Below are 125,694 nucleotides of genomic sequence, written 5' to 3'. Positions count from 1 at the left end.
GGTGTTTTGCTTCTTGTCTTGCTTTGCTGCTGTCAGAATGCAGAGGCTAGTTGGTTATTTGGATGGTAAAGGGCTTTAAAGGATCTTAAGCATGTTTGTTTGAACTCTCTCTTTCTTTGAGTGTTGTTTGGTTTCTATATGCCGGTAAGTGCTGCCTGTTATTTATTGTATCACTTAGTCACACTCGGTATTACTGACCCAGTAATACTGCAGCATCCTGATCTGTGCCATACTGATGAGGCAAATCCCTCTGAGCCTCACACATGGGAATGCTAGCATCCACACTATTACCAGCATGCACACTGGACCTAGAGTTAGACCAAAACCAGGAGAGAAGGTGTGATGATTTCATTGGCTGAGCTCTAAACATCTATACTAATCAGAGTGTGACCCTGGGGTCAAGACTTTTACATAGGCTATGGATGCATTTTCAAGGTCACTAATCTGAAATCTGTTATGAAATATGTTGTGATTTGGCGCTATATAAATAAAATTGAATTGAAAATTGAATTGATCTGGTGTCAGAGCAGTATTAGAGTGACAACATGGTCCAGTCAACATGCACTCATTTATTCTCACGCTGCTCCCCTCACACTCATACCAAACAACAAAAGGCCAGATAAAATTACAATTGGATATAATAAAGGAAACCCACATGTTGCGGTGAATTGTGGAGTGATGATCAATTCAAAGAGGATCCAAATTAGTTCCTTGGCTATGGAAACATGTGCACACATTTGCATAGTGACACAGGATGCACAAGTGGTCACATTATGTGGATAAGACACTCAAGTTTGACAGAATGGTCCCAACCAAATGGTCGCAGTGCAGGAACATTTAGAGCAAATGTAGTGAATGCGATGTGGAATGAGTGACTTAATGACTGCAGAAACAAATCGCACGTCAGAGCACACAGAGGCACACAAGCACTAATCAAGACTGGTGAGTCCTGCAGGCAGATCACTCATCTATGTCTCTGCCTTTCATTACCTGCCCTGCTTCATGTGAGGACAGTTGGACAGTGCTGCTTACCGCCTCTGCAGAGCATCTCAGCAGGGCCCCGTCATGGTGGTCCCTTCTCCCCGCCACTGAAAAAACTACCCATGGCTACTTTTAAACTTGTATTGGATGATTAGACTTGGGTTGCATCCCAGAACACCGCTCAGCCCCAGCAGGGATTCAGCATGGAGCATCGCAGCCAATGCATAATTTCTCAAGATGGGGGGACTCAGTGAGTTCTCGTCCTGCGACAGTAGACATGTGAGAGGCTTATAAAAACTAAATAAGACAGTGTAGAGAAAATGAGGAGAAAAAAGTGACCTTTTCTCTGACACCCTCAGAAGGAGCAACAGTAAAATTCCCAGTAAATGCTTATTATGGGATGAAGAAGTGCTTGGCATTTCCTTTTTGTAAAAGGGAATAAAGCTCACCTCTATTTTTTTCTCTTGTTTCACCTGATGCATTCTACTGTCCTTCATCTCCCTCATTCTCCATAAAGGGATGCTCAAGAATACACTCTTCTCCCTTCTCAAACATATCTACATCTTAATTAAACGTTTCATGGCTTTCCTAAATTCCATTTAGCATTTCTCCTCAGTTATCTTATCTGAATTTTCGATTTCGGAAGAGAAACACTGCATTGCTGGAACAACAACTGCGACAGAATAATGTTATGAAGATATTTGTGGACCTCTCTATCTGCCAAATGAGGAGATTGCAGTCTCTTTCATCCACTTCTAATCAGCGCTGAACATGTGGGAAACTAATGGTGTTTTTCTGTTTGCAAAACAGTGCTCGCTTCACCTCTGAGTGGGACAGTATACCGGATTATGGACTGCGCTGCACATACCAACGGGTCAAACATACAAAATGTGCATCTTTTATTTTTAATGGCTTATGAATATTTAACTGCCAGGGTCACTTAGCAAAAATCCACAGTGGAAATCAATAAATTGGTCTTTTAAATGGAACCAGGGTAAAGCATTTATTTTCACCAAAAATACCATAAATTAGCCAGAGCTTAATCTCTTGAGCACTCAGCCAGAGTGAAAAAACAGGAATTTTTGACACCACTGAGTGAGTGAGAGAGAGAGTTTGTATGCATGTATGCATGGTTGCACGTGTGTATTCTCGGTTTTCTGTTGTGAGCCCATTGTTGAGCCTTTTGCACCACCGACTGTACTTTTTGGGGTGTCTGTGTGTACAGTGCATGCATTGATTTGAGTAGGATTTATGTATACAGTGTGTTTATGCGACTATAAAAGCACCTTTCATTCTGTCATGCTCATAAATTCAATTTCTAACTCAAGAAACATGAAACAGGAATTAAAAAAACAGACTTCCACTGTGACTGGATGTGCGCCAGCATACTTTCAGCCAATTTTTTTTCTCCTCAGCTTTTTTCTTTACCCAACAGTGAAACGTTTTAACTGGGGGTGATTGTGCAGACCTGTCTGCCAAGGGTTCTAGGGAGAGCAATGGTGTTACCATGGTGCTCGCACCCCTCTCTGTGTTGTAAACAGGAGCCAATGAGTCCCCATTGGGATGATTTTGCATGCAGGTTGGAGAGAGAAAGCTGCTGGCCCCCCAAATGCATTCCATCACCATCACCCTAAGGGTCCACTGCTGGAACCTTATTTCAACACATAGACTTGAGGAGGGACAGAGCTTTGAGGGGCATACAAAGATGGGGATATTAGGGAGAAATAGGAGGAATGTGTTGAGGTGAATGAGAAGTAATGCATTAAAGAGATACAGAGGAAGACAGATGCAGAGATTGGTGAGGACGGGAAATAGAGACCTGTGTGTATGGAAACAGTAAAAAAAAAATGGCAGAGTGGGATTTAATGCTTTGAAGGTATAGCTGTCTGAATTTACATACCTCAAAATGTTACCCTGGATGATTGCTCCGCTGTAGCCTTAGGGGGGAAACTCTTTTGCATGAGACTTCAAAAATCAGCTCAAGACAACTATAAGCAGCACAATCTGACATCAGTAGCGTCTCCAGGAAAATGTTATCTGAACCATGCTCGGCGGTCTTAGTGAGGCCCCATACACAGCCCCGGGTTAGTGATAGGGGCCATACTGATGAGCAGTCATGATGCAGTGAGAGTCAGAGGCAAGCTGCTATGGCTTAGAAGCTGCTGCCTTATCTCAAGTTGAATTTTTTTTTATTTACTTTTTGGAGTCCAATCCTTTTTATCTGTGATCTAACCTGCAATGACGAGATAAAGCTGTGCTGACTTTTCCATAAATGCACTTATCAGAGCTGTACAAGCTCTCCAATGCCAATGAGATGGGCAGGATAATCACTTAGCATTCAGTATGCATGCCTTCACCTACACCGCCCTGTGTTTCACACACTCTTGCCCACAGATACACAAACAAACGCACACATACACCTACAGTACATGAACTCGTACACAAAGCACAGAGGTGCATACACAAACACACTTTTCTACTTGTGTTGCTGTGTCTACAGGCTATTCACAGTAATAGCTTGGGCTTTCAGCTCTAAGTGTGTTTTTTTTTTTTTTTCTGCGCCAATCATACAATAGTGCCTGCTGAGCTGGCAAGTAAGAATATCAAACAGCAAATGAAATTCCTGAGAGCCATCTGCACCAACACCAACTTGTAACATGAATTTTTCATCATTTGGTGTGGTAATATTACCTCATTAGAGTACTCAGGCAGCCATTCAATAAATGTGGTCATTCTCCTTGCCAAAACTGGATCAGCGGTTGTATCAAAACAGTTCAATTAATTAATTACTCTGTCTATCTATACACACATGTACATATAGTATCTTACTGTATATACTTGCATCAATATGTAATGAGGGTCATGTGTGGCACTGGAGATGGACGTGCAGGAAACAGTCAATGGGAACATGTACACATTCAAACAGACGAATGCATAACGCCCAGTTGCCCACACAAACATTCTCAATCTTCCTTTTTCAGCGAGACACCGCACATCTGCCTCACCTTGTCTGCTCCACTCATTCTTCCACTCCTCCTAGGATTAAAAGTTATCATATATGTTGAGGGGTGTGAGTATATGTGTGTGTGTGTGTGTGTGTGTTGCGTTACCTATACAAATATTCCAAGCAGCTTTTAGAAAGTCTAAGTCACTCCAATCTGGTATATTCATTACTTCCCTGGCTCTCAACCCTTATGCTCACTAGCAGCCGACAGCTGCTCGCTCATTTTGGTAGGCTGAGGTCTCCTGGTGGAGTCAGGAGAAAACACCATTTTCACCTGGCTGCTATTTATTTGTGGGATGAAAACATCACAGGTTGGGACATTGCAGGTCTGCAGCATCTAGCAGGTGGCTAGCTAGTTATTTATTAATTTCTCTAGCTGGGAAAATATTTACATGTCTTTGCTGCTGTGTTTTCCTGTGTGTTGCTGCAGGAGTGTGTTGTTGTTTTTGTCTCTCTAGTCGTCATTCAGGGAAGGTTTTATCACTATTTTCACTGCAGGAAGCCGGAACCACGATGGAATTTATAAAATGATAATAGCAGCCAGAGTACAGGTTTTAGAAATCAATGAGTGAGTGGAAAGAGAACAAGTGGTAGTTTGACAGTGAAACTCAGTAATACCTGGTGCCAACTGAGTATTTTAAAATCTGAACAGTTTTACAAATATTGGAGACCTTAGACATAACGACAGATTTAACAGATTTCTAATATTTTAATTATAAGAACACACACACGATTCAGCATGGTTTATACATTTTTTAGCGTGACCTGGAGGTGAGTTGGAGATAAAGTTTCATTGGCAGTCTCAAACTGTGTTAGTGCAAGCTAACAAGATAACGTTATTATTTGTATGCAGGTTGAGGGGAAAATGGAACTTGTGATCATTACAAAAGCTGTTACTTTTATCCATTCTTTGACCTTCCCCTGCCTTGAAGATGCTTTTCCGTATTAATATTACTGTGTTCTGGGCTTGTGGCGTTGGTGACGCCTTCTCAGTGAGCTCGCTCACATTGGCTATTGCAGGTTTCTGCTCAATATTCCCTCGCTGTTCTTTTCACATTAAAAGGATTTCAAAACAGGAATATCAAACGTATTTGATATTTATTATTCAAACACGGGGAGACTCTGATCCAGTTGGTAACATTAAGATGATGTCTGTAAACCCCTTGCACTACACTACAGGATCGTTTGGGCAGATAATCTTAAAACCCCCCCATGATTGTTGGGGGGGGGGGGGGCGATTTGGCCCCAGAATCTGCCCAATTATCCTCTTGTGCAGGGCAACCCTAAGGAATCATGGAGTAGCTGCATCTTTTTGATGTTGAGCTCAAAAGAGAAGCAGGCTGCACAGAACAGAGAATTTAGTGTCATCATATGGGAGTGTGTGTGTTTGGGATTCACGTTCAGGCTGTTTCCTTACCTGAGTGCAGTAAATTATGGAAATCAATGTTGGTGTATGTTTTCAAAACGAACTGAGAAATTGCTAATGAATAAAAATAGACAAACAAGAATGTCTGATTTGGCTAATTCAAGTCACTGATAATCACAATTCAACATATCTAATGATATTGAAGAAAGAAAAATCACATAAAGATTGAGTATATCTATACAGCAGACCTGCTCTTTACTTGCCCGCAGTGGCCTGAACAACCGCAGATGTTAAAGCAATAGATAATAGTATGAACATCTGATATGATCGCCCAGCCATATCAGTAATGTCATTTTTTTCCCCGGGGCAAACAAGTAGGGATTTGGCAAAGAAGTCCGCCACAATCTGTTCCTGTGATATAACTATATATATGTTTCAACAGGTCTTAATCCACATTACACGGATTTAACATGAGATACACAGGGATTTGAAAAGATCAACGTCTGTTCAGAGACAGAGAGAAAAAAAAAATTACTCTTCTCTGCTTTTTGTCATCCCTATATCAAGTGCAATTGAGTGTGTGTGTGAATGTGTGGAGGGGATATGCTGTGGAGGGCAGATGCTGTAGACATTGTTTTTCTCATAATCTTTTTTTTTTCATGTTCATGTCAAATATATTGTGGTAACAAGTCCAACATCTTTCTGCTCTCATAAGCCCCAAATCCTTTATCACTGTTGTTGTCATGTATGCTTAGCGCAGTGATGTTTCTTGCTCCAGCTACCCCCCCCCCCCTCCTCCTCTCCACCCACCCACCCACCCACATTATGTTTGCTGTCGTAATCATCTTATTTACAGGTTATGGTCCCATAAAAACTGCCTCTCATGATCTCAGTCACAAGGATTCGTCATGATGAGGCATGACGGTTCGTGATGGAATCAGCCACGACTCCCTGACTAACCTGTCTGTGACTCTTGTGTCTGGTGGAGCCTGGTGCATTCTGCCATGTCTAACTTCCCCCGACCTTCATCGTGCCCAGCCCTACAGCACGCTGCACAGCTTCCGTTTGCCTCATGCAAAGAACCAAATCTGGCACAAGGCCGCTTAGCAACAAGAGGCTTCTGTGCTGTATTGTTTTTTGTTGAACAAGACAATTAGGCTACAGTCTGAGCATATAGAGTCCCAATAAGACTTCCCCCTTTTATCTTCACCAAATCCGATTCAAACTGATGAGAGCATCCTCAAGTAAAGTGACTGCAGACTCTCTGAAAATATTTCTTTTTTTTTTCAGGCAGCAACCGTAGAGTTTCATTTTGCTAAGATTTTATGCTTTGAGCATGAGAGAGGATGACAGAAAAAATGACGAGTTGTGTAATGAAGCCTTTCTGCAAATCCTGTGGTGATTAATATCTGGCAGGGAATAATATTTGATCCATTGCATACCTCATCCTGATAAAGACTGGTCATTTTTGCTGCCACAACACATGAAACACCACAGTCTCTCCACAAACAAAGAACAACAGCTGCAGTAAGTCACAAAAGGAAATAGGAAGATTTGTTTGAGGGTGGAATTGTGTTCAGCAGCCATGGCTGTCTGTGTCTTGGCCTCTGTCAACCTTATTGCTTTGGGGCTGTTTCTCAGCCCCTCTCCCTGCTCCAATATGATAAGATTTACTGGCATGTCCAAATGGGTAATCTTGTTTATTCACTGTAGCTGTTTGGATCCCACCATCACCAGGAGAATTAAAGCATCTGAATCTCAGCAGGGGGTCAAGCAGGAAAAAGAGGAATGCAGTTTTCTATCTCTATTCTGCCTCTGCCTTGGTGTTCATTAGTGTTGTAACAGCTGATATTATTTTCTCTGCAGCTAACTCCCTCCTCTGTGACTGATCTCACTCTATATATCTTTCTCGTGCTTGATCTCTTCAACCCTGCATCCTTCTGCGTGCGTGGATGTGCATGTGCATGTGTGTGTGTGTGTGTGTGTGTGTGTGTGTGTGTGTGTGTGTGTGTGTGTGTGTGTGTGTGTGTGTGTGTGTGTGTGTGTGTTTAAAAGAGAGAGAGAGATTCTGGATGTTGCATCTGCTTGTCTTGTTTCTGTTTCTAGTGCTGGTTCAACATTTAGGTTTCAGATGCAACTCTGAATTATGCAATCCATACCATTGATCTGACCAGCAAATTTAAGAAAAATTTCCACTAAATTGTTTAATTGAACAACTGGAAAAGCCTGGTTGTATTTGGACCAGAGGAGGCGATAGAGCTGACAGCCTGATGTGGTCTGTCACATGAGCATGGTCTCTCGCTCTCCCTCTCTCTCTCTCTCTCTCTCTCGCTCTCTCTCTCTCTCTCTCTCTCTCTCTCTCTCTCTCTCTCTCTCTCTCTCTGGAAGAGATCTTCAATTATAAGAGGCTTGTACTGCTTTTGCATCCCCCCATCAATCCTTCACCTCCATTCAGATAAGCCCAAGCCTTTACCACTTGGTTTCATGAGGGAAATCTGCAGACACTGAGAGTTAATCTCAGTTTTTTACCACAAATCCTCTGTGCAGACCTTTCTTTTAGAGACATTTCATATACTGTATTAATCTGTGTTAACTTTATGGACATTGTCCTGCATTCACCCCAAGACATTAGAATGTAAAGATCGATCTGCAACTTAGCTCATTACTGGCAGAAGGTTGTGAAATAGGTTGAGCTTAATCTGTGATACAATTTCGCCATCCTTCCATGAGGAGCAGCATAAAAACAATCCCAGCTGAGCAGATGTAATCTTGGGATTCAGACAGCAGCAATATGTAGCAACCACAACACTAGCACAGCACAGCCCTGGCCAAAAAACAGAGTGCGCTTCTGTCCTCTTCGGGCTGACAATCTCTTCATCAGTGAAGCGGTTGACTCACCAAATCAATTCAGCAGAAAGGAAGAAACGAACCGTATGGACAAGACATCTTAGGTGACAGAGAGCTTTTATTTGCTCTCTTTCTTACTTTCACTTCCTAATAGATAAGACATCAAGATATCCACAGGGAATTGTTTGTGGTATCTGTGTGTGTGTGTGGGGGGGGGGGGGGGGGGGGGATGGGTGGCAGGTTGGGATGCAGGTTGTATGTGATTGCATCAGCCATAGTGCTGAATTTGGATTCCTGGATTTCGCTCACGTATAGTGGGGCCATTGAAAGGAAACAGGTGGCGGAGTACAGCGGGGAGGGGGGGGGGGGGGGGGGGTTATTGTAATTAATGCTGCAGATGCTGCTCTCTGCGGCGCATCTGGGCAGTGCTCTCATTTTCAGATATCTCCTCCAAATTCTCTGCAAATCCCTACAGGACTTCAAAATCCTATAAAATCTCTCCGCAACTTCTTTTATTTCTGCTTGTTTCTTGACCATTTCCTCCTCTTCACTCTTTTAGTGTATGGCTTGTCCAAAACCTTTTATTCTTCTGCATCTGATACATCATTTTTTCTCCCATCCTCTCATTTTTTTCAGAAGTAGTTTGTACATGCTTCCCTGAGAAAGTCTTTTAATTCTTCAGCCCCGGTACCTCCACTTCCTCTTCCTTCCAAACCCACCTGCACCCACACCACCTTTGCAGAGTTCAGCAGACCAGTGGCACGTGTTTGCGTGGTCACAGTGGTAGGAAGCCCAGTCTCCTCTGATTACAGTGTGCTCAGGATTAGAGGGAATGTGCTCTAACATATTCAGTCTGGTATTATGTTGATATCCCCTGACGCTGCTTCACAGGAACACCACAGCCAGGCCAGGATGCCGTCTCATTGCAAACAGCATGCAGAGCCCCAGGTGGAAAATGGCATCAAAACTGGCTAAATGAGACGACAAGGGGTTCAGTTCCGAGGCAGGGGAAGTTTGTGTGGATTAAAGTGAAAGTGTTGGAACCTTTTAAATTTAACATAGGGCAATTTAGAGGCCAGAGAAATAAAGAAAAATATACTGTATGCATTATCATCATCTGATTTGTTCAGCTCCACTGTCATTTAGTAAAACTGCAACATGCAATACATTCAGGAATGAAAAAAAAGTTGACATATTATGATATGCATTCATTCACACATCAAGGGCACATTAAAATAAGGGCAAAGAATTCAACAATCTTCAGAATTTTCTCCCCTCTTATCTCCCTCAGCTCGGCAAGCACCGTGCCAATGGAGCACGGGGGGAGGGGGGGGACATCTTTGCATAAAATAGCAAGGAGGCAAAATCTAAAACAGTTGGTGAGGAACTCTAAATAATCACGGTGCTTTTGGAGATGAATGCATTAGCATAACTTAGTCCCAGCGAAGTAATCACTCGTCTCAGGGTGAAGAGAAGATCCCCTACAGGCTCATCTCATTCCTGCTGCTTCTATCCCCCTGAGTTCAGCCCCGGCAGAATGACTGACCCCCTGAGACTCAGGCGTAGATAGGACACGTGGCAGAGTTCAAGACCCCCGTCGGGTTGTAGCAAAGTGCCTTCGGCAAGTGATAAGATTATACGCAAAAAAGGATAGATCCACTACAATGCATCATTTGGTTTGTCTTCATCCCCATATCACCATGGGAGTGACCACATGCACTGAAGAGACAGAGCATACAGTACAAATGAAGCTATGACCATGTCAGCATGTGTTCAACACAGGGAGTCCACAAGTAAAGAGAGTAGCATCTAGATGAAAGCAAAAATAAATACTCCATTTCTAAATTAAAAGCATAGTTCAGTTTATGATCTGTGCTACTTTTGTACTTTTACATATCCCGGTGGTATCCTTTTAATAGGGTGGTTTAATGTGATGGGATTAGATGTTCACTGCTTTTATTGTTTTGATAATACAATATTGTGTTTGAATATAGGAAAAATGAATGTAAAAAGGTAGAATGGTAGTAGTGATAGACAGTCTAATGTGGTGGTGTGTGCAACAGGTATTAACAACTGAAATCCAGGTGGACAGCAAGACTTTTGTCTTCATTTCAATAAATACTGAATGTATTTTTAAAATGTATAAATAGAAGTCATGAATTAACATCAGCAATTGCATACAGTTTACAGAAAAAAAAGTATGCGATTTGGAAATAGTACGCTTCCTTTTTAATGCCTCATCTTCTTTTTCTTCTTCTCCTTCATTATTTTGCAGGTGGAGCATTAGTGCCACCAACTCTCCACCAACCAAAGATTGTTTATTAATTGTGCAAACAAGTGTCAGTAAGTCTGGTTTGTTTGCTACATAAAGTTGCCTCAGTTTAGTAAATAGCCAGATGATGAGCTAATTGAGCTCGTCACAAACATCACACCTACTTTAACTAGTCTGAACTGCATATCAACAAATAGCCATGGGCTGTGGTTATGTAGTTAGCTTTTTAAATAATGTCCACTGCTATTTCTTCACATTTTATAGATAATTTGAGTTAATCTTTGAATGTTTTAAACTAAAATCGTAAATATTGCCCTTTAAAGCTAAAATGGTTATTTTCAACGAAAGTTCTAGCCCAAATAAATCACATTTCCACCTTCAAAATGTGCAGTGCTTGGGATTTTTTTTTTTTTTTTTTATATCTAACTTCTGGCAAATGTTTGTGAATACAGTAACACAGTTGCTCATGGTAACCCACAAACCTTATTATTGGCAGTTTTGTTCTACTGCATGGAGATAAACGGTAAGCCGAAAGTAGTTCTCAAACTGTTCACAATAAGGTCATTATCATCGCTGTGGCATTTTATTTTATTTTGAAGAAATTCTTCTATTGAACCTTTTAAATTTCCTTCGGCACGTCAGACCCACAACTGGCCCTGAGTGAACTGTACGAGGGTGATCTATGGGAAACATAGATGGATAAGTAAGAGCAAACGTTTTGTTGTTATGTTGGGAGAACGGTGTCTTGACAAATGTGTCTGTTCATGTGGATAATGGTAACAAATAGTATTTCCACAGAAGTTGCCTTTAATTAGATTCCACTGAATCAGACGCAGGCTAAAAGTGAAAATTTCCACTGGAGCGTCAGTCTTGGGGAATACAAAGCTCATTCACAACTGACAACTGAGGCCTTATGTGTTTCAAGGGACATTAGCATAGTCCTCCTGAAGTTCCCTATAGTGGAACATGTGGATATATCTCATGAAATGTTGCCACTTCTATCAGCAACGAGCCAGATGTGGCATGACTTCCATTGTGGGCCATTGTGTTGTATATACTCTCCTCTGCCTCTTGCATATTTGATGCTAACTGATCCATAAGGGAAAAACACAACATGTTTACAGTAAATGTGGCAGTATATTGTACCCCCCCCCCTATCTTTATTTACCCACGTCACACCAGTCATTTCCTTCTTACCTCTATTTCCTTTCTCGTATTTAATGAAATGGCTGCCTGTTGACTTCTCTCAATCAGAAACAGATGGTGTTTGAACAGCTTTTGATAAAAAAAAAAAAAAAAAAAGAGAAGTGGTTGTGACTTGCTGTTTTCAATCGTCACAGGCAGCATGGAGATCTAATACTGTATGTTGACCATTTGGTGAATTCAAGGCCTAAAGCTAGCATAGCGCTGAAAGCCACACATGCCCAAGGATTCAGGGATACACTCAAACACATGTCAAACGATAAGTGATATAAAGCAAAATACATTTTGCTGGGTCAACTCTTCCTGTGCTGAAATGTGAAACAAAAGCGGTGTAGTATGTTTGGCCAAGTTTTCTCATTTTAACTGCTGAACTTGTTGGCATCGCTGCTAGTTTGTCTGTCGGTGGGATTGCCATAGTTTTGTATGTAAGTGTTTGTGTGTGCATTTTTGGGTCTGAACTTATGCTCAAGTCTACACATTGGTTTTATGCGTGAATTAGGCAGGGCACATGATTAGGATAGAAATATGTGTTGGTTTACTGACTTGCTGGCAAGATTTAAATGAGAGCAAATGAAAAAGGAGGCCAGCAATAGAAGTCTGTGATGAATGGACACCGAGAAGAAGATAAAGAGGTTTACTTAAAGGCAGTGACAACCATTTCCATGTGTATGTCAACCCTCAGCTTTTTCAGGTGTCATTGTTTATTCCTTCTACTGTATAGAGCCACCATTTGCTAACACTTCACCCTCTCGTATCACTCTGTGTGTGTGTGTGTGTGTCTGTGTGCTTCTCTGCTCTATCGTCTCTGTTTCCTCCAGCCTGAGTAAATGTCAGAGCAAGCTGCTGCTCTTCCCAGACCACGCCGTGGGAGACAGACCAACCTCATCGCCGTGGCAACCCTCTGTTCTGGCTCAAAGAAAGAGGCTGGGGTGAAGAAGAAAGGAACTTTTATGCCTCTGAACCCCCACCAGTTTCCTCATCCCCCTTGTCCTTGTGCATTGTAGCCCAGGCCTGAACCATGTGGCCAAGCTCCCAGGCTTCACTGTGTGACTTAAGGGGAGGAGGAAAAGAGGGCTGCAATTACTGAGTAGGCGATGAAGGATTTCTAAAATTCAGTTAGAAAATGAAGATAAAACATTGTAGAAATATTGGCAGGGAGTGCTTTTGGATAGATACTTCATGAATTAATTGAATAACAGAAAAAAAAAACAAGCTCTTCAATTCGGAAAGAACAAATCCTGCCAAAAACATTTCACATAAGAGGTAAAGAAAACTTCACTAAAATTCCAGCAAGGCTAGGAAATGGCACTATTAGATTTCCCAGAATACATTCTTGGCTTGGAGCCATTGTATTTGGTTTCAATTTATACCAGCAAGAGGCAGCTTGATACCTTTATTCTCTCGTAATGGCTTTCTTCTCCAAGCTGACTTGTCACCTCTAACAAGAAGTGTACCTTAAGGGATTTCAGTGGTCATAGGGAGCCGTCGTAGGAGACTGGCCAAAGACTGTCACTCACATCCAGAGTGAAGACTATTTTTTTGTGACAGCACAATCAGTGGTGGCACGAAGTTGAGTTGCTGAAATGACAGCATTTAGCTATTACCCACCCTGGGGGAGATGGAGGAGACTGTTGGAGAGACAAAAACTGAGAGAGGGATAGAAGTGTGGCAGTGGCGGTCAGAAGTGAGGAACCATCTGGGTGTAGGTCAGGGACCATATTTATCACTGGCAGAAGCTCAGTATTGTGTTTCTGATGCACCCAAATTTCTGCCAATAAATTTGCCCTTTTCCCAGTGTAAATCTGTTCATTTTGTTTCTGCAATCTGTTTTTATCCTATATTTACTATTTTTTTCATTCCTTTGGGTATCAACAGGCAAACACACACACAGGCCACAATCTTTATCATGTTTATCTCTGTGTTTTACCGTTTTATCAGGTCCTCCCTCTGTTATTCTTGCATTGGAAGCAAAACAAGAGACTGCCCTTGATACATACAGTAGATATACTTAATTTAGTCCTTTAATGAGACCCATTTTATGTCACCCACACCAACTTCAGTGGATATTGTATAATATTTAGGCAGTATCTACAGAGAAGAAAAGACAACAATATCTCTCTTTCACCTTTGTGTTTACGGCTCAACTTTGTAGAACTTTTAAAAATGTTGTTCATGCAGCGCTGCTAACATGAATAATTACACAAATGCACAGGTGTTGCTGATGAATGCATATGTAAAAATTATTGTGCTCGCTGTTGTGCAGAAAAGGGCTGTTATGCCTGTAGTTATCAGTGATTACACATATGTGACTGCATGTTCCCTCATTAAAACTAATATGCTGTGGGCATGTGCGTGGAGGGGAGAAGGAGCAGGCTTGTCGTGGGAGCTGCGTCAGGTGTGCCTAACAGAATTTCTATGCGACATGCCCTGTTTTTGGTGATCTTGATCATATAAATGTTTTTGATGGTGTGTGTGCATGCCCGCTATGTGTGTCTGTATGGACTGTGTGTATGCATAATGCTGTTTTCTGCTCAGCTGGCTGTGCCGGTGTGCGCCTCTGTTCAGGTTGCACATGACCCTGGCTCCGTTGGGAGGTCCGTGTCTTTCATGTCCCCTGTTCAGTTCTGCCTCAAATCTGGGTCAAAGGATAAAAGAATAACCCCTATTCGCTATGACACTAACACACACTGATACACACTGGCTTCTCTAAAAAATGACTTCCTGGAGATTTGACTGGTAACAAGGTGCCATTGTGGAGTGGACAACTTTTAAAATTCACCTTATGTAGCGGCAAACACATTGTTCTACATCCTGTCACCTCAGTCTATTAACAACAGTTACTCATCCGATCTTCTCCATCTAATGTCTCCTCTGGTTTGTTTCAGTGCATCTCACAGTTGACCTTGCATAGACCAGATGAGAATGCTGTATTTACAAGTCGGCAGTAAGTTGATTAGGAATGCTGTGGCTCAGTGTCTCCTGGCATGCATCTCCGTGTCTGTCCATATCTCTCTTATAGTCTTTCTTCCTCCTCCTCTCTCACTTTCACTCTCTTCCTCTTCCCATCAATGCTGATGCTCTGGACCAGCTTCAACCCACAGAGGAGGAAGGAGCCATGCTGAGGCATTTGTGCGTGTCAATGTGTGTGCAGGCATTCATGGATGTGTGTGCGTGCGTGTGTGTGTGTGTGTGTGTGTGTGTGTGTGTGTGTGTGTGTGTGTGTGTGTGTGACAGTTACGGAAGATAGTCCTTGCCAAAACAGAATAGTGAGCATTCGTAGTCCCCTGCATTTCAGAGCAGTGGCTGTCATTGAGGTCTTTTCTTTCTATTGTTAAAAAAAAAAATGAAGGGAAGCGGGGAATTGTTTCTGCACTGAGACACCCTGCCTCTCTGAAAACTTCAGCCCTGTTGGCCTACGGCTTGGAGAAGGACTGTGTGTGTGGATGATGTTAAGACCTACTGTCTGTCATAGATAAAGGCTGAAGACCTCCTACTAGCAACAGGACACAACCATCTGGGAGGACCACTTGCAGTGCCTTATAGCCATGAAACCCCCTGCTGCGCACCCCTGTACTCACACACCCAGCATCATCAGTGGTCCCTGCTGGGCGAGGGAGAACCCTGTCAGATTGATGGAGCAGTCCTCTTGGCACACTTTTTGTCTCCAACAACTTTGTAAAAAAACTGATGAACACAGACCCTCCCCCTACACACACCACCCCCCACCCCAACCCAACCCAACCCAACCCACCATTCCCAACAGCCTGTGCATTCTTTCTCTCCTACCTCCCCATCCTGCACAGCCAGGGCAGCGCATTGTTCCTGGACCATTCCCTGTTAATAGAAAAAAGCCTGTGACTTATGTGTCATAGTGTGAGCTGTCATCAGTGCCTGGCAGGGGTCTGTAATGACAAAAAAGGTAGTTTTCTCTGTCAGCTGGCATGTTACAGGAGACGAAAGGAAGTGGAGGCCTCTGTGTGTGCTGGTTAATGTGTTGCTGCATGTGCATCAGTGTGAGCATCCAAATGGCTCTGCTGTGGCTTCTGTGCCTCTCAAAATTCTTAACATCCTGGTCTGCAGTTGTACCAGCTGTGTGCAGCTCTTTAGCTTGATTGTCTGTACAAGCAGCAGCTCTACAGAAAAAACAAATGTTTTATTCCTCTTTGTACTGTACCATGTGCCTTTCTTTTTGTTAATGATGACCCAGACTGTGCAGATATGTAAATTTCAAGATAAAGACTCTCTGTAGTGCACTCAAGCTTGATTATTTAAACAGCACCAAATTATCAACAAAGAATTGTCTCTACACAATCCTAAAGAGACTACTCCATTTTTCAAAGCGAACATATCTCTTGCATCCCTACAGTATTGCCCAAAACCACCCACGTTACTTGGCAGTATGATTAAATGAAATTCGTATTTTTCAGTTATTAATGACATGCAAACGCAACTCAGCACTGGTAGGAACTTTCTCGTATGCTGTCACATCTGGTGTAATGTCATGTTTTAAGTAGGACGATATAACTTAATTATGTAGGTTTCTACATAATATGGTATAACAAGGACTGTAAAAAGGGCTCTGGGAATATTGAATGGTAAAGGTTAATGTTTTAAGCAGTTGGCAGCTCCATGGGAACTTTCCAGACTCTTTAAACACTTTAAACACTCTGTAACTGTATCACAAAACTGAAGTTTAATGCTTTTTATTTGTTGTTGAAACAAGGGAATGCATGGGTTTACCTTGATTTACCTCAAGCTCAGTGGGATTTTCTGATGTGCTTTTAGGTAACTCCCACAATAATAGCCCAGCAGCATGTTCACATTAATGGTCAGGACAGTACTCAAATGTCTACAAAAGAAGGTAGTGTGCTGGCCAAGGAATTACTGTAGGTGTGCTAAATGGAGGACATTGGATAGAGGTATGAATCTCCATCCATTTAGTTTCCTATCCAGTGACTCAGGTGCTGATCTTCCATCTTTACCAGCGGAACTATGAGGAGTGAGACACAGAGCTATCCTGGGAAATTACCCTGTCGACAGACGGCACATTGAGACTTCGTTAGTGCAACCACCCAACCTAGTGCCTCTCCAGCCTGATCGAACAGAGCAGCTCTCCGTGACAAAGTAAACAAAGCAGAATCACACGGATGATGAGGGAGAGAGGTTTTTTTTTTTCATGTGATTAAATCGCTGCAAATCTGTGGTTTTGTGTGTTCATGTATACTTGCACCTAAGACTGAGGAGGTGGAAATGTCTAAGTGGGTTTCTCTTTGTTTTGATTACAAGTGTATACGTTTTATCTGTGTGTGTGCTTGTCTTCGTGAAGGTAATTTATGTCAATATTAATCATGTCAATGCGTACTATATGATACATTTCTTTGTTTGGGTATTTGTATTACTGCAAATGTTTAGGTGTTTATATAAGCTACTGTATGTGTGTGTGCCTTTCTGTCTGTTTGTGTGTGTCTCTTTGTCACAGCGAAGAATGTCAAGGAGAGAGAGGAAACAGAGAAGAGGTATAAGTCAGGCACTGCAAGTAAACAACCTGCAGTAACTCCAGTTAAGTGTCAGTTTTCCCGCCTCTCTTCCACAGCTTCCCTGCCTTCCTCTTTTACTTTTCATTCCTTCGCTTAAACAAACATACGCAGCGATTGTGCTGCCAAGTTACTGAAGAACTCGCTCCGCAAACTTCATGGCTTTGCGTCTCTGCTCAGCTTTTTGTGCCTAAATTGATAATTGAATTGACTATCGCCATGTAATCAATTAGGGTGTTCATCCCCAGCTCTGAATCAAACAGTTAATTGGCTTGTGCCACAGAGAGGCTGAGACGGAAAGCAGAGTGGTGCAGGAGAGACTCTTGGATTACCACAGATGGGCTCCCAGACCTATTTGCATTGTGTCTGACTTTAAGTCCTTGATTGCCTTTGTGGTTTGGAAATTGCTTGGGTGTGAAAGGCACACAGGTTGAGATTGACCTTGGTGACAAATCCTGCGTGTTTAAGCGAAGAGGGCAGGAACAGATATAGAACACACGCAGCTGGTTATCTCTCTGCTTTGATCCCAATCTTTCAGACAGATGCATGCAGGTTTCTCTTCTATTACACACCCCTTTGTTACTTTTTTACCAATGTCTGGAAAAATTCTTTGCCACCTGCAGTCAGCACTGCTTTGTCTGAGCACACAGAGAGCAAAGCATTTCAAGTCCAAACAACCCTGCAGTATTGATCCATCCCACACCTTATTCCATTTTGTCCTCTAAAACATGCCTTTTCACTCGGTAGACTTCTATTCAAAGCTATCCAGTGAGACCTGTGTCAATGGGGAAGCTCGACTTCATTCCATAACTCTGGAAGCCCCCTGGGGACTAGGCATAGGCTGCTAGACCATGACAGGCAGGGGGCTAATAGGCCGGATAGGATTGGATAAAAGAAGAGGGGGGGGTTGTTACAAAAAAAGTTTTAAGACCAGGACACCGCCATCTGCTTTTGTGGTGATGAGCATCAAAGCCTGAAGGAGCTCTGTTGGGTACCTCTTTCAGATGGCCGGCCTACATATGGGCTTCATATTTCACCAAGACAGACAGTCAGCAAGGCCCATTGGGCCACAGCCGAGGCCGCTATTCTGTCTCCCTGCATGGTTTCTAGCCTTTGAGAAGAGCAGAGAGATTACTTGTATTTCTCCTGAGAAATGTGGCTAATAAATGACCAGGCTTGACCCAGAGGATTTGGCCCTGCACCCCCACCTCACTAAATGAAGGTACAGACGAAGATGTGCTGCGTGGGTATGTTACTGTTGAGAAAAATGTTAGGGAAATGGGTCAATGCATGGCTCCAACTACATGCTCCCAGGGTCATTAATTATTAAAGTGACTAATACTACATTTGCCTGGAAGCACTGGGGGCCTCAGTCCACATTGGTGGCACCATAACAATAATCAGCCCTGCTGCATCTTTCATAACTCTTTGCCCCTTTTCACTGCTCCCCATCTCCCTGACTTCCCCTTAATTTCTACCCTTTTTGTTATTCTGCCCCTAACAGATTTCTGTCTTCCTCTTCTGTCTCTTTGCCACTTGACAAAAACAGACCTCATTATCTAATTATGCCCTTTCACTCACTCTCTATCTCTCTCTATCCCTCCTTCCCTTTGCCTTAGTCCCTTCTCTTGTTTACCCTCTGACAGTATCATCGCCCCCATTTATAAGGAAGACTGGGGGATAAGTGAGCACCTTGATGAGAAAAGCGAAGGCCAGACACATGATATCAGTGCTGATGGAAACCAGCCACTCTTGTCTAACTCTGTTTCTCCTTCGCCTTTTGCTAGACTTTGCTTGCCTCAAGGTAGCATATGGCATTCTCTCAGACTGCTGGTCTTGTTGGCCTCCCACACAACAGTGTGCATCCATCTCTCCCTCACTCACAGCTCCTTTATGGCTTTCCAACAGTTATTTTCTCCCGTACTCCTCTCCCCTGATACTGTGTAGAGCCCCATCCCTCCACATTCTATTTCACACAGCCACACTCCAGTGACGCTCACTGCAGAGATGGCTCAGGTCTGGCAGTTGGTGGGAGGAGGGCAGCCGAGTCTTGAAGGCACAGTCATTAGTTAAATATTAGCCAGACTGTGCTCTACTCCCCTAACATCCATGGGAGGGGTGCAGAAGTCATACCCTTTCGAAACAATGGGCCATAAGGGGATGGATTTGTGCCCTTGTGCTCACGTGAGCAGACACAGACCTCCCTTCTTTCCATACTCATCGAGATAGTCTTCTTTTTGTTATATCTTGTACATAAAGTATAGTACATCATCCCCCTTGAGAGATTTGTTAACCTTACCAGGGTGCAAGCAGAAGGTATAGCAACAATGAACGTAGGGTCACACAACAATAGACAAGGCCGACAATTTACACAGTGGTATAAAGCGAACATGACCAGACGTGGCAGATATGTGTTGTGCCTGCTGATGTATCAATTCTGGGGTGAGGACAAAAAGTTAGGTCTCACAGTATAGCTGAACAGATGGTCGCACACAGTGAGAGTTGTGTAAGCATATACAGTATTTACTGCACTTTTTTATATTATGGCCAGGGGAAAGTGAACCCAATTGCAGTGACAGTCAATTCCTGTTTGGGGAAAATCACAGTCCAGTAGCTGATGCATATAAAGGTAGAGAATGCTTGCCTGGGTGTTTCTGGTATAGAGGTGTGGCCTCTTTAAATTACAGCTGAGTCGCTGTTTCATGTTTCTGATTTGAAGTTTCTGTTAGACCATAAGGGACAGCCTCGTCCTCTAAATGATCAATCTGAGAGGAAAAAGTTGTAAAGATAAAATAGATTTTCTGAGTGCTTTGTTTTGCCTCCAGACGAAGACACATTTTTTCGTGATTATAACGAGAACACTGTGGATACCATATTGGTCAGAGTTTCAGATCTTGCTAGGGGTGATGCTATGTCCATGTGTTTCACTCAGTGTGTTTGTGTCTCTCAAAGGCATGGTGAATGGTTGGTGTGGGAGCCACAAGCCTCACACATGCGGTGCACAGGGTTCATGCTGTTTGTGTGGTGAAGGGTGTGTTGGATTCATGCTGCGAGACTCAGAGATCATCTCTCCTCTGCCCAGGAAGCCTCTGGTCAGACAACAGCTATCTCAGCACAATCCTTCTCTTCTCATTTTGTTCAGCTCACTTCCTTCTCCCTGTTGTCTTCATGTTATACGTGAAAACAACATTAAGCACATTGATGAAAACATTGTTAAATGAACCAAAGGAGCTTGAAAAAAAAAAGGCAAATACAAATAAAAGGCAATACAACGTGATAATAACATTTACACAGAAATTAAAGAAGTAAATGCAACTTTTTTAGTTTGTGGAAAATATATAATGCCCCTCAAATAAGATTTGCACATCAGTGGATGTTTTTTTGTAACATCCATATAATGTCCTGCATATGCTCAAGAACTAAAAGCAGATCATGGGACTGACATTGGAAACACTCCGATCTATAACTTAGGAGTCCAAAATCAACAGATTCTTTCTTGCTGCACCTTATCAGTAATCATATGTCATTTTTGTGTTTTGGTATTTTAAAAGAGGGAGTATTTGAGCTGGTCATGCAGCAGGCCACTTAAACTTCGCAGCTTTCAGACTGTGAGTAAAGTGAGCTACAGAGTAGGCTACATTTGTGATGGCACAACATCATCCACCTCCTGTCACCTGGAAGAACGGGCAGATAAACTGCAAACTGTAATCATTGCCACACCCATAGTTTATCGTTTAAACATTTTTGATATGGGTACAGACAGGATGCCTAGCATACCGGCTCCTCATGCTTTTACCAATTTGTGCCAATTTGATAAAATTACATTATACATTACTATACAAATCTTTAGTGTTCTTGCAGTTTGGGGGAGGGACTTTGGGTTGTGGCCACAACACTCCCCTAGCACCCCCAATGAATTTCCTAGGTTTATTTATCATTTTTATTTTTTAGAATGTGAATACTGTAATTTATAATCAGAAAAACAACGAATACATAGAAAAATAAACCGATTACTTCTTGACTAAAAAAATATAAACCGGACACAGGTGATCGGATTCGGCCAATGGGCGCAGCACCTTTGAACTTTTGACCGCTACCACTTCCGGGTTGCCAGTGCACAATATTTTGGTAACTCAGCATTAGCAAAGTGGTTGTGTTACTCTGCAAACATCCGCGTGTGGAGACTCAATCAAAACCTGGAAACAAGAGTGAAAGTGTACCTAATAGGACTCATACTGCTGATGTTGATAGGTGTCATGAAGTAGTTACTGTGCAGGACCAAGAAAACCTGGATGGATTTGAGGAAGAGGGCCTGCCGCGGTTGCCAGTGAGGATGCTAGCATTGCATTTTTTTTTTTTATTTTTTTTTTTTAATATATATTAGCATATATATATTAGCAATGATTCTCACGAGGGCCCATGTCTTGCAAGAGGACAACATGTCCAAATATGTTTTGAAAATCCCCTTAAAGGAGCAGCGGGGACCCAAGAACCAGTAATCTGCACTGTTGGCTGTAAACAAAGAACATGGACCTTGTGACATCGCTAACTTCGCCCTCAGACACAACAACGGAGGCTTTGCTTGTCATGAAGATGTCTATTGGTAACTGCGTGATTTTATTTTCCCTCCGTGACTGTTAGAAATTGAATGCTTGAGGCGCAAATTCTGACTCCAGGCGCCGCTCATTCATTAGGTCTGTGCAACAGAGAACTGTTGATTCAAGTTTTGATAACTGTTTAAGTTGGCAGGCTCGTGAACCTTACATCTACATGTGATACTGTGGCGCCAAACGACTGCATGGCTGCAGAAATACAGCCTATATATGGGAAATGCTGCATTGGCTAACTGATGAGATTTACTCCTTTTTTTTTTTGTAAATGTAGCAAAAGTTATGCATTTAAAAACAAAATCGTATGAGTGTAGATGTAGCTTAGGTATCAACATTTGACACTGAATAACAAGGCATTGTTTGATACTAAATCGTACTGAAGAGATCCGGGAGGTACAGTGATAGTATCGAGGTGTCCCAGCCCTTCACACCCATGCGGTTCCGGCCTCGCTCTTTATCTTTCCATAGAATCCCCACCAGAGCAACCGGGGCAGGCACAGGTGTGAGCAATTAGTGGGATTCAGTAATGTACTCGCCTGCTCTCAGGTCTTTTCTCTCCAGAGTCCCGGGCAGGGTCCACTGGGCAACAGTGCAACAGTGCAATTAGTTCAATACAGTATCCTCGATTCATCGAACAGCAACACACAATTCATATTCTCACTACAATAAAAGATTGCACGCACCCTCTGGCGAGGAAGTCCAGGATAACTCTGAATCACTCCGCAGTCACAGTCTAAAAAGCATTTTCAGTATTTTCCAAGACATTTGGTGCTCGGGCAATTGCAGAGAGATTACTCAAATATAATTTAGTAGGTGGTGACACGATGGTACAGTGTTTAGCACTGTCACCTGCGTTTGAACCTGCTGGTCAGGAAACATCAACCAGTCCACACATGGGCTGCGCTTGACTACTTTATAGCAAAACATGTTTTGCATATGAATATTTCTTAAACACAAACATGTTAGAGCTGGTTGTTTGGTAAAAAAAAAAAAAAAAAAAAAAAAAACCCACAGAATTCTATAAGCAGAAGCTCCAAAAGTCTGATTGAGGCACCGTTCACACTTGGCATTAAATGCTTCTTGAGAGATACGACCTCAAGTGGACAGTTCAGACGTACAGGTGTGAACCCACCAAAGACACACTGAGGACACATTGAGAGCCCATCTGCTCAGACCACATCCAGAGGTGGTCTGGACTTTTTATGGCCACAATCTTTTTAGCAGCGTGCACTCAAATATGTCCAAGTCCACACTGAAGGAGCGCATTCTCACGGGATTCTGCAGAGCACAGTTGAACTGTACAGAAAGTAGGATTTACTTGTAAACAGCAAAAAAGGAAAACAATCGCAACAATCACTCAGTTAATTTTCCTCATCAGATTATTTGTCTCCATCTGGTGCAACGTGGCTTTGATTTATCCATGTCATTATAATAATGAGAAACTAGAGACCCACAATAGACTATTTTCTAACTGTAATATATCAGCTCAGGAGTCTGAAGGCTTTCAGCCAGATCTATATCATCATAATAACAATGGTTATTTTACAGCACTTTTTAAAACTTGTTGTGCTTCTCTGTACAAAGTTGAATGAAAATTAAATAAAAGAAGTGAAGTTGTGATAGGGCATTATGTATTGTATTTCTTTGAGCACTTCCAATTTGGTATGGGAAAATGATTTAGTTGAATAATTGACAGCAGTAATTTATAGATGTGAAATATGTATAAGTAGGCATTTAAATGAGGCTTGAGTGAGCAAGGATGTCTCATTTTATTAAATGCCTGTTGCTTTGACTCCTTTCACCTCACATTTCAGTATTTATTTCTGTATTTATTTACATGTTTATTTATGTATTTATTTCCATACTGAATAGGAAAGTGAGATCCCATCACAAGTGGTCACTTGAGACGTGTGTGGACACGCATGTTAATGCAGTGTGTAAACTGCTGTACGTTGAGCTGTCCACTTCTGATTGGATCATGCAAGATGCATGTTATGGCCAGCTGTGAATCCATTAAATCTTTTAACAAAGCAATAATTTCCAATCTGATCCCCACTCCACGCCATAATGACTCAACATTTGTTTGACCTATACAAAAACTAAAGACTAAAAATTTCAATTTGTGTTTTTTTAGGACCAATTTGTAGGATTAAGGGGAGGTCTATTGGTACAAATGGAACACAATATTCATAATTAAGTTTTCATTCGTGTACAAAGGGCAATTGAAAAGTTTCAATACTGTTCTTGCTGCGCACAAACTGAGCGCAGAACCATCATGTGCATGACGTTGCTTGATCAAAAACAGCAAGTTACACTTGTTTTTTTTGAGCAGTGGTACTGTACATGTGAATTTTGATTTATTTTTGATCCCCCATGTATAATCACCTGAAACTAAGAATGGTGTTTTCGTTTCCTAGAATGAGTCCTTCATATCTACATAGGGAGCAGGTTTTCTTTCACGCCATATTGCAGCACCATGTTTCCACAGTAACTCAGAAGAGACAAAGAGATGGTAATGTACTTTGTAGCAATGGCTTGATACAATTCAGAGGGAACCACAGTTTATACTCGGGTCTATGACCCTCATGATTACGTATATTGAAATTGGTTGGGAGTATTCCAGGCCTGACAAGACTTAGCCATATAACATGTGTGCCAAAGAGGTGGGGCTAATACATAGCACAGCAACCCCATTCACAGTAATTGAGGTGCAATCCCTCGCCCATATGGCATGTATTTTCCATGCACACATGCACACTCGGTAGCATCTCCATACACACATGTTCATAACCCTTTAATCAATTAGTCTTTGGATTGCACGGGAATGTCAGATGGTAGCACTCAGGAACCCCTTTAGTTTTTCTCTCGCATACGCAGGCAGCTCACTAAATCCCCACTCCTGCCCCCAACATCCCCTGATGCCCTTTTTTCATACGGGATGTGCAATATGTTGATTTGCCCTGCAACTCCGCTGACAAAAAAAATAAAATAAGATCCACTGATTAAGCAGAGTAAGCTAAACATATAATGCATGTGGTTGATATTGTTTATGGAGGCAATGTATTAAAAAAAAAAAAAAAAAATTGCATATTTCTTGCCATGTGTAGTCCCATAAAATGCATAGACCTCCACTTGTCTGTAAATGGACCCTAACTACCCACCCAGCGCTCCCCCTGTTGCCACCTTGTGAGATCAGGAATGCATTGACACATTGAGCCTGTAATGTTTTTACCATTTGCACTGCTTGCAGCCCGCACACCCATTTATATACACTTGATTATTTTATTTCTGTGTGTATGAGAGTGAGAAAGAAGAGCGATAGAGAGAGACAGGTTCCGTTTATGTAGAGGTCCTCTGTAGTTTTACTTTCTGCCGATTATGACTGTCTGTGCAGCCTGTCTTTAGTTATTATATTATAATGCGTGTGTTTATTTTAATAAGACTTATAATGAATGGAGCCATTTTAGTGCTGAATTCAGGACCGTGCAGGCGGCACGGCACTGATTGCCCATTCAGGTTTTTCCACCCTGTTTTCTTGAGTGTGGTGCATGGCTGAGTGTTAGAGGAGTTTCAGGACTTATTCACATTATAATTAGAAAAATCCAGCCATCCATGTGCAGTTTGTTTCTTTGTGTTTGGCAATAGAGGGTAAGCATTGCATGTCCGTGCTTGTTATTCTTGTTGAAAAACTTCACAGTGCTGTGCTTCAACAGTTCACAGCCGCAACAAAAACATTAATCAAAAGTTATTCAGTGCAGAAACTGTTTATCTTCGGCCCATTTTCAGGCTCAACAAACTCCCTGTTTAGGGCCTCTGAAGATGCAATCATAAATTGGAAATGACGTATTTCAATCAAATTATATATTGTCTAACACATGTTTAGTATGTACCTTTAAAAGGAGATCTGACTCAAATGTTTAATACGATTACAACTGGTGTTCTCTGCAGCTTTTTATTCTCAACCCTTTCCTCTTTGTCTTTGCTGGTTTTCTCACACTTTTGCAATTAAGCAAGAATTTCTTTTGAAGTTGATGCCCCCTTCCCTCTCATTGCTTTTGTCTGTAGTTATTTAAATGAGAGCAGAGTGACCTGGCATACTACACGTATTGTGCCTGCTGAGTTTATACCACTGCTATAGAGCATAAACAAAGACTGTTTAATTAGGTGCCTTGCACTTTATTAGTCCTTAACTCATAGTTAACACACATGCACACACACACACACACACACACACACACACACACACACACACACACACACACACACACACACACACACACACACACACACATACACATACACACCACCATCCCCCCTGAATACACCCAACACTGTGTGTTAGATTCTGTACTTGTTGAATAATAGGGCTCTTGCTTAGCTTGAACAAAGAATAGTTAAAACGCAATGACGACCAACTTGTGTGTGTGCAAGCACTTGTGTTTGTGTGATTACTGTATGTGTACCTTTTTGGATGCTGACAAAGCGGAAGAGCTTATTAAGAAAAATGTTTTCTTGGCCAGAAATCAGCAGCTTTTTGCTAACTGGCCTTTTTTGTCAGGATAACAAAGAGAAGCGGAAATGTGCAACATCTTAAAATCTTAAAGTGGGGACACCATTTCCACCCTTAAGCATATGCAGGCATATGTGCTGATGTCCTGTGTCTCAACTGTTTGCTTTTCTCTAACTTGGCTCCATCCTTTGTCCCTTTGACAACTTTGCCCCAGTGGACTCTTTAGGGCCGGTCGCCATGGAGACCCACCATCAAGTGGCATGGGAGTGGTGCAGGTCAGGGGAGGTCAAGCCGAGGGACTGTTTTGGCAAACGGAGCACGCTTCATTAGGCCTTTTGGCTTGGGGTTCATTAAAACTGCAGGAGAGGACATTCCAGGAGACTCTATTAAACAAGCAGCCTTGTGACACGCTGTCAGGCCAACAGATTTCAAACATATTGTGTTAAACCAGCATGCCCTCCCCCACCCCCCAGCACAACAACACAAAGACACAAAAGCACAACTGCACGCATACACAATACATACTTGCACACGGACAAAAACAAATGTAGACTTCACATACACATGCACAAACACATTTTGAATCACATGCACACACGTGCATACCCCCCCCCTCCCCTCCCCCCTCCTACACACACACACACACACACACACACACACACACACACACACACACACACACACACACACACACACACAATAGCCTCCATCTGTTGGCCCGCTCAACTTTCCCTGGTGGTCCTCTGGGGGTTGTGAGTCTACAGGTGGAGGGAACCACAGTCACCCTGTCATTACTCCTGTGACACCTTCAGATCAAAACAGATACTCACAAGGGGGGCAGTAGAGGGAGTGGTGGAATGTTTTGGGAGTTAACTTGAAAGAAGGAAAACAAATACATTTTGTTAGGGATGAAGTGTTAGAGAGGTAAGAGTGGCTATTGGATAGATAATTAAGATAAAGTGACTGGTTGGAGGCAAATTGTACGGGTGGAAACATATTGACATATTGGGAGAATAATTAAAGAAAGCCATATGCTGTGCAACCCACCAGCACTCCATATATTTTTGTTACTGTGAAACATCAAGTGGAGCACACACCAGACAATGTGGTTAAAAGGACTGAGTGGATCCTTTTAGATTGAGCCACATGATATACAGTAAATCAAAACACTTTGCTTAAATCAAAATGCAAGGTATGGCACTTCAGAGCAACGCTGTCACATCAGTGCTTTTAACTGTCTGCTGTATAAGCAGGTGTAACTGGATTATTCTTGTGTTTCGGTTAGCAAGCCTTATCATGTAGGCTCTACGGTTGGTCAGTTCAAACTGGGCAGATTATAGTTTGCAGAGAAGAGCTTTAGCCTCGTTTGGAGCTCTGATATGTTAATTAAAGTGGATTTTCCAAAAATGGGACGGGCAGGATGGCAAACTCCACCTCGACAAAGCCATAAGCCCATCTGTTGGCAGAGGTGTATTTGGGCCTGAATGTGTGGTTTGTTTTTTTTTTTTTTTTTTTTTTTTTTTTTTTTTTTTTATGCCTGTAGACTCTCGTACTTCTATCCCTGTGAGAACCACTCTGAACCTTTCAGAAAGAGGACATATTTGTCAAGTGAGGTCATTTTGGTCTGTGATCCATTTTGCAAGAGACAGGTTTAATAAGGGTTCACACAATTCCTTTTTCTTTTCAAAGAGTTAGGAAAGTACTACAGATAAATATATTTTTTAGTAGACAACGGCTTTACAGTATATATTGTGAATAGTTAATTTGCTGCAGTCTATTGTAAGGGTGGACTATATGGCCAACTGATGTTATGATATTTCACAATATTTCTATTCTTGACGAAATGACAAAATACTGAAAATGTTTGACCACTGGTTTTAAAAGTACAACTAAATGATTAGTTTTGTATTTCAGCATAATTGTAACAGTTTGCTCTCATATATTCAGTAAAAACTAACATATTACTGACATTTTGAACCAAACCAGTATGTAAGTAAGTAAGTTTCACACTTAAAGACGGATGTAATCCTGCACACAATTTGCGTGATTTCATTCTTTTATTTTTATTTTTACATCCTTTCCTGATGTCAAATTTTGAAAGCAGCACATCCTGTCTTAGTTTATGGCTGCATCCACTCACTAATGTTAGACGCAAATCAGAGTAGTGTTGTGTCGGTAACTTAGGTACAAAAAAAAACAAAACATGAATCAGTCTTTCTTTCTTGCTCGCAGAGTAGATACATGTTTGGGAACCTCCAAGGCAGAATGTGTAGACTAACTGTTAAATTAAGCTGGATATGATTTGTCATCTCATTGCGCTTTCTTCTTCTGTTATGGTTTAATTGCACAAGAGGAGAATGGCTTAACTTCTAATGTTTGGCCGATCGCATTTTGATTAGCTATTGTCACTAATATTATTGATTTTGTTGCATATTCAAACACCACAGCTCTTCTTCTTAATAAGGTGTTTTAAACTATGATAATGCTCATACTATAATAGCGGCAAAAAATGAACAGAAAAAGGCAATTCAAGTTACAGTTAATCACATTTATTTGTATCACAATTACACGTCAACAAAAATGTCATGATCATGATGCCCTGCTAAATCTTGTTTGTGTTTTTGGTAAATCTGACTATTAAAATAATAAAACAAATTTGATTCATTTCATGGCGTTTTACTGCAGTCCAAAGCTTCATATTGCACAAAAGAGAAGCGTTAATTCACTACAACAAACATAGCTACACTTTGTGAAACAAAAACAAAAAAACAGCACTGCAATATGAAGGAAATACCTATAGGCTTCAATGACGAACTACTGTGGGTCTCAGTTCTGGACACACCGTCTATGCAAAACACAACGTCTACTGAATTGAGGTCCTATCGCAACAGTGACTTTTCTTTGAGATGACAAAGGTCCTGCAGCATTCATCCTCACTCACTAATAATCACAAATGATGTTAACTGAATTTGAATCAGCTACTACATCTTCTTTATTAAAAAACAAAAAACAAAAAAAAAAAAAAACTCATTCTCCTGGTAAAAATTGCAAAATCTTCACCCCTGTTGTAATGGTGATGCTGTAAGTCGAGGTGAGGAGGAACATGAGTTACAGCTGTTGTGGTAAGAGTTATGTTTAAATGTTAACAGAGGAATGAATCCTGTCTGTGGAGTTTCTTTCATGGAAGATTTAGAAAGATGTTCGTGGGTAGGCCATGCGCATTTACATGAGTGTGTACATGTGTGGGTGTATTTGTTAACAGCGCAACATAAATAATAGAACACAAGGGTTTTGTTACTAAAGTGGCCTTTTATTGCTTAATAGCTTTTGTTAAAGGCTTGCTTTAGATCCATTCAATATTGTTTCTTTCCATGCCTTGTTTTTTTGCCCTCATTTTTAGCTCGCCCAGATTTAGCTCTGTTTCATCCTCTAATCCTTCTGTTTTGTTAGTGACACTGGGAGAACAGCCTGGTCTGTGTGGCTCAGCCCTGCCTGTCAAAGCCTATAACATCTCTCACCAGGATCAGGTTATTGCCTGAGCTCTGTGTATCTTTATATTGAATTGCTTGTGATAGGAGGCTCTGGTGTTGTGAAGGTTTGCCTGTGTGTGTGTGTGTCTCCATGCACATATATTTGTGCGCATACTCATTGTACATGGATCAGGCGGCTCTGAATAAGCGAATGGGACACACAAGAGTGGATACAAAAATGGTCTTTTCTGACCTCAAATTTCAATATTGTCCCCTCATGTCTCTTCCACCCTCCCACCACCTCATTCTCTGCTTTGTTTTACATTCGTCCATCACCACATGATAGATGGGGCAGCGGAGATGGCGGAAGTGTAAAGTTTGTGGTCCGTGGCCGGACAGCTGAATATCAGTGGCACAGAGTAAGTGCTGGGAATTGGATGAGCAAGAGCGAGGGAGGCGTCAGCACTTTCCCTCCCATGTATTTTCACTCAGCCGGATTGAGTCTTATTATCTGACCCAGCTCTTCTTCCCTCAGTGACCTAATAATATTGTTTCAGCGATCCTGTTCAGCCTCTGACCCAATGACTTCACACAGGAATCTGTTAGATGAAGAGTTCCACTTTCCCAAAGAAGCTTGGTAGTTTTTAGCTTTCCTTCCTTGATTGTGCTGTAATCATAAGCCCTATAGCAGCAACTGAGTGATGTTTATTAGGGCCCAAGCACCGATGGTGCGAAAGCCCTATTGTTTTTTTTATTGTCTTTCTAAAAGTTATTGCAATTAAATTACCATAATAGAGCCATCAGTTATATCTAATGCTGCTTATTAGTCTGATGGAGATTCAATCTTATATTGATTCACTCACACTTGCCCAGTAAGCATCTGAATGCTGAACTGTACCAAGATAAAGATCTGTCTAAAATCTCATCAGCAAGACTTGTCAGATTGGTCAACAGTGTTTGTTTGTTATTACCAGCAGAATCAAAGTTGTGATATCAGTGAATTAACATGGTTATGTAGGAGCTTGTTAGGCAGTGGAGTTAAATGGGGGAGATTTGGGAAATAATCCTTCTCCAATCTGGCCACCACAGCTGGTTGTCTCAAGCCTCTCCATCCATCCTGACACAGACACACATTTGCGCGAACACACACACACACACACACACACACACACACACACACACACACACACACACACACACACACACACACACGCTCAGCTCTGAACTCCATGTTCGTGCCAACATGAACAGGGACACAGGGATGGGGATTCACAGGGAACAGCAAAGAGTGTGTTGGTGTTTAATTAGGTTTTTCCAAATCCGTCTTAACCCTGATACCACATGCACATGCTCCGGTATCGCTTTGTCTACAGGTCATCCAAAGCACAGTGACTTGAGAAACTCTCCCCAGTGGGACAAGGTTCACGTCCCTATTCAAACTTCATCATAACATCCTTTCGGAGGAAGTGCTGCTGAAGGAGATTAAGCAACTATCGCTGTCAGACTTTTGAAAGTCCTCTTATCTCTGTTTGCAACTGTTATTTTAGTGATGTCTGTAATTGTCATTTCTGGTTTCTGGTGATGCAAACTCTCAGTCTGCAGCTGCCTGTTAAATCTCCTTCTCCTGTGGTCGACTGGGAGCCAGATTGGTCAGGGGAAAAAAAAAAAAGTATGTTGACCCTACAGATTTAGAACACAAGCATCACTGATATGGCAGCTGTACTGTGGCAGGCAACAGAAGCCCAGGCTCCAATCAGATCATCAGGTCAGATGGCTGTAGTTAATGCCAGGGCTCAGAGTTTGAATGTAATACTGCCTAGCTCATTGCACAGACAATTTTGAAGGCCTTTAGGAGGCCTCAGAAGTGTTGAAGGGTTACCAAGGCCCTTTTTCATTAAATTAACTGCTTCCCTCCAACTCTGGACACTGGACTAGTTAAACCATCTTCTTGGTGTCAATCACATATTGGCAGTGTTGTGAAGTAACTGGTGCCATAGAATTAAATTACAGTTACTCCTCAAAATGTTAATGATTACAAAGGGGTTACATCAGAATGCATTATTTTTGGTAAAAATCGTATATGTATAATTTAAAATTCGTTCAGTTGTTATGCATCTTTTCGCTGTGCAGGAATGCCTTCTGTCTACTTCCGGACAGGTTCCATCCATCTTGCAGTATGCGCTAAAGTTCTGTGCCGCTTTTTTGATTGGTTCTCTTATTTGAATTCGTTCATGTCTTGTCTGCCAATCAAATCAACGTGCACTGCCCTAAGCAACCACACCAAGGCGGTTGGCCATGTCGTCAGATAAGATGAAAACCATTACTCAGCATGGAGTTGACCTGAATATAGACTGGGTTTGAGGTTGTGGGAACATTTTTGCTTGACTGCAGTCAGCTATGATCTACATACCTGCAAAATCAAAACAGTTCAATATTAATTCAAGTCATATTTCAAGAACTTTTGATTCAAGCTTGACAGTAATCAGTGTTGAGTATTGTTGCCTCATTTAAATATATTTTTTAGGACTGATCAGCTCTATTTCCCAGTTTATAACGTGTATTAGAAAGGTAATCAAATGTAATAAGTTGCATTATTTGGATGAAGGAATTAATATAGTTACATTTCTCACTGCACTTTGACAGGGTAACTAGTAATCTGTAACCTTTTACATTTCAAAAGTAACCTTCTCAACACTGCATATTTGGCATTCAAATATCTCCTGTCTGCACTTAGCAACTGACTCCAAGCTTTCATATTCATTTTGTAATCATGCATTTTTTGTATTTGTTTTGACAAGTGACAGAATCTGAGCAGCCAACTTGCTTGTGGCTATCCAAACGATTTAAACACATCCCCTACCTCATGCACCTTCCACACACATACTGCACACACCCTGAGGCATGCACAGGAACGCAGACACACCAAAATATCACACACAGTCTGACTCCTACTCCACTTTTCTGAATCAATCTCCTGGACATGACCCTATCTTTCCCTTTTCCACATATTGTGTTGCTTCCCGCCGTAGTGCTTATTGCTTTCTTTGATTAATCTTCCTCCTTGCTTTCCCTGACGCACTGGTCTGAGCCAGTAGACTTCCTGTTGGTTTTCAAAACAACTCTTCATGTCAGCTTTCCTTCCGCCCATCTCCCCCCTTCCTCTGCTCCTCCCTCGTCTTCTATTCATCACTCCACAGCCCATTTTACAGTATCTCTCTGCCTCTTTCCTCCATCCGTTTCTCTCGCTCCATTACCTTGCTCGTTCATGTCCCCTTCATCTCCCCCTCTGCCTGTCCAACCTCCTGACATGAATTCTTTTCGCCCTCTTACTGTATTTTCCCTTCTCTTCCCTGCATTTCTCCCCTCTCCATTTATCTTCAGGTCCTCTGTCCATCTCCCTCCATACCTCACTACCTCCCTGTCAGGCTCCAGCTCTCTCCCTCCCCTTCCTTCGTCTGGCGGTGGAGCTGCTCCACTCTTGCTGACAGTGCTGTTTGTGGGAACTGAGTGCTGAGCTTCACAGCCCCCTCGCCTCCCATTGCTCCCCCTGCTGCCTCTCCTCCTCATCCTCCACCTCCTTCCCTCCTTTCCTCTTGCCTCCCACCTACATACCTCTCCAGGCGGGGAATTAACCTTCCAGCCCTGGGCCGCTGGGCTTAATGACTGTCTGTGGGGCCAGCTTCGGCTACATAACCCAGCTGCTAACATCTGGGCCACACACACCCACTCACACTGCTTATTCACAAATACAGAGACATATATGCAGTACACACAGAGCAGATACTGGACACCTGCACTGCACATTATGCATAACATAAGGTTACAGTCATTGAATTTAATTATTAATTATAATTATTTTATTTATTGCGTGCTGCCACGAATATTCTCACTGACAGTGGTTGGTTTATCATTACTGCATGGCTGACCCACAGTGGAACAGATGCAGCAGTGCAACTGCTTTTCTGTTTATATTGAGTAAATAGCAGGTACATGTCAACAGAGAGCCACAGCACAAGTGCAGACTATCTGCAGATCAAATGAAAAATAAATGCACATTGAAAATAAACATGACCTTTGAGTTGCCTGGAAAAGCTTTCAGGATGTTCCACTAAGCAAGTGGTAGTATTCTCTGGCCACCATTCAGTTGGAAGTACATAATTGACAAAAGAGGTTGGGTGGGAGGAGGGTGCTGGTGGAGGGGCAATATTCAGAAAAAAAATATTCCACTGATAAAAGTGAATCCTTTGGCCCGTCTCGGTCTCCATTTCTGCAGTGGAGCAGATCAGCCCAGGAGTATTCAGTATAGGAAACACATTTATGTGGATAGTCTCTATTCCATTCATTATGTATGAGCATAAATGTTACAAACTAGCAGCTGTGAAGACATCCATGTTGCATCTGGAATTTTGAGGGCTGCTCTGCTCCTTCCAACCCAGCACAGTGTAATGCTAAATAATGGGATCCGTGAATGCTCCCCAGGAAGACGGTACAGAGAGAAACAACAGTTCCTTCACTTACTGGCTCACTGCAGCATTACCAAGCCTTTATACTTATTCAATTCTAGTGAAGCACAAGAGGTCCTACAACTTTTCAAGTGCTCACTTGTTACTGTCTGACCTCAAACATACCAAAATGTGTTGAATCGTTGAGGCAGCCCTGACATTATTTTTTGACATCTATTTTTCTGCTCAATTGACCAGCACCGCACAATTGTAAGCACCGCTACCGACACCTCTCATTGCACACCTTACTTCATTCTTCAGTCTGTGCTACTGCTTCTCTCCCTCTCTTTATCTGTTTGCCTCTGTCTTAGACTAAGGAGTGAGAGAGGGGGGAGTCCCATTGGCATTCTTTAACATCTCCGTTGCTCACTTGTGTTCAGAGAGCCAACTGTAGATCAGGAAGACACAAAGACGCTCCCGAGCCTTGGCGTCACTCAACAGGTAAGCACAGCTCTCTTTCTCTCATGCAAATTCACAGACCTATTCAAAGATTCTTGGCTTTTTTAAGAAGGAGGTACACCCTCTCTGTGTGTCTGCCTCACTCTTTCTCTCTGTGCACCCTAGGCAGGCAGATGTGCTTGAGTCGGTGGAGGTTGAAAGGAGGTTTTGCCTCTCTGTTTCTCAACTTTTTCCTGGGGAGAGCAAGCGTGTGAGTGTGTGTAGCAAAGTCTGTGGAATTCAGTAAACTCGAACACTCGGAGCTAAAGGGAAGCACACAAACACCTTACTTGTGCTTCTTTGAGTGCTGTGAACATTGACCAAGCTGATATGATTTAGCCTGTGTGCCCTGTCTTTGTCTCGCACTGCCAGCCAGGTCTTAATCAAATGTCTTAAATAATGCTATGTTTAAATGCACAATCAGGGATTTGGATGTGATTAGATTATGTTGCTAATCTAATCTGCATCTTTTAGAAACCCTCTTTATCAGCAATTAAGTGTTAACATCTTCTATATGCTACAGCAATTGGACCCACAGGCAACTGGTGAGATTGGTAAGAGTTTAGGTGTGTATTAAAATGTAGGACCACATCTGAATTGGACAGCTGCATGGAGGTTGAAACTTCATTTTCTGCACATTGACTGATTTCATGGGGTTTCACGTTAAATTAGTCTAGGATTGAGTGTATTGAGACGTTTGATGATGTTATGAAAGATGCCATTAAAAATCTACCTGTCGGGGTCACGCTGAATGGTTCAGCTACCTCTAATGTCCTTGCGGGGAGAGTGGCAGCCTTTTCTGAAAGCGAATCAAATTTCAAATCAAACTTCCTAATTTGCATTTGTAAGAAGCTGGTGTAGAAGAGGGTAAAAAAAAAAAAGAAAAGCTGTGGCAATGAGTACTGCTGTAGTAAAATATGTCTTTTTTTTTTATTATATCTGATAACAACTTAAATTGCCATTCAGTCCGGTCTTTATCTAATGCTACATTTTTAATGACATTTTAGAGTTATTCCACAAATGTGAAACCATCACATATGCTTCATATAAAGGAAACAAACATGTATTATTTAAATAAGCATTCTTGCGGCTGGCTGTATTTTTAAAGCAATTAAGGCGGTTGTTTAACTAGGTAATGGGAATGTGGGCAGGTCAGGCAGGCTGCGTCTGCTTTCATTATGGGTCCCAATGAAAATGGTGACTCACCAGGTCAGCAGCGACCTTTCTGTGTTGGACAAACATTTCCCTTCCTCGGAGTGATGTTTGAGCTCTAAATCCCTAAGGTAGAGATACAATTTTAGCTTCTTTTTTTTTAATTGCACTGTCGACAAATGAATGAAATCCACTTCTTCTTATTAAACTGTAAATTGCAATGCACATGAGAAACAATTTCAACATTAGGAAGGGTATAGTGATTGTCTTGAAATGAGGCAGAGATAAATAGAAGATGGGCATTTTTAACCTCAGAAAAGAATTTCTATTCATTGAAGAGGGAAATAATTGCCCTTGTGTGTTCAAAGAGTATACTGCGGGCTCTGAAATACACAAATGTTTTGAGAGCGAAAAAATAATTGAGTGTGAGTTAATTCTTATCAAAGCCTGTTGGAGTGCAACTAATCGACTGAGGGGAGATGCGTCAAAAAGCTGTTGCCTCCAATTCATTTTGTCTATTCAGATGAGAAAATATTTAGTTTTCAATTAAGTAAATCACTATTATTTGTTCCACTCCTGCAGCAGATAAATTGAAGTGATTACACACTGACTTAAAATCCACAGTGCTCTTTTCCAGGTCAAATAAGTCAGTCGGTGCCCAGAGTATTGGCTGTTATGGGCACAGACCCATGACACTGCCTATGGCACTAATTAAAAAAATGTCCCTTTATCAATATTTACAATGAGAGCATGCCGTTATCCTAAAAGTGGATCACACTTTTACACTCGCATGCATTCTGGAAAAATAGCCTGCAATAACAGATACACACTGTAATTGACATACAAATTGGACATTACTTTTTGAAAGGACTGTGCCATTACAATTACACGTGTTAACCTGTTTACTTGGTGTCCTCATTCCTAAACCAATACAACCACTCAAATGCATTTTTTTTTTTATCTACCTTCCATTATGTTAGGCAACTGGCTGTTCATTATTTTCCTCGTAGATAAAAATATATTATAATGTTCTGAGAAACCATTAAGCTGTATTTACACAATTGATGTTATTCAAATTTACATTATTATTGAAGAACTTTGTATAGATTTTAATGCATTTTCTGCTTTTCACGCAGTCACTGATTTCCATTCATATAATTGCTGTTTATAAATCCACTTGCAGAAACTGAACACTTTGTGGAATAAAGTGTATGTTTTCCAAGGATCAGTGCTCAAAATGTCAGCATTTCCCTTGTCCACATTGGTGTGTGTATCGGCCAGTAACAGCAAATTATTAGGTGTTACATTCTGATTATCAATGGTGAATAAAAGGTACTAGCAGATATTGCTGATCTTCGCAATAGATATTCAATCAAGTAGACAACCAATTTCAATTGGTGTCAATTGTTAGGTCAAAACTTATGTATATGAATATACATAATACATATATATAATATATAAAATGCTAGTGGGCTTTTATTTTAAAACGAGGGCTTTTAAATTGAATGGATACAGGATGTTGCAGCATTCGGCCAACCAATGGTGACTACAGCCATTTTCTTATCTGATTGGATATGTGATGGTGGCATAAATTCAGCAAACACCAGACATTTTATATTTATAGCCACAGGTGTTTTTGCTGATTCTAACATTACAGCCACAATCTCTTTGCTGCTAGCAGTGGTGCTAATGTTAGCTTGCTGCTTTTGGTATGCATTTAGTACTGGTTGGGTAGGAGTTGACTGATCTGCTGTGTCATCATTTGACTATGATTTTATTGTCTTTGTGCCCTTTTGAAGCCAAAATGGGAACTGGTGAGCGTCACGTAGTGATTGCTGGATAACGCAGTTTATGTAGGGCCATTATGAATCACCGAGATAACCTTGTATGAAACGTGCAGAAAAGAGTACCAACATCTTGTGAGAGGTGCCGGTGCAAGTAAAGACTAGTAAAAGTGCCAGTGTACTTCCTGCCAGGGAAAACTGGCCCGTTTCAAGCACTTTCTAGGATCTTATCTCCTCTGTTTCTGACTCCCTTAGATGATTCAGTAAAAGAAGCCTTGACAAAGGCTGTAAGAGACCACTGAGGTCTTTATATCTAATCACAAATTCATGTTCAGTGCTCACGGAATTGTGCACTCCTTGTGACCCATCAGGAGAACACTAGCTTAACTAACTACAACACTCAAACGCAGGAAGCTCCTCTTCATTTTCTTCATCTAAAACACTAATTACAAACACTGTGGCTATGGAACTGATTTTGTACTATTAAAATGATAACAAGACAATCATAATGACCTTTTAACCTACCTAATTGATTTTTAAAGTTATGCTTTAGCTGCATGAAAGTGAAGAATATGATTGATTGATCTGAAGTCTGCTGTGGTGGTGTTTTAAACATGTGCTTGGATGCAGTTTCTCAGAACTAAATGCTAAATTGAATAGTAGAAGGTAATGCCAACCCTAAGGTTTAGTGTGCTGTCAGAAAGTCAAACCCTGACAATAAAGAAGCACTTAAACACTTAAAAATAAAAAGACTAATTTGAATTGGATACCTTACACACTGTACTACTGGACTCAATACAAATAGTTCTCAAAAGCATGTGCTTGCTTGTCGGAGACCTTGAGGTTACATATGTTTCATATGTGTGTGTTTTTTTTTTCATGGTTGTTACAGGGTTCTTGAAGGTCAGGTGTCAGTGGTGAAATGGACTTCTTGTCAGCATGGATCGTGTCTCCTTCAGCTCTACCCTTTCTCTGTCTCATCTTGGGTAAGAGAATCAAATGTCACCATGGAGTTATCATTACAGTAACTGTGGCCTTTTCAAGTCCCATCTATGTTCAGGCCATTCAGCTGAGCACCGGGAACCTTGACTTTATTGAAGCCGCAATTGAAATTTCACTATAATGTAAAAGCTAGAGTGTGTTTACATAGAGAAAGTTTCCCTCTCAATCTGCCTTAAATAGCACTTTATAGTGGTTCATGTTCTGAACAGACTTAATGTTATACCTTTCTGCAGCTGAACTAATCTGTAATCAGTTATAAAATCAAGATTGTGAACAGGACTTATTATTAACACTGCCGTTATTATCCTGTTGTGTTTGCTTCGAGGGAAACCATATGCTGCATGTTTTTCACGCTTTTTAGCTGAGGGTCAGGCAAAAAGAGACCTCAGGTAGAAAGGAACAGTTTGTTAACAATTTTATTTATGGAAAAGGGCAAACCAGGCCAGTTTTTTTTCTCAAATGGTTTCATCTTAATACCCCCTCAGCTGTAATATGCCCAACAGTGACTTTACTGGTAGGGCTGTTCGGTACGGTTGCTAAGGTAAAATATCCAGGGTGAGCAGTAAGGGTCGACTGGTTATCAGCCTGGCCGATTTAGCATTTTTACAATTATCGGAATAGGGAATTTTTATTTTTTTATTTTTTATTTTTATTCAATCGCCGATAAAATGAATGAATTAAAAATACGCTGCTTTGGTTCTGATGCAGCGTCCCTCAGTCTAAGTCAACCACTCTGTGGTGTTGAGCAATGTCCCGCCCACAGCTTTATGTGATTGGTTACACTTCATGAGTAATGGCCAATCAACGCTGATAAACAACGCTGTCTCACAGACAGCAGAGCAGAACAGAGAGGGGACGCAGGAATGTTACTCGAGTAACTACACTTGTTACGTGACTGTAAAAAAAAGCGCAATAAATGCCCAAACTTAAGCTATCAATGAACATACCCCAAGCACATTTTAAAATCATGTATTGAACATTCTGCTGGTGCCTCGATAAAGGATTTCTTTTTTATAATAAATACCCCACATTGCAATATACCGTCATAAAAAGATTACATAGTGGCGGCATTTGTTTATTTAAAGTCATTTGAATTAAGTTTTGTGTTCGAATTTGCTATTCCAAATTTTGACACAAAGATTTTTTTATTTTTACTGCAACTGTATATCTGTTCCAAATATTGGTTTATCGGTCTCCTTGATTACCAATAATCGGTATCCCCCCTGAAAAAGCCATATCGGGCGACCCCTAATGAGCAGTATTCTGATGTGCGTGCTGTCATTGATACTTTTTAAACCTTAGATAGTGTCCTCCTTTTTTTTTACCTCTGGCATTGAGTATTTCATACAGAAAAGATATAACACAGAATCAATGTCACTTCTGCTCATGGTTATTATGCACACAGTTTCCATGGTGATTTCCACAATGACCTTCACTCCATGGAACTTAAACACATAACCCTACGTTATTTGAAAGTATAGTGTGGAACATCACCTTATTCATATATCGTACCACCTTATGACAGGAGAGTAAAATTAACCTTTAAATTAACATTTGCATCAATAGACACCATTAGACAATACCGATATATGAGGTGTATGCGGCTGTACCCAGCCAATATGTGAACTCGTATCTGGAAACGAATTTGCTACTCTTGAACAACAAATAGACAATATATTTATCTTAATATGTTAAAAATGAATGTGGAAATATGGGTTGAAAGAGACCAATGCATCCATACAGCACGTAATTATAGACATCCACTCTTGAGGAATGGAAATCAACATTTCACAGCAGACATTTCGACAGTTCATAGCAGGAAAGCACTGATGTAATTAATACCATTTAATTAATGAGGGTTGCATTTCATGTAGTTGTTGCAATTTCAGCACCATGCTATTTTACACAATACTTGCTTACTGGCAATCTTATGTGAAAATGAGAATAAAACCAAAAGTGAGTATTGAATTAGGCCTGGTCAACATGAGCCAAACACGTCGTGATATTTCAGGGTATTTCAGGGATCACGATACTCTTGATGATGTCACAAAATACCCCAAAAAAGATTTAATCATTTATCTCAACAACACACAATTGCCACAAAATCTGCGTTGTAGTTTTAAATGCCATCATAATCCATAAACACTACGCCTCTAAATATTCAATTAAAAAAAACGAACATATCTCCGTGGTTTGTTGGGCACCTGATCTTTTGTAACCAAACTACTTCCACGCCACTAAAGTTGCTCTGCCGTGGAGCCGCTTTCAGCGATGCTTGTTGTAGTTCACAAGTTGTGGTACATAATGTTAAGTCTTTACATCGGGTCGTACTATCGGCCTTATCACGATTCGAATCTGTTTTAACATATTCGATATGTTAACGATATTATCGTGAACAATCCGATACCATCATCTTCAACCAGACTGAGAGAGAGGAGTCGTGTTGTTTTTGACGACGAGCGGGAAACAATACAACGTATTTTTATGTTTAGGTTTTAACTTCTTATTTTATTTTTTTGTTTTAAAACCACTGTTTATCTGTAACATGCTAAGAATAATGAGAATCAGGAGCCCAATCAAAGAAGGTTAATTGAGTCAAACTCTCCATAATTGCAGTTTTACATGGTATTTTAAGTTTTGCTAACTTTAGCTAACACGAGCCACAATAAGCTACTCAGTAGTTAATAGCCTCAGTGGCAAAACCTCTAATTGTAAAGAACTGAGGAAGCGTTTTGCTTTTTAGAGTTTTTCCGTTTAGGACATGAAGATAGATATGTTCACTGGTTTTTGATATGGTATATTCTGCATCTCAGAAAAATGCAGCGTAATTCTATTCTATCAGCTATTGTGGACCATTGTTGAGGATTCATTTATGTAAACTGTATGCAAATATGCTCCTGTGTTTGGTTGTTTGTATGCATCCTCTGTAATGGCCAATCTTGCCCTTCATATTTGACGTGAGGTGACTGGTTTAGCCTTGATCTAAGAGCTCTGCCTCTCACTCATGTTGTCAGATGCAACAGAGCATGCACTTCACAAACAACTTGGTCATTTCTTCATTGAAGGTCAAGATTTAAACAGCCCAATGGAATCAGGCTGGCTTCTCTGTGGGGCATTGTTTGAACGAGACTCGTGCTTAGATATTAAGCACTAATTGGGGTATGCGCTTGCATTTGGCTCCTTGAACTGAATTTATTCATAAATGCGTATGTATAATAATCATATAATCCGAGCCCCAGTGTTAAAGACTGATGGTGGTATGCTGCTACCTTCTGTACACCAGCGCACTGCACCACATAGTGTCACCTAAGAGCCAGGCTGAAGGATGGCCAACACCACCTATGACAAACAAGGGGGATTAAAGTGATAATCATTACTCTTCCCAGGAGGAATTAGCTAGTGGGACACCGACATTGAAGAAAAACCGCAGGTGAACAAGGTCTCTGATACCCCATGCTTTTTTCCTCCTCCCAATACCCTATCTGCATGGCCGAGGGGGGATTTAATTTGCAGTAATTACTTTATTGACTCATTTTCAGGGCCGTATCACTGCAGTTTCCCATCAATAAAACATATGCCGGGATGACTAATGTGGCCAGACACAATGGGGTGCCTTCTCAGACAAAGACCACAGGACTGCTTCCCTGTGGTGTATGTTTATATCATACTGCCTCTATTCCTTTTATTTCCATCATAACACTTCTCACACATAGTCAGCCCTGATTATTCTCCATCTTTTTACATTATATCTCATCACAACCCTTTGCGGCTCTGTCATACTACTAAAACTCCTTCTCCTTTTTATGGCTCCAAGGCATGCAGGCCCAGCAGGCCTTCAGGTCTGAGCCCAGGAATCTTACTGTGCGGATGGGAGCCACAGCTGTGTTGAGGTGTGAGGTGCTGCGGGCCTCAGGGACTGTGCAGTGGGTGAAGGATGGCCTCCTCCTGGGACCTCAGCGAAGCCTGCCAGGCTTTCCACGCTACAGCATGATTGGAAACCCCAAGAGAGGTAAACAGGGAAACTCACAGAATATAGTCTCTGTCCTATTGGCCTTCTATGGATCCATCTAAACAACATAAACTTGTTTTATAACAGCTCCATAAAAATACATCAGAATTAGTTATCAGAGATACCCTGTGGTTGAAAGAGGCTTGTAGTATATAGGTTTGTCAAAGGATAAAAAAAAAAAAAAAAAAAAAAAAAAAAAAAAAAAATCTCCCAGATGCAATAAACTCTGGGTAATATTAAGCCACCATTTGGGCAGCAACATGATGCCATATGTGGAAAGGGGACATTGAAGTACGATCTACCAAATAGATTTACCAAATTACATGCTGTCAGTATTAGAATAAACCTATATACTTATTGTTTTCTTGTGACATAAGGTTCTCATGGTTTTAATTATGAAGCACCGTACACAGCTGAGAAAGCATCCAACAGTACAGCTTGATGGTGGCTGCTCTACAAAGTAAATGAGATGAGGTCGTTGCTATGGCTTCAAAGTGCTGTAATAAAGCAACAAAGACATTGCAGGAACATTATGGCTGTCAATACAGGGAGCACCTGGGGCTGGGCAGGTGATGTGATTATCAACAGCCACTCACAAATCCCCCTTATCCTGTCACTCACATGTGAAGACAAAAAAAATAAATAGAAATTTAGTGTCAGCTAATCAGTGAAATGTGGCAGAGAATAAAGTGTGTTGCAGAATCTGCACCACAGTCTATAAAAAGTAATAGCCAATTAGAAGGCAATCCTGAGTAAGAGAAGAGCATCTGTTCCTGATCAGCCCACAACTAGACAAACCGCACTTCACTGTTGCACAGTGTGGGAGACCGCCAATGACATATAAACACTGAGGGACGCATATGCCCATGCACACATACAGTAGTCATACTACTTTGTACATAAACAAACATAAAACACAAAAATATTGTTTCTCCCTTGATTTGTTGTCAGTGAACGAATTAGTTAGCATTACAGCAGATACGGAGTTTGGAAAATAAAATCTTGCCACCTTTTACATCCAAAATGACAAAAAAAAGACCACGCACATATGAATTTCAAGACTACAAACACACACAAGCTGCCAACCACTCATATGCTCACTCATGAATAAAATAGCCATCAGTGCAGGTACACTTTCCAGGAAAAGAAACTGCAGACTGATGTATGCAATCACTTTACACCGCACAGAAAGAGCAAAATCATTTAAGATGACACTTGACAGCACTTGATACACCACAAGTTTTCACTGATTGTCACCATCAGTGATGTTTATTGATGCTTATAAAAGCCAGAAATCAAAGATTCACACACACAAGAGAGGCCAGCGTTGATTTCAACATATACTTACAGTAAATGTAGCACACTTAGCTTCAGAAAACTGAAGGAATGATGTAAATGTGAACATGCACGAGCCTAGGTTTGTGTGAAAAACTCTGATTGTGAAGGCAAACACATAGATGAACAGATGAAACAGCCTGATCAAGGCATCCAAGCATTAAGTATGTCTTTCTTGATCTATTTTCAATGATTGGCCACCAAGCAGTAATTTAATTGTAGTGCATGGCACGCAGCCAGTCAATCAGGCAAAATGTAATTTTAACGAACACACGACATCACATACAGCAAGTGTAGCATATTTTTCATGACTGATATCAACTATGGTCACACATGAAGATCAATTTAACCACTTACTGGGATTTCTTGTGTATGGCAGCCTGGTAACACCAGAATGTCTTTGCAAATAATGTCTTTGTCAAGTTAAACATTTTTATCTTGTAAATCCTTGCCAGTTTTCATATTTTACTTTATCTCACTTTTAAATAATAATCCAGTACAGAGTCAGAAAAAAAACAAAAAGTGATAGTGAGTTAACAGCTCGTTCACACCTGTCTCATCGTGAGAACTGTCTGGATATTTCATTCTTGAAATAATTAAGGCTTTATGTCGAATCAGTTTTCACCTGATATTATAGAGGAGCACTAAACACATGATGATTAGTCTAATTCACAAGACTAATCCAGTCAGCATTCATCTCCTGTTCTGCTACCTGTGTATTACTGTTTTCAAAATCCCAGTTGCAACTTGGATGGGCATTTCAAGCAAAAATACTATTTGATATTTGCTAGGAAATATTTGACTATTATTCGAAGAACCCCTCCACCAGCCGCCGCATGTACGCACACACACACACGCACACACGCACACACACACACACACACACACATACACATACACATACACATACACATACATAAAGAGAGAGGGACTCACTCATACAATAAACTTGGTTTTAACAAAGGTCAGACTTCAAAAACCCTCACCTTATTGGACAAAACTGTTGAGAAGCATGTCTGTAGCTATCATCTTTGAGATGAGGGCTGTTGTTTGCTCTGCACATCTAACCTCAAACTTATTACATCTAGCGATAAGGCTAGTACCCATTGTTTTGTAATCTGTGGATGGACCGTCTGTGGGTCATGCAATAAGGCAGGCCTGCTTGGGATTTATCCATTTAAATGCCAGGGCTCGCCTCCCCACATGTCCACCAAGACAAGTTCCCCCGACTCTATTTTGCAAAGACACTGTTGCCCCATCTCGGGCTTACTGCTGCCTGAGGCGATTATGATTGGTTTAAAGAAATACAAACAAGCCAGAGCGGGGTTTTTTTTTTGCCCTCTATCGCAGATTGATATATTGGTACAGCCAATTCTGGAGAATAGCCTAAATGACAAGCTTCCTGAAAAAGGAAGGGAAGTGAATAGTCATCAAATTATGGACTTTTTTTCACTCGCAAAAAAATTTAAGTGGGAGAAACTCTGTCTGTACAGTCTTGCACAACAATTGATACTACAAAATGTTCTCCTTCTCGTTCCCTGTTCCTTTGGTGCTGACATTTCACAGTTATGTAACACTATGTGATTTTTAGATTTAGGTCCAATGCAGTATTGCATACTTGTTGAGGGGAGATGGTATTCTGCTGCAGGCATAATGGCTATATAGATATACTGCATCCCAAAATTGTGAAGGCCCTGGATTAAATAAATACAGAATAATGGATAAATAAGTAAATTGTGTTGCAGCGATCCACAATCCCCCCCCCGACCATAAATACGCACTCTCTGCAACTTGATTGTACTATTTGTGAGTAATTTCAGGACAGAGGAATATGATTAATAACTTCAATGTCTCTCCCTCTCTGCACTCAATGATAACTTAGATGTGAAAATTGCTTCTGGTTGGTGTTAATTATCTTGCCAGCTTAGTTGACGCGTGCATTTTTAGGCCTGGGCGGTTGTCAGACCAAGATACTATGTTCCACATGTTAGTAGGCTGTGAGCCATCAGGAGCTGGAAAACCGACACTAAACAGCATCTAATCCCCACAGGTTATGGCAATGCATCAAACAAATCAAGCCCGGTTGGCATGCCAGACTATCAGAAGAGAGATACAGAGTGAGGTGCTCTGCCTGGCTCCAATTAATAGACAGTTTATTCAGTCGACATTGTGAATCTGGAATTGGATTTCATTTACCACACTGAAAATTCATTCTGAAACAAAATGCCTGTGTGAGTATAGACAACTGCTTGCATGTCAATGGCAGTGTCTGCACCAAGTGAGATGTTTCCATTTTACAGACGTAACAAATTTGTCTATTTGTAGCCAAATCTTCCACCCGAAAGTCAGTATTAGAGTATCTTATTGAATTGATATTCCAGAATGTCTTTGAACAAATTGCTTTTATTGTTAATTTTCTCATCCCGTAAAGTACAAATGGCTTCTAAAATACACACACAAGAAGTAGGGCCTCCACAAAGTACATCAATATAGTGTCTATTCAACAAATCGGTACAGTCGTTGTTATATTTAGTGGAGTGTGAACAAGAAAAGTAAATGAACCCATCCTCTTTTTAATTATTTACATATATTTAGTGTGCACACCCTCATCACAAATATGTCACAAAAATAATGAATATCTCCATTTCTATTGCAGGGCAGTATCATCTTCAGATTGAAAATGCCCAACTGGAGGATGACACCCTCTATGAATGTCAAGCGGGACCGTCTGAGAGCAGTGGAGCAATTGTTTCCAACACAGCTGGAGTCACTGTGCTAAGTGAGAAAAAAAAAATGGAGTGTGTTAACAGAGGAGATTTGGGACTGATAAACATGTATTTTTCAAAGTGACAAAAGGATGTATAAGGCACAGTGAGCATTTTCGGTAGTCCAGTAACATACATAACCTTTTGACCGTTCATCAGCATATAAAGAGCTGCTAAATATTCATTCCTATTGATAAGGAGCTTTCATTTGTTTAAAATAAGGCAGTTGCATTTTGAAGCAGAGACTGAATTAAGTGTGTCCTTGGTACAGTCTTACAGTATTTCTCGTATGCCCGAGTATGAACCATGAAGAATGTCACAATATTTCCAACTTTTCGGATCATATTTATTTCTTTAACAAGCACTGTGCCATCCCTGCATGTTCCAGTAGGTGCATGGCTTTAACCAGCAGCTGCACAATATGAAGTAACAATGGAGCCTGGATTCCTGAGCAAGCCTCAGGGCGATTCGTGTCTCTTCCTTGCACAAGAATAAATTATAACTGAAGTGATTGAAAACTTCCTACGCAGACATGGACGGGAATAGATGCAATTGTGCAACTACATTAGACCACCTGTTGTCACTCTATAACAACCGATATTTGTCTCTCTCTCTCGTTCTCTCTCTCTCTCTCTCTCGCTCTCTCTCTCTCTCTCTCTCTCGTTCTCTCTCTCTCTCTCTCTCTCTCTCCCTCTTGCTTGTGGGAGCAAGTCCATATGTGGCAAGGAAAGGAGTCTAAAAGAACCTTTCTTCTCTAGGCACAGTTCATTTACTTACACCCTCCCTCCTCATTCTCTCCCTCGCACTCAGGATTTCTCTTTGGTGACCATGGACGGTGGGGGGAGGTTTGGATAGCTGGGTCGCTGTGGCGATTCTAGCAGCCTCACTCTCCTCTGGGAAGAGAGCAGGTTTTTCTGACATCAATGGGCTGGCGGGAGGGACGGTGGGTGGTGTGGGGTAAGACGAGGCATAGACTGCAGACGTCTCTTTTGAATGGCTGCGTTCTTTTCTGCACTGCAGCAGTTTTATGTCCTACAGCAGGCCTACACCTGCAGCCGCAGCAGACTTGACTCCCACATTTATTACCTCCGAGATGCCTATCGCACGTGTGCCCATATACACAAAGTGGACACAATGGCCTTTGGCTTTGTCGAAAAGGTCAAAATGTGTGGGAATTATGTTGATGTTGCATCAGGGATGGCTGGTAGCGATATTGACCATGACTGAAACCTACTCTTTCAGATATGGATCGTCTCCACACATCTCAGTAAGTGTTTTTGTTCTGTGTCTTGGGATCACTTCCCAGCTGTTGATCATTTAAGATGGACAGTTGCAGCTGTACCATTGCAAAGGGCAAAGAGTGAAGCGACTGACTTAAAAAGCACGCCGTGGTCCTAAAGGGTCATTTGTTCCACTCCAACAATTCAAGTGATTCAAAATACGTGACTAATCTGGGGCTTGATAATGAGCTGATGAATTCAATCTCCCGTTAGTGCTGAACTGGGACTGGAAACTGTGCATCTTTTTGAAGAGTGCTGTCTCTGATGAGTTTCCCATGGACTTTTCCATCACTGAACTACAGCTCCCAAGGCCCCACACCCCTGGCCAGTCAACCATGGCCATATCCCATCGAGCTCTGCATCAAATCAAAACACCATAAACTCTTTATGAGGCAATACAGTAGGGGAGAGGGGAGGAATTTGAAAATAAAACAAGAGATTGCTGGTTGTATAATTGGATTCTTGGGTCAGAGGGAGTGGTATCATGACTGGCTAATTTAAGATGGATCACCACAGGCAATAAATAGCAGGGATAGAGGCAAAAATGTCAATAAGCCCCATCCACGGGCTTACAAAGAGATGTTTTCAAGACATTTCTATTGGTGCAACATAACTCCTGTGTGTTTTTACCTTCCTGCGGAGCTTAGATAGGGGATTACTGCAATAGGCAGATCAAGTGGCAGTGAGTAATCCATGACAATAACAACCTCTATACCCCCTCTGCTGAAACCCCCTCCTCTGCTAAAACTTACCCCGCACTGTGCCCGTCACATACCTGACACATCCTGTGTCTCGGTTTATACCATTAGCCTTAGCATTTAATCCTATTAATGAACAACTCTCTCCCTCACCACATTGCATGCATGTACAGATGCCTCCTGTTCAAAACAGTTTTTGATGTGTTCTGGTTTTAGACTGTTACTCATTCAGTTGCCATAGTTGGGTCTCACAGAAGTGTGTGTGCGTGCGTGTGTGTGTGTGTGTGTGTGTGTGTGTGTGTGTGTGTGTGTGTGTGTGTGTGTGTGTGTGTGTGTGTGTGTGTGCGTGTGCGTGTGTGCATCTGTGTAAGCTTAATATCAATGTTGGTTGGAGGTTAGAGGACATTTTAGGAACCAGGGCTATGGTGAGGTTTTTTGCAGTAGCTAATGAGTTTAGCACTTGAAGAGTATATAATGAGCCTTCATTTTATGATTCCCTGTTATGAATAATGGAATAACTTATAAATGGGGGCATAAGCAACGTAAAACATGGCGACTTTATTCGTCTTTGTTCGCGAAAAGTTCTGTTAAGTTGGCCAAGATGTAACCCCATCAGAGGATGATGTGTTATACACTGGTCTGAGGGTGTGCATGCTACAGTGCCAGACGGATGTTAACAGTGTCAGGGTCTGTCTTTACAATTAGCAGGGGAACTTCTGCTAAATAGTCAAATGAGACAGTAAGGGGTTTGCTTTTAATTCTGTTTGGAATTAATCGTTAAGGTAAAGTCAGTTCAGTCTTTGCACGTGTCAGATGTATTTTCTGTAAATGGCCATTTGGGAGATGGACGCTGACAAATGGGAATGTAACTGTTATTTATTGGATCCCAAAACAAAGAGAGACATAATGGGTGGGACAGGGAGGAGTGGTGTGTGGGTAGATGGGGGCTGATGGAGGTAGAGCTGGGAATGTTTCATTTCTGTCCTAAACACCTTCTCCCCAATAAACGGAGAGGATGCAGAAAGGAAGAGGGAGACAGAGAGACAGAGAGAAAGGGAGAGCTGAAAAAAGAGCACTGTTCTAGCAGCTTTCATTGCCAGATATCACACACCTGAGACCTACAATGTGTGTGTGAGAATGAGTGAATGTCTTTTTATATGCACATGTGGGTATGGTGCATGGATATATGGTGTTACCCAATATTTGTCTTTCACAGATAAAACTGATGAGTTGTGTCTGTCTGACAAGTCATATCTCCATTAGCTTTTATGCTGTTCAAGCTTTTTGGAGACTGTTTATCCTCTTGGCCTTCTCCAATATTTTTCAGAGAATCAGGTTGGTATCACATGTTAGACCATGCACATACACACTGGTGCCTGTTTTTAGAGCAAAGTGAGATGAATGTAGCTTGTCTGCACATTCACGCGCCTGTGTCAGTGTGTTTGTGGGAGCAAATCTGCATGCACTGTAGACTTGAGTTTATCTTTGGGTGTTTGTGTAAAGGAAAAAAGGGAGTATGTGCATCTGTATGTGAATGAGCAAGAAGGATAGGTGGAAAGAGCTGCTTATGCATATTGATGTGTGTCTGCTAATCTGCTTCTTATCTGCCTTATCCATCCATCCGTCTGTATTTGTGTAATGAATCGAATTTTGCGGCTCACTGTTTCTCGTCTGAACTGCAGGCGCAAGTCCCTGCCTATCTATTTTTGTGGTAATATGTACCATAATAAGAGAGATAGAGCTAGAAAGCAAAGAGAAAAAGAGATGGGCAAAGTAAAAGAGCTGATAGGCAAGTATACAAAGAAGGCGCAGAAAGAGTTAATCAAGAGCACAGCGTGTTGGATGTCTATTCTTGCTTCTGAGTCTATTAAATTAAATAGAATGTGTTTTGTAGTTGTCCACATGTGCTATCACATTTGCACAAACATTGGTGTGTTTCTAAGTTCATCGTGGCTGATTGGGTCACATGGTTTCCCTGAGTGGATGTGAGGGATGGCAGGCTGTAAGTCCCAGTCCAAGCTGGAACACACCTTCCTCCGCGCTTCTGCAGTTTAACTGCAGTGTGTGTGTGTGTGTGTGTGTGTGTGTGTGTGTGTGTGTGTGTGTGTGTGTGTGTGTAGGGGGGGTGGTGCTGCTCCTAGAAAGGGATGATGGAGTGAATGAGAGATAAGAGAAACAGGCCAGCAGGAGCAAGCGAGGGAAAAATTAGATACCTACCTGCCTGCCTCATTTGTGAACATATCATTATTCTTATTTTAGGATTTGTTAGGCTGCCAGACACTCCTCGAGCACAACAAGTGATGCGCCTATATGTGAATTGTGTGGGCCTGAGTAGATTGAGAGTGCACGGGCTGTCAATAGATGCATGGCCCAGTCATCTTCTCAGGGAAGAGGGGGAAAAAACAAACAAATGCATCTCATTATTGCCGTGCGTGCCTCTGCGGTGCTCTGGGTAACCCATCACAGTCCACACAGATTCAATTGCTTCTTTTAAATCAGTTTGAAGCTGCAGCCACATCTCATCTGTCTCAATAGCAGACTAGAGCCAATGGGCGACTCTGCACACAGCAACAGCTCCTCCTAGTGGTCAAGAATTCATTGAACGTGCCAAGAAAGCCGGGAAGAGCTGTTGAATGGGTGCCTGGTTAGGTTGCTTGTGGTCCAGCTGTTTAGCCATACATTGGCAGCGAATTTATCTCTGAATTCAGCAGCAGCTATCTTCCTGCCCCTGTTATCCTCTACAGCCTGTCTTACACTCACTTTTCATTCTTGCCATATCTCTTTCCTCCTCTGCCAGTCTTTCATGTCTCTCACACACACCTTCCTCTACTTACCGGCTCCCCATTATGTCTCTTAACTCAGGCAGCCTTTGCACTTGATCTCTGATGAAAGAAAAACAACCTTCATAGTTTATAATTCTACAGGCTCATCCACTCACTAAAAGCTGGCACAATATATGGTCAGTTTTCTATAGAGAGTGCATGATTTAACTAATAGTTGCGGTGAAGAGGAGCTAACAGATCCGCAGAATAAATCTTTGATAATTAGTTGGTGACAGATTTCTCAATTCACTGCCAAACAATGTTTGGTCCCTTGTGTTAAATGCCATGTTTTTTTTTTTTTTCTGGAATCCCTATTTATGGTCAGATAAAAGGATTGTAGAGTAGAAAAGTAGAGAAGTGAAGAATGCTTTGATCAGTCCAGAAAGCACATATTTAGCTTGGGGGTGATCTGAGTGGAGAAGTGTTTGGTGTTTGCTATGATAGATTAGCACTGGATCGTTTTCATCATTGTTTCATCTCTGCATTCTCTTCTTGTCCTCAATTTGTATTCAAAAGCAACAGAACATCAAACCTCACTGTAGTAAATCACTCAAAAGCTGACAGAGTGACATTGCACTCACTCCTAAATGCTACAATCTCATTGTCATATCATTGCATGAGCTAATATCCATCTGTTACAGCAGCAGCAGCAGCAGCATATTGATGTCACAAGCATAAAACTTGAGCTGTTGTTTCTCCCCCGCAGTCCCTCCGTCTAAGCCATACTTAGAGGTGGACATGGCAACACCTTGGGTGTCAGGGAAGAAGTACACCGTCACTTGTGTTGCCCCTGATGCAAAGCCTGTAGCTGAAATCACACTTTTTAAAGGTGAGTCATGCTTTCTGCTGCATTACATTTGATAGTGATTGTCAGCTTGACAGGCTGGAACAATTAAAGAGCAACAGCCTTTCTGATACTCTACACTGTGGGATCTCTAAAGCATATGAAAACATTACAAGGGAGCCAATGCAAGTTCAGTAAAGATTTCTTGTTTTAATAGTTTTGGAATAGCTGAGTTAAAAGGAGAGACTCTGTGTGGGAGGAAAATAGCCTGAACATTTGAATTTCCAATTTCCACTGACTTTGCAATTGCACGTACAATGGATGCTCCTAGTTGTTTACAAAAACAACCACAATTTCCCCACTTTTTAGTTTTTACCTCTTGCTCTCCCGTCACACCTATTATACAACATCGTGCAGAGATGTGTTTTGTTTCCCCTGTTAGTGTGAATATGATTACCGGGTTGTGCTGTAGGTCTAAGATATATATTTTCCTCTTGTTAAAATGTATATCCTTATTGTATTCAATAAAATGTAATCATGTTCTGGTGAAATTTTTTATCTCGGCACAGATTTGATTTAAATTTAAAGAAACAGTGGTATATGTTACTGTAGCACACACAGATAAACATATTTATCATATTTCAGTATTTGCCATTCCACATTAGAATGACACATGTTTCTGTTTCACCTGAACAAATTTACACACTGTATTCTCCCCTTTTTGTGCGCCTTCCCCTGATTGTGTCTTTTAGATGGAGTCGAGCTGACAGGTGCAGAGTCTTTCACCATGTCTGGCTCAAAGGATAAGCTTCTGAACACGCATGCTGAAGTAACGTATGTGTTCAACCTGCCTGCCAGACTCATTCTCCTCACCAACCTGCTCAATCTCCCCAAGTCTGTCTGTGTTTCCTGCCTCCCTTGTTTTTCACCACGCTCCTTTTTTCTCCTTCTGTCTTAGTGAGTACAATGAATTTCCTCACAAAGCGAACTGTTACTTGGCACTGTGCGATTGAATTAGCTTCTGTCAAATGCACAAAATTACATTCCTGCAGCGAGACAGATCCGATCCTTGCTGGTTCACCAGGTGCCTATACATTAAACAGGGCTGTAGACTACTTTAATCCTGCATGTCTCTTCTGTGTCAAAGATAATAACCTCTTGTCATGTCCCGAGATAACATTGGTGCTGAGGAGCTGCAATGTTGTTCAGCCCTCTTGCAGAACAGCCAAAGTCTTAAGCAATATTTATGCTCCTTCCTCATATTCACACTGAGCATACACAGCAGTGGGCCCTGTGTGATTGTTACCGCTGTCTTTGTATTGTAGTTTGATAGAGAAGACAAACTGATAACTGGGCTCAGAATAAGTCCACATTTTGCCAAACAGAGTGGTGGAAAGTGTATATTTACTCAAGTTCTGTACTTGCATACTGTGTTCGGGTACTTGTATTTTACTTAAGAATGTCTATTTTATGCCTCAATAATTCCACTGCATTTTTCTGACAATAACTGCTCAAATTATCCAGTATTTTACAAAGACTAGAGAGTAAGTTTGAAAAATAACCACAGATTTCTGCAGCAGAACTTTGTTTTGTTTTTTTCTCTGTGCTACTTCATTAATCACTTCATGACCCCCTTAGATCTTGTTACCAGTGTTCAAATTACATTCACAGACAGAGACAAAGGCAAGGATTTTATCATTGCTGCCACCTATAAAACCAAATTTAACAAAGATAAAATAAAAAAAAATAAAAAGCTGAAGCAGCTGCTTAGTGAGCAATTTCTACATGTTTATAACGAATTGGTCACTGGGTGGAAAACTTGAGATGCTAGGATGTTTCTCTATTGATTCTATTCTGAATTCATGTTTTTGTGGCTGGCATAAAGGAGAAATCTGCCTCACAAAGGTCTGTGGTCTGGACAGTAAATATACTTGAGCACATGCTGATGGGTAGAGGATATATGTTCGACTTTACTCACCAGAAAGGATGAGATGGTGGCTGCTAAACTGAATGTGTTGCAGGATTCAAAACAACACGTGAAAGCAGCCCATGAGCTGCAATACATTTATAACGATCCATCACATGTTCAGATACATTATTACAAATATTACTGACTGAAAACAAAGTCAGCCCCACAGAACAGACTGTATCTGCAAGCATGCATTTAAAATGAATGACAGGACGTTTTGCTTTTATGTTTGTCTTATCTGATTAACTGCTGATGGTTATGTATTACTTTTTGGAGAGTCCCTAAACTCAACATTATAATTCAAACATTGCTTGTTACTCTTGGGGAGTCCTGACCAATAGGTTGAGAACGAGAAGCTGAACTACCAGACTGTAGATAAAATTTGCTCCACTTCAAACAGCTACAACAGTAAAAGGCTGTTTACACATTCATGCAGAAGAATTAACAATCTAGTAAAGTCATATACAATAATATATCAGTAGCAGGGGGCATTTTACCTAAAGTACTTACATTGAAGTACTTTTACTCAAGGAGGATTTAGACTCTTTTTTTTTACTCATACTGGACTGTATTTACATTAATGTATCAATACATTTGCTCAAGTAATGGATCTGAATACTTCCTTCACCACTGGACAAACATAACCATGATATAATGTTTTTAGCACATTGTATGTGTCAGTATCATCAGTCTTTTGTCCCATCTCATTTCCTCTCTCTTTCTGACCCCTCTCTAAGGGTCACCGCTCTGAGCTCAGACAATGGGAGACAGTTGGCATGTCGTGCGAAGAATCCCGCCCTTTTCCAGCCTATAGAGACCACAATGACCATGAGTGTGTACTGTGAGTGTCCTAGCCCGTTTACGAACTGACAGTCCACACCCCCTCTCTTTAAATAAAAACACACTTATGTACAAGCACAGAAACCCAACCTCGGGGAGACCTAAGGGTATCCGGCCTAGTGCACTCAGTCTGTGTTAGTGGTCCAAGGAGAAACATTCAACCTGAAGGCAAAGTCACACCTACTTCAAAACAACATTCAGCAGGGGAAACCTTGTGAACATCCACTTCTCAAGGCAGTCCCTGCTGGACTGAGAGTGATATGACCAAAGGAGGAAGCTGTTTTTATTTTCCCAGTGGCGGATAGCTGTGTAAAATAATACACCAACCTGCAATTAAATCTGTATTAGTTTAGATGTATTGTTTTATTGAGTAATTTTGAAATGAATTACACCCTTAGTTATTGCTCAAATGTTAACCAATGCACATAAACCAATTATTAGACCAACACGGATGCATTATATCAGCAAGGCTTGTGGTACAGAAAATTTAACAATATTAAAACAACTAATATAGGAGGCGGAGGAGACCACAGTTAATAATAATAAATCCTGCAAAACTAGCCCAGCAACATTTGTTCTCATCAGCTCAAATTGAATTTAGAATCCACTGAGGCAGGAAATGAAGCCAGTTTCTGCTGCTTTTTCTTTCATGTTATTATCACAAACTGTGTGACATTATCTAATAGAACTTGCTGCAGTACACGAAGGTCAGTTGACACACATGCTGTCTCTGCCTTTCATTGCATTTGGGGCTCTTTTTTCTTCATATTTGGCAAGGCAACAATGAAAGCTATTGTTTCTGAATGCGCTAACAGTGTGACACTGCAGCTACAGCCAGTTTAGTATTTTCTACCCTGTTGATCAGTTGAAGTAATTGATTGTTGAGGCCTTTGAGTCTACCCACCTGCTTCTCCCAGGACTAAATCATGTTGTTGATTAAAGTGGAGCAGGGCTGCTGACACATTCAGAAGCAAGTGCTCCCTTCAGCTCGACTGCCGTTATTATCCACAGGCTGACTAGACACCTTAACGTTGTCTCTATCAACGCTTCTCCATGTTAGACACCGCTGCTGCTGTTTTAGCAATGGCCAATAACCGTAAGCACTCCTCCCTTCCTCTCTGTCTCTCTGCTCTGTACTAAACAACAGGAGCTCTCTGCTAAAGTGCTAATGTTGCAGAACTTGGGACCACCGCTGCAGTCTTACTCAGTATGCCAGCCCATCAAAGCCAGCGCGGTGGCCATTTTCAGCCAGCCAGATTGTTAGCAAGGTGGCAATTTGTCATGCTGGCCCAGGGTCTGCAGGCTGCTCTCTGAAACTGATTGCAGCAATAACAAAGGCCCATCCTCTTCTAATTTATTTAACTGCATATATTTTATTCAAGGAGGCTGTAATTTATTCATATTTCACGTTGCCTTATTACTGTTTGAACATCTGTTATTTTGCTTTATGGACTGGATCCAGCTCACTGCTGCCTTAATAGTTAATGTTTTCATCAGATCTGGACCTCTTATCCCACAGTCATGTTGAATGTGACCAATTTATTGGCCCTGTCTCAACAAATAGGGAAACTCCCTACTCAATTGCCAAGAGTGTTCTCATCGCAGTGCGGTTTCTTTTTCATGCTGTCGTATTGATGGTCACTCCATACCTCTCTTTCTCTGTGTACACTACATCCCTTTTCTTCCCTCACCTTTCTCGCTTCCGTTTTTGCCCTCTATGCTATTCCCCTTTGTCAAAACCGTTTTTTTTTCTGTCTCCCCTCTCCTGACAGTCCCACCTCAGCCTCCAGTTATTGTGGGTCTGGACAGAGAGGAAGTCAAAGCAGGGATAGTGCTCGTGTTGGAGTGTGTGTCTCATGGTGGAAACCCCCTAGCCAGTCTCCACTGGAGCAAGGTAAATCTTCTGCACCATCTGTTGAGGAAGCTTTGCAACACACTGTCGCACTGGCAAAATTAGCCATTTTAGTCTAAATCCTTGCAGCATAACTATACTTAGTAGCTTCTCTTCTTCACTGACTGCACCATATGGGAACTTGCAACTATTCAAACATTCTGCTGCTTTTCTGAGTTGCATGTGTTCACGTGTTTGTCAGAATGGAGAAGTTCTGTCCACGACTTGGGAAGATGATGTTGTTGCGCAGAAGTCCAGCAGTGTCCTCAAACTGAAGATCACCCCTGCTGACAACCAGGCAGAGCTGTGCTGTGAAAGCGTCAACCTGGTGTCCCTATCGCCTCGGCCCGTCAGCCGCAAAATAACTGTGCTCTGTGAGTGAAAATAATGCTTAATGTAGTGCACCGCACTGGAACACACACTTGCACTCACAAAGGCCCGGCAGGACTCGCTGATTATGGATTATTAAAGATATGGACACGAGGCGGAGGAATATAGTAAATCTTGCCTCTAAAACCAATTCTTTTGCTGTCCCAGCAAAAATTCTAATGTTAATATCATTAATGAAACTAATGGTTATTATGGCTGCAGCCCATATTTCCAACTGCCTCCAGATTAGTATCACTGTATGCTCTTTCATAGCGGTTACATTAATTTAGCTGAATTGCTTCAATGCACAATCCTGAGGCACTAAAGGCTACACTTTGTGCGACAGTATCGCCCATGGTTAATAGATTATACTTTTCTCTCTGAATATAAAATGTTTGTTTCAGCAACAATAAAACAAATACAGAATTAATATTTAGCAGCCTTGGCGCATTGAGTCTAACAATAGCCTGATTTCCACTACAGAGCCAGACAATGTAAGTCACAGCTTTAAATGCCGTCTGATTGATGCACCTATTTTATGTAAATATGATTAAGATCTGCCCTTCCAGAAATCTCTTGCTCATGCCGTGTAAATGGGGCTGAAGTTACATTAATACTTCTCCTTTGTTCAACGAGGCCCCGACGGGCTGTGGTGCCATGCCTCCCAGTCAGCCATTCAGGGATGTTGAAAATGAACTGACTGCTCTAGGCACTGGGAGAAGCTGGAGGGCACAGAGTAACATTCGCTGGTGAAATATGAATATGCCTCTTTTACCATACAGCACCTCTGTAATTTCAGCAGTCTTTGTGTGTGGCATGCTCAGATGCACTCCACTCGGTGTCTCATGTGGGGTAGACACAGGTATGCGAAAGATTTACATACGTGACCCCTCCTTCCCCAAGTCTGCCAGCTCAGTTCCCAGCCTTTGTGTTCCCCTGAAGGCTTTATACAACTGCATCACTTTGCCTGCAGCTATTGTACCCTGTCTCCCCCTCTGGTTAAAACGAAGCAGACTTTAGAAACCACAATGAAAACCCCCTGAGAAAACAAGTTGCCACTCAAAGTGATTTTCCCTCTCACCCTTGATACAGCTCTGTGTTTCACATCCAAAAATAGTTGCGCTGCCGCTGTGATCAGAATAGGTAGCTGTTGAATGTACTATTCACGGGGTGATATTTTTATTGACTTTGTCTTTGTATGTTTGCCTGTGTATGTGTGCTTGTGCATCAGTTGAGCCTGCAGAGTTGACACTGTCGGGTTCGTTAACGGCCATCGAGGGGGAAGAGTTGGACCTGAGCTGCCACGCCACCTCCAGTAATCCGCCTGTCCACATTCGCTGGTGGCTGGGCTACAAGGAGCTCAACACCACGGTTGTCACGATGGAAGAGGTGGAACTGCTCGGCACACAATTTGCACAAAGCTGAAATGTATATAACTAACCCGGTAGAAGGGAACTGCAAGACACAGTTGACACAGTGGCTCGTAACTTGTGGTAATGTCAACGGTTTAAACAGAATTCTAAAAACGGGTATGTTAATGAGTCCTTTTTTTGTGAACATATGACAAAAGGAATGAAAGTTGATGCACAAAAACAGTCCCCTTCAGTCAAGCTTGCTTTTAGGGTATCATAAAAAAAACCCGATAAGAAAGCCTCTCATTGAATTTAAAGATTCCTCGATAAGAAATTTAACCTCATGTGAACCTTTAAAGATGAAAGAAAACAGTATGACCACGAGCAGTCTGTGAATAGGCCAACTGCAGCTTTGGAAATTAATCAGCTGGTTCCAAAAAAAGTATTCTGCTGCTCTTCTCCTCTTTTGTGTATGTTAATAAGATCAAAGTGAATAAAAGCTGACACAGAAGATGAGTATTATTAAACAAGCTCTTTATTCATCTGGCAGCAGCATTTTCATTTGATCTTCCATGAGGCTCTCAGTGCGCTGTATGTGAGCTTTAATGCATGTGAAACAGCGTGAGGTTAATGAAGACTGACGCTCCTGGCCACTGTCTTTGTTAGTCTATCTGACTGTGGCTTTTACAGTAATCACCACAATAATGGCTTTAATAACCAGATGTGCAGCATAGGCATGACCACTATCAGGCAGGTGCAAAATGACACTTTGCTCAATTCATAACAGTGTTAGTGGGAGAGTCAGATGAATATGCTTATTTGTCACAAACCATGCACAACATCAGTTGTTATAGCAGCTAATTTACCATCTGTATTCACCAAGACAAACCAGTGAGGATTGTTTTTCTCTCTGATTTTTTTCTCTCTCATCCACAGCTGAGGAAGCCACACTAAGGCTGTCTGTCCTCCGACTGAACTTGTCATGTGTGTCTTATGTCTTCAGGGAGACAATGGTGGGATGACAACCATGTCCAACATGACCCACCGGGTCTCCCGGGAGGAGGATGGTCTGATGCTCACCTGTGTGGCTTTCAATAAGGGCACACAGTTCTCCCAAAAACAGAAAGACAAACTAAGTGTCTATTGTAAGTGAGCTTAAGGGTAGTCGCATACAACTTTTTAGTACACATAACCAGCATAAGGAATCTCCTTGAATCATGAAATTAAAATTTGTACCTTACCTGTAAGTACACATCCATCATGGTTCAAGAGGGCAGTTATAGTTACAACCCTACATGCCGAGAACAAAACCAAGAATAATCTTTGACACAGAACGAGAACTATTTTCTAAGCCTGCTTTGTTTCATGTTAGAGGAAAGGTTTTCTGTACAGAATTTCAAATTAAATTCCTTCCAATTGATTTTGACTCTAGCTTTTTTTTAGCAGCCTGTGTTGATCTTTAAATACAGTTTAAACAGCAGTTCTGCTCAACATCTGTGGAAACCAGAATGAACTGAAATTGTGAAAACACACTTCCAATCTTCAAACCGTTGATTCTTTTATAACAGACCCCCCTCAAGAAGTATGGCTTGATGCTCCACTTCAAGATGTCCCCCTTTGCTCAGGGACCACGGTCCGTCTCACCTGTTTCTCCAGTGGAGGAAATCCCACTGGGACTCTGACCTGGTTCAAGGTGAGTGTGTACTGCATATGCATGTCTGTCTGTATGTGTGCATTGTCTTGTATGCCCAGTGTACCCACCCTGCTCTGTATCCTTACATCCTGTTTTAGAATGGGAAGGCAGTGACAGCTGCGCTGAAGCCGACGTCCTTTGATATGGGTGTAGCTAGAGAACTGGTCCTGATCCTGACAGCAAGCGACAACATGGCTACCTACCACTGTGAAGCTACAAATGTGGTAAAGAAGGCGATCTCTGCGTACACTAAGCTCATGGTTCACTGTGAGTAAGACTGGAGCTCTTCGACTAAAACGCACCTTGTCCTTTTTTCCAATCTAACTCATCTGAGAGAAAAGCACAATGTCAGATAAATGGACTTGATATAAACCCATTGACACAGATTTTTAGCTGCAGCATTTTATACTCTTCATCTTGATATAATCAATGAGTCATGGTTGGATTTTCTTGTTTACTCCATGGTTCTCAAGTTACCGCCATAAGTATGGAGATCACAACCAAACAGGAGGTGCTGCGTCGGGGCCAGGTGCTAACTTTGGAGTGCCAGGCTGGAAGCAGTAACCCTAAGGCCAGCATATACTGGATTCTGGGCCCACTCAGGTATTGTCTGGCAGGGGGACATAGCAGACAATGCAGACAATTGTCCTGCAGAACGATTCACTGTCACAATAAGTCTGAGAAAGTGGTGTTTATCCTGTTAAAAGTGTGATTGTTTGGTGAACTTGAAATCCTTTGTTAACTGGATTTGCCGGATGGGATTTGGGTCCAAGGTTCGCAGGAGTCGAGCACGCATCCGAGAAGGCTCCGTTTGGTGGATTTTCAGTGCGCAGCTTTCTATCTCTGAATCTGACTTCACAGCATCACAACCAGAGGGTCATTTGCCAGGCCTACAGCCCTGTGTTGGCAGAGGGAGCCAACACTTTCTTCAAACTCGATGTGCTTTGTAAGTACAGGGTCAATTGTTTATTCCTTTCTTTCTTTTTTGGGTTGTTTTTTTTACTACTCTGTTTTCGGTGAGTGACTAAGAGATGTGGTTTGCATAATTGTTAAAGAATGCATAATGATAATCAATAATGGCGTGGCTGAAAGCTGCTTCACTGGTGTACTTCAGCAGTATGTGTGTGTTTGTTGTTTACTGGAAACCTTTGTTGTGATTTGTGGGTCTGTTGAGCTCTGCGGCAGTGTGTCCTAATTGTGCATTTGGTTTGCTGCATGGCCATGTTTGTCTTTGATGCCATTTCACAGGCAGCAGCCAGCCACTGCTTCAAAGCTTGGTACTGTGTATGAGCATGAAGGAATGTCACTGTGTGTTTGTGCGGAGCTGCAGTTGGACAACAGTACTGTCACTCGTCGTTTTAATGCCTGTCCCTCTCCCTCCCGCGCTGCCTTACTCCCCCGTCCAAGTGTGTGAAGTTGGTTAGATGTGGAATTATTGGTGGGATGTCGACTTTCTACTGGTTTGACTCTCATTAGTGTCTCTTAGTGCTGTCATGCTCAACATGTTTTCTGTGTCTTTGTGCTCACTCTTGCGGGTTGTAGTCATTCTGTGGGTCTTTGTATCCACGCCTCTGCTTATGTATGTTTGGTGTAAGTCCAACTCACTGTAGCTGTATTTCTGTGCTGCTTCTGGGTCAGACCCGCCGGAATTCAGTCCAGACCAACCAACAGAGGTCCAGGTGGTGGAGGATGACATGGCAACCATCCCACTGCTGGTCTCAGCTAACCCAGAGGAGGTCTCCTGCATTTGGCTGCACCGCAGGGAGAAGGTGGTCAAAGGTGATCCAGGGCTGTGTGATGGCTCTATAAACCAGCTTCTAGTTTAGCTGAGCCAGCAAGTAAGCACTCAGCTCTGCCATTCAGGGTCTGAATAAAACATGGCAGGTTAGCCAGCACAGACCCTGCCAAATGTGATTCTCATTACGTCTCTAATGTATGCAGTCTAAATGAGGATTGCTGTCTCCCACAACGGTTCTAAACCTGGCATCTCCTCCAGGCCGGTGTCATCAGGGCCCTGCTGCACCCACTCCCTTTTTCTGTTAACTCTGTTAGCTCCATTATATGCAGCCAACACCATAAAATGACTGTTTTGTGTATGCGGAAACCCATTTTGTGTGCTTGCAGTACAGAAGGTGTCTCTCATGCAGCCTATTGTTGGCTTGATGTGGGAATCCAGCCAGGCCAATCAATAATGCAGGATTAGATGTCACTTAGAGACCAGTGGCCGGAGGACATGCAGTTGATGAGCATGTAATGAATACTTAATTTACCATTGGTTTGCATTTGTGTGCATTTGTGCCTGTGTGTGTGTGTGTGTGTGTGTGTGTGTTTTTGTAAAGAGGGGGATCTGCGCTACCACTGGTCAGACGATTACTCACTGGAGATCAAGAATGTGACGAGGAAAGATGCCGGAGTTTACACTGTCAAGTGTGCAAATGAGGAAGGTGTCAACCAAATCTCCATCACGCTGGACGTTCTGTGTAAGACCCTGCACACGGAGAAGGGATGAGCAGACATCTTTTCACCCCCACGCATACACTGATTTTGTTAGGTTGCTGCTGAAAGTCAGCCAGCAGTTTATAGGGCTTCACAATTTACTTGCTATTAAAGATGGACAAAAGAGAACAAGAGGTGAAAATAAGCACAGAATAATTTTTGAGGTTTTAACAAATGCAAATATACCTCCGGGTCCTGCCACATCATGTATCTCTGCTCAATAGCTCTTATTCCGTAAGGAGAATAAGAAGATTGAGCAGAATTTCTCTTCCTGATGATTTTCTGTTTTGTGAACTGAATTTGAATCTGCACCACAGCATGATTTTGAACTTGTCCGGTGCTGCTAAGTATCGGCGCCGTCAGTGCATCCACACACGCTGACACTCTCGGACAACAACACAGACTTTCAGCTCCTCCCCACCAAACGTACCTCATTCATTAGGCCTCCATGCAAGGCCCTCCATCTCCACAGCTGCCCCGGGCCCAGCCTCAAGCTGCAGGCCCTCTGCCCCGATACTGATGATTTAATAATGGGAGTGTTGAAAATGTAGGTCTGCCTGATTCACCAAAGCCCATGGTACATGCCTAATGGATTCTGCCATCCTGATCTGACTGGGCTTGACAGTTGTAGATATTCATTATGTATGGAGGATTGTAGTAGCTTTTATGTGTGGCAGTGTAGCCCACTTAACAATGTCGGTCTTGGTTAGGAGGCCAACATGGGTGGATCCCGCGAACCCAGAGGTCTGTGTCTTGCTAGTGTTTCCCGCCACTTCTTCAAGAGTGAACATAGGTTTCGACAAGTAGCCACTAATGGCCTTATTGTACATGACACCCGTGGGAGGTATAAAAAGCTTGTGAGGTAGTGGTGAACAAAGAAAAGAAGAGGAGTCTTGCAGTCATAAAAGAGAGATAAATTGATGGATAGATTGGTAAAAAGAGGAATCAAGGGAGGGTCAATTTGCTTTAGTCAGAATGAGGTGCACTCTCGTTGGAGGGTTTTATGGGTCACATAACTCATTTTCATTTCGGATGCAGAAGTGTCTGCAATGCTCCAGCACATAGAGAAGTTAATGGCATTGTAGCCAAAGCAGAGAGGCTGATTACAATGGGGTTATGAGCATTTTCAAAGGCAAACAAGTGTAAGTGTAATTATAGCAATGCAGCATGCCTATTTAATGGCTTGCCAAACAATTTGTCCCAGGCTGTCATTGGTCCTGCCTTAGCCCTGTCCCTTTTTCTCACTCTCAGATGCCCCCGGTGTCAAAGCAGAGAAAGACCCTGTGTTTGTGAACCTGGGGGAGACAGCAGACCTGATATGCGTGGCAGATGCCAACCCCATTATATCTGGCATGTTCTCTTGGAAATGGCTGGTGAGAGCTACATACACACCCACAGGAACCCCTAAATTATATTTCCTTTATCTGGCCTCTTTTCTATTATTCTGTCCCTTCATATTGTTTATCACTGGGCTTTGTAAATGCACAGATGCACCATATTTTACTGACTCTAACTATCCTTCCACCCCACCTCTTCCTGTTCCACACTCAGCCCAAATCCAGAAAAATAGCTTTCATTACTGCTACGTGACTAAAGGGCACATTCGTCAATGTGGCGTGGTCTCTATATCTACTGATGCTTTCTCCAGTTTAACCCACCCCCCGGCAGCAGAATGTGTCCCGCTTTCAACCTGCACGGCCCATCCTTTTCTTTTTTCCTGTGGCTCTCCAGCCATCGGCGTTATCCTTCTCTGTCCTCAGAGCTTGTTTCATCGAACGCCCTTCCCATCCAGACCTCGAGCCCTGATGGTTTTTTCGTTCACTGTCTACCTGTCTTGCCCTCAGAACACAGCAAGACAGCTAGACAGCTGTCACCCTGGAGGAGGGGAATGTGTGTTGAAGAATAGTGCCTGTCTCCTGCTTATTCCCCCTCACTCTGTCTTCCACAGGGAGAAGGAGAGGTGGAAATGGGAGAGGAGACCCAGGAAGACGAATCAGGCCTTCTGACCATACGTGATGTGACTCGGGCTCATGCTGGTCTTTACCTGTGCTCAGCCAATACAGGCATAGGACTCACTGCTGATGTGAATGTGCGTCTGGTAGTGCAATGTGAGTTTGTAGTATTTATTTTCAGACACATACATTTACTCTTGTGCTGTCTGGTTTCTGCATCAATAACCTCCATGCCCATCTTTTCTCGTCTAGTCAAACCAGAGCTTCAGAAAGGACCCCAATGGAGGAAGGTAGCCAGTAGAGGGGATGGCACTACTACTGCCGAGGTCGTGTGTCAGGCGGAGGGCATTCCTCGTGTCGACTTCTCTTGGGAAAAAAATGGTGTGCGCATGGACTTTGCAAACCCCAGGTCAGAGAGAAGTAGTTTGCCATTATTAACTTTGGTGCTGTTGTCAGCAATTGGTTACATACTAATGAATCCTTAAAATTAGATTAGGCTCATCCCAAATATGTTATCTTCCTATTTCTTGCTATTCCACTCCTAAATCCAGATTTAGTGCATTATATACTGAGCCTTTCACTATGCAAATACCTGTTTAACACTTCTTTGATGTGTGAAATTGGGTGACAGTCGGTCTGCAGGACATCACAATCCCTGCTGTCTGTCTGCTCAGGATTTGTCTTCGTCTCTATGTGTGTGTGGGTGTTTGTGCTGCAGGTATGAGGAGTGGACGGTGAGGGAGGGCTCCTTCCACAGCAGCACAGTGCGAGTGGTGAATGTGAGCTCAGTTCTGGACTATGCCGTCTTCAGCTGCACTGCTCGCAACTCACTCGGGGAAGACAGGCTAGACATCCAGCTCGTCAGCACAAGTATTGCATCTACATACATTTCCGTTTTTGTTGTGCGTGGGCGTGTGTCTCTGGGTGGATGTGGTTCTCTCCACAGCATCCTTAGTCAATGTCCTGCAAAAACCATGTGTTGCCAACATGTCTACCTTTCATGAGCTAAGAAAAAAACAACAACCTTGTTTGTGTTTTTCAGTTCATCCATCAGTTTCTTTAAAGAGTTTATTGAGGTTCAGATGTAGGAGATATCTCGTTTCACCAACACTTGATCCTTCATTTAGTTTTAAAATGTTTGTTGTTTTGTTTATCAGAACACCACAACCGGCACAAACACTGTATGGTTGAGTCTTATTGTTCTCATCAACACACAAGAGAAGCAAATTAAGGCCTGTTAGGAAGTCAAGCATCTAATAAGCTATAGACCCAGATAAATACCCACAGTTGGAGGACTAAACCACAGCTTGAAGGTAAGTGTATATTGGTTATTCACTCGTCTTGGTGTCTATGTCAGTTCGGCGTGCAGTTTTTGTTGAAGCCTTTTTGCCCCCTCGTGGACAAAACTCACTCACGGCTGCTTTAAATGAACGGCAAATGATCAAAGTCAGTGGTTATGGCACACAACAAGTAAGGTTTATGCATATCGCATACTTCGCATGAGAGGACAAATTTTTCCTTTGGTTCTAATTTGGCAGCATTTCAGAATAACTGAGTCTCTGCCTCCTTGTCCAAAGTTTATCCGCCTTTTTTCAGCAACATTGCAGTGGCTCGGGAGGGCCATCAACCACTCTGGGGGGAGTTGTTGCTCCTGAGAGTCAGCCCTTTAAGTAAACTTATTCCACTGCTCTATCTCTACCTTATCATTTAGCCTGTAGCACCACTTCACTTCTTCCTCAGATAATGGTGCAGTGATATGCTTTACTCTCCCGGCATACTTAGACTCTTCTCCCTTCAAGCTACCAGTGTATCTGTGCACTACCACCATTATCAACACAGTCCAGCTCTCAGCAGAAGCCTGCAGCCAATGTTGGACACATTTAATGTTTACTATAAAAACCATAAAATACAATCCAACATTGGCCCTGTTTTTCTCCAGTTATGTTTTTTTTTTTTTTTTTTTTTTTTAGAGCTGTGAATATTCATAATTAATCTGACGCAGTGATAATAAATTTTATATGCTTCCTTATCATTTTAGAGCCCGAGAGGAAGAGAGAGATTTTTTTTTTCTTAGCATGGTGCTTTTTGGATTTGAAGGAGACGAGATCCAAATAAGGCTGACCCTCTTGCCCTGAAATCTTATGAGTGGAACTGATAGTGGGAATTATTTACTTTGCAAACTGGGCTGCAGCCCGGAGCCATAGATGAGTCGAGCATCTTCTTCTTATGCTGCTACTCAACTATCTCTCCTCCTCCTCTCCTTGACTATCTCTCCTTCTGCCCCCCAAACCACCCTCCCTCTCTTATATGCTCCAAATGCAAAATAATCCACTTTCCCTGCACTACCCTGACTGAAGTGGTGCCTTGTGTCAGACTGAAGGCCCTGGATAGCCTCCTTTGATCTTTGTTCACAATATTGATAATAATCAAGAGGCTTCATCCTTTATTGCATAACTTTGGTTGGATAAATTGGACAAATCAGCCACTTGGTTCTGAGAGGGATCCGGCAAAGCTCTGCCCATGTTTCCTGATCATTCGTACAACAAAGCACAACCCTAAGCAGGAGCAAATGAGGAGAGCTGGAAAAATAATGCCAAGCTGTTGCTGTCAAAAAAGATGTTTTTGCAGAAGCCCTGAAAGAAACCGTGATTACCAAGATATAAATTGCTGAAAGAACAAAGACGCTTTGGAGGCTCACTGACAAGTTTTGACCACTATCACAGTGGGGAGGGGAGGAGAGATGATCACCATCTCTCCTCCCCGATTGAATTTCATTCCCTATTTTTCATTATTTATCAGCAGTTTTCCTCATTAAACGTTCCAGACTTGTATTATAGTGCTTGAAATGATGTGTTATGAGTCACAGCCTGAAATCATGCAACAATTATACAACAAAAAAGTCCACCCAGAAAAAATATTTTTCTGAGGTAAACCGTTATTACCGATCCTTCTGACACAAATATCTTGCAAAAATAATTTTGTAGCCTCATGTGTTGTTTCACAGTCTGCAAATATAATCACTGAACTACATAATGGCACATATCTCAATTTTTTTTTTTTTTTTTTTTTTTATCACCTAAAGCCTTTTGAGATAGCTGTCTGTTCAGTAAAGGTGTTCAGCTCTCACTCAAATCCGAAAACATGTTTGCTTTTCCCACCTTTCTTCTTTTCTTTTGCCCTCAGGTCACCCAGATCCTCCCTCATCATTTCGCCAAGTCAGCCTTTCCCACGACTCCATCACTCTGGAGTGGATCCCCGGTTTCAATGGTGGTTTGCGCCAGAGTTTCCGTATAAGGTGAAAAGCCCCAAAAAAGATGCTACTTTTGGAATGACACCTTTTCATAATTAAAGACTTGTACTTGACAGACATTTTGGTCGACAGATACCGTTGGGATCAGTCAGTCAGCTTCCTGTACGTGGACGTCTTTCCTCCCAGTGCAACAACCTTCACTGTCACTGGTCTGCTGCCTGTCACCACCTATAACTTCTCTCTCAATGCACTCAATGCAATGGGAGAGAGTGGCTATGCTGACAACAGTGCAGTACTGACCATCACCACCAAGGGTCAGTTTGGAGTCACCCCAGCTGGACACTAAAAGGACTGAACAGTACAATCAGCTGATCGTGAATTTAACATAGCTTTAAATTGTGTTTTTGTCATCCCCTTTCTTATATAGAGAGACATGAGCTAGAAGAGATCCCATCAGATGAGGACTCATTCTCACAGAGTAAGTCTTCCACCACGGCAGCCTGGAAAAGCTCTTATAGGTAGTTGGAAATTGCTGTTTGCACAGAAGCAAGCCTCATTTGGCTAAATCATGTTAATGTATGCACCTCCAAGGCTGTTAATGTTTGCTCTACAAGAGTAGTGGTTGCCATGGCGCCCACCCATACTTTTTCCCCTCTGCTAGTTTTTAATCAGTAAAGACAATTGAAAGACTGGGGAGGTCTGTCTCGGTCAATTTCTATCTTCACATATTTCCATATTACTTCCGCTTAAACTTTCATTGCTCTGCGCTGAGCTAATGTTTCTAATGTTTTGCAAACTAGGTGCAAGTGGACTGCCAGCCTATTTGACTGTAGTCTTCACTGGGATGTTCGGAGTCCTGTTGGTGTTGTACTCACTCGGTTGCTTCTTTCAGCTGAGGTGGAAAAAGAGGCGGGGTCAGACAGGTAACCAGAATTACCTTTTCATCTATGGATGTGAAAGTGTTCCTTCCATCACTTTCTGTCATTGTAATGTTCTGACTCCTCAACAAAACTCTAAAGAGATTACTGTGAACCATGATGCAATTGTCAGCTCAGCCTCTCATTCTCTCCTCATCTCCCCATGTCCCTCTCTCTATTCGTCTATCCTGTCTCCTCTCCTTTTGCTCATTCTCTAAGCCTCTACCTCCCACCACATTCATCCTTCAAAGCTGTCACTTCTATGTTTCATCCATATCTTTTATCTCATTTGCTAGCTTTATGTCCTTCCTCAATCTCTCCTTTTGTCTCTTTCTATTTGTTCTTTGGTCTAACTGTCAAGGTCTTCCTCTCAATATTTTATTTTTCATTCCTCACCTTCCTATGCCATCTGGTATTTACATGTCTTTCAGTCACGCTCACTCTCTGGCCTCTTCATTACTCTGATCAGTTTCAGTGCTTATGATATGATGCTCCTCTCTTCAAGTTCAAATTTTGCTCTGACAGTAAGCCTCTTCCATCCTGTTTCTGTATCCCCGGCAGGTGGTAGAGGGGGCAGCGTGGTGGATGGAGAGAAGAATAAAGAGGACGGGTAAGTTAAGGGCCTGCAGTAAAAGTAATAAAGATACACACATCCAATCCACTGTAGGAAGTCTGAGACCTGATGGACTGGCTGACCCAGGGATTAAAACAGCCAAGCAGGCAAAACAACAAGCTTCTGTCAATATTCACTTATATTAGTGTCCTCAAACTTGCACCACAATCCTGCGATAAATGGGCCGCTGTACAACATAATGCATTGCTATTTAGAACTTTATGTATGCAGGAAACAACTTGTTCTTTTCCTTTTCATCACTGTTAATTCACACTGGGGGCTACTTATTACCAGTTGCCGGGAAATAAATAATGTAGATGACAAAATTGGCTTTCTCCATGCAGGTCGAGTCAATCAACTGCAAGAAACTCCAATAAGTATGAGAGCGGAGAAAAGATCAACACTGCAGCCCAGAGCACCCTCCTCATTGAGTCTGGATCTGAAACGGACAGCAACGTCTACGAGAGCTGCGTGGCGGTAAGAACAGGAGAGAAGGGGGGAGGGAAGCGAAAAGGGCAATTGAAAAAAATATTCAGAGACGCAGAGAAGGTTGAGTAAACAGATGAGGGGAAGAAAGAGGTTAGACAAAGGATGAAGGGATCTGGCAGAAAAGGAAGTGGAAACTCAGCCATAACAAGGAAAATGGATTGATAAACTAATGAAACCTTTAGCTGTGCACAGAGATGGAACATAGATCAATACCTCACAATTAGCATTCAAAATATACATCGATCCTGGAGAAATTATCTTTTTTTTTTATTTTATTTTATTTTATTTTTTTTTTACTTTAAAAAGGCCGAAAAGGATTTGACCCTTGAAGAAAACTGTTTACTGAGGTAAAAGAAAATGGATAACATTGTGCTTTCAGAGGAGGAAGGATCCTCAACTTCACCTCAACCCTAATTGACCTATAGATGTATTTCTTCTTGTGTCTGTAGTGGTATCTATAGCGGGGATCGTTTTGGTTGTGTGGCCAGGTTTTGAGCTGTCCTCCTGCACAATGTCTGCCTTTTATGCCAGTACAATGAAGTATCGGAAACAGCAACATATTCATTTATAAACAATATTCTTATCACTTTGGAAACGCCAGAGAATTCCTTGCCTTCAATTTTTATTGGGGCTATATCTTTTGCCTTTTATTGTAAATCAGAACCAGAAACCAGAAATCTTGAATTTATGTAATGTATAAAACAAGGCCAACACAATCAAATCTGCCATATTACTACGTGGTCCATTACTAGAGGCAAGTTGGGGGAAAAAGAGAGTGCAAGCCCCGATGGAAAACGTGGAATTGCCATTGAAATGAAGTTACTAAAGGTCAAGCTGATCTGATGCTATCTCTTCTGTTTCACAAAATTCAGGAAAGTTCCCATTATTATTATCCCACTGGTGACTACATGCCGCCTCTCTGTACACACCCTGAGGAAACACGTCGGTTTGGTGAGACACAAATATTCTTAAGAGTAAACAAAGTAACAATAAACACGAAACAAAATATCGAGTGGCTATATCTGCCCCAGTTTAAACCTGGCAATTATTCAAGTAATTTAAGGACCCATATTTATGTTTTGAGCATGTGTTTCCATGTCCTCCTCAAGATGTTCTTCACCTCCCCATGGACTCGCAAAGCCATTTGTATGAAGATGTAAGAGCCGGGGGTCTGAATCAGGGCGTCCCGGCTTCCTCTCTTCCTTCCCCTCCATATTGGTTCGACCACAGTTTGCTTCAACAAAGGAATGACGGGAGAACACCAACCTATCCTCAGGTCTGCATATTAAACCCATACCTATAATGAGAGCTGTTATTTCATACATTCATTGCATTTGTTAAAATCACAATTCAGTTGAAAAATGAATGAAAACAGATGACAAATTGTAGCTAGTGGTGACTGAGATGCAAACCATCTCTTGGCAGGGTGCTGGGCGAGTGAGGCAGTTCGTGGATTGTCAACAATGGCAGAGAGATTCTGATCTTCCCTTTGAACTACGAGGAGAGTTAGTTTAGTTTCTCTAAATGGGAAAATAAGGTCCTACAAATACACTATGGCAGGGCCTTAACGGTCATTAAATGCAGGGTTGTATAGCAGATACTCAGCAAAGTGTTGTTTATTTTATTCTTTATGAATGGTATGTCACTAGCGACCTTAAATTAACCTTTCAAAAGCAGAACTGAAAAAAATATATAATTTTAAAGCCTATTTCACTTCTGAAGTGTTTTGACTTTTTTACTGTGATCATTCAACATTTTATTCAAAGGACCAGGTTGACCTAACAAATACTTTAATTTGACAAACTGAACAGAAGCAAGAAAGGATGGCAGAAATATTTGTAAAAAGAAAAAGATAGCCTCAATAAAGTCACGCAATCAGAGAGCGTCAGAGTGATGCTACTGCAGGTGCCTTTTATTTGAATACAGTTGTTTTTCTCGTACTTTTACGCCGCCAGCTTTTTTTTCCCCCTCTACATCCCCGATGTTACGCTGTCCTCCAAATCTGTGGCCCCTCTTTCACCTTCACAGTCTTTCTTGGGGCCAAGTCACAGTCGCGAGCCACTGTTCCCCCCCGCCTTTGGCCTGCAGGTAGACGAGAACCAGTCAGTTACAGACCAAAACAGACTGACATCGCTGTGGTTGTCACTGGGGCGGAAGCAGCACAAACTCTCAGTGCTAACCGAGCAGACATCATCCTTTTGACCCATTTGACATCAACACTTTCGAACACGCATCAAGTTGAGAAACCTGACGACAGCGCGGCCCTGTGCTCTACGAAGAGTTTCAAATCTCACAGTTAGTCGGTGGGAATCCCTACAATGGGATTGTATTGAGTGGTATTTAGCACAGTTATGTCTTCAGGAGGTAAAGCCATATCTAGGGCCAGACTCTAATCCTGTTTTCTCTCGGATTGAAGTTCAGCTCACAACATCAGTGACAGAGAGAAACCATGCAGGGAATTTGTCTCAGTGAGAGTGGGCAGTAAGAGAGCGATAGAGACCAGAAGAGAGGGTTCGGCTAAGCTGCGACTGTGGCCGCTGCTACAAAAAAAAAAAAAAAAAAAAAAATCTTCTCTAGTTCCAGGAAAGCTTTCACTCCACTGTCGGTACAAAGATTATAATCTTCATTTATAAAGCACTTTTCAGAATCACTACACGGCAAATTCAAACCAACAAATTATACAAAATTTATGACAACATCAAATTAAATGGATTAGATTTCATTTAAAGTGGATAAAACCAAATTTAGTAACATAGGATAAAAGCAATTTCAAAAAAAAAAAAAAAAAAAAAATAGGTCTACAGCCATGCCAGCAGTTCTGCAAAGCTGTACTCAGCTAAAATCGATCATCACTCCACCATCGCTCTCAGTGACAATGCTAACATGTTAACATACAGCAAGGGCACTCTTTACCCAGTTCACCGTATTAGTGTTGCCTGTTAGGAGGCAAATGTTTGCTAGTTAGCCTTCAACACCCAATACAGCTGAGGATAAAGTATTTCAGGTATCTGTCATATAGTTGACAATACATTTTTTTACCTGTTGATGGTGTTGAACAAAGAGGTGCTATCATCACCCACAGAGGCATGCCACTGCCTAAAATAAGCTAAAGTAAAATCCAGATAAGCTCCACGATAAAATCATATTTTAAGACTATATTTCACAAGTGCAGTTGCTTCAGCCAGCTTTAATTGTTCAGCCAGGTCATTCCAGAACCACAAACATCGACTAAATATCTGACATATCTACTGTTAATGTATATGAAGCTGCTGTCATTGGCATGTCAGCCTGAAAACCTACAGAGCACACAACACATACTTTTCCTGCAGGTTTGTGGGCTCTGTGTATCTGTATAACTTCATCTGTTAATGTTTACTGTGACGAGATCAGACACTTCTCAAAGTTTCCATGGCTCTTTTAGGCTGCAGTGCCTTGCAGTATGCACAAATATTGACTGGGCTCTCATTATATCTGTACACAGATGCGTCATTCATACACCCTGTTTCCTCTTCTTGTATCTCCTTTTCCCTCAAGTACTATTTGTCACACCAGTGTCGCATGTCACAGACATCACATACAGTCACGTAAGACACACATGCAAAGAAGTAGGATATAATCTAAATGTACTCTTCTTCAGTAATAATGTCCCCTTTTTTTCTGATTAATATGATGTTTTACTGTCATATTCTAGTCTTTTTCAATGCATTATTTCTATTGAAATATTTGCTTACAGGATGCGAGGTGATATTTAAATCCTGGCGAGGTTGTTACTGTGACATTGGTCAAACCTACAGATTTCTGTTTCCACAGTGGGACCTGACTGCCTCGAGATAAATCTGAATGTTTCAATGAGCCGTATTCCCTCAGTTAGGCTTGCTATTTTCCATCATGAGCTGTCATTATTGAACAATTGTTTAAGTTCCTGTCTAGCTGACTGCTGTTTTCATACCAAAGCTTGCTCATAATGCATCATTTCAGCTCAGCCAGGAATAGTAATCTGCTAAACTGAAGGCTTGACAGCTCAATACTGTATGTCAACTTTTATTTTTCCACACTTGCCTCATGAGCATTTTGATATGTTGTTTTCAGAGGAATCCCAAAGGATCTCAAACAGACTGGCTGCATGAGTGCACAATTAAGTCAAAAGAGAAACAAATAAGAGACTTTAATTACCTCATCTCTTGGAGTGTTTCCACATCCCTCTCACACCTCTGCAATGTTTTTGAAAAAAACAAACGTGAGATTGAATAATACCTCTTTATCACTTTAACAGGTTGTGCTACCAGCAGGGAGCTCGCTCAAATTTAACTCAAGCTCCTGTAAACCTCGTCATGGCTCTCATTATTCCGAGTTTTCAATTTGAACTAAATAGAAATCAAATCAAAAGCAACCACAGGTTTTTACAAATTACAGCATGATTTTACTGGCAGTTATTATGACTCACTTTGTGCTTCTGCTCTCCTGGTGATAGTAATGAGGATATACAGTAATTTTCCGCTCAGTGTGGATGAAAGAATACAGCTGCAGAAAGTAGTTCACGAAAAATAACTAAGAAGTTAAAACGATGAATTGTTAATACTTGAAAGCAGAATTAAAAGCATTTTGGACAATGTGTACACAGAACTGTACAGTATCAGACCACATCAGTAAAAATCAAACAATCAATACAGAACAGTAGATTTTCTTATCGAGTTTAATGTGCAACAGACATTGTCTTCAATTTATTATATTTATGTTTTAAAAACAAAAAACAAATACAGACTAACACTGCTCGCATGGTATTTTTCCACAATGGTATACAATTAGCAAATATATGCAAGCACATTTGAACTTAAACACACCCACTCAGATAAAATGACCAAAACGACAGTTATAACAATGCTATTATTCATTCAGAGTCTGATATAGGATATTGAAAAAATATATTTGACAATTATTTACATTTTTACATTAATAAATCACTTAATTCTTGACTTTGAAAAAAATATATATATATATATTTGTATGTGTTTATCTACACATGTAAGCAAACCTACCTCCATATATAATATACATTTTAATGTATCTGTTGGGAGGGGGGGATACAATGCAAAACTAAACTGTAGTTACGTAAAAGAAATAAAAATGTTAAGTTGGAGAGATGCATGTTGTGCAGCAAATTAATAAGGATGTAGATACGTGGTAGATAGTAGTTGGTCACTTGTTAGTTGTACCTTTTATGTTATGATTGGCTGGATGGGTGATGGTGAAGGGAATAATGGGTAGAATCTGCTTTTAATGAGTCACCAGTTTGTTTGGATGTTGTATCTGGAACCCTGAGAAGAACTGATTGAATGTGATAATCAAAACTGTATTAAGTAAACTTATTTTCAATGTTAGTAGGTTCTTAAAAGAAACATTGAAATGTGACAGAGGACAAGCTGGTCCAAAAACATTCCCAACACTGAGGACAAAGACTGTCCTCTGCTATTGTGGAATAATTGCAGGCTTTGTCTGCTGTAACAGTCTAGGTTTGTGCTTCACAGTTGGCTCATGCTGTTGGGTCACAATCACAACCTACTTTTTTTCAGCTTTGGAAGAATCTGTGTGAGGGGGGGGGAGCGACTGATTTAAACATTAGCAGTGGCAATTTTTCCATTCACCATGATAAACATAGAGGAAAGTGATTTTGTTGTATTTTGTGATGGAGTTAGGTGTGCTGAAACTTTGACTTTGTGATTAGGTTTTTACAAACTCTTCATATTAAACCTCTGGTAAAACAAAGACATGTTAAATTGTATACTGAATGGCTTTTTTAGATGCATCTGTAAAGATTGGTATTTAAAGTGAATAATATGCTGAACAGTCACAGATATTTTACAACATTCTCAATGTCACTGTGTTCAAGGGAGGATATTTTATGAATAAAGGTCTTCAACAATGAAAATAAGCCACATAATTATTAATGAATAATAATTCAACTTTTATTTGGTATGCGCTGCATTTCTGAGTGAATGTAAATATACAAACAAGCTTTCATTACAAGGTCATTCACTCTTGTTTGTGAGTCAGCAACATGAGCACAGATGACAGATGGAACTGTGTACAGAAAAGTGTGTATACACATGGGAAAATTCAGTTAACTAGAGGATGGATAAGGCAGGAAGACGGGCCACTCCGCTGAGACTCCGCTGAACTGCAGACAGAGATATCAGCAAAGGAAGAGTGAAAAACTGGCGGCCAGAGAACAACAAGAAGGAGGAGGCCATGCCATGAGAAGGAGTGGGTGAAAGAGCGACAGTGAAAGACTGAAACGGTTCAGACAATTGGATGAGGAAGTGGTGGTGGAGAGCACATGGGTGTGGTTGGTTTGTTACTTCTTCATCAGCCTTTCAGAAGTGACATACAGAGGACAGCACGGTGGATGAATCTCTGGACTCAGGCACCACACACGATGGATACTAAGGTAAGCATAATGGCCTGGAAGCAATACTAAATATCCTGGGGTATGGGGTGTTTTGGGCCAAGCCAGCTGAAAGGAGATTGATGGAGGATGACAGACAAATGGATGAACAGACAGACGGAGAGTGAGTGAGAGTGCTAGATGTGACAAACAGGCGGGGGGGGTCAGGGTAGGGGAAGGGAAGGACGCCTGTACAGCCCAGGGGAAACAGGTCTCATCTTGACATATGCTCCGGAGTGAAATGAAGATTGGCATGACCCGCTAATCTGAACTGTCAAAGCTCATGATGGCCACAGACGTTCACCTGTCACACTGTTCCCAGCCCGGAGGATGAGCTGCCACCAGGATAGGTCAAAGACCAAGATTCATTTTCTGCTGGGGGTGGATTCAAACCAAGTCCCTGGCCCAGACTTCCATCTGTCACCCACCTGTCTCTGTCGTACCTGCCTGGCAGTTGTTATTCTCTTATTGCCATAAACTCATACCATAACGGATACTTTTTATTGCCCGTTATATTTTTATATAGTGTTTTGCTTCAAGCTATGGGCAATATGTTGAGGGGGAGGAAGAACTATGTTTTCCCGCTAAAGCGGAGATTGCTGCTCACCTGTACAGGATTTCCATTATGTTAAAGTGAGTTGTTTTGACACATCCTCAGATGCCATTTTCTTTTAATTGGTGACAGCTCACAAATGATGAAGTTAGACCTATAGTACCACAAAGTTCAGCCCAGATACATGTGGGAGGATTGCATACACACTAATGTGGCCTCGATCGCTCATTTTCAAAAGTATAAAAAAAAAAAGAAAAAAAAAGTTTCCTATAAAGTCTGACATTCAAAGTAAGAATCAGTTTTCTGTCAAGCTGAGTGAGGAGTGTGGGTGATGTTGCCTGCGTGCTATAGAAGGAAGGAAACGTGCATGTGATGCTAACCTCAATCAGTACGCCCTCCCATCTGCTAGATTTTCACTGTACAGAAGTTTCCAGAGTGAATGCTGTCTTGCCTCAATCATCTAGGCAGTTCCTTAAATTACATAATTTGTACATCCACACTGTGCTCATGCCCGGGCCAAACAACTGTAAGATAATTACCATGACTGGATAAATACTGTATAAATCAACAGTGTTTTTATGTGCACTAATGAGAAAACATTGTGTCTGAATGTGGTGTATCTGCTCCAATCCTATAACACGCACATCAGAGTGTATGCACATGGTATAATGATCAGTCACCATGTGGTTACCTGCGTTTCTTAGTGGCTCTGAATTACTTTGAAGATTTTAGAGGTTATTTCAATTTTATAATCACAGACTGTTAAAATGGCTCAAGGTGACACACTGTTTAAGAGAATAGTTGAGATACAATCTAATTTACAATTAATGCTCCACTATCCACTCACTGTCTTTCCTTACATGGTGTCTTCTTTCTTTTAGATTAATTTGGCTTCCTTGATCTTCTTCCTGTTTCTCATGTTAAAAGGTGAGTGGCAAAAAAAAAAATCTCCACGGGGACGGGATTAGCTCACTGAGTTTAAAATTAGTCCATGTAACTTTTTTTTGCTGAACAACTGATTCACTTAGCTCACAAATGACAGAATATTTTGAGGATTTTGTGAAATACTATTAAAAACGGTGGTAAGAGCTTTTTAAATTGCCTTCTAGGTAATTGTCATTTAGAGAAAATGGTATTTCAACTGTGACCTGAGAGAATGCCAGAACATGAGAAGCACAAGCTGGCGCAACTTTACACTAGTGGGCCTACAGGTAGTGAAGACCCACGAACTCGGCAAATTAACTCAATGTCAGTTAAACGGCAATATCTATCGGGTGTGTATCTACGGTCCCAGGTTCCTTTGATCACCAGGGTCCTTTGGTGCCCAGTTCAACCCTAACCCTATGTTCCACAGGTCTGATGTTCCCCAGATCTTATGTTTCCGGAATCCTGTGTTCGCTTTTTCAACCCTAACTCAATGAATAGTCCAACTGGCTTAGGAAGGTTCCTAAGTGAGTGACGTGACCCGGAAGTAAATAAGTGGCAGCTGTGTTAAGAGCTGTTTGAATTTTTCAAATGCTTAGGAAAGGAGCTTCAGTGCTTCCTATCTCATGAATGAGAGGATAGGGCCTTCCCACAATTCCTTGTGGCAGCAACATTCATTGCCACACATCACTTGTCCTTCAGGGATGATGATATGGGCAGTTGTACATTTGAGCTTAACATGTGATGCGCATATATAATTCATGTCGATAAATATGAGGACAGGAGGGTGAAAGTGAGCAACCGCCTCCTGGAAAAAACATGTTACAGAAGATTACTGTGATCACGGGACGAACATCAGGATTTGCACACATTTCAGCACCAATAAAGTGCTTCATAAAGATTACCAAGAGCAAAAAAATATCAGTTTTCTGCCTTTTAGTTGTGGAAAGTTCGCAGATCATCCTGACATCACGGATCACTTTTCATGTATAGTTCAGCCTCTGTCACGTTGCTCTCTCACCGCTTGTTGCTCTACAATTTAACATTTTTACGAACAGAAATGTCCAAAAAAAAACAAAAACGTTCTTAAATGTAATATGTTGCGTCCAGCTGTTTGTAGGAGTCTTTCCTCTGAGTTTATTAAACAGGCCGACCTATAACTTCATAGTTTCAGCAACGGGAGCCATACGAGCGTCTGCACAGACAGAGTTGTGCGCATTTACGCGCGAGGCACATCATCGGTAACTTCATTAATGAATCTGCCCGACACAGAGAGGATGGGTGTAACGGGAGGCTTAATGACAATATGAAGCAACTTTTTTTCACGTCAGACAGGTTTCACACTCACAGTTTATCAGCTGCAGGTAAGTCATTGATCCACAGCGTCCGTCCTCTCTGTGAGGCTGAGTATTAATGACAGCTGTCAGGGTATTTTTATTTACTGTTTGTAAAAGTCTGATCTGTTTACTAAAGTCCAAATTTCTTTTCCTGTGATGTCGGGTGTTTTATTACGGAGAGATTCCTGTTTCAGTCTCTCAGCAGGATGTCTGCAGTGTATTGTTGTGTCTATAAATGCGCTCCCATAACTGACGTGACCTATATGATCAATAATGTTTTTACTACCCATAATAGTCCGTGTAATATTCAGCCAATACAGAGGCGGGAAAGATATTTTTCAGGCCCCCATTATGTGTAACAGTATATTGAGCTCGACAACATAGAACCCTTTGAACATAGATATGACTAACGTTTGGCAGGATTATCTAACATTTGCCACCATAGGCTACTGTCCATACCGTGTTAGTAAAGGTGTGTTTTATTACTTCTGAGTTTGACATATTGTTTGTTTAAGGAAGAATGCGTTATTTCCTCAGAAATTTAGTACATCACCTCCATGAAGTTAGGGGATATGCGAGAGACAATTTTTAAAATTATTGGCCAAAATCGAGGCAAAATCTCTTAATTTTTTTCCCCAGTAAGACCCAAGTTGGACCCTACCTGCCTGGTAAATGGCCATATGAATGACATCATCAGGGTTGTTTTTCTCGTAGTTGACAAAACTCTTCCAGAGCCACATGGGACATTATATCATTATTCACAGTCTGAATAGCAATCCTCATTTATTAGTAAAAACTGATTGTCAGGTGTCAAATTGGTAGAGTTGTGTATTTAACAGCAAAAATAATTCAATATTCATGAGTGTGAGCATGTAGTAATAATTCTATACATTATAATGCAACTTGAAAAGTTGTAACACCTCTTGCGTAGCAGCCACAGGCTGAATGTCCAACCCTGTGACAGTTGAGATAATACTGTGTTCACAATAAACACTATAAACTAAATAAATGTTTCTATATACACACAATATATCTGACAAATCAAAACTTACAAGTATTCTAGTAAGCCATAAATCAATACTCCTCTTAATCAAGTCCCCTCATACGGGTTCATTAAAGTCGTTCGCATCACAGCAGTAGCCCAAGAAAGTAGAGGTTTTGTGGAGCTACAGCCCTAATTGGAAGGTGCTGAGTGAGTAAACAAACAACGGCTCTTCTGTCCTGTAGTCTTACACAACAATCCAGCTCTGTTGTAGGCAGAGGTTGCCTCACAGCCCCACTCACAGGACTATTACTGTGACATACTCAGTGCATCTGCAGGCCTCTCTCCCCTGCATGGCAAGACACATTCTGAAGTCTGGCCTCTGCCAGGAATACATGACAGCATTGTTTGAGGAAATCACGGCTGTAAAACAACACAGTGCTTTGTTTCTCCAGTAAAGTGGACTCTATTGAGGCCTCGCTGTGAAGTTTCATGTCATCAACTTGAGTTTTTAGTGATTGAAATGTGTCTTTTTTTCTTTTCTTTTTTCCCCATAGTGTCAAGGGCTCAGGCTCCCACAACTGCAGATCAAAAGGAGACTGTGAGCACCAGTAATACAGACACTGTTCATCCTTTCACTGGTACAGTACTTTTCAGTCTCCAGCGTATTTCAGTTACTGACCATTAACATAAATGTTAGAACCCAACTCTTAACATGTTAGTTGCTTAGTCCTTGAATAAAGATAAAGGGGGGTCTTTATTTGTATTCAAATTTATATAATCTTATAATAAAAGGTCACATGTTAGTTGTATCTAATTCAGTTGCTTTCTGTCTGTAATAGGAGGAAGTGTGGAGATTCGAGTCACAAGAGATGTTGACTCCTCCCAGGAAACCTCCCTTGCAGATCAAACCACAAAGCGACACATCAACATGAGCAGCTCAGATAGCACCACTGCATCAGAGTTTAAGACTTCAACAGGTAGTCTGGTGTGTAATTAGCTCTGTATGCAACACCCATAATTTCTCTTTAACCTAATGTTATTTTTCATCATGTATTTACCTTTAGCTATCAGGGCAGAGACAACAAAACAAACAAAGTTCACTTCCACTCCAGGTAACGACTCCCTCCCCCAACCCCACACACACACGTTTATAGACTCATTGAGATAGAGAGAGTGCTGATATGCCTAAAAAAGTGTCAGCCTAAATTTTCTCTGAGTCATTCCACTGATATATTCAGAAATTCAATTAAAAATTGAGTCAAACATAGGAATGCATCTTTAATAAAAAGTAACTATGTACGGACATGGCAAAGATAAGGCGATAACGTTTCCCCAGAAAAATATCTTCCAATATCCAAAAGCTTCTGAATTATAAACTTGTGTATTATAAATATTGGACTATATAAATATTAAATACAGGGGGGGAAAGGGGGCTAGATGTTTTTTCAAGTCAAGGGAATTAATGTTTTTACAATTTTTTTCAATATCCACAGTGACATCCTCCCCATCCACGCCTGACAAAACCACCAAATACACAACTGTTAAACCTGCTGCCTGGGGTAACTAATTTTTTTCCCTCTTCCGTAGTTACCTTAAATGCCACAGGCATTGCACTTCTATTGTTATCTCAAGGCAGACTGACAGTATCACAATTTCCTGTCTTCCTAACAAAACTCACGGCGGAGTGGTAGAATAGAGCACCTCACCTCCTCTCTTGCCAACAGATTAATGCTTGATTGTACCTTATGCAAGAGGAGATAAGATATTTGTGTCTTTGTGCTGGGCTGGCTTACCACAGATAGGGTTTTGATACACCATCAACCGCATGTCAGCGAGGCCAGTAGATCTGTCATGCCATCTCTGACAGTTGTTCCCCAGTTGATCCTCTTTCGGTTTTGTTCCCGTCGCTGCTTCCTCTGTTCAACAGTCAAACTTAAGTCAATACTTGTCTTTCTACTGATGCTTCATATAGATTCGAAGTGGGACCAAGGTTTCACCTATGGTAAGAAGCTTCTCTTGTCAATGTTTTTTGTGTCATCACTTGTCGTGCATTGTTGAGTATTTGTGTTTCACATGTACAGATTATGAGTCCCTGCGACATGCTGGACTAGGCATTGCTGCATTACTCTTCATCCTGGGCATAGCAGTTATTAGCTGTAAGTATCTGGAAATCTGAAAACTATTTTTTTGGAGGTTTTTTTTGTTACTATAATATCTTGTAACATTAAACCACCCGTATCATTCTTTTGCTTACCTCTGTCTTTAGTTGGGAAGGTCTGTCGGCTGCCAAAGTGTCACAAGAGGCCAACGAAGTAAGTATTTACAGCCATAACAGTTCTATTTTTGTCATTTAATTCTTGCTAAGGTTCAAATTTTGTGTACTTGTGTTTAAATAATCTAAGACAATGAAAGCTGACACAGAAATTATATTTTACTCTAGTACAGTCCACTGCATGAAGATTATTAATGCTTATAGCATGCTGTTGGGAAACTGCAGTTGAGTGATTTAAGTAATTTATATGGCTGGATGATGTATGGCAAACCATCAGTCACTTCAAACATATAATAGCTCAACAGAATGCCTACTAGATCTCTGTGATGATTAATAGATCAAAAGGATTATGATGAAGCTTTTTGTTGGGCAAAATCGCAAAACACCACCTGCAAAAACTGCAAACCACACTTTGTTTTCTTCATTAATACTTGATAAATCTATTTGATTGCTATAATAGTGCTTGCTTCTTTAAAAGGTTGTGTGTGATTATTTCCAGGTCATATCAAGTGGTCCAAGGATAAGGAGACAGAGAGAGCATGTCTACAGTTAAAAAAGCAAAAAGCAGCAAGAAACCAACCAGGAGTCCCTCAAGAGAGAAACACGCCACCTGGCAGCGTGTGTGTGCATGTGGACTGAGACTGTATGCTGCTTAGTAACCATGTCATAGAAAAACAATAAACATAGAAAACATGATTAATGCCGAGAAGTGAAAAAAGGGGAACCATCACCTGTTTAATCTTTGTCAAATGTTATTTCTATAGCTGGCAAAAGTCAACTAAAAGTGATTATTTATCTTGGCAAATAATGAAGCGATGCTTCATATTTTAATCACACCTTCAGCCATGAAGCAGGCTTGTTCCTAATGACCTTTGTATTTAACTGATAACATAGCCATGGGCATGGTCTCACAGCTAGGATTATTATTAAAGGTTATGAGGAATAACCCCGTAGCATCTCGTATTTCACACTCTCACACAACACTTTTCGCTGTTCCATGAGGATATAAAAGGGAAGCTGGGTCACTTTCTCTTACTGATAGTTCCTGCACACTCTTTACACCTTCAACCTCAACAGAAACTCATGTTTAGCGAGTGTCTAAGATTCTTGGTAGTTCAATGCCTGCAAGCGAGTAAAACTCGAGATAAAAAAAAAAAAAAAACATCCATTGGCACAAGAACATTTTATAACGTATTTAATGTCAAAATATACACAATTCGGAGTTCAGCAAAGCTACACAATGTACAGTATAATTCACTGCTCTAATTGCTATCAAAACAGTCATGCTGACTGCAACTGTACATCCACAATAAATTCATGATATTACCGTTTGTCATTGTCCTTGACATAAAATTATGTATGAGTTTATCTGGATAGAAAGTGCATATATGAATATAAGTATTTAACAGTGTCAATTCGATTTTTTTTTTTGCTGCAATGGAGATGTGAAAATACATATATATTATATATATATATATAAAAAAAGTTTTTGGCTCTAAGCAACTTCCACCCACAGTGGGACATAAACCCTAAAAGTCAATAGATATATAAAAAAAAACATTTATCCAAATATATCTATTTTTTTCCATCAAGAAACACGGTGCATAGCGCTAAGTTTTTTAATACTTACAATATATCATATTAAAAAAGCAAGAATAAATGCATGGACATACAATACCTTTAGCTTTGACGGATAACTAAATTTAAAAAAGCATAACCTTTTCCACATACATTATAGCTCTACAACCGCATGTGCTACATTTACTGTACACGAGTAGTGTCAGAACTGAGAGGCTTAACAAGTGGAAGTAAGAGGGAATTGTGGTCTAAACATGGACTTTGGTACTCTCTTTGGATTAGGCAATGCTACACTTTTGACAAATTGAGTGCACTCAAATGTTGTCACCCTGTAGTTTGTGTGTCCTACAGAAATGGCGAGTATCAGTAAATGAGAAGATACACATATCAAAATAAAAACTGAAATGTTTTGTACTGTAATTGTTGACAAATTCCCCTCCTTTTGAAATGCTGAGATATATTGAGGGCTTATTAGGCAATGCTGCGCTTTTGAAAAATAACATACTGTACGTACAGTGCTCAGATATGAACAGTAAAACAAATGCACAAAAAAAATAATCACATCCACCAATTTGTCTGTTATATCAACTTAGAAGCATAATTTTTAAGATGGCACTGAAGCACAAACCAATAGTCCCTTTACACTGTGATAAAGACTCGACTGCACAATGTTTTTGTTCTCATGCCTGGCTGGATTTCAGCCAAGCCTTGCCCCCAGTGGCAAGATTAGTCGCAAGATTTAGAGAGGGAGCAAAGAGAAATATTGCTTTGACAAATTCAGTGTTTAACTCCATGTAGCCATTTCCTGTATCCATTATCTTCATGAAGCACAAAAGAAAAAAGTAACACGGCAAACAGGGTACATTCCCTTCTGCTTTAACCTTTGCTGACAACAATCAAATAAGGCAACTTCCTTAGGTTTCTGGGTAGCGTGCTTTCCTTCACATGGCATGAGTGAATTGATTTGAATGAAATTAGGGAATCTTTCATGCTCCATGTGAATGAAACAAAGGTATTTTTGGTATTTCCCCCCCAATCATCCTACTTTAATTTGCAAGATTTTATCCCTCTCTCACACCAAGCCTCTCTCTGCCAGTGTGGGAGGCATTAATCTAACTATCCACAGCATTCGCTGTTTACAATCTGCGAGACTAAAGTGAAAGCATTTCAAAATGAAAAAAAGGAGGCTAAGAAAACATCATCATCCATGGTGGTTGATTAATTTGCAAGAAGGTTTTCAGACTTGTTTTTTTTACTGAGGTTCACAAGACAGGGGAACAGGTTTTTTATTTTCCTATTGCGTTTCCTCCTGTCACTTCTAATGGGCCAGGAACAGAAGATGTCAGGCAAGTGAATGAGAGAATGAAGTGAGCACTGGGCTGGCTTAGTGTGGATTAGCATGGTTTGTCTCTTAACAACCATTTCACACAGACAGGTCTGTTCCACATGCACAAAATCAAACGCAAATACAGTTTTGCTGCATAGCTGGTGGGAATATTTTCTTGTTTCAGGCAGTAAAAAAAGGGGGGAGCTCTAGCTGTGCTAAATTATCCCTTTAAACAAAAGAAGCTTCAAGCCATATTCACTGGCTTTGATTTGAATTCCTCAAATAGAATCCAATTAGAAGGTTTGAATGTGTTCCAAACGTCCCTGGCTAAATTGTGTGTATGTGTAGTACAAACGGCTGGGACAAAGACAAAAGTATACAACAGTAAAAAGAAAAGAAAAAAAAAAATCACATTGCATATGTTACATGTATAGGAGGTTGTGTAGGAGTGAGCAAATCAACTTAACAGTGAGAAGCAGGCTGTTGTGCAAAGAGGTCTAACTGTCCTGAGTCAAAGAGTAGGAGATAACATAGCCTGATGCATTGCTCCTCTCTTTCCTGCATGCGTGTTACAGGGCTGCTGCTCCGCCAGGAACTAGACGGCCCCTTTCTGGTCCTGTTCTGCCGGCACTGAGTAGATCCTGAGGAAAGAGTTGAGGACAGGCCACAGGAGGTGAGGTGAGACAGGGCCAAAGCAAAAGTATGTCAACTTTAAGATATTTTTAGGTTCTTTCTCAGATTTGTAACAGAAAACACAAGACATATCACTGTGTGGCGGAATTCAGGAGACGACATGTCTGCCTCATGCTGCAGGGTTTTGACAGGTGCACAGTGACTGCATCACCTCAAAAACACAGCTCATCCCCAGGTGGGACTTATAAACCTGGCAAGGCACTGTTGATCCAACAAGCCAGAGGTTGCTGTGTGATTAAGCCTCTTTTCAACAGAGCGATCAGTCAGCACCAAACACTGCCAGAGCTGACTGCAGCCCCAGGAGGCAGCCCGTAATCCTGCAGAGGAATTTAACCCTTGCACATTCACTTGGGTGTCTGCTCCACAATGGCTGTTCTCCTGCTGCTTGAAGATCTCTGGAGACTAACTTGAACTCTGCAACCCTGTGACCCAACCTGCAGGTCATGCTATACTGCACCTCCAGAACAAAAGAAACTGATTACTCTGAAAAAAGTCTTGCGACAGCTAACTGCAGTTAAATAGACATAGTATGGAAGGGAGGCCAAGAGCAGGGAGTCTTTCTGTATAACTGGTTTAGGCCGTTTTGATTGCTGTTGGCCAATTGTTGTCATGAGGTAAAGTTGTCTACTCAGGCCTCAGTTCATGAGGTAAGCTTTGGAACAGGTTAGGTCCTGTCCCATTCGGTCATACAGAGCCAGCGGCACTGTCTTAAGGCTATTGTTTGATGGCTAAGATGGATAGGTGGGGAGTGTTTTCTGGTGGCGGTGCATGACTTAAGACTGTAATACTAATTGTTGTACAAGTCCAGACTGGTTGAAATGGGTGGATGTTGGTTTTGTTTTTCTCTGGTTTTGATGCTGATGAGTTGGGTGAAGTAGGGAAAACTGGCAAAGCAGCAGGAAAGCTGTTACCCACCAGACTGGTTCTGTCACTTGGAAGCTAGTAAAGTGAAACAGGAATTTCTCGGCAAGACACTGACAGCGCGTGTTCATAGGAAGGCCATAAGAACAAAATACATGTGTTCTTCTTAATTGAGTTTGACACTAAAGAACATGGATACAAAAGAAACAACTAAATATACTATGTATACATAAGAAAATGAAAATGTGAAATATCAACTCTGATAGTGAAGTACTTTGACCTTACCCTTGTTGCCGGTTGTGCATTTGGCGTCTTACTAATATTATGGCTGCAAGTAAAAGAGAAAAAAATGGAAAAAGGTCACATCTCTGCAAGAGAAAAGTTCATATTTGCTTAAGTATTAACAGCTTTAAAAGGCACACAGGGACTACAGTGATTCCGGCCAAGCACTGAGAGGCTTTACAGCAGCGCATTTATCAACTGTGGTAATGTAACAGGAACCATTTCACTGCAGTACGTCTCAACAAAACACAGAATACTTACCGACAATTGCTGCGACTGAAAGAGTCAACACTGTCACAGCTACAACAATGACAATCAGGGTGAGCTGATCTAAAAGACAAAATATGAAAAGTTGGCATTTAAACAAGCAGTCATAGCAATGATCCATAATATAAGTGCATTATATTATGGATCATTCATACATGGTAATATTGAAATCTTTTTAAGACATTATCACTAATCATAATTAAAGTACTTCTCTCACTTGAGGTTTCATCCACACCAGTAGTTTTGTCCAGATTTGAATCTGGAATGTCCACCTCACGAGCAACTGCGATTTTTGCACATGGTAAACAGAACAAGAGAGAGCTGTTAAGTTAGGCTGATTTCAGGTGTACAACACATTTAAACCCCCCGTATAACATGTCTTGTCTGACAAAAATGGTGCACTACTTCCTTAAATCACGTGTGGAATTATTTTTGACTTGTGAAGATATTTAAAATGTACTTGAAGTAATTGAAAGGTTTGCCTAAGCCTGAATTAAGCCTATGTGCTTGAGTCTACAAAGACAGAGAAGGTTGAGGTTGTGGCTGTTTGCAGAAATACTGCTGCTCCTCTGACAGCAGCCAGGCTGCAGCCCTGCTGCAAACAGACCTGTAATTCTATCAAATGACCATCAAAGCGAAGATGAGGAGTGACAGAGAAAGGCACGGAGAGAGAATGAGAATGCCAATGTTGATTAGCTGACCGACAGGATGGCGGAGATGTCGACGTGTTCATTGACATTTCGGCAGAATCCACAGGGCCTCTCTAGAGAGCTAATTGATTCCATTCAGGGCTTAATAGTTGGGGGGAGGTAAAAGCCAACGGGGGCCACAGCCCTTCACACATCTCACTGGACTAGAACACAATGCTGACATACTGACAATAATTACAGAGGCCATAACCTTCATATACTCTCGTCAGGACAGCTGCCATTACAGTGTTTGTGCATATGACACAGAAGACACTACACGATCCAACTGTGCTATCCACTCTGGAGAAATAAAGTCATTAACTCACCAGTTTTCTTGACCAAATCCTCATCATCCAGATCTGTGGAATAAGGAAAAGCCAGACGCTTAGAAAGACAGTGTAGCAAGGCAGGTTCTTAGTGTGAGCACTTTCAAATAATAACAGTGTAAGAGTTCTTCCATTATAGATAACACCTTTCATCTTTAGCAACACTATTGATTTGAGGTTTTATGAAGTCAGTTTGGAGTAAAAAGGTCTGAGAGCAAAGAAAAATTAACTATAAATAAAAATCAATATTGTACACAGCCATATGAGAAATCTAAACTGTGGTGTAGACAACAAGAAAACTGCAAACAAGAAACCACAACCTTAAACAAATGACCGAAACTAAGTAAATAATAGAACTAAAATGACGAAGAAAAAAAACATTTAGAGCCAAACGTGAGAGCAGTGAATGAGTTGTCACAAAAAAATCATGAAGCTCCTGTTGTGCACTTGGATAAAGTGAGTAAAAATGCGAAGATGGATGAGGATCACTGAGGAAAATGACATCCTATTTTTACCCATCAGGCTGCATTATGGAGCTACATCAGGTTTTGAAGTTGTTCCATTAAACATGGAATTCACCAGTTCATTTTAAGCCCATTAAGCTTACCCAAAGTCAAAACAACGATGCAATATTGGAACTTATAATAATAGTACAAGAAACATGTAGAGAAAAGCAAATCAGAACTTAACAGTGTGATAATTCTTTGCGAAACATATTCTCTGTTGTTACGTGTGGGTGTAGTCTCTCGGTTGATCTAGAAGGCTTAATCTAAACAAATTTGTGTCAAACTTTTTATCCCTGAATTGACATCGTACGAGAACCATTTACAATTTATTTGTTGATATCCTTTCAAAGTTCAACAACCTGTGCCCAGGGGTTAAGACGCTTCATAAGGGGTGTTGTTTTTCTTTATTTTACTCCAAAAATGAATGCATTACATACCGTCATTAGCTGATCCTTCAATATCCTCTGAAACAGTTGCAAAAATAAAAAATTAGAGTTATGTACCAGGGAAATTAGTACAATTTAAATGTTAAAGTTCACAGTTCTCTTGAAGACAATGGTACCAGAGAATGCGCATATGAACTGTACAGCACAATAAGTACTCAGGCTACAGTGGGTTTAACGGTTTAAGTGCATGCTTGTATTTAGTACATTTGATGAGTCTGTCTGCTGTTATTTTCTTACATATTCTATGCTAAGAAAGTACAGCCATTAGGAAACTGTTGCTAATTTCACCGTGAGTGTTTTTCTTTGATGTTATTCGTCTACTGTATGTGCGAATTGTAGCACTTTCTCTTTCAGGTGGTTGGGTAATTCAGCTGAGTGCATACATTAATGCGGTTGCACCCAGAAAAAGGCAGTGCACATATGTAGGTAGTTGAGGAAAACGTGCCGTCCCAGGGACCCACAGACCCTGATTAGATGTTTATCACCTGAAAGCGTCACAGAGATGAGAACGTACCAGCAGCAGTTGGCAGCAGTAGCAGCAGACACAGGAACAGCAATCGCATCATCTTCAAATGCTGCAGGGGAGAAAAAAAAAAAAAAAAAGTTAAAAATACCTGCTATTAATATTCAGACATTGATGTGTGTGAAATCTTGGTGTTTTGGTTTTTGGAGACAGGGTGTGATGGAAAGCAGAGAGGCTGTCTATTATTGGGGCTTGTCGGGTACTTTGAGTTTCAGGATCACATACTGCTCGTCAGTGGAAAACTACAAATTCCAAGCCAACCAGTCCTTGCACGGTTTTAACTAGTTTAAAAATATGCATGCAAATCTAGATCGTAATCCGAGATGGGTGGAGGCAAGAGGGTCAGAATGACAACCTTATTTCCCATAATGCTCAGCAGAAAAACTGCGCTGACGCTCAGTTGTCAACAAGTGTCTAGTCAACATTTTCCCCTCCTTATGCAAAGCCTGGGTGCCAAGACAGTTGTCGAGAAAGAAGTGTCCAGAATGATTTTCACTGTCAGAACAAAAAGGAAGTAAATAATTCTCTCTTTTTTTAGTTGTTTATTATTATTACCCTGCTAAGCAATACTCTTGTCATGAATGATAATTGGGAAAGAAAAATCTGAGCTAAATTGAAATTGAACATACAGTAATCTGTCAATTTGACCTTTTGTCACCAGGATAAAGTGACACACTTAACATTTATTTTTTGCGTGTTGTGGGTGTTGTTCTGAAGGAAAACTCGTACAGTTTCCTCATGGCACAGAGCCCAGAACAAAACCCTACCTCCGTTCCCCATTAGCACCACATAGATGTGGAACGCAGATGTCCTCTGCCCATCAAACAAAGCCCCAGCTGTTACCAACACAATATGACTGTTGATATTTTTAAATGGGAAATCATGGGAATGACCTCTCTTCCAGTTGAGGCCCCGGATGAGTCCTCATTGGTCACATTTAGCCACCGAAATTGGCGACAGGAACCTATAGTCACTCATGCAGCGTTTGATACTGTACACAGGGAACTCTCCTGTTGACCTTTGTCACATATTATACTTCATTGTTAGCCATGCCCATTGTGTCCGTGTTTCCTCCATAATTAATGGCTATGTGGAAAGAACTGAGGTGACCCACATTGTGAGGGTACAGATGATCAGACAGGGCTCTGAGGGACAAGAGCAAACCCCTAAACAACCCTAAACCCCTTACAGCAGCCACTGACTTACTGTTTGTCATTACTACATTTTATGGAAGTGGATTGTGCACTTTTCTATAGCGAGTGGATTCAAACTACCAAATTTGGTCAATGGAAGTGAAAAAGAAGCTGTGGGTTGCATTAAGAAATGAGATTAGTAAACATTGCTTCCTTCTTGCAATAAAGGCTTTTGACAATTTTATGAAAAGTCCTAGTCACCAGGAATCTGGCCATATACTGTAATCTCGTCTATAAATATTGTTGTGGCAGTTGAAGTGTTCAATCTATCATGCAAGACACACGTCCACCATGTAGGGCTGCACAAGTGCGGGTACAGCAGTCTACAGAAAGATTATATTCATGCTAAAATGGCAGAACAGCAATGAGAACTATTTTGGTTGATTTTATTGGGGGAAAAAAAGATGTTAATCACACAGCTGAAGCTGATTGGAGAGGGAGTGTAGTGTGGGCTGTTCTGGCCTCTTGAATAGCTGAAGTAAATCTCTAAACACGACTAACCTAAGAAGCTGCAAATAAAATCCCCCTCTGTATCCAATTTGCTTTTCAGAGTCGCTTTGGGCGAAATAATAAGCTGATCCAATTTGGAAATATTTATCAACCCAATCCACTGCCTCTGTATCAAAATGGCTCCTGACGCCAGTATTATTTTTCAAATTGAGTAATATATTCTTGTACGTCTGAATGGCGACTGAATTTGCTCCTTAATACCACACGCAATTTGCAACATATAATAACCAGTGGCTTGCTTATAAAGTAGACATGCCAGCTGCCTTCCGGCTAGAGATGCAAAGATCATAAACAGTAAATGAAGGAATCAACAAATCCTGAAACTAGAGAGCAGTGCTGCAAAACAGGCATATACTATACTGTTGCTGCAGGGTGAATATGTCTTGTTTTTGTTCCCATTCCCCCAATGCAGTTATCCACTGACAGGATTAACCCTAGACCTCATACCTGTCTGGCCACGTTAGTAGATGTAAGAACACCAAAATCCTGTTTAACAGGGTTAATTTTGAATGAACGCATTTCATGTCTTCCAAGCCATCCAGTTCAATCTATGTCAACAAAATACAAACAGAAAGGTTTACGAAAACAGAATTACCGAATTGCAGAAGCTACAGACTAGCTCTTTCTTATCTGTTTTGCTCAACCACTGTGCATCACTGACAAGACTGTGACACCAGTGATAACGATCACAAATGTGTAAAGATATCAGAATTACCGTGGCACAGAGTTCACAGAAAAACAAATAGAAGTAAGAAAAATTGAGAGAAGGATGGAAAAGTATAGCACTGAAAAACGTTATGCCGTGTCAAACCAACTTGTTCTAAAAAGACAACAGTAAGGACAAAAACAGACTGAGTGAGGAAGGAAAAAGCACCCAAATCATTTGTTATTCATTGCCATTCAATTTTCTAAAAGTGGATGCTTATTTTGGTTCAGTGAAGACAGAAGACATTCTTATTGAAATGTTTACTCAACTCTGCCATCTCAATAGCTGCTGTTTGTCTAAATGAGGTTGATGCAAATCTTTTTTTTTTTTTTTCCCCACACGTAACTGCTATGCCACTGGACTGCAAACAAAGTGACAAGGAAACTAATGATAAAAATAAAATGAAGCAAAACGCAATACCTCAGTTGGTGCCATGCATGCCAGTGAGCAATCCACCACGGATCAACAATGAGTATGACAACTAAGCAGTTATTTCCTGTGCTAATGGCTTGCGAGTGACTTTTTTAGTGTTGAGGCCGGTAAAAGAGGATATGAGAGTGTGTCTGACAATGACGCACTGCTTTCTTAGAGACACATATCCTGTATTTCCCCCACTCCCTCTATACGTTTGTGTAAAAAAAAAAAAAGAGTTTTATATATATATATATATATATATATATATATATATATATATATATATATATATATATAAAAAGCACAGACTTTGAGATATGATTCTGCAGTTGCACCAAAATGCTGGTATTTTCAGCCTCTATACTGTTACCAAAACACAACAACCAGAATGAGGACACACAGGACTCTGGGCACGTACACCTCAGGTTTACTTTTTATCAGATGGAGACAAAGCTGTTTGTTCTTTGTTTTGTTAACAACACTATCATAAGACCTATCCCTGTCACATTTAGGTTTTCCTAAATCCAATCTATGTGTAACGCAGCTCTGTCACTCCTCAAAGAAACAAGCAACACAAAATGTTTAAAATGAAAACTCCCCATGCTCCATCTCTGACAATCTCAGGACAGGCAGCTTGATTAACAACAGCAGACTTTGTTATTTGTTTGCAGACTAATTTCTCATCCAAAAAGGAAGTGAGATAAAAGGGTGCTGCTGGTGTGCCAAGTCACTTTTTTTTCAAGCACCTGTTTCTTTAAAAAAAAAAAAAAAAAAAAAAAAAAGTCGGCACATTTGAACTGATAAAATAAACTAACGTCACACTGAATAACAACCAGAACTGTTGTTGTTTCGAGGTAAATCTCTCTCCATGAGCAGGACATTTGACAAACTCGCACAAACACAGGTGAACTTAATGAGAGACAGAAAAACTGAGAAAGGAAAAATATGGAGGTAGTACCAGAAAAACATTCAAGCTGCATGATTGGAGCTCATTATACCCGGCAAACATTTTCATTTGCAGTATTTGTGTATTATTACAGCAACATTTCAAATTCCAATAACCTACCAAATCAGGAGCAAGACAGGTCTACTGCAAAATGTGTACTCCTGTTGGGGAAATTAAAGTTCCACATTAAGCTCCTCTATCGTCGTTTCTTCCCTGAAAAGTGACGCGCACTCACCGCTGCCGTATCAGATGAGCCACATTGAAGCCGCGTCGTTAACAGGAAAAGCTGTCTGCTTGCTGTGTGGGCCGAGTTCAGAGCAACTTTATTCTCACTTACAGTGCAAGGGGATTCACAGCCACCTCATTTAACGCCGAACTGCCCCTTAAACCTGCGTCTGTTTCAGCTGCAGTGGGAGGTACATTTGCCTATTTATTTTTGTTCTTTTCATAACAGCTATGAAGACAGTTTCCTGAAAACGATGTGGTTAGATACTGAGAAGAACTCGCCATGATTTCATTATCACGTTTGAGCACAGCGGCTCATTAATATGCGTCAAGCACAGGCGCGCTAACAGGCCAGCTTTACCATCTTCCCCTTGTCTCTGGCAGTGTGTCGCTCGCTCAATAGGTTTGGATGTTTAGTTTCCCCAGGCATGCAACGAGCCCAAAATGTATTCCTTGTAGGGAAAACAGAATCAATATCTGTTGTTCCGTCCATGTGAGTTGTCTTGTTTCAATGCAGTAATGCAGTCTGCACTGCTGCTCCAGTTGTGTCTTTTAGTACTTGGGCAGTGGCTTACAGGCTATTGATTGCAGGTACTGGGCTTTCATTTTCACCTAGATGCAAAGGTCATTTGCACAAACGGCAGAGTAAAGCTTTGTTGTTGTTGTTGTTGTTTTGCAGCACGCTTGTCCCTTCTTCACTTAGGCTGGCCAGCTTGCACTAGTCTTTTGCTCTGTTCTGCCGCTGTTGAGAAATTCTATTTGTCTAGTTTTGAGTGAATGGCATGTGGCTATGTTTCAACCCTTGGAACAAAAGATACTAATCTGTGCTCTGTGGGAGGGAACTGTTGTCAGTAATAGCTGTCCTGAGAAAATCTTTAGTATTTATTTGTGTATGCATCTAAATGTGAATCAACGTATTTTGAAAACAGAAACACCACACCAACAATCAGTTTGCCTTTTGTTCAAATGTGATTATTTCCTTGTTGTTTCATCAAGTTTTTTGACTTTTTTTTTGCAATGAAAAAACATACATTATATACTTGTGCAAAAAAAAAAAGTGAGCATGTCGCAAAAAAATGCAGTTTGAAGCAAAACCTATACTCATCCAGAATATTGGCTAAAAGGTTTACTTACATTTAAATGAGATCTTGTTCTTTACACTTCTGGTATGTTGTTGCTTCCACGCCAAGATCCTTGTTATCATGGAAACTGCCAGTGTGTGCACACATTAATACAGGTGTACTCAAACAGGAACTCAAAGCTGTTCTTCATTGGCTGCTGAGCTTGTCGAAATATGACACCACCCAGTCTTATCTGTTCTACAAGTAGACTTGCTGTGCCTATTGTGAAACTTATTCTCTGCTCTCAGTGAGTAGATGTGCAGTAATCACTTTAGTGCTGGTGTGTTGTTTGCTGTCATAAAGTCCTCTGCTGCTGTCAGGGTAGTTAATCTTTGTTTGTTAATCATGTAATTGTTCGCTCTATATGCACATATCCTGCAGTTGTGATGTGGGAGCATATTTAATTGTTTTATGTTGAAAAATAAAGTGTAACTCAATTTGTTCTTCTCTGCAGGCCTTTCTGGGGCCAGTCCTGGGAGGAGGTTTCTGATGGTGTTTCCCTTGCATAATGACCCTACAGCAAATCTTATTTATCAAGTCACAATCACAGCCACTGATGCTTGGGCTTCAATCACTATAAAGGTTCTGGAAAGTATCTTTATGCATCACATCTTCCTCTCTGCTAGTCAGTCAAAGACTATTCACCTGCTGTCATCAGTGAGAAAGAGCAGTGATCACTCTTCCCACACCCTCAGTGTGATGTCTGTATGGCCTGTCACAGTCCTCGCCTCATTCTGTACCCAGACTGGTTGTGACCACAGCCTCCTTCGAGATGTGTCCTCCTGGGGGACTAGCTACTATCCCATTACTCACTTCCTTAACCAGACTACTGTCAGTCAGATGGTGATCAATCCAAAACTGGAGAACCATTGCCGTGATTTTCAAAAAGCTTTTAGTATATTCTTAAATGTTTACTGAAAAAGAAAATGCTAAGATTGTGTTGTTCCTTTTACAGCTATGGCATGTCCTATGAACACCCACTATGAGATTTGTTGTTCTGCATGCCCAGCTACCTGTGGTAACCCCGACACTCATCTTAATTGCACGGTGCCTTGTGTGGAGTCATGTCAATGCAATCAGGGATATTTGCTGAGCCGTGGGAATTGTGTACCACATAGCAATTGTGGCTGTGTCCACCAAAGTTCCTACTATCTCCCCAAAAATAACTTCTAGATCGACAAGCAGTGTCAGGAGAAATGTGTCTGCCATCCTACATCCAAGAAGGTTATGTGTGCTCAGTCTCATTGCCAGGAAGTGTGCAAGGCTCTGAATGGAGTCCTGGGTTGTCAGATGGATGGGCCAGGGGTGTGCATGGCCAAAGGACAGCCTCACTACCACCTTTGATGGACATAACTTGGATGTCAATAGCAACTGTACACATCTGCTTACTTCTCACTGTCCTACCTGGGGATACTTGGAATACTTTACTGTGGAGGTCCAGAACCAGATAAAGGATGTCACCAATGTTTCCTTTCATCGTGTTAAAATGGTGGTCACTGGCTATTCCATTGAACAGTCAAATGATTGGAGTAACTGGGTTAAGGTAGGTTAATTTATTTACTGCTGTGAAACTAGTCAAACTGTTTTCTATTTGCAGAGTAAACATTTCTATGTTTGTTTCAGGTAAAAGGTCTGTTACTGCGTTTTCCATCTGTGTTGAGTCGAGGTAAAGTAAAGCTCTACATAACTGGACTGTCAAAGTAGAGACATAGCATAGAGACTGACTTTGGTGTTATTGTGACGTACAACTCTCATGTCCTCACTGTTCAAATGCCAAGGATCTACTCTGGTACTCTATGTGCCCTGTGTGGGAATTTTAATGGCAAGCCACATGGTGATCTGATCCCTGAAGACGGAACTGATATCTCTCAGGCCACTAGATGCAGGCAAATCAGTAGTGAACATCAATGTGTGGATGCACTTACAACCACCTCGGGTTGCAGTTCTCAAGATCTCTTTATCAGGGAAAAGACTTTTGTGGAAGTTTACTGGACACAAATGGAACATTCCAGAGCTGCTACCAAACAGTTGAGCCACAAGATTTTTTTTATGATAACTGTGTTCATGCCCTCTGTTATGGCAACCAGACTACCTTAAGTCAGGTTTTGTCAAGCTATGTTGCTGTATGTCAAGAAATGGGAGCTATAGTAGATGAATGGAGGGCTTCCAACTTTTGCAGTAAGTAACCATACATTTTTTTTTTTTTTTTTTTTTTTTTGCCTCCTAGGTATTTCCTGCCTACCTAACGGTGAATACCAACTGAGCTCCAGTCACACGTCTGACTGTGCAGAAAGCCCAAGTCCTCTCACTAAAATGCAAAGAAGGCTGTTTCTGCAAACCTGGGTTTTTCCACAGTGGTGGTGAATGTGTACCGAACTCTTTCACTATGGTTGCATTCACGACGGGGTTTCCCATGAAATTCACGAGAGCTTCTACCCCGATGAGCACTGTCAGCTCCACTGTGTCTGTGTTGGCTACAACTTCAACTGTACAAATGGAACAAAATGTGCCATCCAAGATGGCCACAGGACATGTCAAACATTACAGCCGCTTAAATTCACAGTCATGGGTGACAGACACTTCAGGAGCTATGACGGACATAGCTTTGATTTTAATATGGCAAGCTGCAGTTATGTTCTATCACAGGTTTGTGATGGAGAAGAGTCTGACCCCACTGTTATTATCCAGCAAGGTCAGCTGCACATCAGGGTCCATGGAGTGAATGTGTCATTGGAGCATTTGGGAAAACTAAAGGTAAGTAGCTGCACATTTACAAATACACACTGTTTAGTGTGCTTTGATTGTAACTTCAGTATTTTAATTTAGCAGATTGATGGTGTTCTGAGGGGTCTTCCTGTCCAACTGGCTCACGTGGTAATACTGCATTATGGCATGCTGACTCGTGTTGTAGCCAACAGAGTTGTTGTTACTTATGGAGGGCCTAATCTGATCCAAATAGTAATTCCTGCCCTCCATACAAAAATGTGTGGCTTGTCTACAAATATCAATGCTGTTACAACAGATGGCAAACGGAGCTTGAATGGTAGTTTTGCAAGTGATGTTTCCATCTTTGCATCCTCCTGGTCACTTTTGCCACTTGAAATGAACTGCTACAAAGAATGTGATCATTGTTCAGTGTGCAGCTCTGTGACGGCTGAATTATTTGCATCTGATAAATTCTGTGGAATGCTGCTTGCTTCTGCAGGATCAGTGGATGCCACTCCACTGTGGATCCAAAACCCTTGTTTCAGAACTGTGAGAAAGACCTGTGTCTGTCTAATAGTAATGAAGGCTTCTTTTGCAGCAGCTTGAGACAGTACACTTTTGCATGCCAGGCGGCAGGAGCCAAGGTCAAACCATGGAGAGGTGAGAACTGCTGTGACTATAATTAATCTTGACCCTCTTACATGTACATGTGTTGTTACATTAGTCTGTTATGAAGTGCCAGTGGATATAAATCAAATGGGTCTGCATACTTGTTTCTGTTGTACTTGCTAAAACTCTGGCAAGCTCTGTACAGGGAAGCTGCCAGATTGATGTAAGGCTAGCTCAACTGTTCAGTATATAAAGCCTTTTTTTCCCCCCTCTTACAGCATTCGCATGCCCTGAAAACTCTTACTACCATATATGTTTTGATGCATGCCCTGAGTCCTGTGGTATTTTATCCGATATCCCCCGGCCCTGGCCCTGTTATGAGGGGTGTCAGTATAAATCTGGTTACATGGAGAGTGGAAATGCTTGCGTCAGATCGGACCAATATGGTTGCTTCTACCATGGACACTACTATGATGTCAGTGGCTAGATTATTAAACTCACAGGAATTTCCCCCTTTATCATTAAAATTGTGATTCTTTTTTTTTTTTTTCTTAATCAAGTGAAAAATATGTTTGGCATATGATGTGGCCTAAAACATACTAATTGTTTAACCTCTAATAAACCTACTGGTTCAGTTGGGATGTGTGTTATGACAAATGGGAGGCTCAGTAATAAACACAGTTGATGCCAAACCCTGAGCTAAACAAGTGTGAAAAGCCTGTTAATAACATGACTCACTAATATCCTGGCCAAACATGCATATGCCTCACCTGTGCATGTGACACATGACTAAATACAAAATCTGAGGCCTTTGTGTTATCCTGGGTTTGCTCAGTGTTCTAGAACAGTTAGGTAATGCACACAGTGACTCACTGTTTTCTGTAGCTCATATTGTGGATAAGGGATGCTCTGAGCAGTTTTACTGCTCTGACGCTGCCACCATGTGCTGAGAGCCAGCCTTTTGTCCCGAGGGACAGAGCTGCACCCTTAACAATACCTGGGGCTGCGCAAGAAAAGGTAGGAATAGCTGGTTCTGCTGGATTGGGGGACGTTTACTCATGTGCTATTCATCCAGCTGCACCATGCAGCACCAGTTCTTGCATTAGAGTGCATATGCTACTTTGTTTTTCTGTCAGGGCTTTTTGGCAACCACAGAGGTGTTATTTTTTTCTGTCCTGATATTTTACCTTAAATTAAACTAACCCCTCACCCTGAGGACGTCAGCATGTTTGTACTGCTTGTCATAAGATGATGCACTTTTTTTAAGAATACATTTTCTTAACCTCATAACATGAAATTTGAATATGATGCTTCACAAAAGATGGGGGGGGGGAAGCCAAATTAGTTCATTGACAATAAATACAAATACATTCACTTGGGTAGCTATAGACTATTTGTACTTTAACCCAGAACTGTTATTTATTAACTATATTAATCCATTTAGTTTTTTGCAGCAGTTTCATACATTTTCAGCAGTTGTTTTCTACCTATAAACCCATTAATCTGATACTTGTTTTTCTTTTATTCTTTCAGCTTCTGATAATACAATTTGTGAGAATGGAGAGCCATGTGTCCAGAGCCAGTGTTGGTTACTGGGAGGTTCCCACTTCTACACTTTTGATGGACACGTTTTTGAGTTTCAAGGAAACTATACCTACACTTTGATTCATATATTAATTGACACCAGTGAGTACAATACATTCTGGGTCGGGGTGGTGATAAAGATAAAGAGAGGAAGCCTCGTTGGGGGTCCTACTCCAACAAAGCTTCCTCTCTCAAAGCCATTCACGTCATACCACCGTCTATAGAGGGGAAAATGGCTTTGTTTGAGTAAGTTTGAATTTGGAGATGAAGTCAACCATAACTGATCATGACTTCAAAATGACATTAAATGTACAATTGTTTGTTTCTTCACAATGTAGATGTATAGAATCTGGTGATAAAATTGCATGAAAAAAAAAAAAATTGTAATAAGGTATACAAATTGTGTTTGTGTTTTCCCCACAGGTAAATAGCGAGAAAAGGCTGCTGCCTGTGTCTCTACAGTTTGGACTCGTAAAGATTCATCAAAATGACATATTTGTTGTTGTGGATACTGATGTAGGCATCCAAGTTAAGTATGACTATGCTCATATTACCACTATCCTCCTATCTAATATAACAAAAGTCCATGGTATGTGTGGGAATAATAATGGCATTAAAGAGGATAACTTCAGGACCCCAGAGACGGTTGACGCTACCGCCTTTGGCTGGAGCTGGAGAGTTTCTCACCAGGAAGCTCAGTGTACATCAGATTGTAGAGACACATGCCCACGCTGCTCTGCTGAACTGCGACAGGAGAAAGATGTTACCCATAAATGGATCTTCCTGCATGAGTACCTATGGTCACCACAAAATCCCTTGTACCTGTGCCAGGAAGTTAACTACACTAAAATCTCCTCAACAGTCGGAATATTTGACCTGTGCTCTAGTAATGACACTCAGAAGACCCTCTGCTCCATCTTGGAGGCTCATGCCACTGCTTGGCAAAATGCTACAATCCAGATGGGAAAATTGAGGAACAGCGCATTCTGCCGTAAGTGATATTGTGTTATGAAGTCAGCTGTTATTTGTGACTTAAAATGTCTCTTGGACATCAACACAATTCATTAATTACAGGTGTCTTGTTTCCTCTCATTTTGTTATGCAGACATGCTTTCACACACGACTACGCTGACATCTTCCTAAAATTCCACTTATCATACTTGAGAGTTGTCAACATGTTATTTATATATTACTAGTGTCAGAAAATGTGTAGTTTTTATATTATTCCCCCTCTCTCCTGTCAGCCATGTCGTGCCCACTGAACAAACATTGAGTCCTGTGGTACAGCCTGCCCAGTCACCTGTGAAGCCCCTTTTGGTTCAAGCCTCTGCACCCTGGCTTGTGTGGAGATGTGCCAGTGCAACCCTGGATTCATCCTGGATGGTGACACTTGCATCCCCCTGTCCCAGAGTGGCTGCACTCACAATGGCAGCCGTTACTGCAGCAACCAGACCTTCTGGGCTGATGAGGGATACACTGAACGATGTGTTTGTGACCCCAACACCTGCCAGATACGGTGCTTTTTGGATTCGTGTGATCCTCATGAATTCTGTGATCTTCAAGATCGAGTTAGAAGCTTCTTTCCAGCACCCTCAACAGACATGTATGTACACATAATCACCTTTAATTGGTATGATTATGATTTCTGTGGCACCTGTCAGTACCAGTGACTGGGAATGTGTGAAAAGAAACAAGGCCTTGATACCATTCTGGTTCATGTACAGACAGATGGACACTTGGAGTCAATTTGGTGGTCAATGTGAGTGGTGTGCTTGTGAAGCTGAACAGCAAAACCACTGACAACATAGAGGTGAGTGCTAGTATCAGGTTGTTTTGAAAATATCACGGAATACATAGGTTTTGACACAAATGGGTCAGAAAAAAATCACATCATTAGATTTCTTTTGAAAATGTTTCCTTGCATTGATTCTCAAATGCAATTTTGGCACCCCCTACAGGTTGATGGTGTTAAGAGGAACATACCCTGTGCCCTAAGCCTTACTACACTGGCTTTCTCACTGGAACTGCACACTTACATTTACACGAGCATGGGCTTTGAATTTAGTCTTGGCATAGAGAGAACAGTAACCATACGTGTCCCCAGAAAATATGCTAATGATACTTGTGGCCTGTGTGGAAACTAAACTCGGATCCTACTGGTGACCTCATAGCAAATGGCACACAGGAGCATCTCAGTCCTGATCATTTTGCAAAGCTGTGGGCAGAGTCCTTGGTGTGTGGAGGGCTGTCTTGGAGGAAGTTCATCTGAGCGTCTGGCCCGCTTCTCTGACCCAGAGGCTTGCAGGAAGATTTTGGAAGTTAATGGACCATTCAGAGACTGTCATGGTAAAGTGGACCCCTCCAGCTTTTACAAGCGCTGCATCAGTGACCTGTGTCTTCATGGAGGTCTTCAGCCTGCACCGTGTCACTCTTTGGCAGATTATACTTCTTTCTGCTTTTCCCACAAGGCTACAGTTTATGCCTGGAGGAGTCTTGGATTCTGCTGTGAGTGTTAATGTGCTCTCAGCTCTGTTGTGCAAGTGAATTAAATGAATATCTCTTACAATTGTAACTATGCTGTTTAGAGTTCAGCATCATTGCACACCAAATGAAATATGGAGAGACTGCAGATGCCTCTGCAAGCACATAACATTTCATCAGGTTTAGGTTGTTGATATTGATAACTGAAAATGAGGAAATGAGAATGGAAATGATTTGCATACAAATCAAATATATGCCTGTAGGCACTTAATGTAAAGTTTGTTTCCTTCTGTATTTATAGCAAGTTGGAAATTGAAGTATAAATCAGATTGTGTGCCCATTAGTATTGAGGCCGCAACCGTTCAGGTGCCATTGGGCCACTAGATGGTACTAATGCATCACTGGTCAACCCTAACCTTTACAACATATTTCTGTCTTCCTCCCCTAAGTGACTGATGCATCTCTGCAGACCTGTCTGGTCCCTCCAGTACCAGCTATAACATGAGTTCTGCCTCTGTTCACCTGTGACTCAGCTCGCAGAATTACACATTTGAGATGCCTCCAAACATTGGGGAGCCGGTTTAGCTCACAGTGGCAACATCTGTGTCAGTCCAGAAAACTGGCTGCTTTCACCACGGCGAATACCTGAAGGCAGGACAGGAGGTGTCCTCATGCAAAGAAAGCTGTTTATGCCATGATGGGGGGACAAATTACTTGTCATAATGTTTCCTGTGGAAAGGATGAAGAGTGTAAATCTTATTAGGGGTGTTCAAGGTTGCCACACCAAACCTAAAGTGGCACGCTGCTCCGTTGATGGATCCTGGTACACCACGATTGATGGAAAGGCGTTTTAATTTTATGGTTCATGTAACTACACCTTGGTGCAGACATGCTCTCTCAAAAAAATGGATGTGGTGCATATTTTGATAGCAGCACAGGGCAACTGCAGTCATGGAAGGCAGATCTACCTGCAAGCCAATAACATGCATTTAAAGACATCAATAGCTTTTCCTGGAAGAATTCAGGTAATTGATGTAATGACTTCACTACCTTCAACACGATTTATTAATCTCCATCATACAATCTGTCCTGTATATAATGACGAAAGGTGAATTATTTCTTCCTCCCAGGTAAATGGAGTTTATGAAAACTTGCCATTCTCCCAAAACAAAATCACAGTTGATCTGAAAAAAACTGATAGATAACCTTTAAGGCCCCTCAATCAATTGAGCTTATTTCGGACCTACAAAATCACATTCTAGGCAAGATCGCAGACATTTACCACCAGGCAACCTGTGGCCTTTGTGGAAACTACAATAATAATCCCTTAGATGACCTGCAGCTTCCCAATGGAACTGTAACCTCTGATCTTAACATGTTCAGGCCATCGTGGAAAATGTTTGATACTTACTCATCCTGCAGCGACACGTGACGGTGCTTGTCAAAAGTGTCAGTGCCAGAAAACACTTCTGACCTGCGCTGTGGTCTTCTCACGCATCCCGGGGGACCTTTCTCCACTTGTCACAATTTAGTGCACCCACAAAAATACTACTCATTCTGCATGAAACATCTTTGTGCAGCAGAGGGACAACACTGGGCCTTGTGTGATGCACTGTGGGCCTATGATGCCGCACGTAAGGAGGCAGGGGGGATGGTTGACGTCAGGATGAACACCACAGGCTGTGTGATAAGTCAGACAGCTTGATTAATTGTGTAATGCCATGGAAAATGGAAAATGATTAAGTGCAATAATATACTATAATTTAAGATATTTCTTGTTTGTTTTACAGCTCATCAGTGTCTTCAATTCAGCCACTACAGCCAGTGCCAATCCTTGTTCTGCACTGTGTCCTGAGATTAGCCAGTTAGTGCGTTGCTCACAGTACTGTGAGGAGGGCTGCCAGTGTGATGTGGGACATCTTTATGATGGCCATGCCCATGTGCCAACAGAGCAGTTTGGTTGTGTCCAGGATGGGAGGAGCTTTAAGGTCAGAATTACTGCTTTGTGTGCACTCTATCTGGGAAATGTAATTACTTCTACACATTTACTGGAATGGGGCCATTAATTTGCAATATTGTGATGAAGTATCCAATTCAAATTGATATTTTACCTCTTCTTTTATGCTTAGGCCTCTGAGAGCAAACATTTACAAAACTGTACTGTTAAAGGCACCTGTGGTCCTCCATTGCATAGTTGTGTAGTTTCAGATGCAATCATAGGCTGTAAAAAAGATGGTAAGCATCTGAATTAAAGAAACGTTTGCTTGCTGGTTCTGTTATTCATTTTCATTTTAGTAAAACTAACATTGCTATATTTTTCTTTTAAAGCAGAGCGAAACACAGATCCATGTGAAGGAAAATGTGATGACACTGAAATATGTTACCGGAGCAGTGGTCTGCCTGTTTGTGAGAGCCACCAGGGTCCTCTGCGCTGGGCTTGGGGAGGCCAGCAGCACTACCACACCTTTGATGTACTCAACTATAACTTCGAGAGTACGTGTACCTATCTGCTAGCAGCCAGCAAAGGAGCAGCATGTGGTCTAACACCCTTAGTGTCCAAGAAAAATGAATGCTGTGGCAGCAGAGATGCATCCTCCACACAGGTGGTGACTTTACAAGGTAATGGGTACAGCATCCAGTTCAGTAGTGAACAGGAGAGCATAAATGTAAGCATGTCATTTTATGAGTGACAAAGCTGCTCGGGTTTTACTTGCTAATGACGCTCCCTTTTTATTTCCAGGTTAATTGTATCCCTGGCTACGTTTAAAGATTAGAAAGGTGATGTGGCCCAGTATCAGAAAGAACTAGGACCGCAGGAGCTCAGGAATGGAACGTCAGTAAAGAGGCACAACGCAGGAATGACATTTTCATGAACTGTATTAACAACTGCAGTACAGATGGTTAAACAACAAATGGCAAAATCCCCCCCTGGGTCCAGTCTGTGATTGTCAGTTAGCGGATTGATCGCTGGCTCGACCAGTGTTTGTGTTTTTGTCCGTGAAGTGAAGAAGGGAAATCCACTCTCAAATAGTTGTTAGTCTGAACGATCCTCCTCAAGGACTCATCGGTTGAGTCGCCATCCAGTTAACTGGAATATCTTCTGCTGGATGTTCTTCTTTACCAAAAAAAAACCTGACCTCCATCCAGGTCACACATTCATGAACAATTACATCCACACATAGTTTACACACAGGTCTCATTGAACTGCTGCACTCAGCGTGAAATGTCAGCTGTTGTTAAAACAACCTCTGCTTCAGATCACTGTTAATCATCTCTGTTGTACAACATAACAGTTCTTTAAGCTCAGGTTCAGTACTGAATTAATTAAAAATGCTTAACTTTAAAGTTATTGGTCTTCCCGACCAGAATTGACCTTGATTTAAGGTTGAAGACAACATGCATTCAATCCCACATCTTTTCCCACAAAGCGCACAGCCTTTTCAGCAGTGAAACGCTGAAAGCTCCGTGAGAAGAACTGCAAAAAGTGAATAAAACTAACAAAATAAAACAATTGTACAGCTAAACTTTCTTTAAATCTCTCCTCTACAGAAATATATGGCTTCACGCCAACAGCACGTGACCTTTACGAGGTTTCATTCATAGTTCACGAGCGCACGGATCACGGTTTTGCGAGCCACGTTTCCCCTCACACCACATGCTAACACTATTAGCATTCATCTATGACATTTAACATTGTAAAAGTTAGCATAGCCGCAGGCGGATTTTTTTTTTCCGCTCGTCTCAATCGAGACGTCTTCAGCTCTTATCAACTTCTCAGTGAGAAGCAGGAGAAAATGTCGCACGTGAAAAGCCACAGGTCAGACACTCAAGTGACAGGCTCGAGATCAGCTTGCAAGGAGAGGTGGAGACCCGCCTACTAGCCATGCTGCACCACAACAGATCATTTCATTGGCCCATCACAGTGTCAATCAAAAAAAAAAAAAAGAGCGTCTTAACCCTTTCTACGCCAGCTATTGCTTTTTCAAGTGCTTCTGTAACCCTGGTTTCATCAGCAATCCAGAGGGATGTGTGCGTCCACATCAGTGTGGCTGCCGAGGCTTCAGAGATAAATACCACAGCCTCAATTGTCTGGGGTCCAGAAAGTTGTTCTGGATCCCAGACAACTGTGGTCAGCTCTGTATCTGTGGACCGGCTGCTGGAGACCTCCACTGCAGGCCAGACCCCCGCCCCCAGAGGAGTGGTCTGCAAGCAGTGACGTCACAAACGTGTGTATCAACCTGAAAACTCCCTGAATTGTACCATCATCACTGGGCTGCATTTTACAAAGTTTGATGGTCATAAATTTGACTTTCGGGACAGTTGTATGTATTCATTAGTTGAAACCAACACTAATCTAACACCATTCGATATCACTGTCTCTGATGCAAGTTGCTACTAAAGGTTTTTTCATAGCCTCACCTTAACCCTCTCGGTCAAAGGTTTGATGGTGTTGGTAAGAAAAGACGACCCAGGGAAGGTTTGGGTGAGTACTTTGCAGGATTTTATCGGCACAGTTTTAGAATGAACCATTGTATGTAATTATAATGTTTTATGTTTCTGTTTATTCTCAGGTTGATGGATTATAAAGTCTTTACAATATTCTCAGCAGACAGGCCTTGTAAATGCCTACAGCAAACCTTCATCTTTCGTCATTCAAACTGATGTGGGATTACAGCTGATCGTCAACAACACCGGCACGCAAATGGTTATCCTCCCCAGCAGTTACAGTGACCCACATGATGACCAAATGATGCACAGTGAGGAGCTTTGCCCAGAGTTGGAGGTCTCAAGAAGTGGAGACCTGCAGGTCCAAATGTCCCTATAGACTGAAACATTGTCCTATTGAGGCAAAAAAGCTTTTTGAAGGCAGGAATCTTTGCTCAGTGTTGTTGAATGAGCTGGGGGCTATTTGCAGACTGTGCATCAATGTTAAGTCCCAAGCCTTTCTTCCACAGCTGTGTAGTAGATACCTGCTCATATAACGGACACTACTCAGCAGTTCTATTGCATCTTATGCTGCTGCCTGCCAAGCAGCTCAGTTGCCTATCAGGCAGTGAAAGACTGACACTTTCTCTGGTACATAGTTCAATCTGTTAATCAGTTAAATTTATGAATCCCCTGAACCCTGACAAATTGTAAGTACTTGAGGATGCACTAATTGGTTTTCAGGCTTTTATAGACCTTTAACACAAAGAAGCAATTGTAAAATGTCATGACAGGAAATGCCCATATTTGGAAAATGAATAGATGGCATGTTTACATATGTAGAGAGTCAATGTCCTTAGGTCACACCCAAGCTATCACCTGCTCCACTGGCTTCAGTAATTTGCTACAATATCTCAGATAAAATGTCTTTTATGCTCTTTGTGAAATAATGAAGTGTGTTCCTGCAGTTCAAATTCTTAGACAAAAACTGAATCCACTACAACACTTGCTGTTTAGTATTGACATTTTCAAGATTTTAACAAAGTTAACTACATTTTAATTTCCTTAAATGGTTATAAGAATGATTCACTGCTCACAAAGTTTTGGCCAGTCCACATTTAACATTTTGAGCCCTTGTTCTGAGCTATATAATAAAAAGGCTCAGGGTTTATTTCGGTGTGAACGTCTATGTAGGATTAAAGTGTGATGTTTGTACAATATGACATGTACTGTATACTTATAAAGAAGTAAATCATGTTAAAAATGTGTCATGAACTAAAGTATGACTTTTCCCCTCTCTCCCTCCCTTGGTATGTCATGCCCTAAGAATAGCCACTATATGCTCTGTGAACTACAATGTCCTGTTGTGTGTGTTGAGCTGTCCTCTCCAGCAAACTGCAGTGGAAGCTGTGAGGAGGGCTGTCACTGTGATCCTGGCTATGTCCTCAGTGATGGCCGGTGTGTGCTGGTTTCTGATGGTGGCTGCATCCATGAGGGACAATATCATCCTGCTGGCCACTTCTTCTACACTGAGAAAAGCTGCCAAAGAAGAGAAGTCACCTGCAGCCCGATGGAAAGTTGTACAGTAAAGAATAGCCTTGACTGTCAGTATGGACTGTGCCAGGTGTTTCCTGGCTTTGGCTACATCACTTTTGATGGTGTTGTTCTGCCTCACCATGGAGCTTGTACCTATGAAGTGTCAGCCCTCTCCTCTAAAGTCGTACATGATTAAAGTCTGCTACTTGGCTTTAAAAAGGATGGCAGTGGCATTTTCATAATAAGCCAGCTAGAGTTTAATTTGCCTTCACTGGAAGTGTCCGTTGACCCTCAAACTCCTTGGAAAATACAAGTAAGTTCTGCAGTCTGTATTAATTTGTGTTTAAGCTGCAAAGATATTGTGAAACTTACTTGTCTGTGTACTTTCAGATAAACGGAGAAGAATGCAGCCTACCTTTTGACAGTTGAGAACTTAAAGCATCCCAAGTTGTCAGTAAACTAATAATCAGCACACCAGTTGGAGTAGGAATTGACTTGTCCTCTACCCAATACCTCAGGTTAACTCTACCACAGGTGTATGACACCTCTGATTCAGGTCTCTGTGGGAACTTCAATGGGGACAAATATCATGACTTGCAGCTGAGAAATGGTCATCTTGCCAAAAGCTTTTCAGAGTTCCTGCACAGCTGGGCAGTAGCGTCTCCTGGCCAGTGTGCAGTGGTTCAATTTGATCTCTTACCACGGTCCTTGAGATGGCAGCTCCTCAATGCTTGTCACTATGTTTCAAATTCTCCTGCGAGGATCATCAATTGCCATACAGGAAGGTACAGTAAAGCTATAAATCCACTCAGGGTTTTGAAGGACATAAGCTGAAACTTCCTATTTTGAAAATGTATTTTGAAAGGTTTGTCCTAACTAAATCATTGTTGCATCCTAAAGGTGAATGGGCACTTTGTGTCACTCCCACACATTTTGCCATCAGGGTCGTCCCAGTCATCTGGTGTAAACCAGGATAAATCAGTGGTCATGGTTATCCTGAGGAGAGAGGCTGGGCTGGAGTCGGAGTTGGAGATAGAGACTGGAGTTACTATGGTGACAGTCAAGGTACCGCTCTGGTATTCAGGCAAATTGTGTGGTCTCTGTGGAAACCTTAATGACCTGCACTCACACAATTCAGTCAAGTCGTAGGTTCTCCCCGACTTTCCTGGCTGGTAAGTGATGCTCTCCACAACAATAGCATTGTATTTCACGAATTAGTGTATATGTTTAATAGTGAATTCACCAATGAATTATTTTTCTCTTTTCAGTGGCTTCACTGGATGATTGGTCATTTTAATGTTCTGAATAATATTGTCAATGTCTTTTTTTTTTTTAAATATAACAACAATTAAACAACTTTGTGTGGTCTTTCAATTAAACCCATTTTACATGGCCCTCTTTCCAGTTAGAGCCTATTAAACATTGGCCACACTTTATTTCAGAGGCAATGGGTCTAACAAAATAGAAAAACAGTAATGAGAGCACACCTTAGTCTTAATCCACTCACAGCGATATGTGTGCAATAACTAAATTACGCCTTACTGGTGCCCCTCCCAAGAACTGAACCAATTCAATATTTGAGCTTTTGATTACTTTTAAAACTGACTCGTGTCAAAATTTCCGTGCTAAGTTATATTTACTTTCTTTCTATTACAAATAATTGTTGTACCCACAAGTACGTGCTGTTATTCTTTGGCTTAGACACAATACCAACAGAATCCGCCCACTTAGCCCAACTACAACATTGTTACTTTAATGTATGACGCCTCAGTTCTGTGGAAGCATCCGCCAATTTTGCAAGGTTTACACAGAACACTTACAAGGATGATCTGGCATGAAGGACATAGTGTGAGCATGGGAAGAAATTCGCAATGCACCTAAAACACATGACATCAAAGACTTAAGTGGCCAAAAAGAATTTCAAAAGTAAAGCAAAAGAATTAAGAATAAAGAGGGTAAATTAACATACTGATTAAAATGTCAATATGTGACATGGCACGCGCTAATACATATAGTCCATGTTCAAAACCCTTCCTTCTTATCCAACGAGACTGTTTGAAAGTCTACTCAAAATGTTGAAGGTAATTTCTGATTTTTGCCTTGACTAAAATGATAATATTTGGTTGGAAAAGAAAATAGAATACAGCTGAATGTGGACAAATAATTTAAAAAAAATATCTGCTGTGTGTTAAATATCAAATGGTAGTGGGTTAAAAAAGTAATAGAATTGAGTCATGTTGCATTGATCTAGCTATAAACTCTTTAATAGCATTAATGTGCCAATAATACAGTATATTATCCAAATGCCCTTTTCAGTATTTTTTTAATTTTCCACGTTAGATAAAATGAGAATACACTTTTATCATCTAAAGAAGAATTTCTTTAGGTTTGTAGAGTTAATTTTTTCCCTTCCAACACAAAATGTAGTATTATCCATATCGACAGTCAGGTAAAGATTTCCCGTCAGCAGTTTTATGTAAATAAATTACAGGATGAACAAGGTGTGTCGCTACGATTAAACATAAACCCTCATCCCATAGATTTGCATTAGACCTCAACTATATCAACATACAGCAGGACCTTGTAGTCACTAACAAGCTCTGCCTTAATTTGTTTTAGAGGGAGGATGTTGTTTTTCATATCTGTTGGCTTTGGGGTATTTTTTTTTATTGGTTGGGGCTTTTGTATAAAAGGAGCTGTAAAAAAAAGAATGATCACATGAACGCCTTTTAGCAGGTAAGAATGCTTCAATTTGAGATTGTGTCAAATTCAAGCTTTTATCATTGAAATAATATAACTTTTAAATACTACTTTTAATAAAACAAGAATGTTTCTCTTTCAGCCATGGGCACCCTGTTGCTGCTTTGTGCTTTGGGGGCTTTACTCACTTGTAAGTATAGTTTATCATGCTATGATATATTTAATTGTGGCAAAACCCATTCAATTTGTATTGTGATGTATCTGTTCATGTCTTCTTTCCAAATGATAAATAAGTTAAACTGTGACAAAAAAAAATTAAATTCAGGAAAACGTTTTTTTTTTTTGTATCTGTTAAAATTCCAGACCATTACTGTGAAATCCAACTAAAATGTGAGCAAATCAGAACTCTCCAGCAGAATGTGAAGCAAAGTGATTGTTCAATTTGAAACAATTTATCCAGGTTGTGAACCCCATCAGTCAAGAGCATTGTTGTGCAGCCATACCAGGTGCTTGTGTGAATGAGGCAGAATGTTAAACAGGTGAAGAATATGCGGGTGCAGCACATAAAGGATAGCTATCTAAATTGAAATTTGCTTTTGTTGGGAATAGCATTTACCTTTAGCTGCTATTGAGTTGGAACTATTAAAACTAAATGGGTGAAACAGGAGTGTAATCTAAATCCCCCAGGCCCTGACTGAGCCCAGAAAGTGGTCTTTTCACAGCAAAAGCGCAGATATTGATAATATTTCCATGATGCAATTATATTGTCTGTGCAAGTGACTTATTGAGTGCTGCTGAGAAGCAGTCAAGTGACTATTCCTCCGTCTAAATCTCTCACAATGGTTATCTAGGAAAAAAGCAATCCATTCATCCCCGCTTTTTAACTTTGAAATGGAGGCATTTTTCAGTCGCTTTCTCTGGTGTCATTTTGTTTCTTTGTACTGTGTATGCTATCCAAGCAGTCGCAAGCCAAGTTGTTGGATTGCTCATCTGTGAATCCTTTGATTGCTTTGGCACAAATAGTCTCATTAATTTCCAAATGCTTCTCTTGACATATTTTCTCAAGATTTGTGAAACACTGTTGCGCTTGACTCCTTAATTTTTTGGTAACTTGAAAAAAAGCCCGTCTTTTGACATGTGTTTTTGTATTCCCTTGCTCTCTCTCCATCTGTCAGGTCCATCTAGCGCTAGATGGGCAGGGAGGGAATTTGCCCTGTCATTTATGCAGAATTATGCTCGACACTCTAATCATCCTCGCTTTCAGTTACATATCAGTGCTGTTCAGGCCAACGCTAAAGTGACAGTAAAAGTACCTCCCTTAAACTTCACGCAAGTGAAAACTCTAAATGCTGGAGAGGGGGTCACCATCTGTCTCCCCACTGGTGTTGAGATGTACGACAGCAAGAAGTATTCCAACACAGTGCGCATTGAAGCTTCAGCAGATGTGACTGTAACCTCCTTCAACTCCAAGCCATTCACAGCCGACACCTCTGTGGTATATCCAACCACTGAGTGGGGTACAGAATATTTCATCTTTACACCTGCTGGATCGCCCAAAAACTCCTTTAAAGAATTTGCAGTAACAAATGGAAAAGACGGCAACAAAGTGGAGATTTTCCCAAAAGGGACAATCACGTTCCTGGGTCATGTCTACAAAGGGAACACCAAAATAGTCATAGATCTCAAGCCATATGAGAGTGTCCAGCTCCAGAGCACAGATGACCTTTCTGGCACCCAGGTTTCCTCTCGGCACCCTGTTGCAGTTTTCACGGGTCACACTTGTACGTGGCTTTTTTCAAAATGCAACCACGTTTATGAGCAGCTACTGCCAGTGAGCAGCTGGGGATCCAGCTTCATCATTCCTCCCCTGAGCTTCCAAAAGAAGTATGATAGTGTCTACATCCAGGCTTCCAAGCCCACCCAAGTCAATGTCCAACAGGGCAAAAATAAATATATTTGGAGTTTAACCAGGGGACAGATGAAGGAGATCCGTTACAGAAATCCTGAAACACTGTCCATTCAGGCTGATCATGGCATTCAGGTCCTCATGCTCTTCAATGGTCTCCGACTAAGCTATGACCCTTTTTTGATGACCATTATGTCCACCGACCGCTTCTGCTCTTCATACGCTCTAAAGGCTCTGAAGAAATTTGAAAACAAAGCCTTGATTGTAGCACAAACCAGTGCAGTGGCAGCACTGCGTATTGATGGTGTGAACCTGCCCCATGATGTCCAGTGGAAGAAGATTGCAGAGTCTGATTTCTCTTGGGCAGAGATGTCCTACAAACAAACCCCTGGCAGCAATAGACGCACTGTGTCCAGCCCCGGTTCCCCTTTTGCTCTCTACAGTATAGGAGTCAGTAAGAGGAATGGCTATGGTGCCCCAGGACAATGTATACAGTCAGGTAAAGTGCACACACTCACCGCCAACATTTCACATAAATGAATTGCAATGACATGCGCATTAGTTGTATAATGTTTTCCAGGGAAGAGAACTTTGTCCTGCAACAGTATCACCTGCAGTGCCAGTGAGGTGTGTAAGATGAAGGGTGGGTATCCCTCCTGTGTCCCCAAGCCTGCTACCTGCTGGGCTATGGGAGATCCTCACTACCATACATTCGACGGGCGCCGCTATGACTTCATGGGAACCTGCACATACATCATCACTAAGCACTGCGGGGAGCATGATAATCTCCCTGCCTTCGAGGTCCTCGCCCAGAACGAGAACAGAGGAAGCCTCAGGGTGTCATATGTTGGCCTGGTCATAGTGAAGGTGTATGGCATCACTATCACAGTAGTTCGGTCTGAGAGAGGTCATGTGAGGGTAAGGTTTCCCATTTGTCTTAGTAAAAGATGTTTTTTTTCTTTCAAATATCCTATATTTTTACATATGTTAAATATTGTCCCAATTTTAACCTGTATACAGTTCTGTCTTGAGTGATGTATTTTCTGTCTTCATTTTTGCAGATTGACGATAATCTGTGGAGTTTGCCAATAGCCTTGCACAATGACAAACTGATTTTGTCTCAGAGCGGTCGCTTTGTGGTCATTGAGGCTCATCTTGGTCTGAGAGTTCGTTATGATTGGGAACACCATCTTGTGGTCACAGTGTGCAGCACTTACGCTGGTAAGACGACTGGTCTATGTGGAAACTTCAATGGCAACCCCAATGATGACTTCACCACTCCCTCTGGCACTCAGGCAAGTGGGGCTGTGGCCTTTGGGAGCAGCTGGAAGTTTCCAGGGCTGAGGAAAGATGCTGCGTGCAGAGATGACTGCGTGGGTGGGTGTGATCGCTGTGAAAACAGCCTGATGAAGACTTGGGAGGGTGACTCGTTTTGTGGGCTAATCACGCTTAAAAATGGGCCATTCAGCAAATGTGTTGCCGCCGTTGACTCAGAAGCATACCTGGAGAACTGTAAATATGATTTATGCATGGGAGGTGGTCTTCGACATTTCCTCTGCAGGGCACTGGAGGCTTACACTGAAGCCTGTCAGACTGCTGGGATCCAGGTTGAAAATTGGAGGAAAATGGCACGATGCCGTAAGTAATGTTAACAAAATTAATGATGATTAATAAACATAATTTTGTTTTTGTTATCTATTGTTCGCAAAGCATTTATTACACTACTTTTTCTCCCTAAAGCTGCCAAATGTCCAGCCAACAGCCAGTATGAGCTCTGTGGCAGTGCCTGTCCTGCCACCTGTTCTGACCCGAAAGCTCCCTCCAAATGTAAACATCCCTGTGTGGAGACCTGCACCTGTAAGGCAGGCTTTGTTTTAAGTGGAGAAAAGTGTGTGCCTGCTGCTCAATGCGGTTGTACCTATGAGGGTCATTATATTCCTGCTGGGGAAACTTTCTGGGCTGACCGCGGCTGTACGCGATGGTGTAAATGTGTTGCTGGAAGCACACGTGTAGAGTGCCAGGATAAAGGCTGTGGGGCAGGGACGCAGTGCCAGGTGGTTGAGGGCATAAGAAAGTGCCAAGCAGTGTCCCACAGCACCTGCCGGGCCACAGGTGATCCCCATTATGTGACCTTTGACAAGAAGAAGTTTGACTTCCAGGGCACATGTGTGTACCAACTCGCTTCACTGTGCTCCAAGGACCCAGAGTTGGTGCCCTTTAAAGTCCTGGTGCAGAACGATCACCGGGGCAACAAGAGGGTTTCCTACACCAAATTAGTAGAGATCAAGGTGTACTCCCTCAGCATAGTCATTACTAAGACACACAAAGGCTTAATTATGGTAAGAAGTACATAATGCTTTGTTTATCAATTCTGTTTGGTCATACTATAATGAATATTTATCAAAGCATTTAAATACCACCGTGTGTTCTCTTTTAGGTGAATAATGAACTGGTCAACCTGCCTGTCAACCTGGAAGGAAAAAAGATATCTGTGTTTAAGAGTGGCTGGTTCGCAGTTATTACCACAGATTTTGGCCTCAAAGTTACCTTCAACTGGGAAAGTGCTGTGTTTGTAACCTTGCCAAGCAACTACATGGGAGCTGTATGTGGCCTCTGTGGCAATTACAATGGCAAACCCCACGATGACCTGACTCCGAAGAATGGTGACAAACCTGTCTCACAAGCAGATTTCGGTGCCAGCTGGCGAGTGGCCGAGATCCCGGGCTGTGTTGAAGGCTGTAAAGGGGTGTGCCCTGCTTGCGACTTTACCCAGAAGGTTCGATATGAAAAGAGAGATTTTTGTGGGATATTAAGAGACCCCGAAGGGCCTTTCCGTGAATGCCATGCCATGGTAGATCCAGCAGGCTTCTTTGAAGACTGTGTTTATGATGTATGCCTGTATAAGGGAAGGAAGGATGTGCTGTGTCAGGCTATTACATCATACACGGCTGCCTGCCAGGCAGTGGAGGCCAAGGTTGACAGCTGGAGAACCAGTCAGTTCTGTGGTGAGAAATGCATTCAGTTTAAAAACATAATTTCCCTAAAAGAAAAGGTCACTAGTATTTGCTCTAATTGAAAAAAGTCAATAGGTGTTTTTTTCCCCCTATTTCCCTACTTTTGTGCTCTAAATTAAAATGTCTCCAGTGAATGAAAAAAACCCAGCATTCTCTTATGTCCCTTATGCACAGCGGTGAAATGTCCCATCCACAGCCACTACGAAGTTTGTGGAATTGGCTGTCCAGCATCTTGCCAAAGTCTGGCTCCCCCTCAGGGTTGCCAGGCTTCCTGTGAGGAGGGCTGTGCCTGTGATGAAGGGTACATCCTCAGTGGAGATCTGTGTGTTCCCTTCTCACAGTGTGGCTGCCTCTACAACGACCGCTACTACCGCATCGGCCAAGTGTTTTATCCAGATGGGCAGTGTGCAGAGGAGTGCAAGTGCACACAAGATGGAGAGGTAATGGACACAAAAGTGAACAATTAAAACATGATAATTTGGTGCTGATCAATGTGATCTCACAGATCTCACAGTCTAGAAATTGTTTTGTTGGATTTTTTAATTTTTTTTATAAAACTTGTTTCTCAAATGCTTTTTTCAGGTTGAGTGTAAGAAGTTCACATGTGGCCCTAATGAGAAGTGTAAGATAGAAAACGGCATCCAAAAATGCCAACCTGTTGGGAAGGGTGTGTGCCATGCTGCTGGAGACCCGCACTACCTGTCTTTTGACGGGCGAAGATTTGATTTCCAGGGCACATGCACCTACACGCTCTCTCAGAGCTGTGGGCTGGAAGGTACACACCTGCAGGCCTTTTCTGTGCAGGTAGAGAACGTGCGGTGGAACCGGATGCAGAAAAAAGTGGTGTCGGTCACCAAGCTGGTTGCTGTGGAGGTCTTTGGCTTCTCTCTCATCATGAGGAACAACATGTTTGGAGTCCTGGTGAGCGACAACACTTGGTCGTCAATTGAATAAGATCCATATTTACTGAAGTTTATTATTTGATTTGTAGAAATACAGATGTATATATAATTTTCTAATCATGCAAAAGATGTATAAGATGATCTAATATATCCTAATTTTTGCATTCTTGACATCAGTAGATATTTTCTTAAAATAACGCCTCTGCCATTCTTTTAGGTAAATGGAGTGTTTAACTACCTTCCTGTGAATCTTAATGATGGAGAAGTGACAGTCTATAAACAAGGCAGAAATTATGTTGTTGCAACAAACTTTGGACTGCTTGTCACTTATGACCTGGTATATCATGTGACAGTCACAGTGCCTGGCAATTATCGTGGCAAGGTCTGTGGCCTCTGTGGCAACTTCAACGGGAACCAAAAAGATGACTTCCAGATGCCGAGCCATCAGCTCACCAACCAAGTCAATGTGTTTGGAGGGTCCTGGAAGGTCGCCATTCCTAATGTGGTGTGTGAAAATGGCTGTAAAGGAGATAACTGTCCTGAATGTGACCCGGCGCGCAAGGCTGTGTTTTCAAAGTCAACTTACTGTGGAATTGCTACAGCACCCAAAGGTCCTTTTGCAGTCTGCCATAGTAAACTGGACCCACAGCCATACTTTAATGACTGTGTGTTTGATGTGTGTGCTTCCAATGGTGATGGAAAGGTGCTGTGTGACAGCATAGCGGCCTACGCCTTTAACTGCCACATGGCAGGAGTGGACGTCAAAAACTGGAGGACGGCTTCCTTTTGTCGTGAGTGACAAAGAAAAATTTACTTTTTTATTTTCCATCCAAGTAAACCACTTATTATTTTTTTCCTACTAATACTTCATATGCGCATCTCTCATATATTTGTCCTTTTCTTATGTTACTTTATTTTAGCCATGAAATGCCCCGCTAACAGTCACTATGAGGTGTGTGCCGAAGACTGCACTGATTCCTGCCCCGGCCTCACAGAGATTGTTGAGTGCTCCACCAGCTGCACGGAGGGCTGTGAATGTGATGCTGGCTTTTTATTTGATGGACAAACGTGTGTCAAAGAGACTGAGTGTGGCTGCTATGATAATGGCAAAACTTACCAGGTACAATTCAGCAGCTTTGTCTGTACAAAAAGGCCACTCCAGATACAGCAATGTACACAGAATAGTTTTTAGTGTCAAAGTGGTTTAAGTAAATACTAGCAACATTGATTCTGATAAGGCTATAATGCCAACTTTTTTTTTCTTCCACATAAGCCAATTTGATTTTAAATGTGTGCATTGACGATTTCTCCAGAGACTTAATTAACCGATTGCTTAAATTTGTGATTCTGAATGAATATGAAATAATGTGAACCCTTTCTAACTTTACTGTGTAGTAGTTCTCCTTGTAAAATGAAATTATTTCTCTGTCACCAGCCCGGTGAAGTTCTGTATGAGGACGACTGTAACACAAAGTGCACTTGTAATCCAGCGACTGGTCTGGTCTGCGAAAAACACTCCTGTCCCCAAAGCACCAAATGCATGGTCAAGAAAGGAATCAGGGCATGTTACAACACAGGCAAGACACAAATACTGTACCTTTGTCTTATTAAGTGAGTAAGTACTTTAATTTGAATTTATTTAAAAAAATTTTTAATAAACTGCAAAAAACCCTTTCAGATCCCTGCAAAGATGCCAACTGTCGGATCAAGGAGACGTGCCGCGTTGAGAAGGGCGAGGCTGTGTGCGTCCCCAAGTACACAGGTGTCTGCTGGGCCTGGGGTGACCCTCACTATCACACATTTGATGGTTACAACTACGACTTCCAGGGCACCTGCAAGTACGTCATCTCAGAGACCTGCGGGGACCTGGATGGTCTCGTTCCATTCTCGGTCACTGAGAGGAATGACAATAGAGGAAACAAAGCAGTTTCCTATGTCAGGGAGGTGGATGTTTCTGTGTACGAATACAACATCACCATCCGCAAGAACCAAGTTGGTCGAGTCATGGTAAGATTTTATTTTGTTTGTCTGTTTGACCTGTTGTATTTCAGTACGTACTCTGTATACATTGTTCTGATTCGTGTTCTTCAGGTGAATGGGGAGCTGCTGAATCTTCCTGTAGAACTAGGTGACAATGAAGTGTCAGTGTTGCAAAGTGGGAACGCCGCAGTGGTGAAGACAAATTTTGGCCTTATTGTCTCCTACGACTGGAACTGGAAACTTGTCATCAAACTTCCCAGCAGTTACTACGGCAGTGTCTGTGGTCTGTGTGGCAATTTCAACAGCAACATTCATGATGAACTCCAAAATCCAGCTGGCAAAGCAGTCTCCTCTGTGGTGGAATGGGGCAAGAGCTGGCGAACGGCTGATCAGGATCAGGATCATTGCATGGACACATGTGAGAAAAACTGTCCTACCTGTGACAAACAACAGCTGAAGATCTACAACGCTGAGGCTTTGTGTGGGGCCCTCACGGCCACGACCGAAAGTTTGTTCAAGAAATGTCACGGAAAAGTGGACCCCGAGGCCTTCATGAACAACTGTGTGTATGATATGTGTTTTACCAAGGGAGACCAAAAGATGCTGTGCCAGGCATTGGCCTCTTACAGTCAACAGTGTCGTGAGGAAGGCATAATAATCAAGAACTGGAGGGAAAAGTTTGACTGCCGTGGGTATCTGAGAAACTCTTTTGCAAATTTGTTTTTTTTTGTGTTTTTTTTGGAGTTAATGCCTGTCTAAATTTAATTTCTATCCAGCAATGAGCTGTCAGCGTCACAGCCACTATGAAGACTGTGCCAGCCCATGTCAGCCATCCTGCCCCTTCCCTGAGGAAAAGCATGGCTGCAAGGAGGCCTGTGTGGAGACCTGTGTGTGCGATAAGGGTTACGTCCTCAGTGGTGGTGTCTGTGTTCCTGCTAAAACATGTGGCTGCTCTTATGAGGGCCGCTACTACAAGCCAGGGCAGCGCTTCTGGGATGATGAGGCTTGCGGTCGCCTATGTGAGTGTGATACGATCCTGGGCATGGTGACATGCCGCGAGGCTTCCTGTTCTGCCAACGAGAGATGCTCTGTAAACGATGGAGAGCGTGCCTGCCGAGCCATCAGTCACGCCACATGCACAGCCTCAGGTGACCCACACTACCGTACTTTTGATGGCCGCAAGTATGACTTCCAAGGCACTTGTGTGTATCAGCTGGTGGGACTGTGCTCTCAGCAGCCTGGGCTAGTGCCGTTCAAGGTGACTGTGCAGAATGACCACCGGGGAAGCAAGGCTGTGTCCTACACAAGGACTGTCAAGTTCTCTATATATGGTGTCACTCTCACCATCAGCAGAGAATACCCCTACAGGGTCTTGGTAAGTGTGGAGGTGGGGGTGTGGATAATGTGAAGCATACGGGTGATGTAATGAAATGGGTAATCTGTTTTAATGTAGATTTTTGAAGAGAAAAGAAATGGGACACAGCATGTAGTCACATTTGATAAAAATAAAAACAGCATAGATTCTCTGAGCCTCACTGAAATAAGTGGAGGATAATGCCTTTCGTCATTGTGATAATTCTGACATCACTCATGCTGCTCTGCATATATATTTAATTGCATATTACATTTTTGATCCAGGCAGACTTAATTAACTAAGATTTGACTGCACATTAGAATGGATTAGCAAGGTCCGCAGAATTATTAAATCTATAATCTCCGAAAAATATTCCTCTCTCCCTCCCTTGTTTTCTGTTCTTCAGCTCGATGGGCAGCTTGCTTCACTGCCACTGGATTACAATAATGAGCTGGTTGTGTTTCTCAGCGGACGGTCAGCTGTAGTGAAGACAGTGGCTGGTATCACTGTAACCTTTGACTGGCGGAGTAAGGTGAGTGTTACTCTGCCCAGCAACTACCAGGGTGCAGTCTGCGGCCTGTGTGGCAACTACAACGGAAAAGCTCAGGATGACCTTACCATGCAGAATGGCCAGACTGCCCCTAACGGAGCCAAACTGGGGGAGAGCTGGCAGGTGGCCCTTGCACCAGGCTGTTCGTCAGTCTGCCAAGGAGCATGGTGCCAGGCCTGTTCAGACTCCCAGAGGAAAGAGTACCAAGCCAAAAAGTACTGTGGTATTATTGCTGACAAGGCAGGGCCTTTCAGAGACTGCCATAGCCGTGTGGACCCAGGTTCTTACATGGAAGACTGCGTTTATGATGCTTGTCAATATCATGGACACCGTGAATCAGTCTGTGATGCTGTGGAAGTATATGTCTCTGCCTGTCAGAGCCAAGGAATCACCATCCACTCCTGGAGAACAGATACTTTCTGCCGTGAGTTTAAGTTTTCATTTAATTTTTGCTTTTTTTTAATTTAAAATCTCTCTTCTTAAACATCTTTTTGTGTTCCCTTTTCTCTCTTCTCCTCTTATCGCACAGCAATGGAGTGTCCCGCTAACACCCATTACACCCTGTGTGCCACGGGTTGCCCAGCCACATGTGGCAGCTTAACCTCCTTTGCTACCTGCCCCAGACATTGTGCAGAAGCCTGTGAGTGTGACGAAGGCTACTTGCTGAGTGGGGATACCTGCGTGCCTGTGAAAGACTGTGGATGCTCGTACGACAGCCAATACTACAAGAAAGGAGACATTTTCTACCCTGAGAACAAGTGCGCGGAGAAATGTGTCTGTGGAGAGAACGGGGCTGTGTCTTGCCAAAAGGCAACGTGTCGTCCAGGAGAAGTCTGTAAGCTTGTAAATGGGGTGAAAGGTTGCCACCCGGAGGGGCAAGGAAAGTGTGTGGCTTCTGGTGACCCTCACTACACATCCTTTGATGGACATAGATTTGATTTCCAGGGTACATGTGTCTATGTATTGGCCAAGGTTTGCGATGAGGACAAAGGCCATCTGACACCTTTCACTGTCACTCAGGGGAATGAGAAATATGGAAATGGAAAAGTGGCTGTAACCAAGTCGATTGCAGTGGTAGTCTACGGTTACGTCATTTACATCCAGCAGGGAATGCCTTGGAAAGTCATTGTGAGTTCAACAGCTTGATCCAAAATACTTTTGTTGTTGCATTTGGGCGCGTTTCTTTTTTTTCCCCCTTATTTTCTTAAAAAAGTTTCTCACACTGATTATGTTCTCCTCCCTTCTTTGCCCAGGTGGATGATGAACTCCTAAACCTTCCTCTGTCCCTGGATAATGGCCGTCTCAGAGTCACCCAGGAAGGCCGCAACATAATTGTCCGAACAGCCTTCGGACTGACAGTCCTCTATGACACTGTCTACTATGTTGAGGTGATCGTTCCTTCTACGTACCAGGGTAAGATGTGTGGTCTTTGCGGCAATTACAACAAGAAACGTGGTGACGATTATAGACTTCCTGACGGCAAACAAACGAACAACATTGATAACTTTGGGAAGGCGTGGGTGGTGGACCTGCCTGGGCATGTGTGTGGCGGATGTGGAGGAGAGTGCCCAGTATGTGAGCCTTCCAATGCCGCTTTGTATGGCAAACCGGACTCATGCGGCATCATCAGTGCACCTAATGGGCCTTTCAAAGCCTGCCACGGTAAAATTGACCCCGCAGCATATATGTCCAATTGCGTGTTTGATGTTTGTGCTGTGGGTGGCAACAAAGATACTCTGTGTAACAGTGTGCAAGCCTACGCTTTGGCCTGCCAGAGTGCAGGAGTTCAAGTCCAGCCATGGAGGAGCAACTCCTTCTGCCGTAAGTTGGACACAACAGCATTTTAGCTGAAGATTTATCCGTGTTTTCGGAACTGTACATTTTTCTGGTGAACATTTAAATTTCTTACAAATGTTGTCTCTTGTAGCGGCTTCCTGTCCTCCACACAGTCACTCTGAGCTGTGCGCTGACACTTGTGGTGGGACGTGTGCCAGTTTTAATGCCCCAATCACCTGTTCTGAAAGCTGTTTTGAAGGATGCCAATGTGATGGTGGCTTTGTTTTTGATGGCGCACAGTGTGTTCCCCTGGAAAACTGTGGGTGTGGGCACAACGGCAGATACCTGATGGTAAAACTTTACTGTGCTTTTTACTTTGTTGTTGCACATAATAACTGTACCATAATTGAAAGTTAGTCATGACAAAATAGTCAGCATTTAATAAAAATATGAATAACTTATATTGTTGCCATAATATTTACACAGAAATGGAGATGTAACAAATTCTACTCACTGTAAACAATGTATGTTTTCAGGTGGGCCAAGCAGTGGTGGGCAAAGATTGTGAGTCCAAATGTGTGTGTCAGGCCTCTGGGCTGGTGAAGTGTGACAAGCTGTCCTGTGCCAATGGAGAGGAGTGCGGGGTAAGAGATGGGGTCAGAGGTTGCCACGTCAAAATGGGCCATTGCACTGTCAACCAAGTAGGCCAGCTGAGCTCCTTTGATGGCATGTCGGGAGCGATAGGAGCACAGGGGGCATTTGAAATGGCGTCCCTGTGTGACGAAGCATCTGAGCTGTGGTTCCGTGTGGTTGTGGACGCCAGGATCTGCAGTAAAGGGGCATTTCCCACGATTGTCAATGTGTATGTATTCTTCAACGACACCACTGTAACAGTGAACAGCCAACATGTGACCTGGGTGAGAACTGTTAAAACCATTGACTTTTTGATGCAGAAATTGGTTTGTTACTGGTTTTAGTTTGTCTAATTCATTTTCTTTTTCACTTTATTTCCCCTTCTTTTCATCATCCAGGTAAATGGCAGGAAAGTGTCTCTTCCCAGCAAACTGACAAGTGAAGTATCTGTCCAAATCTCAGAAAGGACTGTGATCATTAAGAGGGCTTCTGCTGTGCGGATCACCTACTCCATTTCACAGAAGGTCACCGTCATTATTGACAGGAGCCTGTCTAGTAAAATGTGCGGTGCTTGTGGCAACTACAATGACAACTCCAAAGATGACCTGAAGACTGCAGATGGGAAAATCACCCATGATGTGTCTGCGGTTGTTGGCTCCTGGAGCGCAGGAGACTTTTCCAGATGGTGAGTGTTTGAAAGACACACCACAACATTTCCTCAGTATAAATGTGGTGGGCAAAGATATATTGGTCCATTTAGTTCTAGCACAGCGATAGACCTTTGCTTCACTACTTTCTCTCATCACGGTGCTCCTGATGTTAACCTTAATTGTTTTAATAACATTGCAGCTTTGCCTGCTTGTCTGCGTGTTTAACCTTCAATTCCAGTTAGTGTGAATGTTTTAATCTGGAACTCTATCTTTCTCTTTATTATGTAAACTGCAAACTTAATTTGACCACTGAAATAATCAAGTACAGATCAGCGCGAGATGGGACGGTGCTATGACCAGTCAACCGCTTATTCTCTTAACAGCAAGAACTAAACAAGGACTCCGCAGAGCCCTTTTAAAGGAATGAGAGTGTGGTTTTTAATTGCATTTGGTCCAATTTAATTAAGAAATGCCAGAGAATCCCCCATGGTAATTACTGATTAAAAAGCAGGTGAGGCTGACAGGCATGGCCATCAAAAGCTACCAAGCTTGCAATCCAATCACTGCTTGTCATCCAAGGACACTTAAGACTCATCTGGGTGCAATATTAATTTGGGCTCTCATCTTTAGTTTTGTGTCCTAGCCTTAAGTCAATCCTTTAGGGAACTGAGTTTTGTGAGTCCCCCTGCCTCTCTTTATTCAAAGTAGCTGACATTTTCTCATCACCAGACCCTAAACAGCGCAAGAAAATGCCCCCAAGATTCAGTGCTGTCCCTGAGTGTTTGCATATACTCTTTAAAAAATGCAATTTCAAGAAGTGTTGCTGGTAATCTCGGTTGTGCCAGAGTGGACATGACTTTACTTTGCACCAGTGCCCTTTGACTGAAGTTTTCTTTTTCATTGCAGTGGCCTGTAGAGATGTTGGCTCTGTTGTCTCTAAAGGCATCTGGTACATGGGTAAAAAAAATTAAGTTGTTTCCTCTCAAAAATACCCTCATTGAATAAAACAGATGTACAAATAATGCTGCTCACATCCCTGTGTTTTATCCCTTTTCAACAGGATGAAGACTGTTGCTTGTTTTAAGTCTCTCTCATCATACTTCACTACATCCTCTTGATTCATGAAATTGGTTTTGGTTGTTTCCTGGTGGTCTGGTCCTCTATTGTTCGCCCGGAGTTGGAGAGACATGCGGCTCATTCTTGACCAACATCTCCATCTAGTGGAGGAGGAAATGATGTCATCTTCATTCCATATAACTCCAGCTGATACAAAAGGTGTTCTCCTTACTGTTCTAACCAATCAATAAATGTTTTTATGACAACATGTGCTTAAGTTATTTGTGATTCCCAGAGAATGTACTCTGTACTTCGACAAAACCTTGAGTTTACTTTGTTTATCAGTCAAATTTTTAAATGCATCTTTGCAGTTTGTGTTTGGCTTCGTCTGCATCTGGCACAGCTAGGTAAAGAAAAAAAATCCTGTCACCCTGCTAAGAAAGCTATCTGTAGCCTAGTAAAAGTCCTCGGTGTAGGAGAGAAGTGATTTGTACAATAACAAAATTC

General features: G+C 41.7%; 4 protein-coding genes and 2 long non-coding RNA genes across 8 annotated transcripts; 5 read left to right on the top strand and 1 right to left on the bottom strand.

The window, feature by feature from the left end:
- Window positions 1–38,581: 38,581 nt before the first annotated feature.
- nphs1 (NPHS1 adhesion molecule, nephrin) lies at window positions 38,582–73,409 on the top strand. The gene is made up of 29 exons (XM_069139810.1): window positions 38,582–38,659; window positions 42,490–42,684; window positions 46,676–46,798; window positions 52,291–52,413; window positions 53,121–53,202; window positions 55,075–55,178; window positions 56,950–57,071; window positions 57,271–57,442; window positions 58,669–58,826; window positions 59,793–59,934; window positions 60,358–60,482; window positions 60,581–60,749; window positions 60,956–61,085; window positions 61,256–61,428; window positions 62,121–62,261; window positions 62,822–62,962; window positions 64,230–64,351; window positions 64,927–65,086; window positions 65,183–65,339; window positions 65,649–65,800; window positions 68,114–68,225; window positions 68,313–68,494; window positions 68,608–68,658; window positions 68,981–69,103; window positions 69,659–69,707; window positions 70,055–70,187; window positions 71,072–71,150; window positions 71,309–71,475; window positions 71,625–73,409. Exons 1-29 carry the CDS (start codon window positions 38,596–38,598, stop codon window positions 71,712–71,714), a joined length of 3,741 nt encoding a protein of 1,246 aa, XP_068995911.1. The 5' UTR covers window positions 38,582–38,595; the 3' UTR covers window positions 71,715–73,409.
- A 3,029-nt stretch (window positions 73,410–76,438) lies between these two features.
- On the top strand, window positions 76,439–83,874 carry fxyd5 (FXYD domain containing ion transport regulator 5). The gene is made up of 10 exons (XM_069143024.1): window positions 76,439–76,644; window positions 78,076–78,121; window positions 80,995–81,078; window positions 81,280–81,417; window positions 81,505–81,552; window positions 81,934–81,999; window positions 82,413–82,442; window positions 82,522–82,596; window positions 82,707–82,752; window positions 83,212–83,874. Exons 1-10 carry the CDS (start codon window positions 76,534–76,536, stop codon window positions 83,234–83,236), a joined length of 669 nt encoding a protein of 222 aa, XP_068999125.1. The 5' UTR covers window positions 76,439–76,533; the 3' UTR covers window positions 83,237–83,874.
- Window positions 83,875–83,890: 16 nt separating this feature from the next.
- Window positions 83,891–95,404, bottom strand: LOC138194355 (uncharacterized). Of its 3 annotated transcripts, none has more exons than XM_069143026.1 (8): window positions 95,339–95,404; window positions 90,202–90,262; window positions 89,679–89,705; window positions 88,736–88,768; window positions 87,938–88,003; window positions 87,715–87,783; window positions 87,457–87,499; window positions 83,891–86,258 (listed from the first exon to the last, which is right to left on the bottom strand). In XM_069143026.1, exons 2-8 carry the CDS (start codon window positions 90,251–90,253, stop codon window positions 86,213–86,215), a joined length of 336 nt encoding a protein of 111 aa, XP_068999127.1. In that variant the 5' UTR covers window positions 90,254–90,262; window positions 95,339–95,404; the 3' UTR covers window positions 83,891–86,212. The 3 variants fall into 3 exon arrangements, with proteins under 3 accessions (XP_068999127.1, XP_068999128.1, XP_068999126.1); XM_069143027.1 differs by lacking the exon at window positions 95,339–95,404 and adding an exon at window positions 94,100–94,185; XM_069143025.1 differs by lacking the exon at window positions 95,339–95,404 and adding an exon at window positions 93,040–93,120.
- Window positions 95,405–101,747: 6,343 nt separating this feature from the next.
- LOC138194352 (uncharacterized) lies at window positions 101,748–102,390 on the top strand. Its single transcript, XR_011177921.1, has 3 exons — window positions 101,748–101,827; window positions 101,949–102,034; window positions 102,183–102,390. It is a non-coding gene; the product is annotated as an uncharacterized lncRNA (long non-coding RNA).
- Window positions 102,391–108,921: 6,531 nt separating this feature from the next.
- LOC138194353 (uncharacterized) lies at window positions 108,922–109,611 on the top strand. The gene is made up of 3 exons (XR_011177922.1): window positions 108,922–108,979; window positions 109,057–109,451; window positions 109,567–109,611. It is a non-coding gene; the product is annotated as an uncharacterized lncRNA (long non-coding RNA).
- Window positions 109,612–111,510: 1,899 nt separating this feature from the next.
- Window positions 111,511–125,453, top strand: LOC138191633 (IgGFc-binding protein). Its single transcript, XM_069138553.1, has 22 exons — window positions 111,511–111,556; window positions 112,542–113,771; window positions 113,853–114,190; window positions 114,334–114,910; window positions 115,013–115,611; window positions 115,710–116,277; window positions 116,461–116,726; window positions 116,869–117,207; window positions 117,406–117,979; window positions 118,109–118,308; window positions 118,624–118,765; window positions 118,867–119,195; window positions 119,280–119,856; window positions 119,945–120,543; window positions 120,929–121,496; window positions 121,602–122,200; window positions 122,326–122,893; window positions 123,000–123,199; window positions 123,385–123,765; window positions 123,880–124,166; window positions 125,038–125,088; window positions 125,192–125,453. Exons 1-21 carry the CDS (start codon window positions 111,511–111,513, stop codon window positions 125,045–125,047), a joined length of 8,997 nt encoding a protein of 2,998 aa, XP_068994654.1. The 3' UTR covers window positions 125,048–125,088; window positions 125,192–125,453.
- The last annotated feature ends 241 nt before the right edge of the window (window positions 125,454–125,694 follow it).

The sequence above is a fragment of the Embiotoca jacksoni genome, unplaced genomic scaffold (assembly GCF_022577435.1).
Source record: "Embiotoca jacksoni isolate LCO1_2020_lvr unplaced genomic scaffold, fEmbJac1.0.p SCAF_11, whole genome shotgun sequence".
Lineage (NCBI taxonomy): Eukaryota > Metazoa > Chordata > Actinopteri > Embiotocidae > Embiotoca > Embiotoca jacksoni.
This window is presented reverse-complemented; position numbering and strand designations above follow the sequence as displayed.

Bases quoted from the DNA above. Each gene is read 5' to 3' on its own strand.
- nphs1 (XM_069139810.1), top strand. From the start codon at position 38,596: ATGGACTTCTTGTCAGCATGGATCGTGTCTCCTTCAGCTCTACCCTTT. The intron at 58,827-59,792 runs GTGGAACTGCTC...TTATGTCTTCAG, and splicing joins CGGTTGTCACGATGGAAGAG to GGAGACAATGGTGGGATGAC. The intron at 62,262-62,821 runs GTGATCCAGGGC...GTTTTTGTAAAG, and splicing joins CAGGGAGAAGGTGGTCAAAG to AGGGGGATCTGCGCTACCAC.
- LOC138191633 (XM_069138553.1), top strand. From the start codon at position 111,511: ATGGGCACCCTGTTGCTGCTTTGTGCTTTGGGGGCTTTACTCACTT. The intron at 119,196-119,279 runs GTAAGATTTTAT...CGTGTTCTTCAG, and splicing joins ACCAAGTTGGTCGAGTCATG to GTGAATGGGGAGCTGCTGAA. The intron at 120,544-120,928 runs GTAAGTGTGGAG...TCTGTTCTTCAG, and splicing joins AATACCCCTACAGGGTCTTG to CTCGATGGGCAGCTTGCTTC.
- fxyd5 (XM_069143024.1), top strand. From the start codon at position 76,534: ATGGGTGTGGTTGGTTTGTTACTTCTTCATCAGCCTTTCAGAAGTGAC. The intron at 78,122-80,994 runs GTGAGTGGCAAA...TTTTCCCCATAG, and splicing joins CCTGTTTCTCATGTTAAAAG to TGTCAAGGGCTCAGGCTCCC. The intron at 81,418-81,504 runs GTAGTCTGGTGT...ATTTACCTTTAG, and splicing joins AGAGTTTAAGACTTCAACAG to CTATCAGGGCAGAGACAACA.
- LOC138194355 (XM_069143025.1), bottom strand. The intron at 89,706-90,201 runs GTACGTTCTCAT...CAACTGTTTCAG, and splicing joins ACTGCTGCCAACTGCTGCTG to AGGATATTGAAGGATCAGCT. The intron at 87,500-87,714 runs GTAAGTATTCTG...TTTTACTTGCAG, and splicing joins TTCAGTCGCAGCAATTGTCG to CCATAATATTAGTAAGACGC.